General features: G+C 40.9%; 3 protein-coding genes across 4 annotated transcripts in view; 1 reads left to right on the top strand and 2 right to left on the bottom strand.

The window, feature by feature from the left end:
- The window catches only part of cyld (cylindromatosis (turban tumor syndrome)), a 69,165-nt gene extending 33,190 nt beyond the window's left edge, over positions 1-35,975 (bottom strand). Inside the window, exons 1-9 of one of the 2 annotated variants that reach the window (XM_072547341.1) lie at positions 35,762-35,975; positions 32,063-32,729; positions 23,918-24,217; positions 19,563-19,665; positions 16,791-16,886; positions 12,651-12,773; positions 9,904-10,277; positions 8,551-8,716; positions 1,441-1,582 (exon numbers count right to left, since the gene is read on the bottom strand). In XM_072547341.1, coding sequence (XP_072403442.1) covers positions 1,441-1,582; positions 8,551-8,716; positions 9,904-10,277; positions 12,651-12,773; positions 16,791-16,886; positions 19,563-19,665; positions 23,918-24,217; positions 32,063-32,566 — 1,808 coding nt within the window. In that variant the 5' untranslated portion in view covers positions 32,567-32,729; positions 35,762-35,975. The remainder of the gene's footprint in view (positions 1-1,440; positions 1,583-8,550; positions 8,717-9,903; positions 10,278-12,650; positions 12,774-16,790; positions 16,887-19,562; positions 19,666-23,917; positions 24,218-32,062; positions 32,730-35,761) is intronic. The other variant, XM_072547340.1, reaches the window with a different exon arrangement.
- Positions 35,976-51,930: 15,955 nt separating this feature from the next.
- Positions 51,931-107,520, bottom strand: nod2 (nucleotide-binding oligomerization domain containing 2). The gene is given in 14 exon segments (XM_072547814.1): positions 51,931-52,033; positions 54,399-54,482; positions 56,790-56,873; positions 66,915-66,998; positions 67,110-67,193; positions 69,097-69,220; positions 69,323-69,372; positions 70,416-70,499; positions 78,090-78,820; positions 78,822-79,030; positions 79,033-79,914; positions 89,730-89,832; positions 91,418-91,952; positions 107,198-107,520. Coding segments are annotated over 13 exon segments (3,108 nt in total). The 5' UTR covers positions 91,904-91,952; positions 107,198-107,520.
- A 3,326-nt stretch (positions 107,521-110,846) lies between these two features.
- snx20 (sorting nexin 20) lies at positions 110,847-143,888 on the top strand. The gene is made up of 4 exons (XM_072547339.1): positions 110,847-111,023; positions 117,892-118,042; positions 119,232-119,383; positions 141,235-143,888. The coding sequence occupies exons 2-4, from the start codon at positions 117,904-117,906 to the stop codon at positions 141,904-141,906; spliced, it is 963 nt and encodes a 320-aa protein (XP_072403440.1). The 5' UTR covers positions 110,847-111,023; positions 117,892-117,903; the 3' UTR covers positions 141,907-143,888.
- The last annotated feature ends 291 nt before the right edge of the window (positions 143,889-144,179 follow it).

Genomic DNA, 144,179 nt, shown 5'->3' with positions numbered 1-144,179 from the left:
AAGTGTGAGATGACAGATTTTGATAAAAGAACATGGAAACAGTAGAAGATAAAAGGTACAATTCAAAGAGTTGGATGGATATGATGATGATGATGATAATGATGATGATGATTGATGATAAGTAATTAAAGGTGGCAGGAGAGTTGGAGAATGCAGTTAATAAAGCATGTAGTAACATAGCATTTAACACATTGCATAGAGTTCAACAGCAGGGGAGTTTAAGTAGAACTTATACAAGACACTAGCTAGACTTTAGCTGGAATTCCGTATGCAGTTCTGAGTGCCACACTTTACGAAGGATAAGAATACATTAGAGTGAAAGGAGGAGGAGGAAGAGAAGAGAACATAGGGAAAAAAGACTGGGTGACTGCTTTATGAAACACTTTGTTCTATCCAGAGGAGTGATCCTGATCTCCCAGTTGATTGCCATTCAAATAAGCCACCTTGTTCTCATGCTAACATTTCACTCCTGGGCCTGCCTCAAATGTTCCAAAGTACAACGTAAACTCAAGGTCTCAACAATAAATTCCATAACTTCTGAAACTGACCATATTAAGTATGCTCTTTATTTTTCTTATATTCTTTCTGACCCCTTCCACAACAACCCTGCTGTGTTTGTGTCTTACTGCCTTTGCAGTTATCAGCATGGACCAATTCTCTCCCTTTTAAATCTTAATTTACATTTTACATCTTTTTTTGCTTCCTACATTAACAAGCCCTTGGTCTTTTACACTGGACGCCTACATCATTTGCCCTCTTACTTTTCACAAGGGCAGAGGAGGAGTATAATAAAGAAGCAATTGTCCAACAAGTTTCAGTTCTGCAGAAGCTATATCTGTTTCCCTCTCCACAGATGCGGCCAGGCCTGTTGCATTTTCTAGCTTTCTCAGAGTTGGTTTCAGACTTCCAGCATCCACAAGATTTTGTTTTTATTGGATAGGGAGAAACTGTTTCAGCTCGTAATCAGATCAATAACGATAGGGCACAGATTTCAAAGTAGTCCATGTAACGCAAGAACAATCTTTTTCATACAGCGAGTAGTTCAGTTCTGGAATGCTACTGTCTGGAAGTATGGCAGAGGCAGGTTCAATCAAAAAATTCAAAATGCAATGAGGATCATTTAAATTGAAATAACTTGCAGGGTTATAGGGAAAGGGTGGGAACAAGGCAGTAAGTTATAATATTAAAACCTTTTTTCTAAACACACATTGAAATTAAGGAACTAACAATGTGGTTGACTTTTAAATGTCCTCTGAAATGACCTAGCAAGATACTCAGTTATTTTCTATGAGGCAGTTTACCATCATCACCCCAAAGTTAACTTGGCATCAAAAACAAGTGATGGCCTTGGAAGTGACACTCACATTGTGTGAATAAATAACAAAAAAGGTCAAGCTCCCAACAGCCTTTCAACAGGAAGATTGGCATACGCACACCTACCAGAACAAAGTGGAATCTAAATAACAGGAATTGTAATGCCCTTGAATACCCTTTTTCTTTCCAACCATTATAGCTAGGCCTTCTTTTTCCATCTTTGGAGGTGTATTTTCTTTAACCACTTCACTTCGATATCCTCCAAATGCTGAAACAAAAACCAAACTGTCAGCAATTCTTTTCTGCTCTATTCATTAACTGAAAAATACAAAGCATAGACTGGCTGGTGTTGATAAAACACACCTCAATACGTGTTTAGTCATAACAGCCCAAATTCTGGGAGTTGTAGTGATCAGAAACTGTCATTGCTTACTATCATTACTAGATCCACAAAACTGACAGCAACACGTGCCATCTGCACACACATAATCAAATACAGAAATTCACAATGTACTGCTGATAATTATCCAGTGCTTCACAGGATCCCCTCAGATCGAAAGTTTTCAGAAGTCACTGAAATGGCATGGAGTTTAATTGTTATCCTCTATTCTTAAACTTTTTTTTTGCAATAAGAGTTGTAGATTTCAAGCTTTCTTGACTGAAGCACTACTTCAGATTTCTTTTCAAACATATAAATAGTGCAGGAGGTCAGAATTACTATAAGCAACCTCACTGGCCGATAATAGTTACATTTATTTGTAGAATGTCAATCTTCTACAAATGCAATAGACTTTTGCAATTTATTTTAACATTTGTGACATTTCAGCTTCCACCTGTAATTCCATGTGTAGACCCCAATTTGTATTTCAGTAACTTGTAATAATTTTATTACAGGAGATGATAAAACCTGTCTGTTACTTCCTGGTGAGCTGTATATGAGAATTGTATGCTTAGCCTGCTGATGTCATTGTTTCTTGCCATGGAATATATTAAAGTTGCAGATGTGAAAATCCACACCACAATATATTGGTAAATCTTTATCAGCAAGTTATTTAAAGTCAATAGAAAAAGTGTCACACTTTACTACTAATGGCAAAATTCAGAACATTACATGGCATAAATCATACTATAAAGAATGCGCTACTCAATCACAATAAATAATATGCATTCAAAAAGTCAAGGAATGAGAACAATTTGGCCGAAATCTATAAAGTAAGTGAAATTTTTTCTCATCAGGATTAAAAATCACATTAATGCATTAGAAGATTTTTTTGTAAATCTTTTTTAAAAATATGTGCCAAATATAAAAGTGAAGAGACTTTGGCATATCAAGACTAAACCTCAATAACAATAATTCTTTTGAATTAAAATATCTGGCAACATGGTGGCATCTTTACAAAAAGACAAAAAGAAAGAGGCAAAATCAAATGTATTTCAAAGTCCTGCAGACTGAAAAGTAGTAGTCATAAAGAGGTACGAACTCTCACAATTTTCAGACCTTGACAAGGGATCACACAGGACAGTGAATTTGTTGTAGTCAGCTGGACTATGAAGCACACAGAACAACATCACCATATTTATGGGTCTTTAAAGTTACTATATAAACCACACAGATTAAGCTTTTTATGTACTTAGTTTGAAACAAATTAAGAACTCCTGCTCAAAAACATATTTGACCCATCCAGGTTCAGACAGTTTAGTTGGTCAGCAAAACTCAAAAGATTATGGATCATCCAACCATGTTCAGATACACTGTTAGAAGCTTAAATCTAACAAAACGGAGTTTGCCACCATAGTACATTTCTTAATTGTCTAGCTAGTAATAACTTATCCTTCAGATATTCACTTTAAGGGTTATCTGTCTTTTTGTGACTGGGATGAGAAGGGTTAAAAAGAAATATAGTTTTTCCTCAGATACTTTGATGACCAAGCAACTTCTCACTGCAGCAAATCAGTGACAAAAATCAATGAGGGAATACTCTCTTATTCTGTCCTGATCCAACTTTTTGTCCAAGATCCAGAATTTCATCCTGAATCATAGGCATGGGCCAAATGGAGATTTCTCCTGTTGCTGAAGAATTTTGAATAATGAGGTACAATTGTCTGAAAAATGTTATTCATAAATGAACTTTATTGGCACTTTTCAGTCACCAAACTGAATGAAGAAAAACTACATTTACTTTCAACCCCTCTCATCCCAGTCACAAAATAAAACAGATGCACCAGCCGATATCAACCAAGATCTTCAGGTTCTAATATGAGTCAAAACTGAAATTTGAAAGTTTCAAGAAATACATTTGAGATTCCATCTTTAGTTCTTCCATGGTACCATTTTCAGGGATGTCCATTACCATAACCTTTTGGCTTAGGTGATGACTAAAACAGACTAGAGCAATATTACCTACTGCTAAAAGAATTACCTTAATTCTGGACAGATGGACAAATGAATGGACAGACAAACAATCAATCAATCTTAGGACATCCCTGTCAATGTCACACATGAATGAACTATAGAAACTGACACGGCAAACAGTAATTTAGTTAATATATTGTACAAAGAAAGTGAAAAGTGGGATGACCAGTAGTTTCCAGCAGATCGTTTAACAAAGTATGTTTGTCTATTTTGTCTGTTGTGCTTTCATCACTTTAAATGTATGCAAGTAAACTTTGACTCAAACTGAAGTATTTCAAGCTTATGCCAAGATGTGATCCATTTCAAATAAAAAAAAGTCAATAAAAAAACAACAAAGATGAAACACTAGGTGAGAAATTCATCTTGATCATGACCAGGCATTTGGACAGTGCTTGCAAAATGAGATCCACCACACACACACACACACACACAAATAGTTGAGATGTAAATTACTAATTTAGCAGCCAGAAAAGTTGAAAATCAGTCCTATTTTTAAAAATATCTTGTGTCACAGAACAGTTGTTGTTAATTTCTTGAGGCTTCAAGTTTTTGGTGCTTTCTTTTATTATTTTGAATTGTCAAAGTCTACTGGGAGTGGTGTGGCTTGTGCTGAAGGTTTTAAAAGGTTCTACACAAACCAGTTTACTCCCAGACAAAGGTCAACTCGTAGGCATTTTGCTTGGATAAAGCTCGATTCAGAGAGAGAATGAATAGGGCTAGCAGAGCAGAACTAGCAGCTGTTAGGAGGGAAGTACTGAAGGAAAGGAAAAGACAACAACAACCTAGGAAGACACCATATGGCTGTGAAGAACCTATCAGAATGCAAAACTAGTAACAATGACTCCTATTCCCCATTCAACAACTACTTCACGCATCTTTATGGCTCCAATACAAAAATTAAAGCTACCACAAAACAATATCGCTAATGAAGCTGATAAATGAAATCATGTCAAATCATTTTTTAAAAAAGCGAACTAATCATCCTCATGCATTTCCTTACTGTCAATCTTCAGTGTGCCTTTTCCAGCCTTGGCATAGTCTTACGCCTGTGGCTACAATATGGTTTGTGGAAGGCTGTTGAGTTTGAGCAGAGGATACTGCAAATGCCCTTGGAGGACTATCGCGAGCAGCCATGAGCCTGAAAGAACTGACTCTATTTGGCCCCAATCTCAGTCTGGATTAGGGTACGAAAACCAAAGGCAAAGCATAATGGCAGGTTGTTGGCCAGAAGGTGAGGGTGAATAAATGAGGTCCCCCTGAAAGATGATGACAAGATATTCCCAAATGGAGCCAACTGTCACACCCATGGGCTAGCAGCTTGAACAATCCAAACAATTGGTGAATGAGAGAATGCTGAATTGCTGTGAGACAGCTTGTAAGCCTCTCTGCATACGATAGTACACCATCATCTTAGAAGCAGTTAAAGCTTGCGAGATAGAATTCTGAGCTTTCATTGCTGCAGAAATATTCCATGGCTTCTGATCATACTATGATGAAAACTATTAGCACAATTGGAACCATAAACAGACTTTAGTTAGCCACTGCTTCCATTCTAGAAAGGATGGCTCCAAGTTCTGCCCAAATTTGCTGCTGGGGCTTCTCTGCGCTGCATGACAGTAACTGCAAGATTTCTGGCAGGTATCCCCAAGCATTTTGCTATGCATACCCACCAGCAATTATCTGTGAACTGTCCCGACAATGTCCTCATTGAAGCTCTCTCTTACAGGAATGATATATGAGCATGTACTCCTGTAGCAAGCTAGCACCACCACTATCCTTGTTCTTTGCTCTGGCTGCAGTCCATTTGTGTTATCTGTTCCACTAAGTGTCTCTTGTCGATCTTATACAAATTTCTTATCAATCATGGTTCCAAGCAGCTACTCACGTCAAAACGCACTTTCACTTTAAGTACAATAGTTGAGTTTTAAGTGATACTTGCAAATCAAAACTTGGTCCCATACTGATGTATCAAGCCAATAAAGAACATATGAACATACAAATTAGAAACCGAGCAAATATCTGGGATTCTGAAGTCTGCTCTGCCATTCAATAAGGTTCCACAACCACTTCCATCTAGAAGGACAAGGGAAGCAGATACATGGGAACACCACCACCAGTAAGTTCTCTTTCAAGTCACTCGCTATCATGATTTGGAAATATATTACCTTTCCTTCAATGTGGCTGGGTCAAGATCCTTGAACTCCCACCCTAAGGGTATTGTCGGTAAACCTACAGCATATGGACTGAAGTGGTTCAAGGTGCAGCTCACCTTCACCTTCAAGTGCAACTAGGGATGGGCAAAAAATGCTGGCCAACGAGTGACGCCCACATCCCACGAGTAAATTTTTAAAAAATTATGTCTGATCTAATTATTCCAAACCCTGCCTACAATCAGTACCTTTTCAAGAATCTTGCAAGCAAGGTTAGAGCTCGCTGGACACTAATTATTAAAATAAGCCAGCAGCATCAAGTTGACATGCTGTTGCATTGTAATCATCAGACTCGGTTACTTGTGCTGTATGAACCCTGCACTTGTTCTCAGCGGTTTTCCAACCTACCTTCTTAATTTGGGAAAAAAACAAAATCAAGAGAAACATTTTTACCTTCAAATAAAATATTTTTGTTAAATAGAGGGAAGTGTTAATTTTAGAAACGTAATGTTTCTATTTAAAATTATGCTCAAGTATTCATCTATAAGCTATGCACAGATCTGTTGTTAATAATCCACATGATAGTGTTCATTCACCTGCTAACATCTTATAGGATCTCCAAAACTGAAACCAAGAGGTACAAGATTTATATTTGAAAGATGCCCACTGCTTTTATTAATAATTAGTTTCTTAAAAATGTTGTCAAAGAGAAAGTAGCCTCACATAATTTAAGAATGCTGTTAATAACTGGCTCCAAGGACACATGCATACAATAACTCCGTTCTTATGCTGCACTATTGTCTATTTCTAAGCGAGAGGCCTGGCTCCTCTTCCAGCTTGGTGTAATATCATCTCTGAAGAAGCTAAATTAGGAAACAATGTCTCGGCTCTTGTTGCACAGTGGTGGTATCCCTAGCTGTAAGGCACGATAGTCGCAACTGCTCCAGAAGTTGCAACAATATCTGAACAGATTAAACAAAGAATATGTGCAGACCATGATTTAATTAGAATTATCTATAATCAATACAGTAAGAGCTTTGTCATAGAGGTGTAATGTCCCTGCTACTAGTCAGGGGCCCAAGTCCACTTATCTAGAGTTGTGTAATAATACATCTGAAGAGGTTGTTTCATAATATCTACAATTAACTCAGTTTTTTTCATACTGTAAACAGAGACACATACACGCCAAATGCATTAAGTTGTAATGGCAGAGAAAAGAAACCTCCTTTTTGAAGATAGTATCTGATCCTGAGATGCATTTCCAAAGGATTAGCAACTCTCAGGTAAATATTGAGGGAAATCTTTCTTTGTTTTGGGAAATGTTTGCCAATGTTTGGTTTATGTTTGTTATATTTGTTCTAAAACACTGTAGAGGGAAAATAGCCCTAATTGTGCAACTGTTTTCATAAAATGTTTTGTTGACCGCTATGGTCATAAGTTTCTGATTCAATTCAACTTGATCTATAATTTTCACAGTGGAAACATTTATATACATTTTTAAAAATTCTTTGCAATGCTTAGACTAAGCTTAGAAAGCATTGCTGTTCATCATCAATCTCAAATCCCTAATAGCTGCTATTTTTATCCTTTACAACTATTTTATTTCTCTACAATTAACACTTCCACTTTAATTGCTTGTTTAGTTTCATTTTGTTCAATGGGTTATTTATCTGTAATTCATTTAATCAAATTTCCCAGTGAACTATAATGAGTGAAGTGGAGAAGAAGAAGTTTATTTTCAGTACCAATGAAGAATCATTGGACTTGAAACATTAACTCTGTTACTCTCCCCAAAGAGGATGGCAAATTGACTGAGTTCTCCAGCATTTTCTGTTTATAGTTCAAAATCTCGAGCATCCACACTATTTTTTCTTTCATTTATTTTCTATATACCTTAACTTAGCGAGTTGTGAGAAGATTTGTAGCTCAGGTTGAGGTTTTTGGTGTAGGTTTGCTCGCTGAACTCATGCACGTAATTTACAAAATACCGTGCAAGGACAATAACAAACAATACATTGGACAAACAGGCAGAAAACTAGCCACCAGGATACATGAACACCAACTAGCCACAAAAAGACATGACCCTCTCTCACTAGTATCCTCATGTCCGGATGAGAAAGGACACCACTTCGACTGGGAAAATACATACATCCTAGGACAAGCCAAACAAAGACATGCACGAGAATTCCTAGAAGTATGGCATTCCAACCAGAACTCTATCAACAAACACATCGATCTAGATCCCGTTTACCACCCCCTGAGAAAAGGAACAGGAAGTTACTTCACCATAGGAAATTACATCACCAACCCAAATATATAATTAGAAAGCAGGAAGTTTCAGCATTGCTTCGTATGTAGTCCATTGAAGATGTTACCTAGTAAGGTAATGAAACGTCTGGAAATGAACCTTTCAGCTCAGCGAGCAAACCTACATCCAATACCTTAACTAAAAAATTGCACCTGCTTAACAACTGATCTACATGGTAAGCAGCACTGCCAAAACTATAAGTAATCCAGAAGGTTGATCCGAAACTTCAAAGGAACTTTGAAACTTTGAAGGAAAGAACTAAACATTTGATAAAGCATTTGTAAAAAAATTGCTAATATGCCATAGATTGTACTTCAACAACAAACAAGCAGTGTTCAAAAGGGTGAACTGTATTAAAAACCTACCAATTGAATTGCATCTTTCAATTTGATTGGAGTGATGAGACAATGATACAAATCGCGAATCAGGCCTGCAGCTTTTAAGTTTGACAAATAAAGCCTTCTTCGAAGCACACATAAAGTAACGTACTCCCTTGAAAGTACCATCTGTACAGCCTACGTTTTCTTCTTCCTAAATAAAAGCAAAAATCTTAAACCATTTGAAACTAAGTACCAAGCTCTATATTCTTACATTCATGAGACCATACATATTAATTGATAAATATAACCAACTCATCTCTCATTAATGAGGTTCATTAAGTTAAGGAACTTTTTGTCATAGTTCAGTAAGGCTCTCATCTCTCAAGAGGACGTAGAGTCGAGTCCTGGTCCAGTTTTTACAGCACAAAATCTGGTTGACTCCCTAGCACAGAACTGTACTATCAGAGGTATCATTTTTCAGTAATGATGCTGAATTGAAAATCAATCAGCAAATCTCAGAACCATCTTAAAGACCCCACAGCACTAGTGGCCTGCTTTTCCTCAATCATCTAGTCATTATTGTGTTAGTATTTGTGGGATTTTACTGTGTGCAAATAGACTGCCATCTCTTGTCTGCGAAAGAGCCAATGGCTCAAATTTATTTGTTTAATGTGGCTCTTTATCCAGTTCTCTGCCCAAAGGCAGTTCTGGTCCATAACTCTGATGAACTGTGCTTCCAAATAAACTTGTGGACTATAACCTGGTGTTGTGTGATTTTTAGCTGTGAAGTCCAGTATCCAGCTCAGCCCAAACGGTATTGAACTCCTTGCTGTTGACACCAAACAGATCCACACTAGCTATTCTGCCAAGGAATTGGAATTGCTTGGGCACAAGCACTTTTACATACATTTTGTAGCCCAAAGGTACGAACAGTGTTCATAGAGGTTCCAATTTTGTTTCCATTACACGGCTGACCAGGAATCTCTCCTGCACTTACTACCTGGTGCTAGCTCATGTTGGAAGGACCAACAGGTTTATATTCAGCTAGTATGGGTACATTATCAATACACATCCTTTTGTGATCAAGTCCTGGATTGGAACTTGAACCCAGACGTTCATGCTGAGCTAAAGGGATAGTACACACTGGGCCTAGATGCAAGTTGGTTGTTTAGGTCTCAGTCCGCTATTAAGCTTGGAAGTTGGTTGGGGGTGAAATTGGAGTCTGATTTCAGAAATTCAAAATTCTTTCCAACCCACCCATTTTGTACATTTAAATTCACACCCAGGTTTCTCCAAGCTAAAATATGCATGTTTTTATTATAAGACAAACAATGTGAAGTTTAGAATGTGCTCCCTAAGAAAGAAAATTCCATTTAGCTTTATTTCCATTATACTTACAAGTTCAAGTCCAGCTATTTGTTCATTAACTCCTAAAGGTTGCCCAATCCAACGAATTACTCCATAGAGAGGATGATTTTCCTTCACTTGCACCAACGATCCTATTTCCAAACTGGGCTGCTCTATCATTGATACTCCTCCTGGTTCAGCATCTTGGTTTGCACCAGTATTCACATCCATCATTACTGATTGGACAGACAAGGAAAGGGTATGACCTATGCTTCCATTTACATTGGGTTTCTTGGTAAGGCTGAAAGGCAACGAATGGAATTTGTTTTCATTTGAAAGGGAAGCTTGAAGAGATGATGTTGTGGGTGGTGACTGACTCAACTTGGAGTGTGCGTCTACTAGTGATGTTACTGTATCTTCACTTCCTGTAAGTAAATAACATTGAGCTAAAATAAATATTTCCAGTCAAGAATACCAATGCAAAAAGCAACAGCAATATTGTAAGATGGTGATCATCTTTTTAATGTGACTCAATAAAATGGTCATCAGTTATAGAATTAAAGAACTGTCACAGTCAGGAGGCTGCCATTCAGTCCATCATGTTTATGTACAGATGGTTTACCTCCCTTGATTAAAATTTTAATTTAGAATAGCACTGGCCTTGACACGGGAAATGAAAATTACCGTGGGAGGACATTGTTGGTTTCTATTTAATACCTGGATCAATTATATATTTGTCCAAATTCTCCTGTCAGAGGTAACTTTGTAGCTCACAAATGATAATCAAATGGAATGATTTATGACCTATATTTATTCAGTAGTTTGTTTTTATATTTAAAAACTTTATCACAATATTAGCTAACTAATATTCAGCAACTTGAGCAGCACCAAACAGTAAGACTCAAATGAAGAAAGTTCCACTTCCATTGAATCAGTGCAACTTTATAAGCTTTAATCATTTAAGTACTTGCAGTCAGCTTATTAAAATGGCAATGGAAAGTAGCTGTTACAAGATGGCACAATATGAAGAAAAGTAACAAGTAAGACTAAAATGAAAAAAAAGTGTTGAACATGAAGCAGAATTGCAGACTTAGGTGTCACATCATCCTACTCAAAGCAATTCAAAATGTAGTTAGTTATTTTGATATGGAGTACAAGTCCATATTAGCAGAGATAAAAAGATTTAGCTTAATCATAAGAAACATCAAATGACAATATTATGTAAATTAGGTTTTGAGAATTGCATATAATACTGTTAGTTGTGGCCAAACTAATCTTTAAAACAGTTCCAGCATAACTTCCCTGCTCTTAAATTCTATACCTCTGTTAATAAAGCCAAGCATCCCAAATGACTTCATGATCACTTTATTTATCTGTCCTGCTACCTTAAGGAACTGATGGGCATGCACTTCAATGCCCCTCTGATCCTCAGTGCTTCCCAGTGTCCTACCATTACTTGGTTTGTCCTGCCCAGGTGCATCACTATGAATTCCATTTGCCACTGTTCAGTCCATCTATATAATCCTGAAATGCAAGGTTATTCTCCTCACTATTTACCACTGACCAATTTTCATATCCACAAACTTCCTGATCAACCCTCATACATCAAAGCCTAATATCATGTACATACATATATGTCAGTCCTGATAGAACGTGAGAGTTCTTTTCTTGTACAATCTCACAATTCTAAAGAAAATAGCCGCACCATTTAAACTAATGGAGCCAGAATAGCATTAAAGCCAATACAGGTAAGAAAACTTTGTGTTTTACAAATAACAGTCTAAATTCTTCAATAGCATTAAAGCCAATTCACATTGAAGAAATGCACATTATAGTTGAACCAAATTTGCTACAAATAGCAAGGACAAACAATAACACCACCACTGATCTATTTTTCCAGTCACAAAAAAACACCTCTGGATCATTGTTCTGTTTACTGCCACTCAGCCAATTCTGGATCCAATTAGCCAAATTCCTTTGGATCCTATGGGGTCTTATTCTCACTATCAGTTCATTATGATCAAGTTGGTCACACATGACTCCTCTTAAAAACAAAACATGCTTACTATTCTTGATTAATCATTGTCTCTTCAAGTGCTTGCGATAGTTTGCCCACAACTGAGGTTAGACTGACTAGCCTATAGAATCCTAGATTATCCCTTTCTCCCTTCTTGAATAATGGTACCACGAGGTATTCATTTCGAAGCCTACCTATACAGTTCAGCACCCCACACAAATTACCACTATGGTCCTTAGTGGGTCCTCCTCTTTCCATAGTTATCATTTTAGCCTTAAGATAACTGAGGAATTTTCTTTATTTTACCTGCTATTATCCTTTCTTACCTATTTTTTGCTTTAACATTTGATACAAATCTTTTGCAAAGCTAAAATTAATTTTAAAGTGTAAATAAAAGCAGAATACTGCAGATACTAGCAATCCTAAATTAAAAACAAAGTGCAAAATGCAAGAAAAACACAGCAGGTCTAGCCACATCTATTCTGAAGATGATAGTCATACTGGACTTAGAGGAGCTGTTTCTCTCTCCATAGATGCTGCCAGCCCTGCTGAGTTTCTCCAGCACCTTGTTTTTATTTAAAATGTCAAACTCTGAAGTAAAGATGGATAGGAGCATAGCAACTTGATGAATTACTGCTGTAACAAAGTTGACTTTTATGAAAATAACACCAATATCATGCAAAATTGTAACCAAATTGTTACAAATATAACAGTAGCAATGAGTGAATTGCATTATTTCAGAAAACAGATGATGATGATTGCTGATTTCCAAGTTCATTACCTTCATCAATATACCATGTACTTTTTGATTTTTGTGGATCAGTAGATGCACCATTTAACGTGCAACGTAATTCAGATCGGTTCCTATTATGCCCTGGAGATTTTCCCGATTGTGAAACAAGTCCTGTTGACAACAAAATTCAACAAAAGTTCAAAGGACAATTCATTCAGTCAAAGCACGACATGGAAGGGCAAGTACAGTTCTTATTAATTTTAATTACAAGACCTAATTTTGGAAACAATCAGCTCTGTAACTGATAAAAGCAAATTGAAGAGGCAAATAATAAACATAATGAAGCAAATCACTGTCTCGTTAACACAGAACAAAAGACAATTATTTATAGTATTTCTAGCTTTGCAAAAGTGCACCGGATTTTATTCATAGGAGGTGACCATCACTAGTTTTGGCCACTATTTATTGCACCTCTCTAGTTGGCCTTCAGAAAAGTGGAACTGAACTGCCTTCTTCAGGTGGTGCAGTCCATTTTGTGTAGGTGGAGTTATTATGCGGTTTTGAGAGGGGATTTCAGCATTTTTACTCACTGACACTGAAGGTATAGCAACAGATCTCCAAGCCAGGATGCTGAGCGGCTTCGAGGAGAACTTTCAGGTTGTGGTGTTCCCATGTATCAACTGCTGTTGTCCTTCTAGATGATTATGCATCATGAGTGTGGAAGGTGTAGTCCAAGGAGTCTGGTAAAGTGTTGCAATTCATCTTGTAGATGGTACACACGATGGCTACAGATTGTCAGTGGTGAAGGGAATGAATACTTCTGGGTGCAATGCCAAACAGGTAGGTTGTATTGTCCTGAATGTGGTCAAGCTTTGTCTCTGTTTGGATCTGCACTCTAAGCAAATGGAGAGTACTCCATCACACACCTGCTGTGGGCCTTGTAGATGGTGACCAGGCTTTGTGGAGTCAGGAAGTGAATTATTTGCTGCAGGTAGCCTCGGACTTGCTCACAGCCACAATACTTGTATAGCTAGTCCAGTTCAGTTTCAGGTCAATTGTAACCCTCAGTGTGGAAAATGGAGTATTCTGTAATGGGATTGCTAATAGATGTCAAGGAGTGATGGTTAGATTCTCTCTTGTTAGAGACAGTAACTGCCCTACACTTGTGTGGGATATATTGATATCAAAGCATAACCTTACATAACTGCAATCAGATACTGACAAAAAAAAACTAGATCAGGAACAAATGTTACCCTTTTTGGGTTGCTAATTCAGTATGGTTTTGGATTATAGGAAGTCAAATATTTCTAGATTTTAAAAAAAAACACAAATTCAGGTGCCTCTTTAAACAAAATCATGTGTAAAATGTATGAAATTTAACAGAAGCTTTAAAAACAAAAGTCTTTGCATGCTCATCAGTTTTATACAAATTTTAGACAGAATCACAAAATAATTATGACAAAGAATGCCGTTCATCCAACATTAATTGACCCAATATGAATTAATCCATATATAAAAGACCATAAGGGTACACATTGCAGCATCCGTTTCATGAATCAAATATGATAATACGATTACAACATAAATTTCAATTGGATTCCAATTCAATTCAGATTAGATTGCCAAGACAGCACACACTGAAGACTCTTTTGATTTTGATCCACAGGTTGCACAGAGCTACTTACAATCAAAACTGGGATATAGCAATTGGTCCTTGTGCCAGTGGCCTAAAGAAAGGAGACAAAAAGAAACTAAAGTGCCTGTTCCTGCAGGAAGGAGAAAGTGAGGACAGCAGATGCTGGTGATCAGAGTCGAGAGTGTTGCTGGGAAAGCCCGGCAGGTCAGGCAGCATCCGAGGAGCAAGAGAATCAACATTTCGGGCATAAGCCCTTCATCAGGAATGAGGCTTGTGGACTGGGGTTGAAATATAAATGGGAGGACGTTTGGGGTGGTTAGCTGAGAAAGCGAAAGGTGGATGAAGGGGAGGCAGGTAGTGATATGTCAGATGGGGGAGTGATGGACAGGTTCAGAGGGCAGTGCCGAGTTGGAGGCTTGGGTGGGATAATGCGGTGGGGGGGTTGAAACGAAGCAGCTGTTGAAATCCACATTTATCCTGTGTAGTTGCAGGGTCTCAAGGCAGAATATGAGACATTCCTCCTCCAGACATTGGGTGGTATCAATTTGGTGGTGGAGGAGGCCCAGGACCTGCATGTTCTTGATGGAGTGGGAGGGGGAGTTGAAGTGTTCAGCCACGGGGCGCTGGGGTTGATGGGTGCGGGTGTCCCAGAGATGTTCTCTGAAACGATCCACAAGAAGGCATCCTGCTTCCCTAATGTAGACAGGAGACCACACAGAGTGCAACGGATGCAGTAAATAACATTGGTAGAGGTACAGATAAATTTCTAACAGATGAGGGAGGATCCCTTGGGGCCTTGGACAGAAATGAGGGGAGTGGTGTGTACGCAGGCTTTGCAGGAGTGGGGTGTGGGCTGGTGGGAGGCGTGGACCTGACTAGGGAGTCAAGGGAATGGTCTCTCCAGAACGCTGATTGGGGTAAGGAGGGAAATATATCTTTGGTGGTGGGATCTGTTTGGAGGTGGAAGAGTGGTGGAGGATGATGCAATGTATGCAGAGGTTGATGGGGTGGAAGATGAGGATCGAGGGGTTCTGTCCTTGTTGCAGTGGGAAGGGGTGGGGTTCAAGGGCAGTGGTGCGTGAAGTAGAGGAAATGCATTGGAGGGCATCGTCAACCAAGTGGAAAGGGAAGCTGCAATAGTGGAAGGAGGAAGCCATCTGCAACTTTGAGGTAGAATCTTGGGGTCATCCTGGGATCATGGGCGGCGGAGCCTGAGGAATTGGGGATAAGGAATGGAGTTTTTACAGGAAGTAGGGCAGGAGGAGGTGTAGTCTAGGTAGCTGTGGGAGTTAGTGGGCTTGTAGTGGATGTCTGTTCTTAAGTCAGTCATCGGAGACGGAGAGGTCCAGGAAGGGGAGAGAGGTGTCAGAGATGGTCCAGGTGAATTTGAGTACTGGATTAGTGGTGCTGGAAGAGCACAGCAGTTCAGGCAGCATCCAACGAGCAGCGATTTCGCTGCTCGTTGGATGCTGCCTGAACTGCTGTGCTCTTCCAGCACCACTAATCCAGTATTTGCTTTCCAGCATCTGCAGTCATTGTTTTTACCAGGTGAATTTAAGGTCAGGGTGGAAGGTGTTGGTAAAGTTGATGAGCTGTTCAACCTTGTGGTAACACGAGGCAGCTCCAATGCAATTATTGATGTAACGGAGAAACAGTGGGAGGGTGATGCCGGTGTAACTGAAGATGATGGACTGTTCCACGTATCCAACAAACGGGCAGGCATAGCAGGGTCCCATACGGGTGAGATGGCTATCCCTTTGTTTTGGAGGATGTGGCAGGATTGAAAGGAGATGTTGTTGAGAGGGAGGACCAGTTCAGCCAGGTGGGTGAGGGTATAGGTGGAAGGGTACTGGTTGGGACAGTGTGAGGGGAAGAAACCTTCATTGTGGTGGATCAATGTGTCTCCAAGCCCTCCGTTTCTTCCTTTCTTTCTGGCTGGCTGTACTGGCCCTCACCCTCAACAACTTCTCCTTTCAAATCTGCACATTGGAGAGACAGGACACCTTCTTACGGATCGTTTCAGAAAACATCTGGGATACCTATGCCCACCAACCCCACTGCCCCTCTCAGTCAAGGATATTCAGGCCCTGGGCCTCCTAAACCGCCAAACCGTTACCACCAGACACCTGGAGGAAGAACACCTCATATTCCGCCTTACAACCCTGTAACCACACAGGATAAATGTGGATTTTAACACAGTTTCCTCATTTCCCCTCCCCCCACATAATCCCAATCCCAAGCCTCCAACTCGGCATCAGCCTCCGGACCTGTCCATCACTCCCCCCTCCCCCAAAGAAAATCCAAGTAGCTCCTTGGATGTTACTTGATCTGCTGTGCTCCTGAAGGAAGTCTCTTTTGTATTTGGTTGTTTCCACTTCAGATACACAAGATTCCATTCTAGAAGATAATATTGTATCAGCATTTCCAGTATCCTATACAGAGGTGATGGTTTAAATAAATGATTTAGAATACATAAATGTTGGCTTCACAGGGAACTGTTTGATGAAGAATGTATGTTCATATTGTGGAACAGAAATAAAACACTGCGTTACCTTTATTCTTTGATCTGCTGCTGACATTTGAAGAGATCTTTTCATTAATACCTCTCGATGCAAAGTTTTGTTTCAGTGGCCGTGTTTCTGAGGTGTCTGCAATATTTGCACAGGATGCAATTAGCATAACAAGTTTCTTCAACACAGGCTTGCTTTTTATCAGCAAATATAAATCAGCTTTCAGACCTACAAAGCTGCCCACTCCAGAACAAAATAATATATTTCTGTCAGCAATGTGCCCAAGTAATGTCAAAATCTAAGCTTGCTCCTCTCACAGAGTAGCACACTCAGATGTACAGTTTCTATTCGATCATAAAAATCTCATTCCAACAAATTCCATTAAGCCCAAATTTTTGTCTGACATTTCAAACTACATAAAAACACTAGGAGGAGGAAAAAATGTCCTTGGATAGGCATTTGCACCCCATGGGTAGCAGGGGTATTTGAATGACCACCTACCAGAGTATAGTCAACCCTACCTGTCCTTTTGTAAGGCCCAAGTCCAGATGGCCCAGCTGGAATAGCTAGTCAGCACGATGGCCAAAAATTGACTCATTCAATACTGCAGCAGTGAAGATGGTCTGACTGGAGGTACAATCATAGGAACAGTAGTACTTCTAATTGAATAACAGAACAGATTTGTTCACAGCCAACCTCTACCTTCATTCCATTTAACCTTCTTGGCTCCTTATCCTTTAACATTCTTGCCTCTTAGAATTCTATCAATCTCAGGTATTACAAAACATATTCAAATAACCCTACTGCAACAGCTTTTTGAAACTGTCTTCCACAACCCCAAATGAAGTACTTGCTAATATCATCGCTGAATGGCCTAGTTCAGAATGGTTCTTTGTTCTGGACTCTAAGCAGAAGAAATGGTTTTTACCTGACCATATTCTTTAATAGTCCTAAACAATTTACTTATGTCACACCTTAATCTCAATTTCCCAGTGGTAGAATTATTTACAAGACTACCAAGATTAACATGCTAATTAGACTTTGTTTTAATTTAAGACATCTGTCTTATTTCATCTTTCTCTTTGAGAAATGTTTTAGCAAAAACATTACAGTACATACATGACAGTCCCACTGCCTTGAAGATATCAGTATCTTCTATTAAACAGATTGGCTGCAAGTCGTAATTACTGGACTAAAAAGGATGAAGCTCTGTGACATCACAAAGAATAAAGCGACATGCACCAATACACCAGCAACAGTAATTTTAAGTAATGAAATCTGTAAGCAACCATAACTCTCACTGTCAGACAAATGAATGCAACGGCATACTGCGCAGAATTTAAAGTCTGATGCTCTGCCTTCCTCACCAGAAGCAAGTTCTGAGATGGGAGGGCAAGAGTAAAAAAAAAGTACTGCTTTCTCTTCCCTAATCAGACTCAGGGCAAAAAAGGAAGAAGGTGAACTCCCTGCATGAAGGTCAATTGATGACCCAAACTACAGTAGATACTTAGGGGCCTCACTCCAGGTATGCAACCAACAGCAACCAAGGAACCCATCATACAGGGGAGTTTGCCCAGGAAAACCTGCAGCCTCATGTGGAAAGGGTCCATTGTTTAAAGATACTGTGCGCCCAATCGAGGATGCTGGCATCGGGCATGAGATAGACCAACGAAAGCCATTCCCTTGTCCTTGCTTTCAACTTCCTGTCATCCTGTTATAATGGCAGCAGGCCTCAGAAGCAACATAAGCTTCCCACAAGTTTCCAGCCAGTGTCAAAGCTCTAAATGTAATTTAGTTTTGAGTTTTGATTGTTGAATTTGAACAAGTACTGTATGAGTCTCATTTGGGTCTAAAGGAGTTAATAATTAAGTCACAAATATCCCTGAAGCCACAGTGATGTCTCCTAAAAATAAGTCTGAGAGGAATGCTGTTGGAGGTTAATAGGAATTTGTTTACACTGGAGAGTTTACAAATGAATAAAACAAAGTTTTGCATATTAAGCTTTCAGATAAAACATTTGGGAATTTTTTTGGAGGGTGCTTATAGGAAATTCACAACCTGGCAAAACCAAAAGGGACCCTTTTAGTTTCAGCCTGGGCAGTTCGGTAGTGTTCTTAGCAGTGGTTGTAGTTGAACATGTAAAATGGTTGCTCCTGAGAAAGAGAGACGATGGTTTAGAATTGTTTAAAAATTGGTTACCTCAGTGTAAGTTTAGTTCAAAAGTTTCAGACCAGAAACATTTGTTTCAAACGCAAGGTGTCATTTGAAGCTGGGACAGTTTATGCTCAGTTATATGACAAATCAAGAATAAATTCACCAGATTCTCATGACTAGGAGTTGAAGCCAAATCTATTTCAAACCATTTGTGGGATACAGAAGGATTTTCTCTCAGGTGTACTGTACTGTAATGGCATGCTGTTGGGAATAATAGGATTGTATTTCTACTGTGTGTTTCAAAATCTTTAAAAGGGTGTTATTTGGAAATAGCAAAATCAGAGTTAGTGCTTTGGATCGAGTGATCCTACCTCAGAGGCATTCTGAGAAAGTGTCACTGGACCAGAAACATTAACTCTGATTTCTCTCCACAGATGCTGCCAGACCTGCTGAGCTTTTTCAACAATTTCTATTTGTGTCTCTGATTTACAGCATCCACAATTCTTTCAGTTTTTATTTTGTCCAGCTATAACATCAGTTTGGATCATAACATAACTGAAATTCACAGGACGTTAATCTTCTTTACTTATTTTTAACGTTAACTAAATGCAAGAACATATCATTGGAGAATTAATTTTCATAAAAGAGAAACGTATCTACCTAGCTGTACATCTTCTATCCACAGAAGGGAGATCTTTCCGTGTGAAGTATTGTACAGCACTTTTCCTTCCCATGTGCCATCCCAATCACCTAAGACGTTATCCTGAAAACAGAAATATTAACATTTCAATAAAAGCAAAAGACTGTGGATGTTGGAGAAGCCATAGAAACGCAGGAAGTTTGGCAGCATCTGTGGAGAAAGAAATGGCATTAACATTCCGAGTCCAATAGGACTCTCCTTCAGAACTCGAAACATTAATTCTATCTCTCTCCCCGTTACAGTTAATATCTTAACAGTAAATTTTTATATTAAACAGCACTCTTGCATTGCTCAAGGGTTAAAAGCAACGCACAAGTATATATATTTTGAATTATTAATAAAATGTTATATACACATGCAGTTATGTTTTGGCCATGGCTTTAAAAGATGACCCTTTTTACCCCTCTTCCACCTGTACTCTTGGAGGATCAGTCTTCTCTCTAATTCTATTCCATTATTATTTTGCTATTCGTTCACTGGATGTGGGCATTGTTGGATAGGCCAACATTTGTTGTCCATTTCAAACTGTGACCATGAAAGAATGGCAATATAATTCCAAGTCAGGATGGTGCACGGCTTAGAGGTGAACTTGCAGATAGTGATGTTCCCATGCATCTGGTGCACCTGTCCTTCTAGGCGGAAGTGGTTTTGGGTTTGAAGGTGTTGATGAAGGTTCTTTGGCAACTTTCTGCAACCTGTTGTTGATGGCACACATTGCTAATATTGAATATTTATGGTGGAGGGAATAAATGTCTAAGATGATGGATGGGTGCCAAACAAGCAAGCTGATCTTTCCTGGATGGTGTTGTGCTTCTTGAATGTTGTTGGAACTGCAGAATCTTAGAAACCCTACAGTGCGGAAGAAGGCCAATCGGCCCATCGAATCCATACCAACCCTCCGCAAAGCGTCCTATGCCCATATTCTATCACTAACTCTTCATTTCTTGTGGCTAATACACCTAGCCTGCACATCCCTGCACACTATGGGCAGTTCAGCATGGACAATCCATCTAACCATCTTTAGACTATGGGAGGAAACCCGAGCACCAAGAGGAAACCCATGCTAGGAGAATATCTGTGTGGGGTTTGCACAGAAGCCCAAAGCTGGAATCAAATAGTGGTGCTGTGAGTCGGCAGTGCTAACCACTGAGTTATCATGTTGCCCTAAACTGTTCTCGGTTTCTCCCTTAAATCTCTCAACTTTCAGTGCATTCCCCTCCTCAATCACTCCCTCACTAACATTCAAAGACTGGGCTTAGTGAAGTGGGAGTGGAGGTATTATACAGAAGGAAAAAAAGTGCTGATTGGAATGACTCGTGGCTCAGTAATGGATTCAGCATTGCTTCAATTGAATGGAATCAAATCAAATTCAGCAACTCAATGCAAAGTAGTGAAAAATGCTGATAATATCAAACTGTAAAGGACATGGAATTGAAAGAGGTGGCTCAAAAATTGGCAAAAAAGTTGGACAAGCTATTTAAATAGGCAGACTAATGGCAAATAAAGTTCAATACATGCAAGTATAAAATGAACATGATGGAAAATTGAGTGACATGGATTGTGAATGATGCTGATATAATAAGGACAAACTTAGGAATCCTGGGTGATTTGTCAATAAACAAGTCTACCAATCCATAGTAGCACACAAATCAGATATGAACTGCAATGTTAAAAACAATATAATACATATCACAGGAGGTAATAATCAAGCTTTACAGTACTGTACACTAGTCAGACTGCAACATGAATTTGCACCTAACTATGGCCGCCAAGGAACTACTGAAGTCTGAAGGCACTACAGAGTCATGAGGTTTATCCTGATAGAGTTATCGGGAAGTGCTGGACTTTTCAGTTTAGAAAGGAAGCATCTGAGAATGCATAATTGTGAAAGTAAATCAATGGATTCTTTTAGAAAATAATGAGATGTCAGAATGTGAAATGGGCAGTCTTTACCATCCTTCTGGATAGACGATCTAGTAATTAAAACTTTTATTTGCCTACAAATAGACAATTTATAAAATCTAATACTCACATTTACGATCTCTCACAAGTTATCAAAATTATTTGTTAGAAGACCAGCAAACCAAGCTTTGCAGTTAAAGAGTTACACCAAACATCTTAATGCTTAACATCTCAAAAATATCTTATTTTAGATTTAATTTAAGCTGCATCAAGAGGAACAAGAAAGTGGATGGTAACAATTTGTTTTCTTTCCACAAGATTAAAAGGGCTCGATTTACACCCAGGACTCCTTACACTATCTCCAAATATGCCTATCCCATGGCAAAGATACAATAAATTTGGGCAGCACGGTGGCTCAGTGGTTAGCACTGCTGCCTCACAGCGCCAGGGACCTGGGTTCAATTCCCACCTCAGGCAACTGTCTGTGCAGAGTTTTCACATTCTCCCAGTGTCTGCGTGGGTTTCCTCCAGGTGCTCCGGTTTCCTCCCACAGTCCAAAGATGTGCAGGTTAGGTGAATTGGCCGTTCTAAATTGCCCGTAGGTGTTAGTCAGGGGAACGGGTCTGGGCGGGTTGCTCCTTGGAGGGTCGGTGCGGACTGGTTGGGCAGAAGGGCCTGTTTTCACACTGTAGGGAATCTAGTCCAATCTAAATCATTGTTGTCATAGATGGAATGCAAAGCTTTCTATATGCCGTGCATCACTGATATACTTGAGGGCAAACGAAGACAAGTTAAAAGCTTATTGGATGTTGACATCCATTTGTTGAAAGCATCAAAGCGAGAAGAAATATTTATTAATGAAGAACTTCTAACATAAATGCTTACCTCATTAGAGGTTCCTCAAAAAAAAAAGGAATATAGTATGTTTTCTCTGCAGAAGCTTGAACAGAGTTGTGAAACAGCGAGACTGCTCTTCACTTCCAACCGTTTATTCCGATACAATTCATTTCTACTAACAACCCTTGAGCCCTCAATCAAGTGAGTTTATGAATGGGCTCATTTGATAACATGGTTAAGTTCTTCTAGCTGAACAGTGGAGTGCTTCACAACGATGCTGTTGGTGGCTGATCTCTATGTATCCAATGCTTCTAACATGAGATCACTCATCAGCAATCAGGAGCAAGGGAACCCAACTATTCTTCCTTTTTCATTGTGCAGGGCATGCTGAAGTAATTTGTTCTGATCTGTAACAACATTTGCTAATACCTGCTGAACACTGGAGAAAGGGACAGAACTATGACAGACTGACTAACAGTACATTTGCATGCTAGTAAGATAGTCAGCATGATCAAGCACTAAATTCAAATATACACCATTATATTTTCCGCCCTGAAACAAATAGCTGCAAAATTTTTAACAAAGAAGGAAAAGAGGAAGCATTCACACCACCTTTTGCATACAAAACAACGTTGTGTCTAGTTGGATTCTCCCTTTTTCTTCACAGTTCCCATTTTCTTTGGGACATTCCTTCAAATTTATCTTCCCATCCAAACTGGTATTTTAAAATACTTCAAGAGACTTCAGTGAATATAGATGGCAAAAGTTGCTACCACAAGACCATGAGCAGCTTTCAAAGAGCAGGGAAGGAAAAAGGTTTTTAAAAATAATTTGTTGCATTGGTCAACATAGAATGCTTACAGTTGGCACCAGGCCATTTGGCCCATTGGATCCATACCGATCCTCTGAAGACCCACTCTCCTTCCCTATCCCTGCATTCTCCATGACTAATCTACCTAGTCTGCATATCTCTGGACTGAGAAAACCCACACAGACAATGAGGCCTGAAGGGTTACTGGACCCAAAACTTTAACTCTGATTTCTCTTCACAGATGCTGCCAGACCTGCTGAGTTTTACCAACAACAATTTCCTTTTTTGTCTTGACTTCCAGCATCTACAGTTCTTTCAGTTTTTTTTAAATTGAGAGAAATACAGAGTTCAAAAGGATCCTACAACCCTAATCACAAAGAAGGAAATACTGTTGAATCCTTGAAGACTTAGCCTTGCATGAACAGCATTTAAAAATGGAATGGAAATCTGCCGTCCTTACCTGGTTTAACCTACACATGACTCCACAGCAACTCTCAACTGCCTTCTAAATGGGCTAGCAAGTTACTCAGTTCAAAAATAATTTGGGATGGACAATAAATGCTGACTTTGCCAATGACACCCAGTTCTCATGAACAAATTTAAAAAAAAACATTAAATTGATGCATCATTCAGCTCACCGGTTCCTAAAATACAAAAACATTAGTTTATGTTCACCCTCAGAAACAGGCTACAACTAATTGTAAATATAGCAAAGTATGTTCCACAGCAGAGACATAAAATGATAATCACTTATAAAACACTCACCATATCAACACCTAGAAAATAGCCATAGTCTTCTTTTCCTGACAGCAGGCCACAGAATACGACTGTTCCATACACAACTTCATCGTCGATCATGGTAGACACCCTAGAGTTAATTTCTATGGCAGACTTGTCACTATACAAAAACATTTCAGCATTGCCAGATTTGAGATCAGTGTCATCTTCCTCTTCAACAAGTTCTAGTTTGTCAAAAGGAACAAAAACTCCACAATCATCATCGCAGCGAAAGAGTTGCTTTCCTTTGTACGAGCCATCTGTATAGCCTTGACCCCTGCCTTCTTCCTGTTAAATAAGAGACATTAACGAGGTAGGCTCCAATAGCAAATAAATGGAGAAACAAAGCTGTTATATTAAAGAAACTGCTATCCATAAACAAATTACAATGATCCTGCTATAATAGGATGTACAGTGGCCTATAATTAAAACATTGAGTGAAAACAGTTGCTTGATTCAGTGTCACAATGTGAGAAAATAATTCTGCATTCCAAACGAGAGACTGCCCACCGCGATAAAAAAATAATCAACACGTTCCAGGCATTGATGATGACTTTTAAAGCCAAATGAGCTCACTTGGGAATGTCAGTTTTTACAACTTTTGACGCAACAAAATCAACTGTCTCTTCCCGGGGCAGCTCTCATTCATTTGAGATTAGCAGTTCAAACTTCCTTTATACCCAAGGTATTCATTTTTTTGACAAGTTTACTGCTGAATTCTCCAAAATGGAAAGAAAGAAAGAAAATGTACCAAGTGTTTCTCAGTTCATGCGTGAGAAACGTACATGAGAAAGACAATACCCAATTGAGATACCACACGCATCTTAACATTACATACCTATATTTACTGGAGAGTATAGTAGATTTCTGAACACAAGACATTCAGATCATTTTAAAAATATATGTAAAGACCTGAAAGTTGTAATATATGTTTCCTATTCATTCATGCATTTAGTGAAGATCCCCCAATTACTATGTTTTGCATTAAACCCACAGAATATTTTAAGCAGTCCTAATATTTTGCCCTGGTTACACCTTTCAAAATGAATCTTTGAAGAGTGATCCTACATATGCAAAAAGTTCAAATATATGTAAACTACTTAAACAAGGATTTCAAAATGTACGGTAAACATAAAGTAAAAATAGGTTCTAAATTTCAAACAATTTCACTTTTAAGGAAATGTGATTCAGAGATTACAAATTAATTTGCGTGTAAAACGATGATATTGGGAGTCAGTAATCAGCGTAATAAGCACATGCACTCTGCTCATCAGGAAATAGATCTGTGTGTTGTGCTTTAAAAAAAAATAGCTGTCAGAACCATTAGCTAGCTTCAGTAAAAACAAACAAGATGTGTTGCAGTAACAGAGGATCAGAATACAAATCAAGGTGAAAACAGGTTTAAGTACTGATTAGCCCACACATGGTGTGCTATATCACAATAATACAGCAAGAATAACATTGAGAAAAGAATAAAGTAACACTGACAGGATATGTCAATATTTTGAGGGAAAGTCCAAAGAAGCTCCTTTTAAACACTGCACAAAAACACTTCCTCGATTCTAGGGGATTTTCAAGGTCATTTGATTTATTAATCGTATTACTTCCTAGGGCAGTATACATTGGAAATCAAGGTCTGTTCTGTCTAACCATGTTATCTTGATGCTTCAAAGAATGAGATGACAGACCACCCTAAAACAGTAAGACACAGAAACAGTAACTAAAAAATTTTACAATTAAAATATACGGAATTATTTTGAGAACTTAATTCATGGAATAATTTTCTTCCGATACCATATAAATATATGTCATTGTTGTTGAGTCACCATAGTCATACCAGACCAAAGGGGCTGCTCTCTGAGAGAAGCGACTGGTGGTGGTTTAACCTGAAAGCTATCAGACCTCAGGCGAGGGAAGAGGCTGAAAAGGAGAGTACTTCGTGGTAACGTCAAACTGGTGATGGGAATTGAACCCATGCTGCTGGCATCACACACTGCTCTGCAAACCAACAATCGAACTGATTAGCAGGAAAACTGAACTCACTATAACAAAATGCATGATGATTGAGAAAAAAAATTAATAAGTCATGTGAACAATGCCACAAAGCAAAGTAGCTAATGGTAACTTAAGAGAGCAATCTGCACAAAATCAAAATGTCGTCAGGACAACAGCAAAAATCAGCAAATGAAAATGGGTTACAGACAGAAAGCAATGGGAGAAATGGGTCTGCCTCTGGCAAACAATATTTAATATTAGTAGATAAAAGTCTTTTTTAGGTAGTACCAATCTCAAGCATTTATACAAAACAAGATTTGTAGAAATATAAAAATAAAGAAAACAGCAGCAGAAGTAGGCTGTTCAACACTTTGAGCCTGCTCAGCCAACTCAGTACTATTCCCGCTTTCTCCCCCAACACCCTCTGATCCCTTTCGCAATAAAAACTATACCTAATTCTTTCTTAACAATATTCAAAGTTTTGGCCTCAATTGCTTTCTGTGGAACTCTGAAGAAATTTCTACTTATCTCAGTCACAAATAGCCTACTCCATCTCCTTAAGACTGTGACACTTGGCTCTCAAGCAAGAGAAAGACTTAGGATGTTTTAGTATGTAAAACTTTGACAGGGTTAGGTATTACAAAACTTAGGATAATTAAATACATAACCAAAAGAATTATGCCTCATTTGCATAAGAGTTTGGTTAGGTCTTGTGGAAAATGTGAGATCATTCAAAAAACTAACATGCCTAAGTATTTAGCCCACCCAGTTTGCTGCATCATTTAAAACATTTATGGCTTATCTATTTGAGGCTTAGTCCCATTTTCATGCTACAAATCCCACTCCTATAATGGTCAAGAACTTTGCAGATCAAAAACACTGTATTTAGCCCTCCCAGCTCAGGAGGAGGGAATTTCCAAAGACTAACAATGCTTTGAGAGAAGTGGTTCCTCTGCATTATTTGTAAACTGCATCCCCTAGATCCAGATTCCTTGGGGAGAGAAGAGGTTGTCATCATCTTCCCAGCATCTATACAATCAAATTCCTCAGAATAGAATGTGTTTTAATAACATTACTTCATCCATATTCCAATGAGTACACCCAACTTGCTCAATGTTTCCACATAACCAAACCTTGTTATCTCAGGAATTCAGCTCATGAACTTTCTCTGAACTCCTTTCAATGCACGTTTGTCCCTTGTCAAGTATATACACTCATACACGGTACTCTAGATGCAATCTCACCAATGCCATCTACAGTAAGACGGTTTCCCTACCTTTATACTTTATCCCTCTTGCAATAAAAAGAGGAACATTGCCTGCTGTATCTTTCTTCTTGACCTTTTTACATACATGTATAGGGACACTCCAATAGCTCTGCAGAGCAGTATTCCACAGTCTTTCTCTGTTTAAGTATTATTCTGCTCTCCCTACAAAAGTGGACAACCTATCTCCTGTATTATACTCCATATGCCAAATTTTAGCCTATTTAATCTGGTAAATCCCCACTGCACTCTCTCTACAGCAAAAGCATCCTCCTTCAGCTAAGAAGACCAAATTCGCACACAACATTCCAGGTTTGGCCTCACCAATGACACGTATAATTGCAGCAAGATATTCTTGTTCCTGTACTCGAATTCTCTTACTATGAAGGCCAGCAAACAGTTTGCCTTCTCTACGGTCTGCTGCATCACACACTGACTTTCAGCGACTGGGGCACAAGGATACCCAAGACTTGTTGAACATCCCTTTCTTTTGATTTACAGCCAAATATTAATCTGCCTTCCTACGTTTGGAACCAAAGCGGATAACCTCATATTCATCTAAATTATGCTACACTTACCATGTAATTGCTTCACACTATCCAAATCACACAGCAACATCTATGTATCCTCCTCTCAGTGCATCCTTCCACTCAGCTTTGTCTCATCTGCAAATTGAGATATTACATTTAATTCCCACATCTAAATCATTAACGTTACTGTGAATAGCTGGGATCCTCTTACTGTATACTCCACAGTCACTGCCTGCCATGCAAAAAGACCACTTATTCCTACTTTTGTTAAGGGCTTTTGTCCGAAACGTCGATTTCGCTGCTCGTTGGATGCTGCCTGAACTGCTGTGCTCTTCCAGCACCACTAATCCAGTATCTATCTCAATATCCTACTCTCAACCACGTGCTTTAATTTTATGCATTATTCTCATGTGGGACTTTGTCAATAACCTCCTGAAACTCCAAATAAGCCATTCTAGTAGTTACATTCATAAGGAATTCCAATAGATTTGTTAAGCATAACTTCCTTTTTTAATAAACCATAACAACCGCGTCAGATTCTACCACTGTTTTTTAAGTGTTTTGCTATATAATCCTTGATAAACTGAAGTATCTTCCCCACTTCGGGCATCGGACTCACTGATCTATAATTCCCTATTTTCTTTTCATCACCTTTAAGTAGTGGGGTTACATTAGCTATCCTCCAATCTGCAGGAACTGTTTCAAACTCTAAAGAATCTTGGAAGGTGACCACCAACATACCCAGTATTTCTAGGGCCACTTCGCTAATTGCTCTGGGATATAGCTTATCAGACCCTGGCAATTTCAGCCTTCAATCCCACCAATTTCCCCAACACTATTTCTCTACTAATATAGATCTAAATGGTCTTTGTACTTTAAAAAGATTCATTAACAGAATGTGGGCATCACTGACCAAGCCAGCATTTATTGCCCATCCCTAATCACTCAGAGGGCAGTCAAGTGTCAACCACATTGCTGTGGGTTTGGAGTTACATTTAGGCCAGACCAAATAAGGATGGCTGTTACCTTCCCTAAAAGATATTAGTGAACCAGATAGATTTTTCTCACAATTGACAGTGGTCATTAGACTGAGATCCAGACTTTTATTGAATTCAAACAGGAGTCCACAGAATATGACCCAGATCTCTGGATTAACAGTGTACTGATAATACCACAAGGACATCAATCTCCCAAAATTAAGTCCATACCATGGCCAGGATGGATTCCAAAGTTTTCACAAAGTCAGAAGTTAGGCTAACGAGCTTATCATTTCCTGTCTCTCTGCTTTCTTGAAGTGTTACATTTGCAATTTTTTTCAATCCTTTCCAGAATAGAGGGCATTTTGAAAGATTATAATCAATGTGTCCATAATTTCTACAGCCACTTCCTTTACGACACTATGGCCAGTTTTGACCCACGTATTGCAAATAATGTAGAAATCTTTGAAGAGGTACAGAGAAAGAATACCAAACTGACACCCAGTTTAAAGATCCATAATTCCCAAAACAGAAATTAAAATGTGATTTTTATTTTACTCTTTAAATAATATCAGGAAAAAATTCTGACAATCAATATTTCATGTGAATCAGACAACAGACACTGACCAACCTGCTTTCTATTTCCAGCATTTTCTGTTTTTAGTTTATACTAGATATTGGCACCGGATTTTGACACCATCTGGCCTCCACCCTCCATTTTTCAAGTTTATTTATTCCCCATTTTCTTTCAACTTTGCCCCTCAAATTTGTAAAACCACTAAAGGCTGCAGCAACATTTTATAAAATGGTGACTGGTTTCTGGCTGTGTTACCAACATCTGAAAATACTCCTACATAATTGTCAGCTGACTAAATAGGCAGACACACTATGCTAAAATACAGCAAAATATGAACATAGGAAGTGAAGACATTTGCGGTCAACAATCCTCAATCTGAAATGCTGCTATTGATACAAGATCTATTGTTTTGTGCTGTTCTATGCTCCCAAGTCAGAACATATGAGAGGTATACAGCAGAAAAATACAATCTATATTGCTGTATTGTGAAAACTGTAAGGTGTGCTGGAATTAAGAATCAAGCAAATTAAAAATGCCTGAACTTGTGATGATACACCTTCTAAAACTATAGTATTTTGCCCTGTTCGAACAGGTGTAGAACTATCTATTTGGTTCCAATAAAGTAAACAGCTTACGAGGCCTTGAGGTTTCATTTAAAAGTTGGAACAATAAAAGCAGCCTGCATGTGTGGAGTCAAACTCTCCCAAAGCCAGGATTTTTAACTTTTGTTTTTCCGTAGCTGTTGCTGAGATCTTGAAGCTGGATTTGGAGGTTGCAGTACATCTTTCTCTGCTTCTGTCTGTCTCTCTCTCTCTCTCTCTCTGTCTGTCTACTCTTTAGTCCTCAGACTGGAGAATTGCCTGTGAAACAATTTTACTGAATTTATCTTTGCCAAAGGGATTTTTATAGGATGTTGCTATATTGGAACAATTACTGTTGAGTTAACTACTAATCTATTATTCTGTTAAATTTTCCAATAGAGTCAATTACTCCAACTTCTCCTTTCTTTTGTTGTATTTTAACTATAACGTATGAATAAAGGGTTTTTTTGATTCAAATCTGGTAGTTTGACCAATCGATTTTCATCCAGATCGCAATGCCTGATTCTTGCCTTTAAAAGAAGAAAATGTTACGGTCTAGGATATCATCTTAATATATTTTGAGGGTTTGGTCTTGTCCATAACATACTCAATGTTCTTATTGTTATTTTTAATTCACAAATGAGATGAATGTATTTGACATGAAAATTATGTAGGTCAAGTACTTCATTTTAAAAAAAAATCAAAAAACCTTCAATTATCAATTGTGGATCTTAGCAAGATTTATACACTTAGTGGTAAGGTCCTTGGGAGTATTGCTGAACAAAGAGACCTTGGAGCGTAGGTTCATTGCTCCTTGAAAGTGGAGTGACAGATAGGATAATGAAGAAGCCGTTTGGTATGCTTTCCTTTATTGGTCAGAGTATTGAGTACAGGAGGGGGGAGGGCAATTTGCAGCTGTACAGGACGTTGGTTAGGCCACTTTTGGAATATTGCATGCAATTCGGGTCTCCTTCCTATCAGAAGCATGTTGTGAAACTTGAAAGCGTTCAGAAATGATTGACAGGGATATTTCCAGGATTGGAGAATTTGAGCTATCGGGAGTGGTTGAATAGGCTAGGGCTGTTTTCTCTGGAGTGGAGGCTGAGGGGTGACCTTACAGAGGTTTATAAAATCATGAGGAGCATGAATAGGATAAACATACAAAGTCTCTTCCCTAGGGTTGGGTTGGGTGGGGGGGGGGTGGAGTCCAGAACTAGAGGGCATAGGTTTAGAGCGAGAGGGGAAAAATACAAAAGAGACCTAATGGCAATGTTTTCACGCAAAGGGTGGTGTATATATGGAATATGCCGCCAGAGGAAGTGGTGGAGGCTAGTACAATAGCAACAGGAAAAAAAAAGACGACATCTGGATGGACATACGAATAGGAAGGGTTTGGAGGGATATGGGCCGGGTCCTGGCAGGTGGGACTAAATTGGGTGGGATATCTGGTTGGCAAGGACAAGTTGGACTAAAGGGTCTGTTTCTGTGCTGTACATCTCTATGACTCTATACTTGGCCCTCATAGCAACATCAACCTTCTGTCATGTCAGTATGCTCACCAAATTATGATTATAGTCATCATGACACATCATCTTACATAATAATATTACCATTATTTCTTCCAAAACTGAAGAAAGACAGAGGGCCACAAAAAGACAGTGAGTGGGGGGGTGGAGCTGAGTGCAGATAGAGAACACCAGACAAGGTAAATAAAAGAGAGAAGGCGAGCACGCGCACAAGAGAGAGAGTAGGTATGCACACGCGAGAGTGTAAGTACAAATACAAACAAGAGATCTTCAAAACAGCCATGAGTTAAAAATGACAAGACGCCCACCAAGTAGAACTTGCAACAAATGACAGCTATCTCAAAAGAAAATACTAGCTTCAACTTATTTGAAGAAAAGATTGGAGTAGTTCACTACATTCTTAATTTCCTCCATTCAGGATTATTTCTGATGGGCGCTGAACACCAACCATTAGCATACTCCATTGGACTACACAGAACAAAAACAAACCGTTAGCTTTTTTCAGAGCAGGTATGCAGGATAGTTTTTTTAACCACAGAAGAGTCAGTTTAAGTATTGTGGATTCAAAATTACTGAATACTTAAATTAGAGGGGAAGATAAAGCTCCTACCCCCCTCCATTTTATATTCTACAATCATTTATCTTACTAAACAGAAGAAACGGAAAACAATTCAAGTACTTACCAGTAATTCCACTCCAAAACACAATTCACATAGCAACTTGTTCTGTAACAACGATCCCTTGAATCGTATAATACCAGGCAGTTTTTCTCCTCCAGCCCTCAGCTGAACTTTAACGTTCGAATCGTAATCAATTTGGAGTGCTTCCTGCAGTTTTGGCTTGTTTTTGGACAGAGCATGCCTCTCCTCAGAGGTTGAAACAGCAAAAAGTAGTTCAGCCACTCTTCCCTCAATTTCTTGCAAATCTTTTTCTTCAACATGTATGATGTTATATGGCTGTTCTAAGCATTGCACAGTAACAACCCCTCTTTTATTTTTGTTACTATGAATGTTGGATAGTTGAGGACCACGATCCTGAAGCATTAATATGCTGCCTCTTACTAATCTTAATGGCATTTGAGTATGTTTATTAATTGCATTACACTCTTGAACAACCAAATAATACTTAGGTTCATCCCGAAGCATCACGCTGGATTTCTCTTTGTTCCATGTAGCAGAATTCATCATGATGTAGGTTTTATCTCAAAACGTGATTATTGTATCTCAAAAGTTAACTTATTGTTATCACTGTATAGGCCATGAAAGACATCTACTTTTCATTCTGCTGAACATAATTAATAAATTTTGCAGGTAAAGAGCAGTTGTCACTGGATCATTGTACACTGGATAGCTGGAAAGGGAAATAAGAGTATTTTAATAATATTCCAACTATTTTATGACATTTTTGTTTTGACAAAACACAAAGAAAGGATGAATCATTTATACAACTTTTTAAGCAAAAATTTGATTACATTTGTTTTAAGTGTAATCTACAGGCGAATATTCCCTTCAGTTATCGTATGAGTAATCGAGAGGTCTGGAATAATGATTCCAAAACAATTTAAATACGATCGTGCCAGCTGAAGGAATATACATTTAGTTAAGGCAGAGCCTCAGCCCTGACACCGCATGAAAAATTGAGGGCGCTCAGGGGTGCAGTTGGCTTCCAGACAGAGAGACCGCTCTGTCCAGAACCTGACATTGACACCCTTGTCACACCCCACAATCTCAGCTGTCTCAAAACTCCTCCATGTCTTTCAGAAGGGCATGGTGGCATTCACAAATGGGCTGCTGCTGCATACTCTCCACTTCCTCACATTTGTCCACCAGTCAGATACACCTTGGTGTAATGTCTTAGCCTCTGGCAGCTGAGATTCCCAGTGGAAAGACTCCATAAAGGGCTCTTCTGTTTTCCATAAGTGTGGCACTGGAAAAGCACAGCAAGTTAGGAGCAACCGAGGAGCAGGAGAGTCGATTTTTCGGGCGTAGGCCCTTCATCAGGAATGTGAAACGGGAAGGGGGCTGAGATATAACTAGGATGGTGGGGATGGAGCTGGGGTTGGGGGGAGGGGGGTGTGGGAGGAATTAGTTGGGAATGCAGTAGGTGGGCATAGGTGGGGGGGGTACTAGTGATAGATTGGTGGGGAGACTGGAGTGGATAGGTGGGAAGGAAGACAGACAGGTAGGACTGGTCATGAGGGCAGTGCCAAGTTGTAGGGTTGGATCTGGAATGAAGTGAGGGGGAGGGGCGGGGGAGGGGAGATTTGAAAGTTTCCCAAACCCACAACCAACTACCATTCAGAAGAACAAGGACAATTTATACATCAGAACAAAACAACATGCAAGTTTCCCTCTAAGGCACCCACCATACAGTCTTGGAAATATTCCAGCATTGTTTGATCATGATTCTGGAACATCCTCCCTAACAACATTATGGGAGCATTTATACCAAATGAAGGCAACTCACCACTTACTTATCCACTGCAATCAGGAATGGCATTAAATGCTGCCCCAGCCAGCAGAGCCCATATTCCATGAATTTATAACAAAACTGTTGAATAGAACTGATATTTGTGCCTAGTTAAATAAGTGCATTTACAAAAATGCTTTGAAGCAGAACTCCAACATTATAGTTGAAGTCAATTAAATAGTCAAATGTAGATCATGCTGAAGATCTGTCTATAAGATATTGAAAACACTGTACATTTGAACAGTAAGAACACTCATTCTGCTGCAGCTATATCAGCAGCTTCAGACAGAAATTCAAGCACAATACTCAATCAAATTCCTGAATGCCAACTTAGAAAAAGGGAGAATGTTTTTGTTAAATCTATTGAAAATGTCCTCTGGTGTTAATTAACTCGCAATCCAGTTTTTTTAGGTGGAGTAGAGGTGCTGTGTAAAATACTGATGGAAAATTCTGCAGATGTTGATTGCAATGAGCAAGTGGTGAAGAGACAGTTTCGCAGAAGGAATGGATAAGGGAGGGGAGAGGAAGATGTGGAGGTATCCTTCAGGAGGTGATGTAAATGGCAGAGAATGATCCTTTAAATGCAAAGGCCAGTGGGATGGAAAGTGAAGATGGGGGAACCCCTATGTTTGCGCTGACAGAAAGAGGGGAAAATCTGAGGGCAAAAGTGTCAAGCACCGCAGGGGGAATTTATGGTTGATGGAAAAGGAAGAGATGTCAGAAGCTCCCTCCCATAACAGATGCAACAGAGCAACTGGAAGAATAGCTGGTGTTCTTAAATGAAGCAGGGTGCGAGGAAGTATAGTCCAGGCAACAATAGCAGTCAGTGGGTTGGTAAAGACATTAGTTTTGCCATTCTGTTCAAAAGGAGCATCATATTGGAACTAAATATTAACCTGATTTCTTTTGCTGTTTTGGGTCCAGGCAGTCAAAAGCAGAAGGGCAGTGTGAACTGGCTGCTCCCCTACTCTCATTAGCACTCCCACTACCTAAGGTTTCAACAGTATCATAACTTCCCAACTCCCAGCTATAGCTTATCTTTACACCTCGCAATACTCCATCTGGTCATCCTGGAAAGAATGACAATATAATTCCAAGCAAGATGGTGGGTGGCTTAAAGGAAAATTACAGGTGATGGTGTTCCTTTGCACATGCTTCCTTGTCCAGGTGGTACAAAGCTGTTGAGGGAGGTTTGGTGAGTTGCTGCAATTGTAAGTTCTGTATATTAAACACTGCTGGTGGTGGAGGGAATGAATGCGTGAGGTGGTTAGTGCAACATGGAAATCTGCCAGGGTTGTCCTCTGCAAGACTAACCCCTCAGGATGAAAAGATCACCTCTTGGAGAAGTATTTTTTTAAAAGGCAACGTTTCCTCGAGTGACTCAGTACGTAAATGCACCATGTGCTATAGTGCTTCCTGCTTCAAAGCAAAGTTTCCAATCTACAGCGAAAACTAGCTCAACCAGGGCCAGGAGTGCACAGAATGGTTTCAGTACATCCAAGCTGAAGACTGGAAAATAATAGGGAGATGTTCCTCCGCCCACCCTTCGGGTTCGTGTTACTATCGGATTCTGACGGCGTCAACCTCAGCCCTGAAGCCCCAACAGCCAGGGATGGTCTCCGCGTTCCCGCAGGGAGGCAACCTGCATCTTCAACTGCGGTCATGGAAAATAATACATTTACATATAACCATCAGGAAGACCGGGCGTCGGGTGTCCAGCGGCACAAATCACGACTTGGGTCGAGGTGATCGTCAGCAGCCGCCGCCGCCGCCGCCCCGGGGCCAGCTCCTCTGACACTGCAGCTGCCAGGAGAGACCCTTGTCACTGAGGGGACGGGAGGCCGGACACGGCCTGGTCGGGACGGGGACCCCCTTCCCCCACTCGCCGGCCCATCTCAGTCACACACACACACCGTCTTTCACTTACAGAGCCGGCGGTCCTCTGCTCTGCCTTTCAGGACTTGGCGACAGGACAACGAACCGAAGCGGATCCCAGATTTTAACGGTAACGGAAACGGAAACAACAGCAACCCGGAGCCGATGTAAATAAAAGAACATTCCCGAGCGCACCTCACCGCGCGACAACATAGCCAGCGCCAAGTCCCGCCCCCTTCCCCATGATCAAGCGGCGCGGGCCTCCAGCTGCTATTGGCCCAACCGCCACCCCACGACTGCCCAATCGGGAACAGGCCCTGTCGACACTCCCCATCCATGGTTGGTTAGTAGAAGTGGCAATCATTGACGTCTACACGCATTTGCTGGCGGGGGGGGTGGGGGGGAGGGGGCAGGGACAGGGCATTCGCACAGTGCGGTCCGGCTGCCCGGGAGGGGGCGCGGCCTGAGTGACAGCGCGTTCCCAGGCATTTTGGAACAATCGCTTCCGCCTCGTGCCAGCAGCAAATGGCAAATTGGTGCAGAGTTATTGACAGGATGGTGTGCAAGAGAAAATCAGATCTCCAACTGAATGGCTATTGTTATGAAACCCATGTTAAAGATTCACCCTGTATTTGAACCATGAGCCAAACCACTATTACTCTATCGCTTTCCTGTTAATATTTCCACACGATTATTATTTCCATGCAAAATGTTCGAGACCAGGCAATGAAATGTTGGCTCAGGCAGCGAAGCCCATATCCCACAAATGAGCAACAATAAATAAAATGACCCAACACTTAAACCCAATTCCACCAGGACAAGTGTGACGTTCTTCTGGTTTATGGCTATTTCTGGACTTTTGTTTTTACATCTTCTGTAGTGAAGATTTAGAGGGAAAATGTTTGTCAATGTCATATTTAATTGCTGTGGGCCTGGAGTCACATGTCGGGCAGATCAGGTGAGGGTACAAATTTCTTATCTAAAAGACATGAACCGATCTACTCAGTTATGCTTCTGGATGATCCTTTCAAAGTCACTACTACTTGGACTAACTCTTTATTTCCTGACTTTTATGAAATTATAGTCATGTTTTGTCAGATGACCTGCTAAGATTTAAATCTCTGTTTAAAGGGGTTGAACTGGCTCCTTAGGAATTCTACATCATTTCTCTATTCATAGGATATGTGGAACAGTCCATCTTCCGCAGCTACACTGGCATCACCCCCCCACCTTTTCCTCCGCTACATTGATGACTGTATCGGCGCTGCCTCATGCTCCCACGAGGAGGTTGAACAGTTCATCCACTTTACCAACACTTTCCACCCCGACCTCAAATTCCTCTGGACCGTCTCAGACTCCTCCCTCCCCTTCCTAGACCTTTCCATTTCTATCTCGGGTGACCGAATCGACAAGGACATTTACTATAAACCGACCGGCTCCCACAGCTACCTAGACTACACCTCCTCCCACCCTGCCCCCTGTAAAAACACCATCCCATATTCCCAATTCCTTAGTCTCCGCCGCATCTGCTCCCAGGAGGACCAGTTCCAAAACCGTACCACCCAGATGGCCTCCTTCTTCAAGGACCGCAATTTCCCCCCAGACGTAGTCGACAATGCCCTCCACCGCATCTCTTCCACTTCCCGCTCCTCCGCTCTTGAGCCCCGCCCCTCCAACTGCCACCAGGACAGAACCCCACTTGTCCTCACCTACCACCCCACCAACCTCCATGTCCAGCGTATCATCCGCCATCATTTCTGCCACCTCCAAACGGACCCCACCACCAGGGATATATTTCCCTCCCCTCCCCTATCAGCGTTCCGAAAAGACCACTCCCTCTGTGACTCCCTCGTCAGGTCCACACCCCTCACCAACCCAACCTCCACTCCCGGCACCTTCCCCTGCAACCGCAAGAAATGCAAAACTTGCGCCCACACCTCCCCCCTTACTTCCCTCCAAGGCCCCAAGGGACACTTCCATATCCGCCACAAATTCACCTGCACCTCCACACACATCATCTATTGCATCCACTGCACCCGATGTGGCCTCCTCTATATTGGGGAGACAGGCCGCCTAGTTGCGGAACGTTTCAGAGAACACCTCTGGGACACCCGGACCATCCAACCCAACCACCCCATAGTCCAACACTTCAACTCCCCCTCCCACTCCACCAAGGACATGCAGGTCCTTGGACTCCTCCATCGACAGATCATGGCAACACGACGGTTGGAAGAAGAGTGCCTCATCTTCCGCCTGGGAACCCTCCAACCACAAGGCATGAACTCAGATTTCTCCAGTTTCCTCATTTCCCCTCCCCCCACCTTGTCTCAGTCAAATCCCTCGAATTCAGCACTGCCTCCCTAACCTGCAATCTTTTTCCTGACCTCTCCGCCCCCACCCCACTCCAGCCTATCACCCTCACCTTGACCTCCCTCCACCTATCGCATTCCCAACGCCCCTCCCCCAAGTCCCTCCTCTCTACCTTTTATCTTAGCCTGCTAGACACACTTTCCTAATTCCTGAAGAAGGGCTTGTGCCCAAAACGTCGATTCTCCTGTTCCTTGGATGCTGCCTGACCTGCTGCGCTTTTCCAGCAACACATTTTCAGCTCTCCATAGATGCTGCCAGACAGAAGTTTGTTTCTAATTAAGATCTCCGCCATTGCTGTATTTTGTCTTTGTACATCTGTAGAATATAGGACAATACAGCACAGAACAGGCCCTTCGGCCCACGATGTTGTGCCGAACATTTGTCCTAGCTTAAGCACCTATCCATGTACCTATCCAATTGCCGCGTAAAGGTCACCAATGATTCTGACTCTGCCACTCCCACAGGCAGCGCATTCCATGCCCCCACCACTCTCTGGGTAAAGAATCTAGCCCTGACATCCCCCCATACATTCCACCCTTCACCTTAAATTTATGTCCCCTTGTAACACTCTGTTGTACCCAGGAAAAAAGTCTCTGTCTACTCTATCTATTCCCCTGATCATCTTATAAACCTCTATCAAGTCACCCCTCATCCTTCGCCATTCCAATGAGAAAAGGCCTAGCACTCTCATCCTATCCTCGTACGACCTATTCTCCATTCCAGGCAACATCCTGGTAAATCTCCTCTGCACCCTCTCCAAAGCTTCCACATCTTTCCTAAAGTGAGGCGACCAGAACTGCACACAGTACTCCAAATGTGGCCTCACCAAGGTCCTGTACAGCTGCAACATCATCACACGACTCTTGAATTCAATCCCTCTGCTAATGGACGCTAATACACCATAGGCCTTCTTACAAGCTCTATCCACCTGAGTGGCAACTTTCAAAGAGCTATGAACATAGACCCCAAAATCCCTCTGCTCCTCCACCTTACTAAGAACCCTACCATTAACCCTGTATTCCGCATTCTTATTTGTCCTTCCAAAATGGACAACCTCACACTTGACAGGGTTGAACTCCATCTGCCACTCCTCAGCCCAGCTGTTCATCATATCTAAGTCCCTTTGCAGCCAATAACAGCTCTCCTCACTATCCACAACTCCACCAATCTACCAATCTTCGTATCGTCCGCAAATTTACTGACCCGCCCTTCGACACCCTCTTCCAAGTCATTAATAAAAATTACAAACAGCAGAGGACCCAGAACTGATCCCTGCGGAATCTATGTTTATACATTTTTTTTAAAAATCCTAATTCTCACAAAATCCTTTGTTCCCCATAATTTTCAAAATGGTTTTGAGTTTCTGTTGGAGGAGATTCTGAGATATAGGATTGTCATGCATTTGGAGAGATAAGGACTGATTAGGGATAGTCAGCAAGGCTTTGTGTGTAGTATCTCATAAACTTGATTGAGTTTTTTGAGGACATAACCAAAAGGATTGATGAGGGCAGAGCAGTAGACATTGTCTACATGGACTTCAGTAAAGCCTTCGATAAGGTTCTGCACAGTAGACTGTTTAGTAAAGTTAAATTGGAGAGGAGTCAGAAAAGATTTACCAGGATGCTGTCGGAACTGGAGGATTTGAGTTATAAGGATAGGTTGTGACTTTTTTCACTGGAGCTTAGGAGGATGACAGGTGAATTTATTGAGGTTTATAAAATCATGAGGGGCATAGATAAGGTGAATAGCAAGGGTCATTTTTCCCTAGGGTGGGGGAAGATCAAAAGTAAGGGGCATATTTTTAAGGTGAGAGGAGAAAGATTTAAAAGGGACCTGAGGGGCAACTTTTTCACATAGAAGCTGGTTCATATGTGGAATGAATTGTCAAGAGGGAGTAGTAGATGCAGGTACAGTTACAACACTTAAAAGACATTTGTATAGTTACGTGAATAGGAAAAGTTTGGAGAGATATGGAACAAATGCAGGTAAATGGGACTAGTTTAGTTTGGAAAATTTGGTCGGCATGGAAGAGTTAAACTGAAGTGTCTACTTCCACGCTGTATGACTCTATACCATAAACTGCATAGTTGCCAAACATCCTTGAGACCAAAGTGACACGACAATTTGAAAATTATATTGGAGATGTGGATTCAAGTTAATGAACATTCAACCAACACAATGTCGGATATTTTGCAGCAGCAATTTGCTATTGGGTTCCTAACATTTTTTGAAGGAAGTTTAAAGGTGTTAATTGATGTGGACCAAGTTGTAAATCTGAAAATAGTGTTGTTAATTCCAAGATGGCGACGGAATAGGATTGCAACATGTGGTCTCTTCAGCCCAGGAGCCCGGAGCTTGTCTACTCCGTCCGCTTATTTCTCTCTCTCTCTCTCTCTCTCTACTTTTCTTTTAAATGTTTCTATTTATATTGGTACCTTATCTTCTTTTAATGACTTCAGTGCAAGGTGTCTTCACCCAATCCAGCAGTCTGGAATGGCGGTATAGGCCTGGCATGCTGGTCTTGTCCAATCTCTGCTTGGCATGGCAGTCTTGTCCGGGCATGGACGCTTCATCCTGGCATAGAGGTCTTCTTAGGGAGCTTTCATGTATTCCAACAGCCCAGAATGAAGATCTAGTCCTGGTGCAGGGGTCTCATCTTGGCAGGGAGGTTTGTCCTTGCTTCAAAAGTGGTTTCTGGGTCTTCCAGTGGCCTGGCAGAGAGAGCTTGGCCCAGTTTTCCTGCGTACCTCAAATCCAGGAGCTGTTCGTTGAACTATGATAAAAATTTTTTTGTTCTTATTTATGACTCCTGTCATTAATTTAGGTGCATTGTTATGGCAACTTATGAAACCTTTCTCTGTACTTTTTGTAAAAATACATGTGACAATAAATTGCTATTCTATTCTAATTAGTTGTCAGTGTCATATGAAATGTGAGGTCTATTGTGCTTACTTTTGGACTTACTATTAACTATTTCAGGGAAGATTAACTATTTAACATTAAATACTTGATCCTACCATTGAAAGAAGTAATCACTTTTTATATTTTTAATCAAAAACACAAATAAAAGTAAAGTTAAGATTATACAAATGGATATTGTGTATTTCTCTAGGGAGAATATCAAAAATGATGGTAATTATCAACATATCATTAAAAGTCTTGAGTATAGTATTTATGTTCACAAATCTTACTTCATTGTGTCATGAATTAATTAACAGTTTATGATAGCATTTCCACCATAGTTTAGAAATTGCAGTGGAAGTATAATTTATTTGCTGTTATGTTCCTATTGTGATTTGTCTCAAATTCCAGATAATGGATATATTTTAAAAATAGTGGTGTGAAATGTAAGAAAAGAAGCACAACCTCATTTCAGCATTCTCTTGAGAAAAGGTAAGAGGTTAATAGAGGTCAACAATTCTCTCTGCTACAGAGATTGACTGGCATTTGCGTTTTTGAATTTATAGGGCTTACAGTAATCCAGGACAGATCATAAGTCTGTTCTCTCTACAAATATCAAATCAGGTGAGTACAAAATAGATGAACAGAAAAAAGCTGATATATAATGAGGCTTGAACATTATGACTGCACAAACTAGCTTCCCCCGCTTGCTCAAGGAACAACTTGTCAGGATGGAAAATGCTGGGAGTGGTGGGGAGGAGGGTGGGGCGGGGGGGGGAAGTGGGGGAAAGGTGATAAGATATGCTTTTGATGTTGAACCACAAGTTGTGGTGCATTTGAGCATTTTGTAAGGCGTTTTTTAAATCATTTTCCTGTAGGGAAATTGACCATTTTCAAGTATTTATATTTCTTTTATTGACTACTGTTTGTGTGATATGTTGTCAATAGCTTACATATATGACTACATAAAATGAGTTTATTTGTCCTTACAAATAATAACAATAAACTTTTTTTAGATTACTTAAAGTGTGGAAACAGACCCTTCAGCCCAAAAGTCCACACCGACCCTCCGAAGAGCAACCCACCCAGACCCATTCCCCTGCATTTTACCCCTTCACTTAACACTAAGGACAATTTAGCATGGCCAATTCAACTAACCTGTACATATTTGGAATGTGGGAGGAAACCAGAGCATCCGGAGGAAACCCACACAGACACGGGGAGAATGTGCAAACTCCACACAGACAATTGCCTGAGGCAGGAATTGAATCCAGGTCCCTGGAATTGTGAGGCAGCAGTGCTAACCACTGTGCCACCATGCCGCCCAACAGCAAAGAAAGTTAGTTTGTGTAAAAATTCCAGTGGTCATGTTTAAAAGAGGATGTGCTAGAGGAAATAAGAAATACATATCTATAAATATACCTATGGATTGGTTTACAGCAGTCTGGAAAGTTTCAGTTCCATAATAAATCCATGTGCATTATCCTCTATATCTTAGAGACTGAGGGAGTAAAAAGGTGACCTGGATATGTACAGAAGTATGTACATGTTGTGGTGGCCGTTCACAATGTTTTTAGTGATGCTGAATTTGAAGAGTTTGAATTACACTTCCCTGCCAATGGAAACATTGTTTGTTTATCATCAAAAATTTGCCTTCCCTCAAAACAAAAGACTTACACTTGCGTATTTCTTTTCACAGTCACTGCACACCTCAAAATGCATTGCAAGCAACTGAATACTTTTTGAACTATAGTTAGTAGTGCAATGTAAGAAGTGCACAGCAAGCTCCGACAAACAATATAATAATTCTGTTCTTGAGATTTTGATAGGAGATAAAAAGGACACCAGGAATCTCTCCCTTGCTCTTCAAAGTAATGCCAGAAGATCCTTTAACGTTCACCCAAGAGGGCCTCAGTTAATGTCAAATTGGAAAAATGCAATCTTCAAAAATGCAGCGCTCCCTCAATACTGCACTTGACTATCAGCCCTGATTTTTGTGCTCACGTTTTGTAAGAAATCATGAACTCACACTTGGGAAGAAAGAGTGCTTCAACTGAGCCATGCCTAGGAAAATAACAAAAACCATTGACAACAAAGGGTTGTAAAGGTGAAAGCACCGTATTAAGAATGTAATTTTCAATGTAATCCACTCTGTCTTCTGCAGCCCAATCCTCAGTTTAAATATTTAAGTGGACGAACAATAAAATATTTCTGTGGAAAATACTGCTATTTGACCAGATCTTTTTTCAGTTGAAATTTGACTGTGGACAACAGCATAAACTGGTTTGAATCAAATGGCTTGATTCTGGCTTTTTAATTACTATATTTCTAGAGACATGGTAATGACATTATGCTGTTGTTGAAAAGATGCTCATGGAAGTAAGTGTAGAAAAGCAATTTCACATTATTGTATCCTTTCCTGGGATTTGGGTGCCTCTGGTTCGACAAACATTTAAAGAAGTTGCCTTTGAGAAGGTGAGATCAGCAGTCTCCTTGAACTGATGCAATCCCACAGTACTGTTGTGAGGGGACTTCCAGGATTTGTTAAAGAACAGCAATATATTTCCAAGTCACATCAGAGTGCCTGAGAAGGGAATTTTCAATTTGTGGTTTTCCTATGTGCCTTCTGCCCTAGTATTTCTAAGTGGTATGTTTGGGTCGTATAACATCTTGCACATGATACACACAGCAGCCATGAGGAAAGTAGTGGATGTTGAGGGCGGAGGTGCCAGTCAGTTTGGATGCTTTGACCTGGATAGTGTCAAGCTTCCTCAGGAATTGGAGATACCAGTGTTGGATGGGGTGTACAAAGTTAAAAATCACACAATACCAGGTTATAGTCCAACAGGTTTAATTGAAAGCACTAGCTTTTGGAACACTGCTCCTTCATCAGGTGCTTGTGATGAACCACCTGACGAAGGAGCACCGCTCCAAAAGCTAGTGCTTCCAATTAAACCTGGTAAAAACAAAATGACTGCAGATGCTGGAAACCAGATTCTGGATTAGTGGTGCTGGAAGAGCACAGCAGTTCAGGCAGCATCCAAGGAGCTTCGAAATCGACATTTCAGGCAAAAGCCCTTCATCAGGAATAAAGGCAGTGAGCCTGAAGCATGGAGAGATAAGCTAGAGGAGGGTGGGGGTGGGGAGGGAGTAGCATAGAGTACAATAGGTGAGTGGGGGAGGGGATGAAGGTGATAGGTCAGGGAGGAGAGGGTGGAGTGGATAGGTGGAAAAGGAGATAGGCAGGTAGGACAAGTCCAGACAAGTCATGGGGACAGTGCTGAGCTGGAAGTTTAGAACTAGGGTGAGGTGGGGGAAGGGGAAATGAGGAAGCTGTTGAAGTCCACATTGATGCCCTGGGGTTGAAGTGTTCCGAGGCGGAAGATGAGGCGTTCTTCCTCCAGGCGTCTGGTGGTGAGGGAGCGGCGGTGAAGGAGGCCCAGGACCTCCATGTCCTCGGCAGAGTGGGAGGGGGAGTTGAAATGTTAGGCCACAGGGCGGTGTCGTTGATTGGTGCAGGTGTCCCGGAGGTGTTCCTTAAAGCACTCTGCTAGGAGGCGCCCAGTCTCCCCAATGTAGAGAAGACCGCATCGGAAGCAACGGATACAATAAATGATATTAGCGGATGTGCAAGTAAAACTTTGATGGATGTGGAAGGCTCCTTTAGGGCCTTGGATAGAGGTGAGGGAGGAGGTGTGGGCGCAGGTTTTACAGTTCCTGCAGTGGCAGGGGAAAGTGCCTGGATGGGAGGGTGGGTTGTAGGGGCGCGTGGACCTGACCAGGTAGTCACGGAGGGAACGGTCTTTGCGGAAGGCGGAAAGGGGTGGGGAGGGAAATATATCCCTGGTGGTGGGGTCCGTTTGGAGGTGGCGGAAATGTCGGCGGATGATTTGGTTTATGTGAAGGTTGGTAGGGAGGAAGGTGAGCACCAGGGGCGTTCTGTCTTTGTTACGGTTGGAGAGGTGGGTTCTGAGGGCGGAGGTGCAGGATGTGGACAAAATACGTTGGAGGGCATCTTTAACCACGTGGGAAGGGAAATTGCAGTCTCTAAAGAAGGAGGCCATCAGGTGTGTTCTGTGGTGGAACTGGTCCTCCTGGGAGCAGATCCGGTGGAGGCGAAGGAATTGGGAATACGGGATGGCATTTTTGCAGGAGATAGGGTGGGAAGAGGTGTAATCCAGGGAGTCGGTGGGTTTGTAAAAAATGTCAGTGTCAAGTCGGTCGTCATTAATGGAGATGGAGAGGTCCAGGAAGGGGAGGGAGGTGTCAGAGATGGTCCAGGTAAATTTAAGGTCAGGGTGGAATGTGTTGGTGAAGTTGATGAATTGCTCAACCTCCTCGCGGGAGCACGAGATGGCGCCAATGCAGTCATCAATGTAGCGGAGGAAGAGGTGGGGAGTGGTGCCGGTGTAATTACGGAAGATCAACTGCTCTACGTAGCCAACAAAGAGGCAGGCATAGCTGGGGCCCATACGTCTGCCCATGGCTACCCCTTTGGTCTGGAGGAAGTGGGAGGATTCGAAGGAGAAATTGTTAAGGGTGAGGACCAGTTCGGCCAAACGAATGAGAGTGTCGGTGGAAGGGTACTGTTGGGGACGTCTGGAGAGGGAAAAAACAAGGGCTTGGAGGCCCTGGTCATGGTGGATGGAGGTGTAGAGGGATTGGATATCCATGGTGAAGATGAGGAATTGGGGGCCGGGGAAACGGAAGTCTTGGAGGTGGAGGGCGTGGGTGGTGTCTCGAACGTATGTGGGGAGTTCCTGGACTGGGGGGAATAGGACAATGTCGAGGTAGGTAGAGATGAGTTCAGTGGGGCAGGAGCATGCTGAGACAATGGGTCGGCCAGGGTGGTCAGGCTTGTGGACCTTGGGAAGGAGGCAGAACCGGGCAGTGCGGGGTTCCCGGACTATGAGGTTGGAAGCTGTGAGTGGGAGATCTCCTGAGGTAATGAGGTTCTGTATGGTCTGGGAGATGATGGTTTGGTGATGGGGGGTAGGGTCATGGTCGAGGGGGCAGTAGGAAGAGTTGTCCTCGAGTTGACGTTTGGCTTCAGCAGTGTAGAGGTCAGTACGCCAGACTATCACTGCGCCCCCTTTATCTGCTGGCTTGATGGTGAGGTTGGGATTGGAGCAGAGGGATTGGAGGGCTGCGCGTTGTGAGGGTGAGAGGTTGTAGTGGGGGAGGGAAGTAGACAGGTTGAGGCGGTTAATGTCCCGGCGGCAGTTGGAAATGAAGAGGTCGAGGGCAGGTAATAGGCCAGCGTGGGGTGTCCAGGTGGATGCAGTGTGTTGGAGGTGGGCAAAGGGGTCCTTGGAAGGTAGGCGGGAGTCCTGATTGTGAAAGTAAGCTCGGAGGCGGAGGCGACGGAAGAATTGTTCGACGTCACGGTGTGTATTAAATTCATTGATGCGTGGACGGAGGGGGATGAAGGCGAGTCCTTTGCTGAGGACTGATCGTTCGTCCTCAGTGAGGGGGAGGTCTGGGGGGATGGTGAAAACTCGGCAGGGCTGGGAGCTGGGATCTGGTGTGAGTGTTGAGCTGGGAGTGGGGGCGGAACCTGTAACTGGAGTGGGTGTGATGGTGGGGGGAATGGGGGTGGAGTCATGAGTAGGGGTAGTGTTCCCCTCGGGGTTAGGGGGGGTGAGGATAGTGACAGTGGGTTCTGTGGGGGGCATGTCAGCAGAATGCAGGTGAGTGGCGCTGGTGGGGGCGCAAGTGGTGGTGACCACGGCAGTAGGGGTGGCGGAAGTCACTGAGCATGTGGCATCAGCGATGATGTGAAGGGCGGAAGTGATGTCACGTGTGATGCATGAGGAATTGTGAGGGGTGGAAGTGGCCATGATGGGGGCGGAAGTGACATCATCAATCAGCGTGGGGGTGGCAGCTGCATCAGCCGCATGGCTAATGGCGGAATAGATTACGAGGCCAGGGGAATCTTCTGGAATGTTTGAGGAGCGCTGGTTACGGAGGTGGGTAGATAAAAGTTTGTTGTACTTACAGTTTTTGATGTTTGAGATGGAATTGAAATACTGTTTGTTGAGATACTATAACCTGGTGTTGTGTGATTTTTTTAAGCTCCTCAGTGTTGTTTTAGCTGCATCAGTCCAGGTAAGTGGAGGGCAATCTATCGCACACCCAATCTGCCTCTTGTAGATCATAAACAGACACTGGGGAGACAGGAAATCAGTTACTCTTAGCCACTGACTTTCTGTTGAAGCCACAATATTTAGTTGGCTGACTTGGTTTAGTGCCTGATCATTAGTAAACCCCAGGATGTTGATCGATTCAATGATGGCAAATACATTGAATGTCAAAGGATGATGGAGATGATCATTGTCAAGCATTTGTGTGGTGTGAACCTTACTTGGTGTCAGCTCAAGTCTGCCTGTTGTCCAGGGTCTTCCCACAAATGGACATTTTCTACGTTAATATCTGAGCATTTGCAAATGGTGTTGAACATTATGCAACCATCAGAATATGCTACTAGACTGACAGTAACTGAAACTAAATATATCTCCAGAAATAGTGCTCCCAAAAACAGCATAATTACATTTGTTCCAAATGTTAGAGACAGAAATAGTTCCTTCCATCAAAGCCTTTATATATCTTTTTGTTCTTCAGAATGAAACGTCATGAAGGAGTAAAAATAAATCCTGTATCAGGCCTAGTATACTGACTTTACTTTTCAATTTAATGAAACATAACTATCATTACAGAACATCATTGATTTCAGTGTTCACATAGATTGACCTTTTTTTCAACCTAGATTGATCACAGTCTAGTTGTTGATTTGGAAGGTTACAGGGTCAAGCCTATTTGCTGATAACCCCTCAACTTTGGTTTATTTTTAATCCTTTTCAATGGATCTATATCTAGTGGAACCATACACAAATCCAAGTAGATCCTAATCAAGGTTCAATATAAGCTTACCACCACTTCTCTAGTTTTCCATTTTCTCCTTCCTACAAATCCAATTGTTAGTTTTCCTGTTTCAGAATTTTATTAAGACAATTTATTAAGACAACTTCTAATGATTTGTTTACTTCTATTCTCAGAATCCTTTGTTTATGGAACCTATAGGATGCTACATATTAATGAAGCAAAATGTGCAGTTAATAAGTAGTTTAGCAACTAATAATTGGTAACTCACTGCTGCATTAAGCAAGAAACTCATCTCAATGCCTGGCAGATGCCATTGAGAAAGGTCTCATCAGATTTCCCACCCAATTCTGCCAGAACTCTCAGCAGAGCTCACATCGGTCAAGCCCCTTTAAGATTTTGCCCATACAGTTTAAAGAGGTGAGGATGCCTAATGCCAAAAGGAAGATCAGGAATATGCAACTTTTAAAAATCCTTAGTTCTTTAGGTGTTAGGTTTAACCTAAGGCCATGGTTGATCATCTGATGACTTGTAGTAATGAGATTTGGATGTAGCTTGGAGTTTTCAATGAATGGATTTTTCTCTGATTTGTTTTTATGAATATTCTCATCTAAGAAGATGAAAGAAAAAGGGAAAGAGGGAAAGCTTTCAAGTTCCATGGTTACAAATTTATTACTTTTCCCTTTCTGCCCAAAAGTGATTGTTTGAAATATAGTTCATTTGTGTCTTCCCATGTCTTTCTTCATTGTTTCTTTCAAGTTGGACAATCTTTGGTGACTTATACTCCAATATGTGAAGCTTTCAGAGGTATAAATCAAATAGAAGATACTAGATCTGAGTATTTGGTTTCAGTAATTCTGATGACGTGTTAATATCAGTTTAGACATGATCTTGTTAATTGATGCTTTCATGAGCTAGCTCAATTTGTGCTCAGGTGTACACTCTGGCCACCTTAAAGTATTTTCCCTTTTTAAAACTATTTTAATCCACAAAAGGTCCCTGTTATTTAAAAGGAATAAGCAATAAATACTGGCCTATTAATATGCGCACATTTCACACCCTTTTGATTATACTCATCTATTCTATTCTTATTATCCAATCATAGCCTATAAATAGCCACCACTGTCCATTCTGTTGCCCCCTAGGAAATCAGCTACATCCTGCCTCACTTCCTATTTCTATTACAATCTAATGCTGCTACTACACAGCGTACAAACATTACAACTTCCACATGTATATGAATGATGCCCAACACTACCTTGTTACCAACTCTCCTCTCCCTTTTAAATTGTCAGAATTCTTGTCGAACCTCTAACAGATGAGCAGGAATTTCTTCCAACTAAATGTTGCGAAGACCGAAGTCACTATCTTTGTTCCCTAGTTACTAACTTCATCTCTGTCCTTGGCAATGCTTTGAGTCTGAATCAGACCTTTTGCAATGTTGGTGTCATATTGACCTTGAGATGGGTTTCACCTTCATATCCAATCCATTCATAAGTCCACTTATTTATATCGTATCACTTAAACATCTCTCAACTTTGACCAACCTCAACTGTTAAAACTATCTATTGTACCTTTCAATTTGATATTTAATACAGCGGAAGAGCTAGGAAACTTGTTACATCTGGAAGCATGCAACAGTCAATCTATCAGTCAAATAGTACAGGACATTGGTTAGGCCACTGTTGGAATATTGCGTGCAATTCTGGTCTCCTTCCTATTGGAAAGATGTTGTGAAAGGGTTCAGAAAAGATTTACAAGGATGTTGCCAGGGTTGGAGGATTTGAGCTATTGGGAGAGGCTGAACAGGCTGGGGCTGTTTTCCCTGGAGCGTCGGAGGCGGAGGGGTGACCTTATAGAGGTTTACAAAATTACGAGGGGCATGGATAGGATAAATAGGCAAAGTCTTTTCCCTGGGGTCGGGGAGTCCAGAACTAGAAGGCATAGGTTTAGGGTGAGAGGGGAAAGATATAAAAGAGACCTACGGGGCAACTTTTTCACGCAGAGAGTGGTACGTGTATGGAATGAGCTGCCAGAGAATGTGGTGGAGGCTGGTACAATTGCAAAATTTAAGAGGCATTTGGATGGGTATATGAATAGGAAGGGTTTGCAGGGATATAGGCCGGGTGCTGGCAGGTGGGACTAGATTGGGTTGGGATATCTGGTCGGCATGGTCAGGTTGGACCAAAGGGTCTGTTTCCATGCTGTACGTCTCTATGACTCTATGACTCTATATCACTCTACAGCAGTGATTTTCAATGAGTATGCCAAAACAAGTTGAGAAGTGTGCCACGAGATTGGAATCACAGAAGCAGTGCTGCTTTGCCTGAGCATTGAGGTTGCTTCCATGATTCTGATCTCTTCCAGAGTCTCAATGTCTATTATCAAAGGCAATATCTGCTGACACCACGACCAGTCAATCACTGTGCACGTGCGAGCCTCTAGAGTTGCAGATATGTAAACTTCCACAGCCACGCATGTGATACGAAGAAAGTGGGTGTGCTGTAAAATTGTTTGTCTCATTCAGGTGTGCCTTGATATTGAAAAGGTCAGGACCCATTGCTCTATGGCACCATGCTACATCAAAGTCAGAGCTGAAATGTGCACCAGCAGCTTAAGCAATAACACACCGCATGTGCTTCAAAGAAATGGAGATGTGATTGAAATGTATGAGAGCTCCACCAGCTCTGTTCCCTTTAAATATGTGCCACCTTAGAATGTCAGAGCAGATATGTGATCTTAATGTTAGTCCATCAACAATACATTTACCCATTCTACAACAAATTCCATGCCACTAAGTTAACATATACCTGGAAACTAGACTGTTATATCACGATTTCATTCATCCACCACCGTTATCTGACTGCATTTTATCTCATGCTGAGGTCTGTTGTGAATGCTACATATTTGATGGGTGGTTTCTCCTTTGATAGCACCGCATAGAATGCGACTTTATGAATTGATTAATCATTCAGTACAAATTAATTTGGAAATAATGAGAGGTACTTTTATAGCAATGGTTATTTTGATCAGACACTTGATATTCCATATTGTAATTCAAAATATTTCAGCAGTTTCTTCATTCTAGCAATCGTCTTCCTGTGCCTATGAATAAGTTTTGATACTCATGTAGTCAGCTCTTTGTGTGTGTAATGAATCACATAATTTCATCCTGCTAGAAGTATAAGAAATTTTGGGAACTAACAGCGAAGAGAAAGTTCTTCCCAAAACTTGAAGCATTGTTAACACCTAAACAGTGGCAATTTCTAGGTGTACATCTGTATGAAGTAGCAGGAATATGTTAAATTTGCAGGAATTAGTCTATCATATCAAACAATAGAAACAACGGATGTTAAAATAAAATAGGCTAAATGCTTTCAGTGCTTCATTCTTGATCCTGAATCAGTAGACCATTCATTTAAGAGGTTTGAGCACACAATTCAGGCAGAAATCTTAAGTGCAATACTGAGGAAGTGCTACACTGCCTTTCAGATAAGGCATTAACCTGAATCCTTGTCTGGCTGATTAAAGAGGATACAAAATGTCCAACTGTATTATTTACTAAACAGCTGGCATTTTCTCAGTGTTCGAGCCAACACTTATCCCACATGACTAAAATATGATCTCATTGCTATGTTTAAATTAATTGTAGTGTTTACCTAAATTATAATAGCAATTACAATTTAAAAATACTTTGTTCACATTGAACACTGACATATCCAAGATACCAGAATAAATGTAAAATCCTTACTTAGTTGTTGAAACATACTGGACTCAGATACTGAAGATGGTCAGGATTATAATGGGAGACAGGAAAAATAAAAGGAGGGCAATGCTGTAATTAGAATACAGAGTGCTGTTCATATAAACATCAGAACCATTCCAGTTGAGAACAGAAATAAAAAAAAGACATGGAGCAAATGATAGATTACATTAAAAATATTTTTAAAAAAGAAACACTTGAAAATACAATTCTAGCCAATACAGATTCCTTTCCACTTTAAATATGTTGCACAAGGCAGAGCAGGGTAGGATTTGTTTTTGTGTGAGGCAAGTATCAAAAGGTCACAAGTTTCCCTTTTCAGTTTTTGATCAAAATATTAATCTTCTTTCCACTCTGGTCATTTCTTCGATTTCCTCTGCAGTGACCAGATTTCCCCCTAACCTGAATAAAACAAAATTTCTTAAGTGATTCAATTTTGTCTCAGAATTAATTTGTTGTAAGAGACTCCTGTCGCCTGTAAATAGGACATAATACATTACAGAGTTTGATATGACTTCTTAAATATCCTGCTCTCTTAGCCCCAATTTTTAAAAAATAATTTATTCATGGAATGTAGATGTTGCTGGCTGTTGCCCTTCACTATTGCTCTTGAGAAGATCATGGTGAACTGCCTTCTCGAACCACTGAAGTCCATTTGGTGAATGCCATTAGAGTTTGAATTCCAGAACTTTGACCCATTGACATTAAAGAAACAATATATTTCTAAGTCAGGATGGTAAGTGGCCTGGGGAATTTGCAGGTGGCAGTGTTCCTATGTATCTGTTGTTTAATAGATGTTGGTGGTCCTGGGTTTGTAAGGTGCTTTCTAAGAACACTTGATGAATTGATGCAGTGCATCCTGTAGGTGGTGCATACTGCTGCTACTGAGTAGTGGTGGTGGAGGGAGTGAATGTTTGTGGATGTGATCAAGTGAGGTACTGTCCCAGATGATGTCAAGTTTCTTCAGTGTTGTTGGAGCTGCACTCACCCAAGTAAGTGGGGAGAGTTCAATCAAAGTGACTTGTCGATGATGGACATGTTTTGAAGAGTCATGGTGGCTCAGTGGTTTGCACTGTTATTGGGACTTGGCTTCAATTCCAGGTTTGGGTGATTGTGTGGAGTTTGCATGTTCTCCCTGTGTCTGTGTGGGTTTCCTCTAGGTGCTCCAGTTTCTTCCCTCAGTCCAAAGATGTGCACGATAGGTGGTTTGACCATGGTAAATTGTCCCATAATGTCTAGCATTGCACAGCCTAGGTGAATTCGCCATGATAAATTTAAGGTTACAGGGATAGGGTGGGGCACTGGGTCTGGGTGGAATGTTGTTTGGAGGAGCAGTGCAGACTCAATGGGTCTAATGGCCTCCTGCCACACTCTAGGGACTCTATGACTTGCTATTGTAGCTAGTGTATTTATACAATCGATCCAGTTTAATTTCTGGCCAATGATAAATCCCCAGGAAGTTGATAATAGTGTATGCAGCAGATAATACCATTCAACATCAAGGGAGTGATGGTTAGGTTTTCTCCTGTTGGAGATGGTCATTCTGTGACACAGATGTTACTTGCTATATTACAGCCCAAACCTAGATATTGTCCAGCTCTTTCTACATTTGGGCATGCACTGCTTCAATATCTAAGGAGTCTTGTTACATGTGTAATCATCAGTGAATATTTCAGTTTTTGGAAAAAAAACTGTGGATGCTGGAAATCTGAATCAAAAACAGGAATTGCTGGAGAAACTCAGCAGATCTGGTAGCATCTTTTGGGAAGAAAGCAGAGTTAACATTTTGGGTACAGAACTGTTCTGAAGAAGGGTCACTGGACCCAAAATGTTAATTCTGCTTTCTCTTCACAGATGCTGCCAGATCTTCAGAATTTCTCCAGCAATTTCTTTTTGCTTTGTTTTAGATTCCTATTTCTGGCTTGATAATGGAAAGATGGTCTCTCTTTTGAAAGACATGCTTAGATATCCTTCCAAATACATCTGCAAACTTGTCATGCTCTGTAAAATAGCATTATTTTTTATCAGCATCTGGAAAACCTATGTCAGCTTTAGAAAAATAGAAATGAGGCCAATTCTGTCTGTGAACAGGAAAACACAACACTGTTGATCAAACTTTTCAAACGGTAACGAATTAAATTTTAAACCTTTACAACTGACTGATAAGGAAGTCCTAAATGGTCAAATGCATGAAACATGACCACTATCACTTTTTAAAAATGTTTTTCATGGCTTCTATGCTGTGGTGAACTAGGATACTTTATTAAGATATTTAAAACCAAGTTCCCAAAGTATAATCAACCCTGCAATTTAAAATGAGCTGCTATTATGGAGGTTTTCTAGGAGTTGGGAAAGCTGACAGTGAAAGGGAGGTGGAACAGCTAGCTTCATTTGATAAGTATTTTTCCTGACACTTCCTGGATATGCTCCCTCCCTCCCTTCAAAACCTCAGCCTACCTCATCTCCTCAAAATTACCTTCAATCTCATGGCTTACTATTGACACTGCTGACTAGTTATGGTCTGTATTCTGTAAAGTCTGAAGAAGCTTCTTATTGCACCATTTGGCAAAAGAGACATGATGTACTGAATGACCGCCTTCTGTGCTGTCCAATTCCACACGATTCTATAAAGATAGAACAGACTCAAGGGGTGATCTATAGTCCACTTCTGTCCCTATAGTATGAGTGAAGTGGTTTCTCAATGAATGAAGTTGCAAAGCCCTTAACGTATTTGACTTGACCATTTTTAACTCATTACTTACCATATAGACTCAATAGTAACATTGTGTTTGAGAGTATTGACAAAAAACTCCATTCCTTTTCTGCTGATCCTATTATTAGACAATCTGCAGGCAGTGAGAAACAGAAAATCATGGTATGGATATTCTATTTGTGTAGAAGTGAAGATACTCAAGTAAAAGCAAAATACTGTGGATGCTGGCTATCTGAATTAAAAACAAAGTGCTGGGGAAACTCAGCAGGTCACACAACATCTGTAGAGAGAGAAGCAGTGTGAATGTTTCAAGTCTGACAGGATTCTTCTTCAGAGTTCTGAGGAATCAGGATGGAGGGTTGAAAGGCTAAGGGGTGCAGTTGCAAGCGAGGAAAGGTCAGTGCCTTGGGGAGGTGGAGTGTTGGGGGTAAGAAGGATGTTGGGTGTTAGGATCTGGAGAGGGTAAGTGTAAATGTATATTTTCAGAGGGTTCCAGGTAGTGGGGAATTGCTCAGTGCAATTTTCAATTTCCTGAGCAATTCCTTCGGAACCTGCTGCAGAAGGGATTGTACAGGGTCTCCATGTGTAACTTCCATATTTGCTTACGAAGTGATCATCAATGCATGCAAAAATCTGGATGCATATAATTAGAGTCATAGAGATGTACAGCACGGAAACAGAAACTTCGGTCCATGCCGGCCAGACATCCCAACCCAATCTAGTCCCACTTGCCAGCACCTGGCCCATATACCTTCAAACCCTTCCTATTCATATACCCTATCCAGATGCCTTTTAAATGTCGCAATTGTACTAGCCTCCACCACTTCCTCTGGCAGCTCATTCCATAAACGTACCACCCTCTGAGTGAAAAAGTTGCCCCTTAGGTCTCTTTTATATCTTTCCCCTCTCACCCTAAACCTATGCCCTCTAGTTCTGGACTCCCCCACCCTAAGGAAAAGACTGTCTATATATTCTATCGATGCCCCTCATGATTTTATAAATCTCTATGAGGTCACCCCACAGCCTCCGATGCTCCAGGGGAAACAGCCCTAGCCTATTCAACCTCTCCCTATAGCTCAAATCCTCCAATCCTGGCAACATCCTTGTAGATCCTTTCTGAACCCTTTGAAGTTTCACAACATTTTTCCAATAGGAAGGAGACCAGAATTGCACACAATATTCCAACAGTGGCCTAATCAATGTCCTGTACAGCCACAATATGACCTCCCAACTCCTGGACTCAATACTCTGACCAATAAAGGAAAGCATACCAAGTGCCTTCGTCATTATCCTATCTACCTGCGACTCCACTTTCAAGGAGCTATGAATCTGCACTCCAAGGTCTCTTTGTTCAGCAACACTCCTTCGGACCTTATCATTAAGCGTATAAGTCCTGCAAAGATTTGCTTTCCCAAAATGCAATAACCCTGCAACTGAACAGATCTCTTTCACCATGGTTCATTCCTTTCATAGACCTATTCAGCCTATGTTCACTACTTCTGCAAGTAGCTTACTTCATCTTCCAATCATTTTTTTTGTCATCAAATCAAGTACAATTCTCTGAACTCTCAAGGTGGTGAATCTATATGTTGGAAGACTGTGGGGGCCAAGTCTTTGAGTGTCTTTAAGACAGAGATAGATAGGTTCTTGATTAATAAGGGATCAAATGTTACGGGGAGAAGGCAGGAGAACAGGGTTGAGAAACATATCAGCCGTGACCAAATGGCACAGCAAACCACAACATTCAACTCCCCCTCCCACTCTGCAGAGGACATGCAGGTCCTGGGCCTTCTCCACCGCCGCTCCCTCACCACCCGACGCCTGGAGGAAGAACGCCTCATCTTCCGTCTCAGAACACTTCAACCCAGGGCATCAATATGGATTTCACCAGTTTCCTCATTTCCCCTCCCCCCACCTTACCCCAGTTCCAACCTTCCAGCTCAGCACCATCCTCATGACCTGTCCTACCCCCTGCCAATCTCCCTTCCCACCTATCCGCTCCACCCTCCTCCCTGACCTATCACCTCCATCCCCAGCCCCATCAACCTATTGTACTCTTTGCTACCTTCTCCCAAGCATCACACCCATGTTGATTGAGAATAGTCCTTTTAAAACAATTAAATTAAAATGAATAATCAAATAGTTCCCTGAATGGGGAAGAAAATGCATCATTTGATTTTCTTAATATTACCTAGGTCAGGAAAAATAATTTTGCTCATGATTTTGAACAGGCTTAAAATTCCTGACAAATTACAGCACAAATAAAATGTTGCAGGGCTGTGTCAGAGATCAGGAAGGTAGAATTTAATCAAATAGTTCTTTCAAAGATCTGGAAGTTTCTCTCAAACTAATGATTTTCTGAATGGCCTGCTTCTGTGCAGTAAGAATATTTGTACACAATTCGAGTTAGGGCAACATTTATTGACATATCACCACATACTTAAGAACCTTCAAGCTTGTGTTGTTTTGGAGTCCTTCTGCAAAGTGAAGCATATCCTCATCAACTAAACAGTTCTCCTGAAGACTGCAAAAAAAGTTAAAAAGTGGAAGTTAGACTGGACTTCTACTTTCAAATGAAAGTTCATTTTAAATATACTAGCCTGCATTAAGGACTCAAAGTGTGGCGCTGGAAAAGCACAGCAGGTCAGGCAGCATCCGAGGAGCAGGACTATTTGATGTGAGATCATTTTGGCGGAAAAATCACTTGTCAGCTTTAAAATCAGAACAGGCTAACCAACTGATCTACTCACCAGGGTCTGGTTTAAAATATTTTACGTAATGCTCATTTGGCCAAATAGATTCTGAGAGTTTTTTGATCAACATGTCACAGAAATCTATAAATCATGCTTTTTTGCTATTGTGCTTATTGTTCAGTTCTAATGACTCTGTAGATTATGGTGATGCTCACTTTACATTGCCTTGACAATCTTGTACCATGGCCCAACCAATTCCAGCTGGTTCTTTGCATATTCTGTTCCCAAAGCCACCTCTTTGCAACCTTCACCATGCTTGGCCCACTCACCTCATTTCTAGTGCTTGCTAGCACCTCTCTCTCTCTGTCTCTCTCTCCACTCACTTCCACCTTCAGATCTCCCTGCTTCCTCAAGCTGTACTGTCCCCACTGAGACTTCAGGAAGAGGGCTGGAGTCAGTGATGAGAGAATGATAAGTATTCTCTGATTTGTATAGCACTCAGTTTCTCAGTTTGATTGGGCACTAGGTACTTTTTGATCCCTGTCATCAAGTTGTGTTAAAATTAGATCAGGTACTAATCATACCACAGCTGGAATACTGTAAGCAAAGGGTTTTAGTCCCCTTATCTAAGCAAAGATATACTAATGTTGGAGGCAATTCAGAGATGGTTCACTAAGTTGTTTCCAGCTATGGAAGGATTATCCAATGAGGAAACGTCGAGTAGTTTGGCTTGAGCTCTTTGGAGTTTAGAAGAATCAGGATAATTGGGATAAAACAGGAAAATCAAACTGAGAATTATCAGATTCACCATAATCCCATTAAATGGTACAGCAGTTTGGATGGGCCAAATTGCAACTTTTGCACCCACGTCTTCTGGAGAAAGTAAAATCAGCCATGCAGCCTAATCTCGGTTGTCAAGAAATTGCTAGAATCCATAAGTAAAAAAAGCATGACTGGATGTCTTGGAAATTTTCTGCTGCTCAGGGAAAGCCAACAGGGATTTATAAAGGATTCACAATCAGCTGATTGGGCCATGTTCAAACAGTCTGCAGGTACCTTGGACGGGTCTGCCACCACCATCACAGACTTTATCAGCAAGTGTGTGGAGGGCTACATACCGAGGAAGTCAATTCAGGTGTTCCCCAAATGGAAGCTCTGAATGAATCAGGACATACAGAACCTGCTAAAAACCAGGCATCAGGCCTTCAGATCAGGAGACCCACTCAAATATAAGGAATCCAAGTATGACATTCGCAGAGCCATTAAGACAGCCAAGGACCAATACCGATCCAAACTAGTGAACCAGACAGACACCCGGCGACTATGGCAAGAACTGAATGACATCACAGGTTCTAAAAGGAGACAGTGCAAGATAACAGATGACACGTCCCTGCCAGATCATCTCAATGCCTTCTATGCTCGCTTTGAGCAGATTTTGGCAGAGAGGTAACATCTATTCCAACAAGTCCTGATCAATGTATCCCAACAGTCACTGCATCAGAGTTCAGGTCAGTTTTCCTTCATGTGAATCCAAGGAAAGTGATGGGACCAGACGGAATACCAGGCCATGCACTCAGAGCATGCATAGATCAACTGGCAGAGGTCTTCTCGGACATCTTTAACCTCTCCCTTCAGTAGGCCACTGTCCCTGCCTATTTCAAGTGGGCCAGCATCATCCCTGTGACTCAGAAGGCTCATGCAGCATGTCTCAATGACTACAGCCCAGTGGCCCTAACTTCAGTAGTCATGAAGTGCTTTGAAAGGCTGGTCATGACATTAATCAACTCCAGCTTCCCCATTACTCATGACCCACTCCAATTTGCCTATCAGACCAACAGATCCACGTCAGATGCTATATCACTTGCCCTTCACTCCTCCCTAAAACATCTTGTCACCAAGAACAGCTACATAAGAATCCTACTCATTGACTACAGTTCAGCCTTCAACACTATTATCCCCTCGAGACTGATTACTAAACTTAGTGATCTCGGACTAAGCCCCACTCTCTGCAACTGGATCCTCAGTTTCCTGATCCACAGGCCACAATCAGTGAAGACTGGAGACGACATTTCATCCTCACTAACACTCAACACGGGAGCCCCCTACTGTACTCGCTGTATACTCATGACTATGTTGCCAAATACTAGACTAATGGCATTTACAAGTTCGCTGATGACACCACCATAGTCGGTCGAATCTCAAATGGTGACGAAATAGACTACAGATGGGAGGTGGAAGACCTGGAAAAATGGTGCACTAAGAACAACCTAGTTTTCAATGCCAGCAAAACCAAGGAACTCATTATTGACTTTTGGCGGGATGTTACTCATGCCCCCCTATGCATTAACAGCACAGAGGTGGAATGAGTGGAGAGTGTCAATCTTCTGGGAGTGGTCATTCACAACAAGCTTTCTTGGACTCTTCATGTGGATGCACTCGTCACAAAGGCCCAACAATGTCTCTTCTGCCTCAGGCAGCTGGGGAAATTTGGCATGACGGCGAGTACCCTTGCCAACTTTTACAGGTGCGCCATTGAGAGCATTCTGTCTGGATGTATCACTACCTGGTTTGGCAACTGCACCATTCAAAATCCGAAACGTTTACACAGAGTGGTGAACTTGGCCCAGACAATCACAAAGGCCAACCTCCCATCTATAGAATCCATCTACCAGGCCCGCTGTCAAGGAAAGGCCGCCGGCATTCTCAAAGATCCATCCCACCCTGGCAATGTTTTTCTACAACCTCTACTATTGGGGAGAAGGTACAGAAGCCTAAACACAAGTACCAGCCAGTATTGAAACAGTTTCTATCCTACTGTTGTTGAAATACTGAATGGACTCACAAACTCTTAACATTCGCCTGTACCTGTGTTTTTGATTTTGCCACTGTTTACCTGTTATTTACTTATCTATGCTACTTAACTCTGTCATCTGCCTATATTGCTCGCAAGACAAAACTTTTCACTGTGCCTTGGTACACGTGACAATAAAATGACTTTAAATTCAAATTCAAGGGTAGGTCATACCTGACAACTCCTATAATGTTTTGAAAAGGCGACTGTACTTATGGATGTTTTTGGTTTGGACTTCCAGAAAATATTTGAAAACTTCACAAAACATGTTAATCTATATCCATGGAATCATGGGAAATTATTGACTTGGTTAGGAAATTAGTTAAGGGATAGGAGTCCGAGACGAGGGAAATGGACAGGTACTCCAATCGCCAAGATTGATAGTGATTTGTCGTGACCCTCAAGGATTTTTGTTGGAGTCTCAAATGCTATAATTAATGACTTAGGATTCAAAGCAAAGTTTCCAATTTTGACAATGACAGAAAGATGGCAGAACTGTAATGGAAACAAAAAGATACAAAAATATATGAACAGCTTTTCTTCCCTTAGTATTCTCTGACGAATGTAATAAAATTTAGTTAATGTGGGATCAACCAAAATGGACCTAAAAAGAATAGAACAGAGTATTTTCTGAAAGATGTAAAGTAAAAACACTGGCAGTCCAAAATCATTTGTGATAAATATAAAAACAGCAAAATATTGAGATCAGTGCAGAAAATGAATGCAAAGGCTAGTAGAATGCTGGCATTTACACCTGGGGGATTCAAATACAAGAATTTGGAAGCTTTGCTTCAATCAATACAAAGTCTGAGTGAGAGCACACAGAGTACTTCCAGCAGTTCTAGGCTCCACACATCAGAAATGAGCAATTGGCCTTGGAGAGAATACAACATTGATTGATCAGAATGTTACCGGGGTTGCAAAAGTTAAATTATGAGGTAGAATTACAGAAACTAGGCGTGTATCCCCTGGAACTTAGAAATTAAGGGCTAATTTTACCAAATGTGTTTTTGATATTAAGAACAACAAATTGGGCAAATGAAGTTAAACGATAGATAGAGATAAACTATGTTCATTAGTTGGGAGCCTGGGATTGTGGAGCATATGTTACAAATTGGATTCAGAACTTTCAAGAGTAATATTGGGGACTAACTCTGAACACAAATGAAAGTTGATATGAGATCAATCATTAAATTCAGATCTGAGGTTGACAGATTTTTGTTACCTTAAATATTCAGTGATATTGACGAAATACATATATGGAATTAATTCACAGATTAGCAACAATTGCACCGATTGCATAAGAGGGTCAAGGAGCTGACTAGCCTATTCCTGTTTCTATGTGTGTTACACCTGACCTCAAATGACAAATAAGTTGACCAAAGCCAGCAGGAGTTGGAACAAACAAGGGTAGGGCTTATACAATTAATAGTAGGGCTTGGGTAGTGTTGTAGATCAGAGGGACCCTAGGGGTGCAAATGCATAACTCTTTGAAGTTTGTGTCACATACAGTGGCAGTGGTTAAAAAGGCTTTTGGCATGCTTGCCTGTATTGTTCAGTACATTGAATATAGAAATTGGGAAGTCATGTTGAGGTTGTACAGGACATTGGTGAGGCCCCTTTTGGAATACTGTGTCCAGTTCTGGTCACTCAATTATAGGAAGGATATTATTAAGCCGGAGAGGATTCAGAAGAGATGTTGCCGGGTATGGAAAGTTTGAGTTAGAAAGAAAGGTTGGATAGGCTAGAACCTTTTCACTGGAGCATAGGAGGTTGAGAAGCAATCTGAAAAGTTTATAAAATAATGACAGGTATAGATAGAGTTAATATTAGTTGTCTTTTCCCTAGGATGGGGGATTTCAAGATTAGGATGCACATTTTTAAGACAAGTGGAGAGAGATTTTTAAAAAGACATGAGTGGCAAGTGTTTTTACACAGAAGGTGGTTAGCATGTGGAATGAACTTCCTGAGGAAGTGGTAGATGTAGGTATAATTACAATGTTTAAAAGACATTTGGATAACTTATGAAGAGGACAGGTTTGGAGGGATATGGGCCAGGAGCAGGCAGGTGGGACTAGTTTATGTTAGGATTATGTTCAGCATGGACTGGTTGGACTGACAGGTCTGTTTCCATGCTCTATGACACTGACTCTTTGAGTCTCCTGCTCACAGACTGATTACTTTTCTCCTGAAGAGCTATCAGCAGCTGGTGTGCAATCACTAAAAGATTTTTATGCAGATATGTGCAATATTCCAAGGGAGGTTGGATTCCATGATATTTTCATTCTGAACTATCTTAATTTATTTGCACATTAAAGCAGACACACTGGTTTTCAAAGACAATAGATACCCATTTAAAACATGACTGGTAGTACCCATAAGGGACCCAAGCAATCACACCCAGGAGTGACATAATGAAAGCCAAATGATGAGATGTTTCATTGAGCAAGCATGTTAAAGACCTGCTTCAGGAGCCTAGACAGATAGAAAGGTATCTTTTGATGCACACCATCCAAGGTCTCCAGCATGTTGGGGTGCTATACTTTACACAACATCACCAAGCATTGTGATTTGGATTAGCTGAACAAAGAAACTCACAGAGTCTCTTCAGACAATTCTGAGGGAAAAGTACAGTCAGTGTGTCAACAGCAGCACTTGTTGATGTGTAGCATACCTCATAATTATCAGGCTCATTTAGAGTCAACAAGGACAATTGCATGTGTAATCTATTTCTACCACCTTCCCATGCTGTTAACACAAAACAGACATCCAAACAACCAAAATTTCCTTTCACAATCCTCCACTGATCAATGTTAATTCAGGTCTTCCAATTCATCATCATACAACTCAAAGGCTGCTAGCTAACTCAGCATCCAACTTGACTCCCAACCAACAGCAATGTGTGAGAGACACATTGAAATGACCGAGCAAGCCATTCAGTTTTACCAAGCCACTAGGATGTTTAAATAAAGGAAGTAAATGGATGGACCACCTGGTATTGATCTAGGCAGAGGAAACAACTACAAACCAAGCCCTGTTGACCTGGCAAAGTCCTCCTTACTAACCTCCGGGGACTTGGGCCAAAATCAGGAGAGCTATCTCATAGCTGAGTCAAACAACATGACATAGACATACTCACAAGATTATACCTTACAATAGCTCAGACACCACTGTCACCGGTCCTAGATGTGTCCTGTCCCACAGATCTACCAAACGTAGTACAGTCATAAAAAGGGTCTCCGGGAGTTGTCAATATTGACTCTAAAACCCATAAAGATTCATGGCATCAAGTCAAATTTTGGCAAAGGAATCTCTCACTGATTACCACCTCCTGCCTCCCTGCCTTGAAAGAAGAATCAGTGCTCCTCAACACTGAGCACTACTTAGAGGAAATGCCGAGAGCAGCAAGTCACAGAATAGACTCTGGGTGGGAAACATCAACATCCATTACCAAGAATGGCGAGTGACCAATCTATGGGCATAGCTGATAGACTGAACCTGTGTCAGGTGGTGGTAGGATTTTCTGGAACTCATCCTCATCTACTTCCTCTACCTTTATAGATGCATCCATACATGACAATATCGGTAGGAGTGGTCACTGCACTGTCATTGTGAAAGTGACATTGGCACAAAGCAGAGGGCAGATTGGTAAGCAGTGAGCAAGAGCTGTTTATTCTCCACTTCAAATCTGAATTAACAAAAGGGAAGCATTCAAACTCTTTTAAAGTAAAGAAACTTACTTCACTTTCTACATGGATTAAGTTTAGGGTTAAAGTATTTTTAGGAAAAGTATGGCAGGAAAGCTCAGTCTCATGTGTAGCTCAGTCCCAAGCTCAGACTGCAGAAAGTGGGATGTCTTGGATGCTCCCGGCAGCCTGGGTGACCACATTGTGGGCGGCACGGTGGCACAGTGGTTAGCACTGCTGCCTCACAGCGCCAGGCATCCGGGTTCAATTCCCACCTCAGGCGACTGACTGTGTGGAGTTTGCACATTCTCCCCATGTCTGCGTGGGTTTCCTCCGGGTGCTCCGGTTTCCTCCCACAGTCCAAAAATGTGCAGGTTAGGTGAATTGGCCACGCTAAATTGCCTGTAGTCTTAGGTGTAGGGGAATGAGTCTGGGTGGGTGCGCTTCGGCGGGTCGGTGTGGACTTGTTGGGCTGAAGGGCCTGTTTCCACACTGCAAGTAATCTAATCTAATCTAATCTGCAGGAAGTATTGTACTGTTGTAGAGTCATACAGCATGGAAACAGACCCTTCAGTACAACTCTTCCATGCCAACCAAGTTTCCCAAACTAAACTCGTCCCACTTTACCTGCATTTGGCCCATATCCCTCTAAACCTTTCCTATTCATGTACCTGTCCAACTGTCTTTTAAATGTTCCAACAGTGCCTTCATTTACCACTTCTTCTGGCACATTCAGTTGACCAGCTTGAGCGTCAATGTTTGGAGGTTGAGCATTGGCTGGAGGCGCAATACATCATGAAGTTTAGAGTTATGCGAATAGTGCAGTTTTAGATGTGGTCACCCCACATCTTATGGAAATGCAGTTAGAGAAGGAATGGGCAGCTGCCCAGTCAGAAGAAAGTAGAGAGACAGGTAGTCAGGGAAGCCCCTCAGTGCATCTCACACAGCAACAGGTATTCCATCTGGAAAAGTATGAGTGTGCAGCGAGATCTCATTGGCACAAGAGGGAGAAGAGAAAAAGAGGAAGGGCAACAGTTGTAGGAAACCCAATGGTGAGGGACATAGATTTTTCTGTGGCCACAGACATGAGTCCAGGATGGAATGTTTCCTCCCTGGGGCCAGGGTCAGGGATGTCAAAATATGGCCACAAGAATTCTGAAGGAGAATGGCAAACATTCAGACATCATGGCTCACATAGATATTAATGTCTAGACAAAAAGGGGATGATGTCCTGCAATGAGAATTTTGGAATCTGGGTAGCAGATTGAAAAGCAGGACTCAAAAGTTTGTAATTTCTGGATTATTCCCAGTGCCACATGCTAGTGAATATGCAGTGGATAGAACAGATGAATGCGTGGCTGAGAATTTGGAGCAGGAGGGAAGACTTTAGAATCATGGATCACTGGAGAAGCTGGGATTTGTACAAATCTAACAGGCTGTGCCTGAACCATAACATTCTTAATGGGGTAGGGGGATGCTTGCTCATACAGTTGGCAGGGGTTTAAAGTAATTTTGCAAGGAGTTGGGAAGTACACTAAGGGGTGATACATTGATAAGTAGAGGTAAAAGCTGAAGTCCCCATTGTTCTAGCAGGCCATTGGCTACTCTCTCATTAGACACAGATAGTTATTGGTGAGCTTAAACTGATTTGAATCCTACAATGGCAGATGGTGGAATTTAAATTCAATAAACATCTGGAATTAAGAATCAAAAGATAACCATGAATCCGTTATTGACTAACGGGAAAAATCATCTGGTTTGCTAATGCCCTTTATGGAAGGAAACTGCCATCCTTGTCTGGTCTACTTGTGGCTCCAGACCCACAGCAATTGGGTGACTCTTAACTGCCTTCTAGGCATTTAGGGATGGGTAATAAATACTGGCCTGGCCAGTGATGTCCTCATCCCATGAGTGAATTTTTAAAAATCCTCAAATAATGAGGGCAAGATAGAAGAACAGATATGTAGTGAAATCTCAGAGAAGTGTAAAAGTAATTGGCTAATAATAGTCAGGGACCTCAACTTCTCCAATATTGACTCTCAAAGACAAGAGTATGAAAGGCTCAGATTGGGTGAATTTTTAAAAATGTATCCTGGAGACCTCTCTTAGCCAGCAAGTGGAAGGAACTTGAAGAAAGGGGGCAGTGGATCTAATTTTAGAGAATGAAGCCAGGTAAGTAGTCGAAGTGTCAGTGGGGGAATATTTTGGTTATAGTGACCATAATGCAGTAAGATTTAAAGCAGTTATAGAAAAGGACAACGATGGACCTGAAGTAAAGATCCTGAATTGACAGAAGGATAATTTTAATATGATAAAACAGGGTCTGGCCAAAATGGACTGGGAGCAGCTATTTATAGGAGAGTCTCACGGCAGTGAGACTAAGTCAAAAAAGAAATTGTGAGCATTCAGGGTCAACATGTTCATATAAAGGAGAAAGGTCGAGCCAATAGGTCCAGAGAACCTTGAATTGGATCCAGACAAAAAAGGAGAACTTTTGACAGATACTGAGGGCTGAAACAGGACAAGTCTTAGAAAAGTACAAAAGAAAATTACTCACAGAAGAAATTAGGAGAGTAAAGAGGGGACATGAAATAATACTGGGGAGTAAAGTAAAGGAAAATTCCAAAGGCATTTTGGAAGTATATTAAGGGTAAGAGGATAATGAGGGAAAGAGTATGGACCATTAGGAGCCAAAGTAGAAATTTGTATGTGGAGCAGGAAGACATAGCTAAGGATTTACATCAGTACATTGCATCTGTATTCACGATAGAGAAGGAAAATGTAGGTGTAGAAATCAGAGAGGAGGACTGTGATATAATTGAACAAATTAGCATTGTGGGAGAGGCGATATTAGCAGTTTATGGGGCTTAAAATGAATAAATCCCCAAGGCCAGATAAGCTGTATCCAAGGCTGCTGTGGGAGGCAAGGGAAGAGATTGCAGGTCCCTGAGCATTAACAATAAAAATTAGTCTGAATAAAAAAAAGTGTTGCAGAATTTCCCAGTCTATGTTTGGAGAATTTTACTGTGCACCGTAGCATTGATTCTAGTAACACCTGAAATGGGAAAACCTCTTTTTCATAACATTCTTTCAGCCACGTGTTCACATTCCTGCTCTGCTTATCTGCAAGGGAATTTGTACTTTGATTAGCGAATAAACCAATCAAAAAGGACAATGTATCTTTGTAAGAATTGTAGAATCCCAAGTATCAATAACCAAGATAAAGAATAGCAAGTTCATATGACAATCAGATTCATGATTAATCCCACCCCAGAACGAACTGACTCCAAATACATTTAGTCAGTTTCCCATGAAAACATCATAAAGACACTTACCAGAGCTCCTCTAAGACAGTGTTCTTCTTCAGCATTAAAGCCAAAGCCTTGACACCATGGCTATCAACGTTGTTACCTACAAGACTAACAGTGAGAAAGAGTCCTTTGAAATATTTATCTGAACACAACAGGGCTTTAATAATGACATTGGCATCAAGCAATTTTGCCAGGGGCATTACAACCCAGTATCCTTACCTTAGCCATATCAAGCTTGTGTTATTCTCAAGAGCTGCTGCCAAAGCACAAGTACCAGCACCTCCAACTTTATTTCCCCAAAGTCTGGATAACCATTAAAGTAAACATTTTATGAATCTCAAAATAAAAGACAAATGACTCTGTAGTCACAATGCAAAACATTATGGTGGTATATTCTAGTGAAACGGAGGTCATTGTAATCTAATGTACTTGGTGGGAAGTGATTTGTATCATCGATAGTCACAGGTGAGTTGCCGGAAGACTGGAGGTTGGCTAACGTGGTGCCACTGTTTAAGAAGGGTGGTAAGGACAAGCCAGGGAACTATAGGCAAGTGAGCCTAATGTCAGTGATGGACAAGTTGTTGGAGGGAATCCTGAGGGACAGGACGTACATGTATTTAGAAAGGCAAGGACTGATTAGGGATAGTCAACATGGCTTTATGCGTGGGAAATCATGTCTCACAAACTTGATTGAGTTTTTTGAAGAAGTAACAAAGAGGATTAATGAGGGCAGAGCGGTAGATGTGATCTATATGGACTTCAGTAAGCCGTTCGACAAGGTTTCCCATGCGAGACTGGTTAGCAAGGTTAGATCTCATGGAATACAGGGAGAACTAGCCATTTGGATACAGAATTGGTTCAAAGATAGGAAACAGAGGGTGGTGGAGGGTTGTTTTTCAGACTGGAGGCCTGTGACCAGTGGAGTGCCGCAAGGATCGGTTCTGGGCCCTCTACTTTTTATCATTTACAGAAATGATTTGGATGCGAGCGTATGAGGTACAGTTAATAAGTTTGCAGATGACACCAAAATTGGAGGTGTAGTGGACATTGAAGAAGGTTACTTCAGATTACAACAGGATCTGGACCAGATGGCCCAATAGGCTGAGAAGTGGCAGATGGAGTTTAATTCACATAAATGTGAGGTGCTGCAGTTTGGGAAAGCAAATCTTAGCAGGTCTTATACACTTAATGGTAAGGTCCTAGGGAATGTTGCTGAACTAAGAGACCTTAAGTGCAGGTTCATAGCTCCGTGAAAGTGGAGTCGCAGATAGATAGGACAGTGAAAAAAGCATTTGGTATGCTTTCTTTTATTGGTCAGATGTTTGAGTATAGGAGTTGGGAGGTCATGTTGTGGCTGTACAGGACATTGGTTAGGCCACTGTTGGAATATTGCGTGCAATTCTGGTCTCCTTCCAATCGGAAAGATGTTGTGAAACTTGAAAGGGTTCAGAAAAGATTTACAAGGATGTTGCCAGGGTTGGAGGATTTGAGCTATAAGGAGAGACTGAACAGGCTGGGGCTGTTTTCCCTGGAGTGTCGGAGGTTGAGGGTTGACCTTATAGAGGTTTACAAAATCATGAGGGGCATGGACAAGATAAATAGGCAAAGTCTTTTCCCTGGGGTCGGGGAGTCCAGAACTAGAGGACATAGGTTTAGGGTGAGAAGGGAAAGATATAAAAGAGACCTAGGGGACAACTTTTTCACACAGAGGGTGGTACATGTATGGAATGAACTGCCAGAGGAAGTGGTGGAGGCTGGTACAATTGCAACAGTTAAAAGGCATCTGGATGGGTATATGAATAGGAAGGGATATGGGCCGGGTGCTGGCAGGTGGGACTACATTGGGTTGGGATATGTGGTCAGCATGGACGGGTTGGACCGAAGGATCTGTTTCTATGCTGTACATCTCTGTGACTCTATGACTGGCTGGAATATCTATTTCACACCTGTCAAATTTTACTTTCCATTGATGTTAAAAGTTACCTCCATAATATAGTATGTGATGAATTTCTGATATTAGAATCAATTTCCAGATTATGACAGCACCTTTTGGAGTAGAATGATCACAATGTGCCAAACCCGTCAGACAAGCAATTGTTCTCAATTAAGAATTTTAATGGGCCTTTCCACCCTACGTGCCTGAAATGTGTACAATATTCAACGTCAACATATGATATGCAGAACAATGAAAATAACAGCTACATACCCTAAATATTGGATGGAGTTGTTCTGTTTTAAACCTTCTGCCAGCACCTCTGCCCCAACAGCAGTTAAGTGGTTGTTGCCAAGCCTGGGAATATTCAACGATGATTACTGCCGTAAAAGCACCTCTCAGAATGCTTATTATCATCAGAAACTGTAAAGAAATTGCCCATAGTTGCTCCACTTTGAAAAGCACCCAGACCTTTCCTAATTCTAAAATTTGATTTTACCACCTAAAGCTCCTAAGGCAGCCAAAAAGCAATAACCAAACCCATCATCCCTTGAGACAAAAATCAGGAGATGTGGCATAAAAACATAGATCATCTTTTCAAAATAGAACTTAAATTAACTCTTGGTTTATAAATTAGTTAATCCTGAACAAATCTGAATTCTTCACAAAAGTTGAAGCTGGTGCGTGGGCCACAGTACTGGTTACAGGACCAGATAGGGTGAACTGGTTGCTGTTTTGGGGAATTACATGGTGAAGGAAGTGCTGGCTCCCTTCCTCTTTTGGCTTACATGGATTCCCACAGCATCTCTGCCTTGAGTTGCCTTACAATGCACTGCCACTTCATTTAGAACGTAATGGCTCACAGTAGCTCTGACTGGTCTTGCCGTTTAGTGCACACAAAAAGCTAGTTGGCTCATCCTGATAATTTAAAGAGCCAGTTTGATACAAGTTATATTCCAGTTCATCAAATTTCAGGCTTGCCCCAGGTCTACACCCTCTGCTCTTTATTGATGGCTGCACCTCTGGGAATGAGGCTAGCAGTATCAATATTAACAAAACTACATGTGCATTATCATCTTCCATTCTGTTTTATTACATTTACTTCTTTATTTAGATTAGATTCCTACAGTGCGGAAACAGGTCCTTCAGCCCAACCAGTCCACACCAACCCTCTGAAGAGTAACCCACCCAGACCAATTTCCCTCTGACTAATGCACCTAGCACTATGGGTAATATAGCATGGCCAATAACCTAACCTGCACATATGTGGACTGTGGGAGGAAACCAGAGCACCCGGAGGAAACCCACACAGACACGGGGAGAATGTGCAAAGTCCACACTGACAGTCGCCTGAGGCTGGAATTGAACCCAGGACCCTGGTGCTGTGAGGCAGCAGTGCTAACCACTGAGCTTCTTTTCATATTATTTAAAAATTAATAACAACTTTTGAGACTTTTAATTGTTGCAAATATTAGGACCATTTTTTAATTTAAAAAACACTTTCACAGGATGTGGTTGTCACTGCCTAGGTCAGCATTTATTGCACATCCTTAATTGTACTTGTTAAGAGAAACAGGTAGCATTGTTCTTACGCAATCTTTTGCAAATTACAGCTGTCAAGAGCTTGCTCAACCAGTTTGGAGACACCTTGATCAGAAATGTCATTTCCCCGGAGGCTGAAAGATGCAAACATCAAATTATTTACATTTAATAAATCAACATTAAAAAAAGCTGCTCAGTTTTAATACATTTATTCTATAAAGCACATTTTAAAATCAAAAATGTCTAATTACACTAACAATGTTCAATCCACTTGTAAAATAACCTAAATATATTTGCTTTCTAAAATAGTCATTCCAGACAGCTCTCCTCGAGGTAAAACTGATTAAAGTTCATCCTGCTAAATTTTTAGGAAGCTGCACATCTCTTGGTAGCAGCTCAAATTCCTTGCAACCATGATATTCATGCCATTGTTTTGCTGTCCAAATGGAACAAATACAATTCCCCAAAATACTAATATTTGAAATTTTTTTGTATCTGTTCAAATATAGAGACTGCTTGTGAATTATAGCCTAAATAAGAGCTCAAGTGTGGGTTTATACCAGTATAATGTTCTTTGTTTCGATTTAGGTTAACATTTTAAAAATATTAAAAATCACACAACACCAGAACATAGTCCAACAGGTTTATTTGGAAGCACTACCTTTCAGAGTGCTTCCCCTTCATCAGGTGATTGTGGAGTATCAGATCGCAAGAGACAGAATTTATAGCAAAAGTTTCCAACGTGATGTAACTGAAATTATATATTGAAAAAGACCTGGATTGTTTGTTAAGTCTCTCATCTTTTAAAAGTGAAACCAACATGGTTATTCTAAATGATGAGAGACTTAACAAACAATCCAGGTCTTTTTCAATATTTAGTTCCAGTTACATCACACTGTAAACTTTTGCTAAAAATTCTGCATCTTATGATTTTTAACTTCACAACCAACTGATGAAGGAGCAGTGCTCCAAAAGCTAGTGCTTCCAAATAAACCTGTTGGACTATAACCTGGTGTTGTGTAATTTTTAACTTTGTACACCCCAGTCCAACATCAGCACCTCTAAATCATTTTAAAAATAATTATTTCAAACTCTTTTTGTTTCCAACAATTCATCAAAGTTTTAAAAAATGTTCTCAGTCATGGTTTGGCTTGCCTACAAATTCTGTCACAATGGATGTGATCATTATCCACTGACGTAGCTGGTAAAAGTAAGCATTTTTCTCCACTTAACATACAATGTGAGCACAATACTCTGTCTAGCTGTACGTTTCAAGACTAAAATTAAGTCATTGAATTTAAAATTTTACAGCATAGAATCATTTAATTTTTAAAAAAACAAGATATTTAAGCATAAGAATGAAACGAAGAAATTGTGTTCTGACATTAAAAGCAGGCTTTGCACCAATTGTATAGGTGAGAGCCTTAGCTTGTTTTTGGTTCATCTGAATAAATTGCAAGCAGATTTTAACTGAAGCGGATTTTATAGGTCTTTGAGCAATCAGTGAAAGTTTGGCATGTATGACCATTCATACATAACAAATGAATTGTTAAATTTTCACACACTGTTTTCATCAATGTAAGTTTGCATGGTATTTAAAATTATGGCAAATATTAATCTGAAAACAAACTTTGATAATTAACTTTAGGACTGATCAAATCAATCTAGAAATCACCACTAACTTAGCTAGTTGGTTGAAAATACCATAAAATAGTTTTTATTCAGTCAACAAATAGAAACATGGAAGGTTTTGGAGGACTGTAATGTCACACAAAAAAACAACTTCCAGCTTTTCCACTGTATATATCCAGTCACCAGAAATTGCTATCTGATTTCCATGTTTTAGCATCACCGTAGTTGAATCCAGCCCATAATGTAGGTTCGGTCGAAACAGAGGCCAAAACAAAAACCAATGATGGCACTTTTGAACTGTCTGAATGAATGTGGGCAATGGTGAGAAAGTCTGGAAAACATAGCAAGAATGAGAAAATAACAGAAAGTCCCATTTTCCACTGAAGTTATACTGACAAAATGAGAATCTTGCCAGGGAGCAACAAGAAACCTATTTGCATGCGTTACCATCTCATTGTTACTAAACCTTGCCTCATTTATATGAAGGCAGCTATTTTGTTAGATACTGGTGAGAAACTAAACAGTAGGAATCCTGACTTGAAAGTCAAAGTGTTTACTAGCATGTTCCACAGGCCTCCATCTTGGTCAGCATTCCCCAACAACTCCACAGGCTGTGATCACCTCCACTCTCCTTTCATGGCAACGGCACTGGCAAAGCACCAGTCTCAACATGGCATCATGTCACATCTCAGGCTCACTTACAATACAGTTCACCACTTCAATGCTGCACTTTTGGTGCTCACTGAGATGTCCCATCGTAATGCTGCTGCACACAGGGACAGGCCACCATCGCATTTATCAGAGCAAGGTAAATGCTTGCTCCCTTAGCACTCATTCCTTGTCGGCGTATTTTGATGTTGACAGCATCTCTGCCCTGACTTGTCTTTTAGCGTATTGCTGCTTCATTCAGAACTTACAGGCCCACTGTAGTGTTGTCCAAAAAAATGTGCACACAAAAAACCAGCCAGCTCATCATGACAATTTTTTAAAGTGCCAATATGTTTACAAATGTGATATTCCATTTGCAAGAAAGAGTCAGCTGTGCCACCTATGTACCCTGTAAAAGGTTTTCTTTTTCCTCACCCTCCCACTTCTTCCAAGTACAGTCCTGGGTTTCACGGGTGGAGTAGGGAGAGTCTGCCCTTTATTGTTGGACTTGGAGATTTGGGAGGACAACTCCAGTTCATTTGTAGCTGGAGGGCCCAAACATGCTGAGAGTGTCCGATGTGGATGCAGGTTCACCTTTCTCAGCCTGTTCTCCCACAGGGTTCACAGTCATCACCAGGCTGGAGGCAAAGGGGTCTTGCACTCTGGAGGGTCTAGAGAGCTAGCCTCAGGCTGGCCGCTCTGTAGTCCCACCTTGGCCTGAATTCCTGCTGTTACCAATTTGTCTCCCTGAGAGGCTGGGGCACCTGGAGTGAGGTTGGGATTCCTTTTCCCCTTGTCACCCTGCTTTTGCTGCTCAGCACCAACAACTAAAGCAATGGAGTGCAGCTCCACATGTGATTCCAGCAGCAACTGAGTGTTCTGCTGGACCTAACTTTCCACATCAGCTACCAACCTGTCCATGGAGACAGCCAGGTACATGGGTGCTGGAGCCAGCATGGTACTGATGATGTTGGTGGACCCCTTCATTTCACTGAGTATCTCTGACAAAACTGCCCACTGCTCCGATGACTGTCTGGTCAGCTGCCTGAAACATTACCATGGGATCCTCTCCTGCCCTTGACTGGGCAGATGACTGGTTTACAGGAGGTCCTTCGTCCTGAACCAGCTGGGAAGATGGGTCAATGATGTGCTCACCAGAAGGTACTCCTGACTCTAATCTGGTTCAAATCCGTACCCAAAGCCAAAGTATTTTGCCTGTTGGTGCTTCCTCTGAGGGGCATGTAGCTTCATCGTCCAAAGGTAGAAGAGGAGCTACTGGCTGGATGGATTATCTCTTACAGGAGAATGCCACTAGTGCCTGCAGAAGATGAAAGGAAATACTTTGCACAATGCGAGTAGAGGCTTGAGGACATTACAAATACATTCCAAGTGGTGGTAATGAGATCTCAGCACAGCACAAGAAAATGAATCTAACGTGTTTGCTGAGACATGGAGGTCACGCTATCCCCACATGAGCTGCCTTACTCTTCTCCCACGAGCTCAAGGATCCTCTCCTCATTTGGATTAGGATGTAAATAACTCCTTTTTGTCCTCTAGGCCCTATTATAGGCCATATTTTCTAGCCATGAGATAAAGGGAGGGATTGAGTGAGAAGAAACTAGCTGGGAGACCTAATAATGCAGGTGCAAATGGAGGAAAGGTGATGAAGTGTCCTGGATGTATGAATAGCAAGTGCCAAGGGAAGGAAGGATCGGTAGTTTGCTGAGATAGGTTTGGTGAGAACTATTGAGTATATAAATGCTGTGTGCAGGATGGTAGACCATGAGCCTTGGTGTGGAGTTATGTGCAGTGGCAGAGTTAGAGTGAGGCTGAAGTAGCAGAGAGAAGATGTTCTCACTTACCCGAACAAAGCGAGAACAAAGAATAGTACAGCACAGGAACAGGCCCTTCGGCCCAAACAGCCTCTGCCAATATAATACCCTTCTAAACTAAAAACCTTTTTGCTCTACATGGTCCATATCTCTCTAAACCCTGCCTATTCATGTATATGTCAAGATGCCTCTTAAAAATGCTATTGTATCTGTTTCTAACACCTCCTCTGGCAGTACATTCCAGGCACTTAACACCCTTTGTGTAAAAATTTGCCTCTCACATCACCTTTAAACTTGTCTCCTTTTACCTGAAATCTACATCCCCATGTAATTGGCATTTCTACCCTAGGAAAAAGACTTCAACTTTCCATTTATACATGCCCCTTATAATTTTGTCAGGCGATGTCGTCTTCTCTAGCAGTCCTCTCCACAATGTTGTCCACCAAAGCCTCCAGACAAAGAGGGGCACTAACATCATTCTCTCAGCCATCTCCTTTGGAAGTGTTCAGTGATACGCACCGTGAAGGGCAGATCCTGGCTCTGGTGTTTGAAATGGTGCACAGCCAGTGTTTAAATATGGCACCAACAGCATGAAAATTACAAGATACTAGCACTGCAGAGCACTTCTGCTACTGCTGATCACAAGATACATAGAACAGTACAGCACAGTACAGGACCTTCAGCCATCACTGTTGTGCTGACCTTTTAGCCTACTCTAAGATCAAATTAACCTAGATTGTACTAACTTCCATGTGCCTATCCAAGAGTTGCTTAAATGTCCCTCATGTATCTGACTCTACCACCACTGCTGGCAGTGCATTCCACACACCCACCACTCTCTGTGATAAGAACCTACCACTGACATCTCCCCTAATCCATCCTCCAATCACCTTAAAATTATGCCCCCTCGTATGGTCTAACCAGGGTTCCATCGAGCTGCAGCATAACCTCGTGGCTCTTAAACTCAATCCCCCTGCTAATGAAAGCCAATATACTATATGCCTTCTTTACAACTCTATCAACTTGGTGGCAACTTTGAGGGATCTAGGGACATGGATCTCAAGATTCCTCTGTTCCTCCACACTGCCAAGAATCTTGCATTACCCCTGTATTCTGCATTCAAATTTGACTTTCCACAATAAATCACTTCACACTTTTCCAGGCCCAACTCCATCCGCCACTTATCAGCCCAGTTCTGCATCCTGTCAATGCCCCGTTGCAACCTACAACAGCCCTCCACACTATCCACCACTCCACTAAACTTTGTGTCATCGGCAAACTTACTAACCCACCCTTCCACTTCCTCGTCCAAGTCATTTATAAAAATCATAAAGAGCAGAGATCCCAGAAACGATCCCTGCGGAATACCACTGGTCACCAAGCTCCTGATGGAATACTTTCCATCTACTACCACCCTCTGTCTTCTATGGGCCAGCCAATTCTGAATCCAGACAGCCAGATTTCCCTGTAACCCATGCCTCCTTACTTTCTGACTGAGCCTACTCATATGATTGTATGAGAGAGGCACAGTGGAGTGAGGGGCACACTTAATGAGGTGAGCAGCAGAGAACTGTGCAAAAAGAATTGCCAGGGCTCACAAAAGAAACGTTCCATGAAACACTCCAAAGTTCACAGTTAACCAAAGTGTGGAAAAAATTCAGCCCCAATATTGAAGAGTCATCAGAAAATCTGAAGTATTGTAAACTATTATGAAACATAGTTGAGTGTGTTGCTGAAAAAGCACAGCAGGTCAGGTAGCATCCGAGGAGTAGGAAAATAGATGTTTCGGGCCGGAGCCTTTCATTGGGAATAAATGAAGAGCATTCCTGACGAAGGGCTCTGACCCGAAACGTTGGTTTTCCGGCTCCTCAGATGCTGCCTGACTTGCTGTGCTTTTCCAGCAACACACTCTCAACTCTGATCTCCAGCATCTGTAGACCTCACCGTCTCCTATTATGAAACATATCAAGGAAACTGGAAATCAGGTAGTTTGAAAAATGTTTATTGCAGCTCCGAGGTAGTTTACTCAGGCTGAATATTGAGAATGAGGGGTTTGCTTTCATAGGAAAGATTGAGCAGGTTGGGCCCAAGCTCATTGCAGTTTAGAAGAATGAGGTGATTTTTTTGAAAGATATAACAGTCTGATGGAATTGACTGGGTACATATGATGAGATTTACAGGTTAGATGCTGAGATTGGGTTATCTCAAACTAGGAATTCAATTTAAAACTATTAGATTTCCCATTTAAGATGGGTAGAGAAATTCCTTCTTTCAGAGTAACATTAACTTTGGAATTTTCATCTTCAGAGAAGTAGCAAAGACTGGATCATTGATGTTTGATCTACAAGGTAGTCAAGGGTGATGTGGGAGCACGTAAATGAAGTTAAGGTTACAATCAGATCAGCCACGAACTTCATGAATGGCAGTGCAATTTAATAGGCCAAGTGGCCTGCTCTGGCTCCGAATTTCCTTTGATCTCATGAAGCTAATCTCTGATAAACATTTTTCCAGTCACAATTCATTGAATGGGTAAGTATAATTTTGTAAAAAGACTTTCTAACATTTCACATATTTGAAGGAAAATAGTATCTCTGAATTATGGTGACATGTGGTTCTACTTCTGTTATTTTATTGCAGTTAACATTAGCAATGTAGCAATTATATAAACACACAGATTTTCAGTATAGAAAGCGCATTCAAAAATGATTAGCATTCACAATTTCATGAGGTCCAAAAGCACTCCATATGATGTTTTTCATGACAGCCACTATGATAACGTAAGGAACTTCAGCAGCTACAACTCTGTTCACTTAAGATTCCAAGAGCAGCATGGAGGTAAATGACCAGATAAGCTGTTATGGTGGTGTTAGATGATGGACAAAGTTTGGTCAGGATACCAGAAAGAATATCTGCTACTTCTCATGTACTGCCATTGGATCTGTTATGTCGCAGTTACTATCTATTTCAGACAATGAAATCACTTAAAATGCAGCATTTTCTCAGCAAGAACTGTCATTCGAGGGTGATGTTCAAGAGTCAGAAATGGGGCCTATATCCATGATTTTCTAACTTAGAGGGAAAGGGGGAGCACTGAGACCAGGCAAAAAACTTTGAGCGAAAGATAAGGACTTGAGGAAAACATTTGTCAACACCTTCGATGAAGCTAAAAATTTGAAAACTACTATTAACATTTCACAATATTAAGTGCTTATTGTACTTCGGTCTATTTAATAAAACCTATTAATCTCCACAAGAGTCAGCTTAAATTTATTTGTATTATTTTCCCTGTTAATCATACTGCTGTATTCCTAAACCACTGCCTGAAATGACTTATTTTCGATAGTAGTGGTAAGTACATACCAAGGCGTACAATATTCTTGTCTTATATTTTGATAACAAATCTATAACAACAAACAAGGAACGTTTGTTCAGATATCTTGTTTGTTCTTATGAACGGATGAGACTAACTTGCAGCAAAAGACAGGAAATTGGATTTGAACTTTTGGTTATCTTCTTTCCCAAAATAGCAAACAAAAGAATTGTGGCACAAACTTATTAAGCATTCATCTACTAGTATCAGCAAATATAGTTTGGGACTAAACATAAACTTACTAAATTGAGTGGCAAATGTCCAAGCAGGGAAGGAGTTGTTCAATTCCTAAATCACCAACTGAGTTGTAATCTAACTGTAATCCCACGGGACTTTTCAAGAGTTTGAGGGCATAAGCAAGAGCTGTACATTCAACAGGTCCTACTCCACAATAGGTCAACTTCAAGTGATCGACTTGCAATTTACTAACAGCTTCTTTAGCCAAATCACTGTCTTGCATTTCATAAATGCAGTTAATCCACCAAACAAATTCTGGCAAAGCATGCATGCTCTTCTTCTCTCCTCCAACAGCTGGTGGTATGGATAGGAAATGTTTCTGTATACATTTTGCTAAGTATTTTTTAACAAGTCTGCACTTTTTGGATTGCTTCTGAAAGAGGGTGGTCTTCCCCATCAGGTACCTGTGCCTACTAGACAAAAGCCCCGAAACAAAGCTTGCTGTTATTTGAAGATTTGATGTCTCCGCTTCCTGTAACAGAGTTTCATTTTTCCTTTTATCTTCTTCATGAGATAGGTGACAATTAAATGGCCAACCTTTATAGTAGCCTGCTGACATTATGCACAGGGATGGGTTTTCCTGTCTGTGTTTGAACAATGAGTAAAGAGTAAGTTGTGCCACGTCATCATTTAAAGTGATGTACAGTGCAGCAACGAAACACTGGACAGTGATGTGAAAAAACTCATAATTCCTATAACTAACCGCATTGTGTGCATGTGAGAAACTATGACTACAAGACAAGGAAATCTAAAGAAATGTCTTCTTCTGATACCTCAACATCTTGTAGCTGTACAGCTGAGAATAAGTAACAGCAAGTGTTTAAACCATCCAGTGCTAATTTGCCAAGATGGAGGATTGTAGCAACATGGCTCAGCAAAACTTCATTTGTTCCTCAGCTGTTTTGAGTAAGATGCAATAAAGAGTGTTCTAGAATAAACAGATAAAATCAGTCATGGTGCGAGTGAAATCACTCCCATTCTGCATTAACTGTTCATGGCACTTTGAAACTATCCAACAGAAGAAGGGCACATGACAGAGTCCATGAAGAGCTGAGTTTGCTTCAACAAAACACAAAATACGTTCTGCACTTGATGAGTTTCTATGGCATTTCCTTATGAACTTTCCAATTCCCTCTGGTGAGAAACCTTTTAGTGTGATCTCTTTCTGCGAATATTTTCTTAAATTGGCAGTTACTGCATTTGGTCTGCTGGTCATAACATTTTTAGTGTTTTTCATCAAATTCCCTTGGAGAAGATTAAAGATCAAATTTAGTGGAGGGGTAGGCTTTGAGGGAGAACAGTGTCTTTCTTCATCTGTAAACTGGAATTTAAATTCATCAAACCCATCAAACAGGAACATGACCTCTTCAGGATGGTCAAGGAGGTACTGGAACACTTCACTCTGGTGATCATCAGGCCAGCAGCAATGTTCAAACAGTAACATTTGAAGTGAAATGGGTTTATCAATGAAGTTGAACCTTCTGCAGCTGAAAGCAAATACAAATGTGAAGTCCTGAAAAGCTTGTTTTGTTGCCCATAATTGTTGCATTTGCTGCAGTGAAGTGCTTTTCCCACTTCCCGCTTCCCCAGTGATCAGCACAGTATCTACATCCTTATTTAATATTCCATCTGGTCCAAAGATGTCTTCCAGTCTAACAAGGAATGACAAGCAGCCATTTTGAGCAGCGGCAGTATTGGATACTTCCAAGAGACAGTCCACATAAATATCCTCCAGGCACATATTTTCAGTTCCAGCATAGTTTGTTAGAAATCGGGACTGAGCAGCCAATGTAGAGCTCAACTTTTCCTGATACTTCAAGCAAGCATTACCTAAACAACAGTGAACAATATTAAAAATCCAAAATCCATAGCAATCTTTGTACTATTGCAACACACTATCTTACCAACTGGTAATCAGTTATAACCATAGATAATTAAGTGTATGATACTTCATCACTTTGAGAAGTAATTCTTATCAGATTCTGATATCAGCTTGGGACTCATACATAAAAGAAATTACTGGAGGTTTATACTAAATTTGTACATTTTTCTTTTATCTTTAAGGAGTATTTGTAACTTATGAACAGAACATGTAATATAATTCAAAGGAAGGTGCTTCACAGAATCATAAAAGTCTTTTGATGCAGAAGGAGGCCATTCAGCCCATCTTCTATGCACAGGCATCATTTACCTAGAAGGGCTCATGCCCGAAACGTCGATTCTCCTGCTTCTTGGATGCTGCCTGACCTGCTGCGCTTTTCCAGCAACACATTTTCAGCTCTGATCTCCAGCATCTGCAGTCCTCACTTTCATTTACCTATTGCCAATCGACTGTTTTTTTCTCCATATACCTGCATGTTATTCCTACCCAAATAATCATTCAACACACTCAATTAGGCCTACCCCCACAACTTCACCAACACATTCCACCCCGACCTTAAATTCACCTGGACCATCTCTGACACCTCCCTCCCCTTCCTGGACCTATCCATCTCCATTAATGACAACCGACTTGACACTGACATTTTTTACAAACCCACCGACTCCCACATCTACCTGGATTACACCTCTTCCCACCCTATCTCTTGCAAAAATGCCATCCCGTATTTCCAATTCCTCCGCCTCCACCGCATCTGCTCCCAGCAGGACCAGTTCCACCACAGAACACACCAGATGGCCTCCTTCTTTAGAGACCGCAATTTCGCTCCCCATGTGGTTAAAGATGCCCTCCAACACATCTTATCCACATCCCGCCCCTCCGCCCTCAAACCCCACCCCTCCAACCGTAACAAGGACAGAACCCCCCGGTGCTCACCTTCCACCCTACCAACCTTTGGATAAACCACATCATCCGACGACATTTCTGTCACCTCCAAACGGACCCCACTACCAGGGATATATTTCCCTCCCCACCCATTTCCGCTTTCCGCAAAGACCATTCCCTCCGTGACTACCTGGTCAGGTCCACGCCCCCCAACAACCCACCCTCTCTTCCTGGTACCCTCCCCTGTCACCGCGGGAATTACAAAACCTGCGCCCACACCTCCATCCAAGGCCCCAAAGGAGCCTTCCACATCCATCAAAGCTTCACCTGCACATCCACTAATATCATTTATTGTATCCGTTGCTCCTGATGCAGTCTCCTTTACACTGGGGAGACTGGACGCCTCGTAGCAGAGCACTTTAGGGAACATCTCCGGGACACCCGCACCAATCAACCACACTGCCCCGTGGCCCAACATTTCAACTCCCCCTCCCACTCTGCCAATGACATGCAGGTCCTGGGCCTCCTCCACTGCCGTTCTCTCACCACCCGATGCCTGGAGGAAGAACACTTCAACCCCATGGCATCAATGTGGATTTCACCAGTTTCCTCACTTCCCCTTCCCCCACCTCACCCAGTTCCAGCCTTCCAGCTCGGCACCGCCCTCATGACCTGTACTATCTTCCTTTCCACCTATCCGCTCCACCCTCCTCTCTGACCTATCACCCTCATCCCCACCCTTATTCACCTATTGTACTCTTTGCTACTTTCCCCCACCCTCTCTCTGACCTATCAACTCCATTCCCACTCCCATTCACCTATTGTACTCTATGCTACTTTCTCCCCACCCCCCACCCCCCTCTCATTTATATCTCCACTCTGCAGGCAGTCTGCCTCTATCCCTGATGAAGAGCTTTTGCCCAAAACGTCAATTTTCCTGCTCCTCGGATGCTGCCTGACCTGCTGTGCTTTTCCAGCACCACTCTAATCTAGACTCTGGTTTCCAGCATCTGCAGACCTTGTTTTTACCTGCCCCCACAACACTTTGAAGCAAGTCTCTTTTTTTCCTCAAATGACCCTTCTTTTGCAAATCACTTAAAATCCATGCCCTCTTGTTCCTGTTCCTGTTCCTTTTACAAATGGTACCAGTTTCTCCCTCTCTACTCTACCCTGCCCACTCCTGATTTTGAAAAACACTATCAAATCTCCTCTTAGCTGTTTCTCTCCAAGGACAACAGTCCCAACTTCTCAAATTATCCTCATTACTGAAGTTTTTCATCCCTGAAAACATTCTTCTAAATCACTCTCACACTCTTTCACCTTTCCTATGAGGTGGCACCCAGAAATGTACATAACACTCCAGGTGAAGTCTCACAAGTGTCTTATAACTTAACCAGAAACAGGGGGTAGGATTGATGCACGCTTATGAGGAATTAAGAACAATGTAATACACCTTGGAGGTATCTAATAGACATCTGAGAGACATCAGCTATGAGGGAGATGTGTGGCAGAATCAGGTACCAAGTGTGGCAAGACCTATCTTGGTGTTGTTGCGATTATGCCATCTTTTATGCTTATCACAAGTGGTCTGGTAAGATTCTTGCTAGACAGTGACAAGTTGCCAATGGACGGTCATTATTACTAGTTAACAGCCCGACTCACCTCATCAATATTCAATGTCTCATATTCGCAAGCTCACCTTGAGCTGGAAGTCCAGAAAGCTCAACCAGGAAACCAGAGAGGGCATCATGCAGATTAAGCTCACCGCTTGCTCCAAATTACTTAAATGTTGGAAACCAGGCACAAACATCTGAGGATATGCTCCCTGGATACCAGCCACACACACACCCCACATCCACAGATACTGGCATCAACATGTACTGGCCTCTAAGAGTCCTCATGCACATCCCTGATCCAGTTAGAGGGTGTTTCTGCATTTCAATACTGTATGCTGGGCTCCACTGGCACTCTGATTGTAATGCTGCAGCAAGGGTATGGTGTGCTCAGAGACACACACCCAGCTGAGGGACTGGACTAGGCTGCATCTTTAGGATTTTCACATACTTTCTTAACACTACCTCACTCCTGAGTCTATCTGGATGCTCACAATATTCCTGGGTATGTACAGAGGTAGCCCAATCCTTCATCTTCACCTGGCCTGCCATCCTCCAGTCACAAAGTTGAAGTTGATGATACTCATGCACTCATCCAGACACCCTGTCTTGACACAAGTGTCACATTGGGGTCACCCTGCCAAACCTTCAGAACTAACAGCATCTGCGTCAGTGCAGACTCCCTCCTCCAAACTACAGGACAGGATGTGCACATAGGTGTAGAGAGCGGGAGAGAAATAAGAAAACATTGTGTGGCACTTTGTTGGCATAGAGTCATACAGCGCAGGAACAGACCCTTCAGTCCAATTATTCAATTGTTGTAAACCAACATTGTTGACATTAACTTTCATACATCTGCTTTTGAGGCTCTTTCTCTAGGTGCTCAACACAAACACTGGATTAGTGGTGCTGGAAGAGCACAGCAGTTCAGGCAGCATCCAACGAGCAGCGAAATCAACGTTTCGGGCAAAAGCCCCAATTGTCAGACCATCAGCCACAGTTCATGACCAAACAAGAGACTTCATGGAGAGGTTTGTGGTGAGAGCTGACCACATAAGCTATAAGCAGGGAACAATACACAGATGTGGATTTGAGTGCTTCTGGAACTTTTAGTTATCCTGGAAGACGATACCTAATGTTTCGACCCTCTGTGCATAAATGTGTAGCTGCCAAACAGTTGTTCTGCAATAGCTCTGCAAGGGGGTGCATCTACTGGGAGGGCCAATACTATAGAATGAGCAGGGAGTATGCAGCGTACAGGCACTTGTGCTAGACCCTTCAGTAGCTGGTGACCTCTGTTGTTCCCCATTAAAAGTCTTAAGAACATTATGTGCTGCAGCACCTTGCCTCATATGTTGAGTCACTCACCCTGCCCACTCTGAGTGTGGTTTTAGTCATTTTTTTTTTGTACATAAGAAAATGTATTATTTCCAGCATAATGGAAGGTGACCGCATGTGCTCTTCTGCCTTTGCCTGCACATACAGCATTAGAGATCATCATGCAAAATTAAAGCACACGGCATTGCGGGCAATGTGCTGACATGAAAAGAAAACTGGTTGGCAGACAGGAACCAAAGTGTAGGAGTCAGCAGATCTTGTTTTGAGTGGTAGTCAATGACTAAAGGGGTAATGCAGGGATCAGAGTTTGGACCCCAGCTATTCACAATATGTGTTCATTATTTACATGAAGGATCTAAATATAATATCCCCAAGTTCGCAGACAACACAAAGCTAGGTGGGAGGTGAACTGTCAGGAGGATACAGAGATGCTGCAGTGTAATTTCAACAAGCTGAGCGGATGGGCAAGTGTGTGGAAGACGAACTATAATGAGGATAAGTGTGAAGTCATCCATTTTGGTAATGAAAGCAGGAATGCAGATTATTGTAAGTGGTTTTGGATTGAGAAAGAGGGAAGGGAAACATGATCTGGGTGTCATTGTAAACCAGTTGCCGAAAATAAGCATGCAAGTGATGAAGAAGTTAAAATGGTATGTTGGCCTTCATAGTGACAGCGTTCAAGTACAGCTGGAGGGATATCTCACTGCGATTGTACAAGGCCTTGGTGAGACCACTCCTGGGGTACTGTGTGCAGTTTTGTTTGAAGGAGGATATTCTGGCCATGGAGGGAATGCACCAAAGTTTACCAGACTCATTATTGGGATGGCAGGACTGACGTATAAAGAGAGACTGGATCAGTTGGGAGTACATTCACGAGAGTTTAGAAGAATGAAAAGGGATCTCACAGATTTCTAAAATTCTATAAATTATTTCATGACTGTATAGGGTGAATGCAGGAAGGATGTTCCAGATTGCCTGGGAAGTTCAGCCCAGGTTCAAAGTCTAAAGATATAGGTTAGGCAATTTAGGACATGAGATGAGAAGAAACTTCTTCATAGAAACATAGAAATTAGGAAAATGAGTAAGCCATTCTACCCCTCAAACCTGTTCTACCATTCAATATGATCAAGCTCAATACCCTAATCCCTCCCTCCACCCACATCCCTTGATCCCTTTAGCCACAAGAGCTATATCTACTCCCTCTTAAAAACAAAATGTTTTCACCTCAAAATGTTTAGCTTCCCCTCGTAATGAATTCCATAGGCTCGCCACTCTCTGGGTGAAGAAATTTCTCCTTATCTCACTCCTAAAGGATTTACTCCTTAAATCTTAAACTCTGACCACTGCTTCTGGGCTACCCTACCATCAGGACATCCTTCCTGCATCTAATCCATTTAGTCCTGTTAGAATTGGATAGGTTTCTATGAGAGCACCACTCATTCTTCTAAACTCCTAACTGACTCAGTCTCTCTTCATATGTCAGTCCTACCATTCTAGGAATCAATTTGGTAAATGTTCATTTCACCTCCTCTGTAGCAAGAAAACCTTCCTCAGATATGGAGATCAAAACTGTATTCTAGGTGTAATCTCAACAATGCCCTGTATAAATGTAGCTAGACATTCTTGTTCCTGGGCTCAATTCCACTTGTTATGAAGGCCAGCAAGCAGTTTGCCTTCTTTACTGCCTGCTGCACCTACACATTTACTTTCAGCGACTGCTGCACAAAGACACCCAGGTTTTGTTGAATATTCCTCTCTCACAATTTACATCCGTTCAAGTAATAATCTGTTTTCCTATTTGTGCTACCCAGATGGATAACCTCACATTTATTCACATTAGGCTGCATCTGCTATGCACTTGCCCACTCACTCAGACGATCCAATTCACACTGCAACATTGCTGCATCCTCGCTCACCTGTCCACCCTGATTTCTGCAAACTTTGAGATATTACATTTAGTTCCCTCATCTAAACAATGAACATATATTGTGAATAGCTGGGTACTAGCATTGATCCCTGAGGTACCCCATTATTCAATGCCTGCCATTCAGAAAAAAGACCCATTTATTCCTACAATTTATTTTCTGTCTGCTATCCATCTCAACATATTATGCCAGATCCCAGGAATTTAAATTAACCTCTGGAATTGTCTACTACAGAAAGTAGTTGAGGCCAAAGCACTGAATATTTTCAACAGGGGGTTAAATATAGTTCTTAGGGCTAAAGGAAACAAAGGATGTGGGGAGGAAGTATGATCAAGATATTAAGTTGTATGGTCAGCCATGAACATGCTGAATGATGAGCACTTTCAAAGGGCCAAACATCCTACTCTTGCTCCTACTTTCTATGTTTTTACGTGAGCCCACAAACATCCACATCCCCTTCCCAGTAGCTCATCCTGTCAATCCCATAGGTTTCATACTTCCACAAGTCGCCACCCAACTTGACTACATTCACCTACACCTATCCACCCTTTCCACTCTGCCATCTGGAGGTGACCATGCCTAGTGTGGTGACTAACATCCCCCACAATTTGAAGTCAGGCTTCTACTGACTGTTGGACGAAAGTGAGAACTGCAGATGCTGGAGATTAGAGTCAAGAATGTGGTGCTGGAAAAGTGCATCAGGTGAGGCAGCATCCGAGGAGCAGGAAAATTGATGTTTCGGGCAAAAGCCCTTCATCAGGAAAGCTCTCCATTCCTGATGAAGAGTTTTTGCCCGAAAAGTCGATTTTCCTTCGACTGACTGTTCTTGACCCCTCCTTCCTCTTTGCACCCTTCACAGCCATGCTTTACAGCATCACCCCTTTAAAATCCTTTAGCAGCCAACTTGATGGCTGTTGGACAAGATGGTAAAGCAGGGCTCAAGTCTCAGATGTGAGCTCACACGCACACACCTTCTTATCATATTTAGCTCTGACAGAATGGGATGATACTGATATGTGTAGAAATTAGGACAGGCTCATAGCTAAGCACAGTAACAATGTGGCATCTCTCAAACTACTGGTCATAGAGTCTTAGATACATACAGCACAGAAACAGGCCCGTCAGCCCAACTCATCCATGTGGACCACACTTCCTAAACTGAACTAGTCCCATTTGCCTGCATTTGGCACATATCCCTCTAAACCTTTCCTACCCACGTACCTGCCCAAATTTCTTTTAACTGTTATAATTGTTATATCTGCCTGTACCACTTCCTCTGGCTACTCACTGTGTGAAAAAGTTGCCCCTCAAGTCCCTTTTAAATCTTTCCCCTCTCACTTTAAACCCACGCCCTTTTTGTTTGGATTTCCCTATCCTGGGGAAAAGATCCTGAAATTCATCTTATCTATGCCCCTCATGATTTTATATGGGTGGAATGGTGTATCAGGGTTAGTATTGCTACTTATAGTGCCAGGGATCCAGGTGCGATTCCAGCCTCGGATGACTATCAGTTTAGAATGTGCATGTTCTCCCCGCGTCTGCATGGGTTTCCGTTGGGTGCTCTGGTTTCCTCCCAAAGTCGAAAGATGTGCAGGTAAGGTCTCTTGGCCATACTAAATTATCCATAGTAATTAGGATGTGCAGGCCAGGCGGATTAGCCATAGTAAGATGCGGTATTACAGGGATAGGGCAAGGAGCTTGGTCTAGGTGAGATGTTCTTTGAAGTGCAAACATGATGAACTAAATGCCTTCTTACCACACTGTGGTATTCTGTGATTCTATAAGGTCATCCCTCAGTCTCCTATGATCCAGGGAAAAAAGTCCCAGCCTATCCAACTCTGCTTATAACCCAAACCTTCCAGTCATGGCAACATCCTTGTAAATATTTTCTGCACGCTTTCCAGTTTAATAACATCCTTCCAATAGCAGTGCAACCAGAATTGTAAATTATACTCCAAATATGGCTTCACCAATATCTTGTACAGCTGCAACATGACATCCAAACGGCTCTACTCAATTCTCTGACCAATGAAGGCAAGCGTATCAAAGTACCTGTGTCACCACTTTTAAAGAACAGGTGCCTGAACCCCTAGGTCTCTCTGTTCCACAACACTCCCCAGGGCCCTACAACTAACTATGTAAGTCCTTCCCTGGTTTGTCTTACTAAAATGCAACACCTCACATTCATCTGAATTAAACTGGCCCAGCAGATCAAAATCCTGTTGTTCTTCAAGATAACATTCTCCATTGTCCATTATGCCACCAATTTTGGTGTCGCCCACAAACTTAGTAACCATGCCTTTCATATTTGAGAGTGTAGTGCCGGAAAAGCACAGCAAGTCAGGCAGCATCGGAGGAGCAGGAGAATTGACATTTCGGGCATAAGCCCTTCATCATTCCTGAATAAACCATTCCTGATGAAGGGCTTATGCCCGAAATGTCGATTCTCCTGCTCCTCGGATGCTGCCTGACCTGCTGTGCTTTTCCAGCACTACACTCTCAACTCTGATCTCCAGCACCTGCAGTCCTCACTTTCTCCTCTGCCTTTCATATTCTCATCCAGATCATTCATGTAAATGTCAATGCTAGTGTTTAACATCACAAAAAAATGCCTAAAAAATGTTTTATTTACAGTAATTAAATTGGAGAGCTTGATGTTAATTCCAAGTGTTTCATAAATACATGTTGAAACAAATTATGATACTGAGCCATACAAGAAAATATAGGACTGGATTTCCATCCTTGAGGTGGTAGCAGAAATTAGAAAACTTCCTGGATTGTTGCACCTACCTCAGGAGAAAATACTTGCAAAGGTACCATTTCTGTTTGGAGTGGGGGGAATTGGTGCCAACAGGCGTATGATCCACTGTTCCCAGAATGAGATCTTGAAGGAGCCAAGGTAGCTGCTAAGTGTGGAGTTTGATCTAGATATTGTAAAAGCAATCTCCAAAGATTGTACTCCATCCCTCAATTCTCATATCCATGTGACTACATGCCCTTCTACAAACAGCCTGTATACCCTCCATGACCAATGCCCTTCCATCCAGCCCTATATCCTCCCATGTCCTCCATCTTAACCTGTCATACATGCATGCCTATTCATCCATTACATATTCTATGCAGAACCCTACAGTATGAACATCACGTGGGAAAATCCTTTAAAAATGCTTTGAAAATCACCGAAGTCCTATAAAAGTATCAATCAACCTGAACTGTAAAGAGCCAGTGGTCGAAACTATAAGCACTGTGCATCTCCTTATCATGTTTAAATAAACACTGAGCAATTGAAAAACAGATGCTGTGAATCAAGCGATGTTTTCCCTTGGGTGTAGCTAATCCAAAAGACTAATGGATGTCTGGGCTCTTAGGTAAGCATATTTGGCTGAGAGTTCAAATATTGGGTGTTGAATATTGAATGTGCTGGGAAACCTGAACTTGGGCCCTGGGTGGTATTGTTAAAGGCCCATGGAGTTGTGGAAATTCCATGGAAATCAAACTTTTGGTTCAATAGATAGATTCTAAGGAATGTTGAAAAGTAATAGTGTCATGTGGGGACGCTAACAAGTGTTAGAAGAACATTTCATAAGCAAACAGAGATTACTAGAGAAACTCACCAGAGATGTCAACATCTCTGAAGAGAAAAATAGAGTTAACATTTCAAGTCTGATATGACTCTTCTCTCGAAGTTCTGGTGGTAAGAGCAGTCCACCTTGTCGCACACCAGTGGAAAAGCACAATGTAAGAAATGGCTGCTGAGAAGTCAAGAAGGATGAGGGGGGAGAGTTTGCCTTTGACACAGTCATATATTAAAAGGCCATTAGCAGTGATACACCAATTAGCAGAGCTATGCATGCAATTGAAGTACACGTTCTCACAATTTTACATTTTTCTTATTTGAAGGCAGTGAGGTTTAATGCTATTAAGCAGAAATCTTTCCTAGACAGTGTTGAGAAAGCAGCAGTGATGGAAAACTATCAATTTTAAGAAGCTGGAGATATTCCTTACTGAGGATGGGTTTGATAGGTCCAGGTTCGGATTCAATGTAGTCTAACAGGACCTGAGCTGTATCTTCCCCTTTAGCTTTAGTGAGATCCAGCAGCTTTCGAGCCTAACATTGAAAATTTAAACATAGTAAAAAGAGTAATGTGTGAGCTAATGGGAAGTAAAAGGATTAATGTGTGAGCTAATGGGAACTGTGCAGTACGTAGACTTTGGATGTCCATTGCCAAATCAATGGCAGAATAAGATTTTTAATGTAAATAAATGATCATTTACATTCAGATAGAACATGATACAGAAGAATAACTAAATGTTTCATAAGAAGCTGCTTTTCAATCATGTTCACCAGTTAAAATTGTACTAAAAAATGTGAAAAATGTAATATTTGTAAAAAGAAGCAACAGACTCTGCATGTTTTTTAAAAATTCACTCATGGGACAAGGGCATTGCTGGCTGAGCCAGTATTTATAGTATTTATAGAGTGTAATATGATAGATGCATGCTTAGAATAACCTAGAGATCAGTACATGGCTATAGGCCAAGGGTAGAGGTTGCGAAGAAAACAAAAGGAATTTGTGGCAAACATGTGGGCAAAAAGTAAGCTTACGAGGAAGCATTTGAACATTGTGAGAAACATAACAATTGTAGTTGCTCAACAGGAAATTGTCAATTGTAGTTACCAATATCAGAACAGAGTAAGGGATGAGGAAATGGATGAGGCATTTGAGAAGTGGAGATGCATACGGATAAATATAATTGGATGAGGTTTCTGAGGCAATACTGGGTGATCTATGGGAGAGATTTGAGAGCAAGGAGATCAGTTCCATGGGCTAACTGAGAGGTGGGCAGGTTAGAGGTGCAAAGAGTATGTGGGAGACAACTTTGCCATTCCTTCACTTCGCGGCATAAATGGCCTCTTCAATATTTGTGCAATCACTCTTTGTCTAATTGTCTTTTTACTTAAGTGCTTGTAAAGGTAGCTTCAATTTCATCTTAAGTTGACCACTTGCCTTTTTAGTAATAAATTAATGAATGATAGTTATAGCACAAAAGGAACCTTTTCAGCTTGTTGTGCCCAACATATTCCACATTGGGAAAGTTAATGATTTTGCATTTTTTAAAAATATATTTCCTGAGATATGTGGAGACAATGGATATAAGAGATGCCAGAAATTGTGAAGCACTATAAATAAACATTTCAGACATTTGGGACATGTAGATAACATTGACAGGCATAGGTCTAAATAGAAAAAGTTGAATGATTAGCAGTTACTGAATGAAACAGTTGAGTGCGTGGACTGATCTAAGAATTAGCAGGCTTTTTAGTTTTGGATTTTTGGGGTGTATGGTGAAGAGAACAGAAATAAAGGGAAAGAAACCCTATGATGGAGGTCATCGATCTTGAGGATAGGGTCAAAAGTTTGAGAAGGTGTAAGCTCAACAGGTGGCAGAAAAGGGAACAGCAAACATATAATATCTATATAGAACTACCTGATGCCTATTTTGTAAACACTGCACTATCATTAAGTTAATCAGCTCACATATAGCATACAACAAGTACACATTAAGCAGATACTTTGTATGAATTTTATGCCAGTTGAGGGATAAATGAATTACAAGTGGGCAAGATGTAAAATCACTTTTCATAACTTCACTTAAATTTTCCTCTATGATTCATTATTTCACACACACACACACACACACCTACATATTGGCAATTGAACCTCATCACATTCATATTTTGAAAAATGTCCATAGCTGTGCAGAATTTCTAACACAGCTGCAATGTGTCCATGCAGTTTCCGCACAATGTTGGGTCTGTGCTGTTGAAGACTTTGAGAAGGTAATGTTGCCAGTGATGCTGAAGGTTCAGGAGACTTTTCTGGAGGCTTATAGCTGCCCAAAATTAAATCAGCCAGCTGCGAGCTGTGAATGATATCTTCCAATGCCAGAAGAAAAAGTTCACAGGCTCTAGTCCCTTTCAATGTAACAATATCAAGGAGATTACAACTGGAATGAGACAGAACCTCTGGTGATTTCACATGTTCATATTCTTCCCAACTCAGAAGATCCCATGCTAGTAAATGATCAAGAATGCTCTCAAAGATTTCCACTGAATCTCTTCCAAGAATCATGATGAGTTTATGTCTTTGTGCCTTAAGCAGTTGATCAGCATTCATTCCACTGGATGCCCTTTCAACAGGGTTATTTTAATGCAGATAGATAGACCTAGTAAAATAAAGAAATAGGTGGATAATAGATTATTACTTACTGCTTCTAAGTGAAATATTCAAAATAAATACTGCTATAGTATCAAAGGTTGAACAATCAAGATATAGAGTCAGTTTGGATGGAGATAAGAAATAGCAATAGATTGAAATCAATGGTTCAAGGAACTTACATACTGTCACAAAGCTACTCTTTTTTTCTCTAAAAGCTGTTCCTTGGCTCAAGGAGACTCAGTCCTTGATACTTTTCAGAGGGGTCATAAACCAGGCCGGGCTCCGATCAAGGGTTCCTGATGAAGGGCTTTTTGCCTGAAATGTCAATTTTTCTGCTCCTCAGATGCTGCCCGACCTGCTGTGCTTTCCCAGCATCACTCTAATCTAGACTCTGATCTCCAGCATCTGCAGTCCTCACTTTTGCCCAGGCTCCGATCAGTCTGGTTTGGTACAGAGATGACAAGGATTTTAAGAGGCCGTTTCTTTATATGTGAACAGACAAGACTTCAGACCAAAGTGGTCATGTTTTAAAGGTAACCTGTAGAAAGGGGGGGTAGTTAGCTCTCTAGCTGAGCTGAGCAGTTTCGTTCAGTCTTGAATTGGTTGGAAGTTAAACAGGGAGCTGTGTGGAAACTCTCTCTCTCTTTCTGCCCTTGAACTTCAACCTGTAAGCATGTGTTCCATTTATACTGGCTTTTAAAGGGAGTTCGCTTATTGGGACTGTTGTGTATATTCGAAACAGCATAATTAAATCTAGTTGGATAGGTTGAGTTCTGTTGGGGTTCTTTATTCTGTTCTTTGTGCTTGTGTAATTTTGTGAATAAAGTTTTGTCTGTTTTAAAATCTAGCAGTCAACCAACTAACTTAATCTGGGTAATTTTCGCTGTACACTTACCAAAACAAATTGCAATGTTACGATCTGAGTTGCCTGCTTAAGAACATCTTGAGTGATCTGGCTTAGTCCATAACAGACTTGGGGCTCTTTGCAGGATTTTAAACAGTGATTGGTAGGTGCTAGTGTCTTTACTTTGAGTGTTGGTTTGGTTGGGTAGACAACACCTGGGATAGGAATGGCCCTTTCAGTCGCCAAAAGTTTTCTGGATGTGGATGCAGTGACTTTGGAAGTTTTGCAAAAAGTGAATAAGATCAAGTTGTAAGAATTAGCAGAGAAGCTGGAATTGGAACTGTCTGCTTCTGTGAGGAAAGGAGAGATATTACAGCAGTAGCTCAGCATTTCAACTTGCTGGAGAAACCATCAGAATCTATAGAAATGACACGAATTCAATTGCAAATGAAGCAGCTTGAGTTAGAGGTGAGAGACAAGGAAAGGGGAGCAGAAATGAAACAGTTTGAGTTATAATTAAAAGCAGAAGAGACAGAAAAAGAGAGCAGCAGAACAGAGAGAAAAGGAGAGAGCAGAAGAGAGGGAAAAAGAGAGCACTTTTGAACTTCAAAAACTTACATTTAAAAAGCCAAGTCAGCTTAAAAGCCTTGAGACAAAGGCTGAGGGTCAGCTTAGTGAGAAAGAGAGTGATGAGGAGCAAGCTCCTAGTAGTCAGAGGCCTAGTGAGGAACTGTTTAAGTATGTTCAAGCATTGCCTAAATTTGATGAGAAGGATGTGGAAACCTCATTTGAAAAGGTCACTCAACAATGCAGTGGCCAGAGTGTCAATGTGGGTTTTGTTAATCCAAATGAAACTTGTAGGTAGAGCTAGTGAGGTATTTGCATCCCTATCACAGGATGTATTTGGGGAGTATGTGAGGAAGTTAGAAAGCCACAAGGGATCAGTTCCATGTTTTACTTCTCCTTCAAGGCATATTGGGGACTCAAGGGTTAAACATTCCACTGCCAAAAAGACTCACTGCAGTATCAATTGGAAGCCTGTCCTCTTACAATATAGACAAAACATCTCAATAGGGGAGAGGCTGACTGTATCCCAGAAAAGGAGCCTAGTGGAGCCACACATGCGGATTCCCCTGTAGCCTCAGACAGAGGTATTTATCCTTCTCAAACAAGTCTTATAGCCTTGGCCACAATCCTGTTAAAACTGCCTCCTGCTCCCATTGTCTTACTTCCCCTCCATATTAGCATAGGTATGTGAATCCCCATTTACAACAGGCAAAACTCTTCTATCTTAATCTCTTCCCAGCAACACATAATCATGAAGAATACAATAATCAGTTCTTGTAATCCATTCACACGCTATCACATCAATGTTCATCAGGCTTTGTAAATTCATAATTACCTACTTTAAACTACGTAATGACAGTTGGCCATGTGAGTGATAAACCTTTTGTTTAATCCCCATAAAAAATACTGTCTTTGTGAGTAGGGCAGAGATTCCTGGAGAAGTCTCACCCCAAGTAGACACACGACTATTTTTGGGAGAATCTCTAGCTGGCAGTCCAATAATAAAGCATCTGCTATTGTACTGAAACTTGTGTCATCCGGATTTGTGCACCAAAGCAGACATCAACATACGAGGAGGTGAGAAAAGCCATTTTAAGTGCATATGTGCTTGTACCAGATCCGATAGACAATGTTTCAGGAATCTAAGGAGGGACACTGGTCAAACCTACATTGAGTTTGAAAGGATCAAACAGAGTAATTTCGATAGATGGATAAGAGCTTTAAAAATCGAGCAAACCTATGATGCCCTTAGAGAGGTAATTATTTTAGAGGAATTCAAAAATTCACTGCCTGAAGTAGTACGCACTCATGTGGAAGAACAGAGAGTTAAAACAGCAAGGTTAATAGCTGAAGTGGCTGATGATTATGAGCTGGTCAATAAAACACGGTTTTGCTTCCAGAATCAATTTCAGTCCATGAAGGAGAGAAAGTGGGGCAAAGAGAAATCCTCATCTGGAAAAGCAAAGGTAGATCTCAGTGAAGATCATAAGGATAAGTTACTACAGGGTAAAAAAAAACCCTTGAGGGGGACAAAGAAATTAAAAAGCTCATTGTAATAAAGTTGGCCACACGAAATCAGTGTTAGTGAGCTAGAAGAAAACCAGACAAGCCTGGAAATTTTGTTGGACTAGTAACAAAAAGCACAAGGGAAGTTAGCCAACTGCCTCAGAGTGTACAAGATAATCAGAGGTTGATTAAGGAGGAAGTGCCAGATCTGCTTAAAAATATATATGCAAGGGAAAAGTTTATTGACATAGGCCACGAGCAGTACATAAGGAGGCTACGATATTAAGGGACATGGGATCCTGTCAGTCTGTAATGCTGAAGGATGAGGAGTTATGTACTCCTGAGGGACTATTGCCAGAAAAGGTACCGGTAATAGGAATTCATGGTGAGACAAAAAGTGCTCAAATTATGTAAAGTGAGGCTATGGAGTCCAGAGAAGATGAAGAATTTGTGGTAGGAATACTGGACAAACTCTCAGCTCCAGAAATACAATTTGTCCTTGTAAATGATATAGTTGATTCACCGGTAGGCGTGCTGCCTACTCTAGATGAAAAGCCAGTGGAGGTGCAGGCAACTGAAGAAATGAAGCACCTTTATCCAGCAATTGTCCTTGATTGTATGATTACAACATCACAGAGGCACAAGTTGAAGCAGGAGGGGTCAAAAGGCACAGATAAGGAAGCTGACATAGTGTTATCCGAAACTTTCTTTGAAAGTGGAACAGAGAAGGAGCAAATAGGTAAACATGCAAGTATCTTTAGCTCTGCTAAGCTGATTGAATTACAGCAGAAAGATGGAGTTAAAACGGTTATATTAAAAGGCATTGACAGTGTCATTAATGAACAAATGATGTCTTAATGAGAAAATGGAGACCATCACACATTCAAGCAGATGAGAAATGGGCAGAGATTCATCAAATTGATCTGCCAGTAAGGTATAGGAAGGTGATACTGTGAGTGCCGCATGAGCTACAACTTGGAGGTCATTTAGGGGTGAGGAAAACACAGGTTAAAATACAAAGACATTTTTACTGGCCTGAACTACACAAAGATGTAGTTGAATTTTGCCAGGCGTGTCATACATGTCAGCTAATCAGAAAACCACAGGCAGTAATAAAACCTGCACCTTTAATACCTATTCCAGCATTTGAGGAACCTTTCACAAAAGTCTTGATTGATTGCATAGGTCCCCTACCTCAAACAAAAAGTGGGAATAAGTATTTAATAACAATAGTGGATGTGTAAGGGCTTATGGTCAGGACTATCCAGATGATTAGGATAACGGAGTTCCATTGGTACTTTTTGCAATTAGAGATGCACCGAATGAATCGACCAAATTCAGTCCATTTGAATTAATTTTTGGGCATGAAGTAAGATCAGCATTAAAATTGATTAAAGAGAAATGAATAAGTCAGAATTCAGAGACCACCTATTTGGACAATGTGTCAAATTTTAGAGAATGATTAAGTAGAGCTGGAGAGTTGGCTAGACAGCATTTAAAAGTATCACAGGCATACACTGAAACAGGAGGTGGATAAGAAATCATGAATTTGCAGTTTTGTAATTGGGGATAAGATATTGGTGTTACCTCCAGTAACAGGTGAGCCTTTAAAAGCAAGGTTTAGTGGACCTTATCAAATCGAGAAGAAATTGAGTGAGGTGGACTACTTGATAAGGACTCCAGACCAGAAGAAATCTCACAGAGTGTGTCATGTGAATGTGCTCAAAAGGTATTTTGATAGGGAAGGAAAGCAAGAGGAGAAGGTGTTAATGATGACAGCACAGAAGGAAGAACCAAGTTCAGAGGATTCTGAATTGGACATTCCTCAAATCAAATTGGAGAATGAGGAAGTTGTAAGAAATTAGGATAAATTACTGAGTTACCTTCCACAAGCAAATCGAAATGACCTGAAGGAGTTATTACTATCACATGGGGTGACATGCGGAAACAAACTGGGAACTACAAACCTAATTGTGCATGTTGTAGATATAGGAGATGCTATTTCGATTAAACAATATCCTTACAGGCATAACGCTCTAAAGTTGGCACAGATTCAGAAGGAGATAGAGCGCATGCTCCAAGATGGCATAATCAAAGTGAGTTATAGTGACTGGAGCTCACCTAGAATCACCTAGCTCACCTGGTGCCGAAACCAGATGGTACCCAACGGTTATGTGTGGACTATCGCAAAGTCAATGTTCTTATAAAGACTGATGCATATCCAATTCCATGATTGGAGGACTGTATCAAAAAAGTGGGACAAGTGACTTCCATTTCTAAGTTGGATTTGCTCAGAGGCTACTGGCAAGTACCTCTGTCAGAGACAGCAAAGACAATTTCAGCTTTTTGTAATGCCAAATGAATGATATCAGTTCAAAGTCATGCCATTTGGTATGAAAAACACTCCAGCCACATTTCAGAGACTGACTAATAAGGTCATTGCCGGGTTACCCAACTATGTGGTGTATATTGATGACCTGGTGATTTTTAGTCACTCGTAGAAGGAACATTGACAGCATTTATCGGACTTGTTTGATCAACTTCGAAAGGCACGCTTGGTGGTAAACCTAACTAAAAGTGAATTTGCCAAAGCCCAAGTCACCTTCCTGGGCCATGTTATTGGACATGAACAAATGGCCCCATGGGATCAAAAGCAAATGAAATCGGGGAATTTCTCACAACGTGGACGAAGAAAAGCCGTACTACTGTTCCTGGGATTGAGTGGATTTTACCGAAAGTTTGTGGCGAACTTTAGCAGTGTGGCTGCTTCACTCACTGAATTGTTAAAAAGGACAAGAAGTTTCAGTGGACAGCGGCCTGTCAAAAGCCATTTTGACAACCTAAAAACTGTGTTAACCACTGCCCCAGTATTAGCCACACTGGATTACATGAAGCCTTTCAAGGTGGCTACCGATGCCAGTGATGTGGGTGTTAGTACAGTGCTCCTCCAGGAGGACAAAAGTGATAGAAAGACCCATCAGGTATTTTTCCAGGAAGTTGAACGTTCAGCAACAGAAATATTCAATAGTGGAAAAAGAGACTTTAAGCTTGGTGTTGGCATTACAACATTTCAGTGTTTATATTACCAGCAATGCATCTCAGACAATCATACACACTGATCACAACCCATTGACATTTGTGGAGAAATTTAAGGACAAAAATGCCAGACTATTTAGATGGAGCTTGTTGTTGCAGCCATTCAATTTGACAATTGTGCATGTGGCAGGTCACAAAAACATGCTTGCCGATGTATTATCGAGACTCAAATAAGATAAGGCGGCGGTGGGTGCACCATGGCCTGAATGTGCATGTAGTTGTGCATATTTGCATGTTTATCGTTAGTGTAGTGTATATGTGTGTTTAGAATGGTTTTGAAGGATTAAAAATGACACCATATTTTGATATTGATAGTTCTTTTTTTATGGGGGGGGGTGGGGAGAGGGGGGAAGAGGTGACACAAAGTTAGTCCTTTTTTTGTAAAAGCTGTTCCTTGGCTCAATGATACTCCATTCTTGGTCATTTTCAGAGGGTTAATAAAACAGGCTGGGCTCTGATCAGTCTAGTTTGGTGCAGAGGTGAAAAGGATTTTGAGAAGCCTTTTCTTAAAATATATAAAAGATTGAGACTTCAGGCCAAAGTGGTCATGTTTTAAAAGTGACCTGTACAAAGAAAGGGAAGTGGTCAGCTCTCTAGCTGAGCTGAGCAGTTTTAGATTAGATTAGATTAGATTCCCTACAGTTTAGTTCAGTCTTGAATTGCTTGGAAGTTCAACAGGGAGTTGAGTGGAAAATTTCTCTCTCTTTAAACCCTGTAACCATGTGTTCCATTTATACTGGTTTTTAAAGGGAGTGTGATTATTGGGACTGTTATGTATATTCGGAACAGCATAATTAAGTCTAGTTGGATAGATTGAGATCTGTAGGAGTTCTTTATTCTGTCCTTTGTGTTTCATTGTGTAATTTGGTGAATAAATTTTTGTCTGTTTTAAAATCTAGTAGTCAACCTAGCTAACTTAATCCAGGTAACCTTCACTGCACATTTACCAAAACAAATTGCAAATTATGGTCTGAGCTGCCTGCTTAAGAATGTTGTGAGTGATCTGGCTTAGTCCATAACAATACCCACTAACAGCAGCTATACTGTAGAACAGAATACACAAGAAATAAAGGAAGCTTGGAGGAAGAGTACTGTAATCACTGTGAATATTTTTTACTCTGCACTTAGCTTGGACAAATCATATTGACAAAGAAAACCTTGAAGTTGAATTCACAGAGTTCACTTAGATATTTGGGGCTATTCCTTGGAAGAATAAATTCTGCAACCAACCAAGGAAAAGTCTATTTTAGAGCTGGTGATGAGGAATTCAACCGGATTCAGTAACTACTTCATTGTAAAATACTTTCCAAGCAAGAATGATCAGAACATGATAAAATTTCAGACTTGGTTTGTGGATGAAAAGCTTTGGTCTGAAACTAGCAGCCTCAACTTAAATAAGATTATAACAAAAGCTTCCATAGACTGGGAAAATAGTTAAATAGTCAAATTGCGGATAAGCAGTAGTGGACATTTAAGGATAGATGTCATATATCTCAAAAATGATGTATTTCATTCAGAAAGACTAAACAAGAAAGATGTGCCATTTTGGCTAAGGAAGTTAAGGCGGATATAAAATTGAAAAATGTGTACAATACCACAAAGACTAGCAGAGATTAGAAGAATTTTAGAAATCAGCAATGGACAATAATGAATAAAATACGAAATTCAAATACATTAGATTCTCTACAGTATGGAAACAGGCCCTTCGGCCCAACAAGTCCTTACCGACCCTCCGAAGAGTAACCCACCCAGACCCATTCCCTGTATTCACCCCAGAATAGGAGAGTAAAATGGCAAGAATATAAAATTAAACAGTAAAACTTCAACACGTATATAGAAAGGAAGAGAATAGTTGTGAGTATTAGTCTCGGAGACTTGGAAAATAATGCTGTTAAACAAGGAAATGGTAAAGTTGATGAATAATTATTTTGTAAGTGTTTCCACAGCAGAAGGCACAGTGAGCACACAAAAGAGAGGGAGGAAGTTAAACAATCACAATCACAACAGTAAAAGCACTGGAAAATGAATAGAACTAAAGACTGGCAGGTTCCCTGGACCTGGTGACCTGGACCAGAGGACTTTTAAGAATGTAGCTGCAGAGATAATGGATGCATTGCTTGTAACATTACACGATTCCACAGATTCTGGAATGGTCCTCCAGAACTGGAAATCTGTAAACGTCACATTTCTATTTAAGAAAGGAAGGACACAGAAGCAAGAAACTACAAACCAGTTAATCTAATATTTGTTTCAGAATCCATTATAAGTTATGTTGTAGTAGGACATGTAGAATATTAAAATCAAGCTGAGTCAATATGATTTTCTAAAAGAGAAATACTGCTTGACAAATTTATTATCGTTCTTTGAGAATGTAATAAAGAGGGTGGATAAAAGAGAAAGAGAAGATGTAATAGTGTATTTAAATTCCAAAAGACATTCAATAAGGAACCAGATAAAAGATTACTGCACAAAATAAGAGTTAGGGGTGATAGGTTAGCACAACAAAAGTTTGGTAACTAACATGAAAGAGAGAGTGGAATATATGGGTCATTTTCAGGTTGCTAAACTGTTAAGAGTGGAGTTCCACATCAATAAGGGCTTAACCATTTATGATCTATATTAATGATGTGCATGAAGGTGCTGATGAATTATAACTACATTAGATTATAAGCAACCCACCCAGACCCATTCCCCTACATTTATCCCTGCACCTAACACTACTTACAATTTAGCATGACCAATTCACCTGACCTGCACATTTTTGGACTGTGGGAGGAAACCAGAGCACCCGGAGGAAACCCACGCAGACACGGGGAGAATGTGCAAATTCCACACAGTCAGTCGCCTGAGGCAGGAATTGAACCCAGGTCTCTGGCGCTGTGAGGCCCACATTTTCCAATGATACAAAGATAGGACAAAGAAAGCAAGGTGTGAGGAGAAGACACTTAAGTTGAATGAATTTGGTTAAGTAAATTGGCCAAAGTTTGGCAGATGGGATATTTTGTTGGAACACAAAGTGGAACAATGTGATGTTGTTCAATTGGGAACAAAGAAAAGCATTATATTATTTAAATGGAGAGTGACTGCAATGTGCTGCACAACAGAGAAATATGTGCATCCTCAAACATGAATTAAGGAAACCTGGCCTGTCAGTACAGGTCATTCTGCTATAACATGAAAGTTGTTTCCTCTGCAACCTCACACTATCGAAAATCACGCTATGGGAAGCCGCGAGAGAAAATCATGGTGTATAGGATCACTAATCGAAAATTGCTATACCCATTCAGTAGAAAGTTTGCATTATCCAAACAACATCCACAATTTGTCAATCGCATTATAGCCAATTCGTGCTGACGAAATACGCATTATAGCATAATGACCTTTACAGCAAGTCATGAGGGAAGCTAACGGAAGTTTGCTTTTTATCGGAGGTGAGATTGGGTTTAAAAGTAAGGCAGGTTATTGGATAAAATATAGAAGTTTCCAAGTCAAATGAATCAATATTCCTATTCCCACTAAATTACAGTGTGTGTAAACCCATGGCAGCTTGGAAAGTATTGTGTCGCCTTCTCCCATAGTAAATACCAAGCTTGCACAGCTCTGGACATTTATGAATCCAGGCAGCCATGCGATAAGTTTAAAAGATACTGCACAATTAAGAAACTCGCCATAGCTTGCCATGTGCAACAACAAAATTTAAGTGGAAGCATTGTTGACAGAATATAGCAAAATAATTTGAGGCAACATCAATATGGTAATGATTCCTAATTGTAATTCAGGCAGATTTTAAAAAGGCATCTCTCATATCTACTCTCTGTTGCTTATTTCAGAAGCAAGATTACATATTGCGCATTCAGTGTGCACCTTGTAGCATTCTTCCTCTTCCATCAAAATAAATTTATAGTTAAAGTAACTGCCTTTTGCTTTCAAATTGATCTGGCATTTTCTTTTGGGACTAGTATAAAGGCCAATTCGTATTTCCATTGACATTTTTGCAGAGTACCTGGTAACACCTGCTGGGAATGTCAATAAGAGGGCATGACTTACCTGCACCTTAATGATCTCTAAGTGCAACATATTGTTTGACTTACCCCCAACAGTCAGTTTGTCAATACATTCGATAAGTCAGCACTTTAACTACAACATTGCTATAGTCAAAAGGTCTTAAATCCCAAATAGAATGACTGAATGTGGAAGCAGGTCATTTCATCCATCAAGTCCACACTGACTCTCCAAAGAGCATCCCATCCAGTCGCACATCCCCCCCAACCCCACCTTATCCCCATAATTTTGCATTTCCCATGGTTAATCACATAGCCTGCACATCCCTGGACCTTATGGGCAATATAGCATGACCAATTCACCTAATCTGCACATCTTTGGACTGTGGGAGGAAACAGGAGCACCCAGAGGAAACCCATACAGACACGGGGGAATGTGGACGGTGATGCGGAGATAGGGTGGTGGGATGCTCTTCAGAGGGTTGATGCAGACTCAATGGGCCAAATGATCTTTTGCTGCACTGTTGGGATTCTATGATTCTTTACCTACAACTATCTGCAGGATTTCACACTATCACTACACAAACAGGCATGTGCACACCCTGATGTTACTTCCATATCTCAATTCTTGTTAGAATAAAGATTGTAAAGTTTCCTGCCTCTAACAGCCAGTTTCAGAATCATTTCTTCTCAGTCAACAGTATAGGATTAAGGAGCAAGAGAAGGCAATATAGCCAATCAATATCCCCTGCAATACTAGATTTTGGACTTCAACTGCACCTCTCCTGTCTACTCACTACTCCCTAAAAAAACCAAAATTGTGTCCATCTTCGTCTTAATTATGTTCAATGTTGATGTGTTAACATCCTCTGCAGTAGACAATTCCAAAGAATCACAATCTTTTCAGGAAAGAAATTCCTCTTCAGTTCAACCTTAAATGATAAATCTCTTTGCCTGAAACTGAACCGTTGTCCTATGTAACCTGGGGGTAACAACTTCTCTGTACATGCTGTCAGATAGTTTTCCATAGTCCATGGGAGGTCGTAAGCATCTTAGTTTGTTGAGCATCCCTGACACCTCCTGATTAACCTCACTTCAGGATCCATGGCTGTCTTCCTCATCACAGTCAAAAAGTGTGGTGCTGGAAAAGCACAGCATGTCAGGCTGCATCTGAGGAGCAGGAGAATCAACAGTTTAGGCATAAGCCCTTCATCAGGAATGTGGAGGGGGAAGGGGGCTGAGAGACAAATAAAGTGGGGTGGGGGTGATGTAGGTGGGATGGCGACAGGTGGATGCAGACCAGAGGTGATTGTGATAGGTTGGCGGAGAGGGTGAAGAGGGTGGGAAGGAAGATGGATAGGTGGGACAGGTCAAGAGGTCGGTGCTGAGTTGGAGGGTTGAATTTGGGATGAGATGGGGAGACAGGAGATTTGGAAACTAGAGAAGTCAATGTTGATGGTATGTGGTAGTAGGGTCCCGAGGCAGAACATGAGGCATTCTTCTTCCAGTTGGCAGGTGGCTTGGATTTGGCAGTGGAGGAGGGACAGGACTTGCATGTCCTTAAGGGAATAGGAGGGGGAGTTGAAGTGGTCGGCCACAGGGCAGTGGGGTTGTTTGGTGTGCGCAGACCAAGATGTTACCTGAACGGCTCTGTGAGCTGGCGTCCTGTCTCCCTGGGGTAGAGGAGACCACATTGAGAGCAACAGATGCAATAGATGAGGTGGGTGGATGTGCAGGGAAAATCTCCACCAGATTTGATCTGCCTCCAGTCCTGGTGTATCCACTACCAAAGTCTGGTACTGTCTGCCTTCTGTTGAAGGTTTTGTGTGGACACCCTTCCTCTTTGGTATCAGTAATGAGAAGGCTTGGCGGCAGTGAATCTATCCTTTATACTCTTCAAGAGATTCACTTGATCTCAATTATCTGTATGGAATATATGACTCCTTCTTACTTTTAACCAGAGCCTCAATATCTTTATTCATCCATTGTTCCTGATTCTTACCAGCCGTACCCTTCACTCTAAGAGGAACATAATACTTCTAAACTCATGCCAACTCACTATTGAAAGCCTCCCACTTGCCAATCGTCCCTTTACCTGTGAACAGTCTACTCCAATCAAAGTTCCTGTTTCATACCATGAAAATGTGCCTTACTCCAATTAAGAACTTTAACTTTTACACAAGGCCTATCCTTTACCATAACTGTTTTAAAATTAATTGAATTCCAATCACTGATCCCAAAATGCTCCCCCATCAATACTTCAGTCACTTGCCTTGCCTTATTTCTCAAGATAAGGTCAAGTTTTGCTCCTTTTCTAGAAGGTACATCTACATATTGATAAAGAAAACTTATTGACACATTTAACAAATTCCTCACCATCTAAACCCTTAACAATATGTTAAGTCTGCATTCTACAGTCTCAATCTATGTTTGGAAAGTTAAAATCCCCTATTATTACAAGCCTATTATCCTTACATAAATGTGAGCTCTCTCTCCATATTTTTCCTCAATTCCCCTCTGACTATTCAGCACCTATAAAACAATCCCATCAAGGTGACATCCTCTTCTTATTTCTGAGTTCCACCCATATAGCTTCACTGGACAGCCCCTCAGAAATATCTAAGTACTGCACTAATGTTTTCCTTAATCAAAAATGCCACTCCCCTTCCTCTCTTTCCTATAACATGTAAACACTGGAACATTGAACTGCCAGTCCTGGCCCTCCCTCAGCCATACTTCTGTAATAGCTTTGATGTCCTAGTCCCATGTTCCCATACATGCCCTGAGTTCATCTGCCCTTACCTGTAAGGCTCATTGTATTGAACTAAATGCTGTTTAATTTATCAGAATTAAATTAGAATTAATCAGAATTAATTAACTGTTAGATAATCATCATTCTGCACACATCTCCTTTAATGATAATCAAAACTGGGTGAGACAAACAAGCATTGGAGCATAGTTATATGTAAAAGAAAGATTAACCAAAAGCATTTAATTTCAAGGAATGCTGAGAAAATCCAAAACAAGATAGACCTAAACAACTAATGAAATGCCTAATTTTGGTAAGGAATGCTGTTGTCAATTTCTTTTTTAAAAAACTCACATTTAAACAGAATCTTTCACAAATTTAGAACACCCTGCAGCATTTCACTATAGTTTAGTATAGTATTGATTGGTTCTGCTCCATCAATCAATGAGATCATGGCTGATTGGGATGTGGTCTCAGCTTCAGGATCCTGTCTGTACTCCAAATCCCTTGACTTAATTTTGTAATAAAGATGTATCTAACTCAGCTTTGAGCATGGTCACTGTTCTTATCTAGTTATTGTTCAAATATAGAAAATAAGGCACAGTGGCTAGCACTGCTGCCTCACAGCACCAGGGTCCCCGGTTCGATTCCAGCCTCGGGTGACTGTCTGTGTGGAGTTCACGCATTCTGCGTGGATTTCCTCCCGGTGATCCGGTTTCCTCCCACAATCCAAAGATGTGCAGGTCAGGTGAATTGGATATTCTAAATTGCCCCTAGTGTTAGGTGCATTAGTGAGAGGGAAATGGGTCTGAGTGGGTTACTCTTTCGAGGGTTGGTGTGGACTTATTGGGCTGAAGGGCCTGTTTCCACACTGTAGATAATCTAATCATAACGAGACCATTTTGTGCACAGCTCAATCCCAAAAACAACAGTGAGATAAATGCCCAATCATTTCTTTATTTTTATAAAGGTGCTGATTGAGGAATAAATATTGGCCATGACATCAAGGAAAATTCTCCCAATCTCTTCTGAATCATACCACAGTACCTTTTGCATAGATCAGAAAGTATTTAGGGCCTTGGTTTGATGCTTAATGAAAAAGAATACAGCTCCAATTCTCACTTCTGAGCTGATGTCTCAAAGTGGATTATGTGTACAAGTCTATTGCATAGAGACTGAACCTACAACTTTATAGTTAAGACAAGAGTGCTACTGCTGAACCACATTTTTGCTGCTACATTTTTAACGATGTTTGAAAATTCATAAATGGTGGCCTATTCTGTAATTTGTCATTCAGGTGGAATTTTATGGCCAAATTAATGACAATGACATTTATGAAGGATAAAGATCGTCATGTAAGTATGTGGGAAGTACTAAGAGCTGCATGCATACATGTAGCAATGTGCATCATCTACAAGATGCTCTGCAGCAATTCACCAAGGAATAGGCAATCAATGCTGCATTTGGTGCCGATCGCTGAACATCAGAGGGGCTGTGGGCAAAACTTAGTTAGAATGTTGAACACCAGCCACTTGCACGTTGCTCCCAAGCCACACAACATTTTAACTTGGAATTACCACTTCTTCACTGTCACTGGATCCAAACCTTGGAACTTCTTTCCTAACAACGTTGCAGGCTACAAGACTTCAAGAAGGTGTCTCATCACCATCTTCTCAAGGATAGTTAGGGGTGGGTAATAAATGCATCGCACATGTCCTATTCTTTTCCCCAGTTTACAGAATGAACAAGTGCAAACTCAATATAGTTTTGATTAAAGACAGCATCCTTTCACCTCCCAAATTGAATGTGATTAGTCTCAAGTTTACTGTCACCTACAACCTGGTCTTCAAAGTTCTGGGCAGAAATTGCTATATGTAAATTTTGTCTTGTATAAGTAAGAAATGTCTTTGGTTTATTTGTTGAATAAGAGTCAAACCCTAATGTTTCTTCATATGCTACTGTACAGAACTAAACTGCTTCAGTGACGATGTATATACAAAGATATTTTTATGAATAAAGTACATTTTTGAAAGAATAAAATGCTAACTTGAAAAAAAATCTAAATAAGCATAACAAACAATTCTGAGTTTGTTAAATCCTCCTGAGAGCGAACATGGCCGAGTTATTCAGCACAGTCGCTTCGATTTTATTAGTCTAATCCGAACCCAATATTAAAGACATAAAAGAAGGCTTTATTCCCCTCAATATCGTAGCAGCGCTGAGCAATGACAAAATTTTACAAGTAGATAATTCCAGGTGTATCTCAGACTTCATGAATGGTATTGCTAGCATATTTCTGAAAGTTCCGCATCCACATTTATAGCAACGCAAGACGTTTTAATAACGGCATGTCCCAAACAAGTACAGTGGAATTTCTAGGGGTACCTGAGGTAATGTTCTCAGAACATCTAAAATTCCAAAACAGGTGAGGTCCTACTTTTCTGGGTGCATGCTGTTCCCAATCACAGAAAAACACGGCGTCAACTCACATGAACTTTCCTTGTGGTGTAAATGCCCACGGCAGTTTGAGAGCTGCACCTTCTCTGAACTGGCACTGGGGGCTCAATGCTCAGTAGCTACGGGCCGAGTAACACCATTGAACTGATAATAATCTCCGTCTCCACTTCCCACTGGCGCAGAGCGAGACTTCCATCCCTTCCCAAAATACCGTCCTTTCAATAACCAAGACTGCTGGTGTCTCCTGAAGCGTCCCGGTCACAGGGAGGCTGAGACATTTGCTCAAGATCATTCTGAGACCGTCAGAATCCTATCAGAATCCAGAAACTGTTCTCTCTCTCCAGTTTCTCTATTTATTATTTGTGGGAGAGGAAGCTGACATCAGATAACCTGCAGGAAGTCAGTCTGAAGTTGTGCAAAACACACAAGTCAACACTTCCGGCAGGGGAAACAGTTTTCTGGAACAGTTCGACTTGCTCTGAGGAGTTTCGGTTTTTGTTTCAAGCTGCAGGGTTTAGAGTATTTTCGTAATGTGTAAGCTGGCAATAGGTGGTCATGGAAGAAAAACTGAACATGAATGGACTGGACATGGTAGCTTAACTTTCGCTGCGTGAAGAAATACAACCATTCTGGCACTCCTACATATCAGAGAGTTGGTGATCAGTGTCTGAATGGACAAGAATTGTACCACCAGAGATGCTTTTGCTGGATCCTCCAAATCCTGTGACAAGATAGACAGTTCCCCAACAGCAGCATTCTCTCCCAAGCCAACATGCCCAGTATTGAGGCGCTAATCATTCAAAGCCAACTCGACTGGGCAGTGCGTGTCATTCATACACCCAAATTAGAGACAAAAGAAAACTGCACATGCTCAAATCCAAGGTAGACAAGGAGACTAGGAGAGCACAGCAAGCCATGCGGCATCAGGAGGTGAAGTCCAATGTTTCAGGTGTAATCCTGAAGAAGGGTTATATCTGAAACGTTGATTTCTCTACCTCCTGACGCTGCCTGGCGGGCTGTGCTCTTCCAGCCTCCTGCTTGTTGACGGTCATCCACCTAATGCCAGACTCCCAAACAGCTGCTCTACTCAGAAGTCCTTTTGACAGGACGCCCCCAGGAGGGCTGCAAAAATACATGTAGAAGGTCCCAAAGCATGCTGGGAGAGGTCAGACAACCCAGCTGACTCAAGGGGTTCCCTGAGTCATAAAGTCAGACAACATGGAAGCAGAACCTTTGGTCCAACTCGTCCATGCCAACCAGGTTTACCAAACTAAACTAGAACCATTTGCCTGCGTTTGGCCATATCCCTCTAAATCTTTACTATCCATGTACCTGTCCAAATGTCTTTTAAATGTTGTAACTGCACCTGTATTTACCACTTCCTCATTCCACATACAATCCATCCTCTGTGTGAAAAGTTTGCCCCCTCAAGTCCCTTTTCAATCTTTCCCCTCTCACCTTAAACCCATGCCCTCCAGTTTTGAACTCCCCTATCCTAGGGAAAAGACCTTGGCTACTCAGCCATGCCCCTCATGATTTTATAGAGTAGAACTGTGCACAATACTTCAAAGGTGGCCTCACTAATATCCTGTATGGCCTTAGCATGACGGCCCAACTCTGATACTCAATACTCTGGCCAATGAAAGCAAGCATGCCAACTGCCTTCTTCACCACATGGTCTACCTGTTATATCACTTCCACAGAACCATGTACCAGAACCCCTCTGTCTCTTTGTTCAACAAATTCCCCAGGCCCCTACCATTAACTGTATAAGTGTGTGTTTTTTCTCTCTTATATGTTAGATAAAAAGAAGGATTCTTATTTTGTTATTGTGTTCCTAACTTAGATGTTAGTCTAAGGTATTTCTAGATTTAACAGCTCTGACAAAATGTGACTCAGCAAGTCAGCGAAAGTTATTGTCTGGAGTAGAAAACTGATCTGGAAATAAATAGAATAGGAACAGCTCAGTGGTTAGAACTGCTGCCTCACAGCACCAGTAACTTGGATTTGATTCCACCCTTGGGCTGTGTGAAGTTTACACATTCTCCCCACGTCTGCATGGGCTTTCTCTGGTTGCTCCAGTTTCTTCCCACAATCCAATAATATGCAAGATGTTTTAGGTGGACTGGCCATGCCTCATAGTGTCCAGCAGTGTGCAGACTAGGTAAGTTAGCTGTGATAAATGCAGGGTGACAGGGAGGGTGGGGGATTGGATGCTCTTCGGTGGGTCAGTGCAGACTCGATGGGCTGAATGATCTCTATCTGCACAGTGGGAACTTGATGATTCCAGAACAGATTCTATTATTATGTAAAATATTGGCCATTTATTCATTGTAAATGAACCTTAAAGATCGGTGAGTCGACTGTGTTTTTCTCATCTAGAGATTCCAAAGGATGATGATATTGTGCATTTGATTGGAAAACATTGAAATCTCAAAAGAACACTTGACAAACTTTGCTTTTCTTCAGTATCACCTATGGTGATGGGCATTTCATCAAAGTGACTATCATGTCACTTGAACATGCTAATATAATAAACAGCCTCTGGATTTTATCTCTCAGCATACAAGATTATAAGATCATAAAATATTTCCAGCATGGCAGGAGGCCATTCAACCCATTGTATCCCTGTCAGCTCTTTGTGATATTATTTCAAAAGTGCCTCTCCCCAGAAGCCCTGTGTGATAACCCCTTTTGTGGCCCAGGGGAAATCAATAATTAATCTCTCTATGGAACTCAGTGAGTATGACTTCCCTTGGTAACAGTCAATGGCCTGCTCCCAGCTCTAACTTATGCAAAAAAAAAAGCAGACCCAGCCCCTTCCTGCTCTCCTTTTGCACTTTGGTGATTTGCATTGCTTATAATGGGCCTTGCTTTGAAAGAAAATTGATTGTTTATCTGATGAGGGAGAATGGGCCCTCTTTGTAAATATATAATTGGCTACATGGGTGATTTTACTAGTGGTGATTAGCAGTTTCAAAATGTCCAAAAAAAAACCCAGTGATTTAGTGGTGGGAGATTCATTGTGTGTGTGTGATAACACTTCCGGATATATAAAAGAGAAATCAAAAAGAGAAAAAAAACCCAGAAAACTAAATTAAAAGCAGACCCAGGCTACATGGGTGATAACAGGTGGTGCTTGGTAGTTTATAGTAAAAATATATTAAAAATTAGTCACAGTGATTTGGCGGTCGGAAAGTCATTCAGTTGAATATCATAGTACTTCCAGATATAGGAGAAAAAAAACAGACACATGGAAGGGTTTACAGAACTGTTTATTCCCTGTGTATGCCACGAGTAGCAGCTTTATTCTGGTGTTCAACGGTTGGGCTTCCTACATTATTGCATCCTGAAAATTCTCCCTCATCAGATAACCAATCAATTTTCTTTCAAAGATGAAAATTACAGCTGCCTCCATCATACCCTCAGACAGTGCATCCCAGGTCCTAACCATTTGCTGCATAAAAAATGCTTTTCCTTGTGTTACTGATATTTCTTCTGCCAATGATTTAAAATCACTGTGCATGATCCTCAATCCTTCCACCAACAAGAACAGTTTTTTTCTATCTGCCTATCTTTAGATGTTGTATCTCTTTTAAAAAAAAACTGTTAAAGAACATTTTGCTTTGCATAAACCCCTCCCTTAGAGGAAGTAATCAGTATTTCGGCACATAACTTCTTTCTTTTTAACGACGTAAGGCAAAATGTTATAAGGATAACTGCACATATCTACTGAAACAACGTTTCGATTATGTAAAACTGGAAATATTTCTGTTCTTCACATCCATCATTACAACAATTGCAATGTCCACCTTTATTTTGGTGCCTTAGCTCCAGGACAAAACTCAGACGTGAAAGGTTAGTTCATGCTTCAAACTTAGTGCTTCCTATTTTCTAGATTGCAGTAATTTGTACGTACTGTCTAAAAATAGTTCAAGATTTGGATTTTCTTTTCTTTCCAACCAGTATTTAAAATATATAAGCTGGGCTGTGTAATGTAATTAGTCTTATTAGATAAACTTTGAGGAACCGTTATTGGAACTAGAGGATTATAACACTTTTGTTGTGTGTGGGAGGGATCCACTCCTTTGAGCTGTACACAGACCTGATTCAGTTATAGCAGTGATGGAAATCTGGAACTTGTAATCACTGGAGAGATTTTTGATTTATATTATGACGGACACTTGAATTTCATCTTAAGTTGTCATAGACTCATGTAAGTAATAATCTTGCATGTAGTAAAATTGCAAACAACTGAATATTTTCCAAAAATTAAAGAAAAACAATTTAGTGTCAATCATCTTATCTGAAATGTCTCTTATAATGATTGTAAATTCTGAAAGGCATGAACTGTGCTCTTTAGAAAACAGAGAAGAATCCTTTTGGATGGCTTTAAGGAGTTTGTTCTGGTGTCAGAGTCTAAAACCAGCAGTCTTACAGAAGAGATAATCACTCCAAAATCCAATAAGGAATTCAGTAAGGGCAGCACGGTGGCTCAGTGGTCAGCACTGCTGCCTCACAGCGCCAGGGACCCAGCTTCAATACCTGCCTCGGGTGCCTGCCTGTCTGTGTGAAATTTGCACATTCTCCCCGTGTCAGCGTGTGTTTCCTCCCACAGGCCAAAGATATGCAGGCCAGGCAAATTGGCCAAGCTAAATTGCCTATAGTGTTCAGGGACCTGTAGGTCAGGGGAAACTTAGAATAATGGGTCTGGGTGGGATACCCTTCGAAGAAGTGGTGTGGACTTGTTGGGCTGAAGGGCCTGTTTCCACACTGCAGGAATTCTAATTCTAAAATAAAACAAAGCACTGTAATGCTGGAGAGCTGAAACAAATAAAAACAGAAATTACAGGACAAACTCAGCAGATTTGGTAGCATCTGTGGAGAGAATACAGTTAATGCTTCGAGTCCAGCTGACTCTGATTCAGGAAATTCAGTTGTAACTTCTTTATAGTGACAATGTGAAACTTGCTACCATATAGAATGATTGCAACACTTAAGGGAAAGAAAGAAAAATGAATGAGGGAGAAAGGAATGGAATGATATATTCATAGGATTAGATGTTACAATGAGAAAGGAGGCTTATGTGGATCAAAAACACCATCAGAGGGCTATTGGAATGCATGACCTATTTTACTGTTATGGCTATCTGCCATGCTCTAAGGCAGATATATATATATATCCACACTGGCCACTTCAGTTGTATCTCAAAGAAAATCAAGGACCACATGCAAGGTTTAATGACTCTTTCTCTTTATTTTCATCACTCTCAAGTTATGAATACAAAGAGACATTTTTGATCTGTTTTATCCACCACAAAGACTAGCAACAGCTCACTGTAACTTCTAGTCCCCTTACATTTAGGCAGAACAAATTGAAGTAAAATTTTGTGGTCTAGATTATCAGGACTCATTGGTCTGAATTGGTCTAATGACTGTGCACTCAGCATCCCAGTCTTTGAAATATTTTTTGATATATGGTGTTGATGGAAGTTTCACAATATACTTGCTTCTGGAAAGCTCAGGAGAGCACCTTAAAGGCTGAGGAGATACCACGTGTTATCAATATGATTACAGATATTTCAGGGACTTTTGCTTTACATTTATCGAGGTCTCAGGAGATCATTACCATAGTGCTTTATTTAACATTATTTACATAAAAGGCTGAAGAGTGCATTCATGCGAAAATGCAGGAAATGTGATTCGTATAAAATGAAAAGACTTCTTGAACTTGCTAACTTTGCCACAGATGGATCAGGAACTGCTGACAAAAATTCCTGTTTTGAAGCATTTAAAAGTATGATAGATAGATTTATTTGAATTATTGTTGTTTCCATGTTAATTTAAATTGAGGACTTTTTAAAAAATTTAATGTATTTTTCTAATCAACCTTATAGAGTAAGACTGCAAAATTGAACTCGATAGGTTGCTCTTTCATGAGCCAGTATAGACACGATGAGTTGACTGGCCTCATAGATTCTCTACAATGGCCCATTGAGTCCGCACCAACCCTCTGAACAGCATCCCACCCAGACCCAACGCCCCACCCTATTCCTGCAATCTCACCTTCTTTTCCTTCTCTATTGTAAATTCTATGATTCTAAGATTCTACTGTTTCAGAATCCAACCAGCTAATGGATTTTGGGCGCCAGTGTGAAGAAGAAAACAGGTATACAAAATAAAAGTTCAAGTTAATCCTCAGGCTAAAAATCAGTTAAAATAGCATGATAAAGTTTGATTGAGAGAAACCGAATTAAAATCTGAGAAATCAACACAAGGTCTCTGAATATGGTAAACCTAGCAGGCTCAGAAATCTAATGATCAAGCCGACAAGGGAAGATCAATTCCTAGCACATGGAATGTGATCCTCAGACCAAACAGGGTCCAAAGGGATCAAAGTAACTACAACTCTTACTCACATCCGATCTGCCACCATAGATGGAGGTATAGTCGCCATTTGTAATTAGACAATTGACAGAGGCACTGGAAAATATGGTGTTATGAATCATCACTCCCCCAACTCATTCAAGAATGTGCAAGATGTGCAGTGCATATACGAATATACATGTTAGCCATCAGTTAAAATTGTTGAAATTCAGTAGTAGCTGTTTAACTCTTCACAACCAAATTATAGTGGCCATAGAACGTTGGGTATATTCACGCATGATCAGACATGCAGCTGCCATTAAACGACATCCGGCACCTGCATCTCAAATTTGGAAACATCTATCAGGCAGAAAGCTGTCGTAAACCTGGTGGAAGATCTTGCACAGGACAATTTATAATGTGTCAGTCCACTTAACGTTTTAGATCTCTATTCTGATGCTCCATAATAAGGCTTGCGCATCACTTCTTGCTTCATCAAATTCTTTACATGAAAGGTAAGAGATGCACCTTCAAGTTTTGGAGAAGATCCAGATTAGTAAAAAAAAAATCAACTGAGACAAAACTGGGGCTGCGATAAAAGAATTAACAAGTAAAGGATTAATGTAGAGAATCTGTAGCTAAAATATTTCACAACTCATTAAATTGTAAATTTATAATTATAATGTAACTAATATTCATATATTTTGGATTAAAGCTTATAGAAACATATTCGCAGAATAGATAACTGCATGCTTGTCAGGAAAAATCACTGCAGTCAATCAAAAAAGCAATAAATCAGGAGAATGCAATAAGACTAGCTGAGCGTTGAGGATGCAAGTGACTGGAGAAAGTAAGAATTGCAGATGCTGGAGATCAGAGTTGAAGAGTGTGGTGCTAGAAAGGCACAGCCGGTCAGACAGCATCCGAGGATCAGGAGCCCTTCATCAGAAATGAGGCTTGTGGCCCAAAGGAGCTGAGAGATAAATAGTTGGGGGTGGGGCGGGGGTGGGGAAGGTAGGTGGTGGAGCTGGGGGGGGGGGGGGGGGGGGGAAGGTAGCTGGGGTGCAATAGGTAGGACAGTTCGAAAGGCATTGTCGAGTTTGCAGTTTGGATTTGGAATAAGGCGGGGGTAGGGAAAGTTAGGAAACTGGTGAAATCCACATTGATCCCATGTGGTTAGAAGGTTCCAAGGTGAGAGATGAGGTGTTCTTCCTCCAGGCATCAGGTGGTTCAGGTTAGGCAGTGGAGGAGGTTCAGGACTTGCATTTCCTTGGTTGTGTGGGTGGGGGAGTTGAAGTGTTCAGTCACAGGGTGGTGGGGTTGTTTAGTGCGTGTGTCCCAGAGATGTTCCCTGAAATGTTCTGCAAGTTGGCATCCTGTCTCCTCAATGTAGAGGAGACCACATTGGGAGCAATGATCAGAGTAGATTAAGCATGTGGAAGTACAGGTAAATCTCTGTTGGATGTGGAAGGATCCTGTGGACAGAGATAAGTGGGTGAGATGCGGGCAAAGGTTTTGCATTTTTTGTGGTGGCAGGGGAAGGTGCCGTGAGTAGAGTGTGTTGGTGGGGGGCATGGACCTAACAATTCATATTCCCTCCCAGACTTGCTGGCACCAGTCCTCAGGTACCAACCTTGTTAGTGGCCAAACTATATTGCTTTCTTCAGAGTTAAAGAGACTATAGAAACCTGTGATCAAGAACCAACCTTGCAATTAACCTCCAGACCTGGCTTGTCAAACAACACAATATATAACACAAGCTGCTACCCACAATGCAAATGTCATCTTCAGCTCAGAGTTTACCAAAATTGACAAAATTATTTAAAAAATGAAAAATGCAGCAAGACTCTGACATAAGATCTTGCGGAAGGCATATCTGTTATCTTAATTGTCCTCATAATCCTAAGGAAATTGTTAAAGTTACAAGTACTTAATTGCTATAATGCAATAAACTACATCTTGTTTAAGGCAAGAGCCTTTTTTTCATTAAGCCTTACTGTTGGCTTTCCTTTACAACTGTAAACAGAGTAAGCCCTTAGAAACAGTTAAGGACAGGGGATTGTGACAGAGACCTCTCCAAACACAAGCTGGTGGTGTTTGACATTCCAGCCATACAACATTCATATATTTCTGATTTGGAGATTAGATTACTTACAGTGTGGAAACAGGTCCTTCGGCCCAACAAGTCCACACCGCCCCTCCGAAGAACAACCCACCCAGACCCATTCCCCTACATTTACCCCTTCACCTAACACTACAGACAATTTAGCATGGCCAATTCACCTAACTTGCACATTTTTAGACTGTGGGAGGAAACCGGAGCACCCAGAGAAAACCCACACAGGCACAGGGAGAATGTGCAAACTCCGTACAGACAGTTGGCTGAGGCGGGAATTGAACCCGGGCCTTTGGCGTTGTGAGGCAGCAGTGCTAACCACTGTGCCACCGTGCCGCCCAGTGCTGTGTTGGACTGGGGTGTACAAAGTTTCAAATCACACAACACCTGGTTATAGTCCAATATTTTTAATTGGAAGCACTAGCTTTCGGAGCGTCGCTCCTTCATCAGGTGCTTGATGAAGGAACCACCTGATGAAGGAGCGACGTTCTGAAAGCTAGTGCTTCTAATTAAACTTGTTGGACTATAACCTGGTGTTGTGTGATTTGCAACATCATATATTTTGGCTTTCAGGGAACATTTGGGTGACATGGTGGCACAGTGGTTAGCACTGCTGCCTCACAGTACCAGCAACCCGGGTTCAATTCCTGCCTCAGGTGACTGACTGTGTGGAGTTTGCACGTTCTCCCCGTGTCTGCGTGGGTTTCCTCTGGGTGCTCTGGTTTCCTCCCACGGTCCAAAGATGTGCGGGTCAGGTGAATTGGCCATGCTAAATTGCCCGTAGTGTTAGGTAAGGGGTAAATGTATGGGTATGGGTGTGTTGCACTTTGATGGGTCGGTGTGGACTTGTTGGGCCGAAGGGCCTGTTTCCGCACTGTAAGTAATCTAATTACATACAAGATTCCATGTGACATGTCTCTAAAATGGAATAAACAAGATGTTGTAGTTACTCCAGTGTGCAAACACATGATTTCTGCTCATCACATTATACATAAATCTTTATTGTACCAGAGAGAAGGTTGCAGATGCAACTAAGTTAGACTCTAGGGACCATTGCACTGTTCACAATGATGGCAGCATTGATAGTAGGATTAATCTGTAGATTTTCAAAGTATAAAAGATTAACTCAGTAATGCGTATGACATCCAATTTGGAATTTCCAGAATTTGAATTGTTTTTATACAGTCTTCAGCAATACCAAGACACAGAGAAAGCTATTTGTGGTGACTATATTGAAATAAGACCAGAATGAGGCAAAAGAAATGAATAGAATATGCACATAGAGAGAGACGGAAGAAATATGAGCAAGTAACGACTACCAATCCAAATCTACCATTACCTTTGGAAATATTTGTCATTAGAAGGTGAAGCACCATGAAACACCACACCAAGAAATCAAGTAATGTGCAAAGTACATAAAGACTATAAAATGATTAAATGGCAAAAGTTCTGCAGTGGAAGAAGACAACTCATCACTACTTTCTCAATAACAGCTGGGTATGGGCAATAAATGCTAGCCCAGCCAGTAATGCCCGTATCCCGTGATTGAATGCAAAATAACTTAATATTAGACAAACAAACAATCAAGAACTGCAGATGTGGGAAATCTAAGTCAAAAACAGAAATTGCTGGAGAAACTGAGCAGGTCTAGCAGAATGAATGGAAAGAAAGCAGAGTTAATGTTTCAGATCTAAAGACCCTTCTTCAGGACTGATAAACATTCTCCAGCAATTTCTGTTTTTGTAACTTACAGTAGGATTGCAATTAGAAAGACAACAGGAGGCATTGATGAAAGAAACTAAAGGGCATTCCTTATGGGTGCCAATGTCCATGGACCAGAACAGCATTCAATTTATCCTTGGGTGCCACCATCACAGTTTTGGTAAGTTCTGGAGATCCAAGTTCCAGCTGGTTTATAGCATTTATAAAATAACTCCCACATTTGTCTCAATTCATTCTCAGGCTTTTTTTTAACTTTTAGGTATTTTGAGAAATTTCCAAGAATATAAGCACACATCTGTCTTCTTTGCATTCTTTTAGATAACTGCAAAGAACAAATCCTCCACATTAGGACTTCAAATTTGGATATACATACTACGGCAAAAATGCTTCATTTAATAACACAAGCAATCTTCAATTCATTAACCTTTACAGTTAATTAATGCTAACCAATCATTCATCCATAGATCCTCTTCAAACAGGCAAATGTAACAATATAACCTTGTGATTTTTTTTTACCATACAGGTTGTTAAAACAATGGAAGATTACAAACAAAACGATTCATCACTGAACAATGAGCGTTCAGCAGCATTTTGCTATAAAAACCCCATTAAGGAACAAAGTGTTACTGGGGCTGCACAAGGATGCAGTAGTGATGTTTCACAACAAAACAAAGGTAAATAAAGTGGTGTAACTAAACACAACAAAAGAGAGGTTTACATCACATTTAATGCTTAATTGTGTTATTAACATGCAATTTGAATACTTTCCAACCCATTCAGGGTTTATGTCCAAATTTTGTTGGCATCTTTAATGCTCAGTTTTATCTTGAGTAAAACAGCACAAAACGTTGAGCATCTGTGAATTATTCTTCCTAAACCTTGGAAGAGATAGGGCAACATGTTGGCACAGCATGTTAAAACAGCAGAGTAGCAGGTTTTTCTGTTTCTGGGCTCGACAGTCTTTGGTTTTTCACTTATTTAATTTAATGAACAGAACATTGTGAACCTTGAAGCACAGGTAATAGAAAATCCCTTCTGCTGAGGCAAGAACAATCCAGGGATATGATTAATAAGATCTTTAAGTGGAAGGTAGAAAAGCCATTTAAATGAAGTAAAGAAGATTATGAATTTAGCACAAAGCACCATTGAATATTGCTTTGGCCACAGGTGTGCTGTTATGTGCAGATTTGGGTACACCATTAAAGTAAGCATATTAACATCATAGACGATTCACTGGAATCATATCAGAAATGAAGGGAAGAAGGCTCAGAAACTTCTTTTTTCTCAGTGGGACAGAAAAAGCTAGCGAGAAATAATAGAAATGTTCAAGATGAAGAAAGGCAATAAAAGGGCAGATTATGTCAAAATTGTAACAAGTGTAACAGGCAACAAGCAACATGTACTTGAAGATGTTATGAGAAGAATAGGGTCAAGATATTAAGGTTTTTTTGAAGCATTTTGTCATTAGAAATGTTAGCTGCAAGTAGCTATTCAAGCGGAATTCATAACATGAAGTTTTAGAGAACTGAAGAACATTCAAAAAGGAATGAAAGAGGATACCAGTAATTAGGAAGAGAATAAATAGCTTCAGTTTACAAACTAGCATAGTGGCAGGTACAACAAGTCAATCAAATGGCTTCCATCTATACTGTAATTTCCTGATATCTGAACAGTTAGGGTGTGGGCATACAAGCATTTGATCTCTATAGCAAATATTCCATAAAAAATACATCATAACAAAAGTTTGAAACATTATATTGATGAATTGATTTCAAGCCTTAAAAAGAAGTTCAATTGGAATGATTTACTAACATTCCAATGCGTTAAAATAAAGTCAATTTATAGGCTGTCTTCCTTTCTTAGCCCCTTCCAGCGCAACGGTCCCAGAAGCTACGCTAACCACAAAACAGCTGTTGCAGTATTGGAATAATATGAATAAAAAGGTGAAGCCAATTCGATTGCTCTTTGATATACCAGAAACTAGAACTGTAGAAGAACAGGGGTCCAAATATGTGGTAAGTTTGAGTCACTAATTTGAATCATATGTAATTATACAGCAGATAATGGCCAAATAATGATTACAAGGGCCAAAAATGTTATTGGACCAACATTTCAAGGAGTTTATAACTAGTTTAAGACTAGATCATAGTCTTTGGATATATTTTCCATTTTGAGTGCAATTGACAATCTGGCTGCAAATTGGGCTTGGAATATCATTTTATTTCCAAAGCAAAATTTTAGTCAACCATCAGTTTAAACATATTTGCACAATCGTAAATTTAAAGTCTTCCATGAGCCAGCACAGCATAATAAAATGCAATTCTTTATAATCTTTTATATTAAAAGTACATTCAGTGCCATTTTGAAGAGCAGTAACTTGATGCAATTGTATTGATACCTCGGAAAATGGGTTTAGTGTTCTGGTCCAACAGATGTGAGGACGATGATTTTAAATAATTCAAGGAGGATTCATGGTCATTTAGAGAGACAACAATTGATAAGGGATAGTCAGCATGGTTTTGGGCCAGAAAAATCATGTCTCACAAACTTGATTGAGTTTTTTGAGGAAGTTACCAAAACAATTAATGATGGCAGGGCAGTAGATGTTGTTTATTTGAATTTTAGTAAAGCCTTCGACAAGGTTCTGCATAGTAGTCAATTAGTAAAACTAGGTCACATGGGATTCAGAGTGCGTTTTCCAATTGGATGCACAATTGTATCCACGCCTGAACCTGAAGAAAAATGATCGCAATGATTCATGATCGTATCTTTTATGATGTTAAATGATTTCTGTTATCAGTTATCACTTGTATCCAGCATCAATGGTGATGTTGAAAAACTTAAGCAGCCAATCATATCGAAGAACCTTTACAGATGGTAAACTGAATAGTACAAAGTATTGAATATCCTTTATTTCAAATAAAGAATGTGAGATACATATGGGATTAAAGCAGAAGGTGAAATGTCTCAATTTTTTAATATTACAATCTAGGGATATTTTATAATAATGGAAAAAACTAACATTCCACAAAAATAAAATCAGGTTATCATGGGCACCGAAGGTGTTCAGGGCTATTGGTCCAGCAGATTGTAGTTCCTTTGTGCTGACTGTTCCAAAGAAATGTACATAATTTGAGTAATTGCACTATGACCATTGATTATGGAGCAGATCCTAAAGATGTACCACAATGCACTTAGAAGCCTAGGATGTCTTTCTGGAGAATATTATCTTGAATCAGATGAGTGTGTGAGACCAACTGAGCATCTGCTGAGGAAATTTCCAGTTGCCCTCAAGTTTAGCCTGAGATATGAGATAGAAAATGAAGACTCCTACAGCATGGCAGCAGGTATACAATCTGGAAAGCCAAGAGCTTGCATTGACCTAAACAAAACTGTGATGAGCTGTCAGTAGCCAATGTCAACCATTAAAGGAATTTTGCCAGAAAATGGAAAGGCAAAAGCCTATCCTAGATACTCATGATGGTTGCTGGTAAGTGAAGCTGAATAAAAGCAGCAGCTTTGTAACTGTGTTTAGGATGCCCTTTGGGATGTTTGTGCATGCTGTTTGGCATTTCCATGGCTCCAGAGAAGTATCTATACAAACAACATAAAACTGTGAGTAGTCTGCGATAGTGGATGATCTGTTAGTTTATGGATGCTCAGACAAAATAGAAGAAGCCATGTCAAAACATCATAATTTACAGTTAGACAGAACTCCCCAGATTTATCTGTTGTTTGCAAGCAGCAGAAGATTTTTTGCACAGTTCCAGAAAGGTGAGATCTGTAGCAATGATGCACTACCCAACAGATGTAAAAGCAGTACAAAGATTTGTTGTGTTTGTCAACGATTTAAGATACTTATGACCCAATTTTTCATTAAAGGGTGAACCACTGCACCAACTCACTGCAAAGGATGTATGACTGGGGCACAGAGCAATAAATAATGTTCACTGATGTAAAAAATGAGTGACAGCAATGGTAGTGCTGAAATACTATTGTATAAATGATAAAGTCACTATGTGCTGCGACATCAGCCAGACAGAACTTAATGCAGCAAGAAATACTTGTGTATTTGCATCCTGGGCATCAGCACAAGTGGAATGATGATGTGTTCAGATCGAGAAAGAGTGCGTGATCATTATCTTTGCTTGTATACTTTTTCATCAATACTGACCTACAAAAGACAGTGCCAGTTGATATCAAGGGCAGTCACTCTCACTTCACCTCGGGAGTTCTAATCTTGTGTCCATGTTTGAACAAGGCTGTGATGGGGTCAGGAGCTGAGTAGCCCCAGTAGAATCCAACTGAGCCTCAGTGATCTAGTTATTGCAAAGCACGTGTTGCTTCAGAGCATGTTGATTGACCCTTCTTTCATTTTGCTGATCATGGAGTACTAATTGGCTGGATTGGATTTTTCCTGCTTTTGTTTGTGGACAGGATATTTCTGGGCAACTTTCCATATTGTCAGGTTGATGCCAGTTTTGTAGCTGTATTGAACAGGCTAGGGCGTAACTAATTCTGGAGCACAAGATATCAGTATAAGTTTTCAGGGCCAAATGTCCCCTCAACTCTGAGGGTTCACACACACCAATTGACAAGCCAATGCCATTCCCAGATTGACCTTCAGTATCAGAAGTCACTGCTGTGTATAAACCTTGAAGGTCCATGGGGAAGAAAAAGAAATTGTGGGAACATAGATCAGGACTCCTAAACTTTGCAATATTCATTCCCTTCAGCTACTTTTTGACATCACATGGAGTGAATCTTATTCAACAAATATATTGCTGTTCACCCTAATGTAAATAATACAGGTAAACCTCAGTACTATGTTTTAATTTATTATTCCCACTCAAAATTGATCTCTTTCCCAAAGCATAATATTTTTAATCCAATTACCATTTGGCTGGTATTTGCATGAGAATTCAGAATATGGGAATAACTCTTCGGATAATAGCTCAAGCATTTAGTACTGAGATTAGGAGAATCCATGATTGTATTGAGTGGAGGCCAGTGGAGCTGTTTGGTCTCAGCCTACTACTATTTCATATGTTCTTGTGAAAAATAATTGAATGGAGATGTTTTGCCTGTACTAAAATCAATTCTACCAAGTTCTTTAAATGCTAGAGGGCGGCACGGTGGCGCAGCAGTTAGCACTACTGCCTCACAGCGCCAGAGACCCGGGTTCAATTCCTGCCTCAGGTGACTGACTGTGTGGAGTTTGCACGTTCTCCCCGTGTCTGCGTGGGTTTTCTCCGGGTGCTCCGCTTTCCTCCCACAGTCCAAAGATGTGCAGGTCAGGTGAATTGGCCATGCTAAATTGCCCGTAGTGTTAGGTAAGGGGTAAATGTAGGGGTATGGGTGGGTTGCGCTTCGGCGGGTCGGTGTGGACTTGTTGGGCCGAAGGGCCTGTTTCCACACTGTAAGTAATCTAAGTTCCTGTTCTGTTCCTAAGAATGTTATACTATTAAAATACACTTGGTACCATTTGTGTTTTCAACTGTTACTGTCATCAGATCCACTTCAAACTAATTTGACAGAAGATAATTGTTAGATAGTACAGAATCATTCTGCAGCTACTTCCTCTTTAATAAGAGAAATGAACCACATGTGAGATATTTTACAATTATTTTATGCAACAAAAAGAGGAACAGTGAGCTTCCAGGGAAACTTACTACTCACTGAAATGGTGAAAGTTTCAGTCATTTAATGTTGAACACAAAAGCTAGTTTTTTGTTTTAAAGATATAAGATATAATGTCAAGCAACTGTGCAAAATATTGATCATTTACATTACTTAAACTTAAGAAAATTGTTTCATTTTTACACTGCATAAGTTTCCAGTTAATTATTTTCAGGGAATGCCGCAGAGTACTGTATTTCCACTTTAGTAGTATTGTTGTCCATTTGTAAGAGCAAGTATTGGACAAAGAAAGCAAACACTGCAGAACTGGTCGCTGTCGACTCATGAGATTAACTGGGAGTGTGCATATCGTTGATATCAATGTCACATGAATAAGTGGAGAAAACTAGAGGAGAACCTAAACTCCACCAGGGCATTGAGAGAATTTATGTGTATATCAAGCTACAAGTTCATGCAGAAAGTTCCTTGGACCTGCTGGGACCAGTGTCCTGGTGAATCAAATACCTAGGGCTGTAGAGAGGGCATTTAATTAGGGGTTTGGGGGAGAAAATTATTGGCTTACAATTGTAGAAAGAATGCAGCAGCATTACAGGGCAGTTATTTAGATATTGAAACCCAAAGTGGGACAGAAAGAGACAAAATATAGAAAAATGGCAGTAAACAGGGCGAAGGGGGGAGGGGAAAAAGTGGTAAAAAAATAAAATAAATGGCTCTTAACATGAATGCACATAGTTCTTGAAACAAAATAAATGAACTAATGGCGCAAATAAAGGTTAATGACTGTGTGATCTAATAGCTATTACGGAGACTAAAGGAATTGAGGGTTTGGTTAAGAAACAGAAGGAAGCATATGTCAGGTATTGACAAGATAGATCGAATGAATCCTTAGAAGAGTATAAAGGCAGTAGGGGTGTATACTTAAGAGGGAAATCAGGAGGGCAAAAAGGGGACATGAGGTGGTTTTGGCAACTAGAGTTAAGGAGAATGCAAAGGATTTTTACAAATACGTTAAGGACAAAAGGGTAACGAGGGAGAGAATAGGGCCCCTCAAAGATCAGTAAGGTGGCCTTTGTGTGGAGCCACTGGAGATGGGGGAGATACTAAACAAGTATTTTGCATCAGTGTTTACTGTGGAAGAGGACATGGAAGATACAGAATGTATGGAAATAGATAGTGACATCTTGAAAAATGGCCATATTACAGAGGAGGAAGTGTTGGATGTCTTGAAACACATCAAAGTGGATAAATCACCAGGACCTGATCAGGTGTACTCTAGAACTCTGTGGGAAGCTTCGGAAGTGATTGCTGGGCCCCTTGCTGATATATTTGTATCATCGATAGTCACATGTGAGGTGCTGGAAGACTGGAGGTTGGCTAACATGGTGCCACTGTTTAAGATGAATGGTAAGGACAAGCCAGGGAACTATAGACCAGTGAGCCTGACATCAATGGTGGGCAAGCTGTTGGAGGGAATCCTGAGAGATAGGATGTACATGTATTTTGAAAGTCTAGAACAGATTAAGGATAGTCAACATGGCCTTGTGCATGGGAAATCATGTCTCACAAACTTGATTGAGCTTTTTGAACAAGTAACAAAGAGGATTGATGAAGGCAGAGTGGTGGATGCAATCTATATGGACTTCAGGAAGGCATTTGACAAGATCCCCATGGGAGACTGGTTAGCAAGGTTAGATCTCATGGAATACAGGGAGAACTAGCCATTTGGATATAGAACTGGTTTGAAGGTAGAAGACAGAGGATGGTGGTAGAGGGTTGTTTTTCAGACTGGAGGCCTGTAATCAGTGGAGTGCCACAAGGATTGGTGCTGGGTCCACTACGTTTCATCATTTATATGAATGATTTGGGTGTGAGCATCAGAGTTATAGTTAGTAGGTTTGCACATGTCACCAAAATTGGAGGTGTAGTGGACAGCGAAGAAGCTTACCGCAGATTACAATGGAATCTTGATCAGATGTGCCAATGGACTAAGCAGTGGCAGATGGAGTTTAATTTAGATAAATGCGAGGTGCTGCATTTTGGGAAAGCAAATCAGAGCAGGACTAATACACTAAATGGTAAGGTACTGGAGAGTGTTGCTGAACAAAGAGACCTTGGAGTGCAAGTTCATAGCTCCTTGAAAGTGAAGTCGCAGGTAGATAGGATAGTGAAGGCATTTGGTATGCTTCCCTTTATTGGTCAGAGTATTGAGTACAGGAATTGGGAGGTCATGTTGCGGCTGTGCAGGACATTGGTTAGGCCACATTTGGAATATTGCATGCAATTCTGGTGTACATCCTATCACAAGGGTGTTGTAAAATGGGAAAGGGTTCAGAATAGATTTACAAGGATATTGCCGGTATTGGAGGATTTGAGCTATAGGAAGAGGCTGAATAGGCTGGGGCTGTTTTCCCTGGAGCATCAGAGGCTGAGAGGTGACCTTATAGAGGTTTATAAAATCATGACGGGCATGGATCAGGTAAATGGACAAAGTCCAATCTCTGGGAAGGGGGAATCCAGAACTAGAGGGCATAGATTTAGGGTGAGAGGGGAAAGATATAAAAGAGACCTAAGGGGCAACATTTTCACACAGAGGGTGGTGTGTGTATGGAATGAGCTGCTAGGGGAAGTAGAGTCTAGTACAATTGCAACATTAAAAGGCATTTGTATGGGTATATGAATAGGAAGGGTTTAGAGGGATATGGGCTGGGTGCTGGCAGGTGGGACTAGATCGGGGTGGGATATCTGGTCAACATGGACGAGTTGGAATGAAGGGTCTGTTTCTGTGCTGTACATCTCTATGACTCTATGACTGTATGGTTACAAGGAAATCAAAGCTGAGAACTAAATATTCAGGAGTATGTGACTTTCTGAAAGGAAGGAAAGGGAAGTATTGTCACTTTGTTGGTCGGGGTGGATTAAGTGTAACAGCAAGAAATGATCTTGGACAGCACGGTGGTTAGTGGTTAGCACTGCTGCCTCACAGCGCCAGAGACCTGTGTTCAATTCCTGCCTCAGGCGACTGACTGTGTGGAGTTTGCACATTGTCTGCGTGGGTTTCCTCCGGGTGCTCCGGTTTCCTCCCACAGTCCAAAGATGTGCAGGTCAGGTGAATTGGCCATGCTAAATTGCCCATAGTGTTAGGTAAGGGGTAAAGGTAGGGGTATGGGTGGGTTGCGCTTCGGCGGGGCGGTGTGGACTTGTTGGGCCGAAGGGCCTGTTTCCACACTGTAAGTAATCTAATCTAATCTAATCTAATCTAAAAAAAAGACAACCACTAAAAAAAAAGAAAAACTTGGAAGATAAACTTATCAAGATAGACTGCAAGTGGTTCTTTAAATACATAAAAAGAAAGCAAGAAGTCAAAAAGTGAACATAGGCCCCTTTTAGAATGAGGTTTAGAAAATTATAATGGGGAATGAGGAAATAGCAGAGGAGTTGATTAAATACATTGCTTCAGTCTTCATAGTAGAAGACACTAATATAATTTCAGAATTGCTGAATAATAAAGGGGCAAAAGGAGGAGAGGAAACAAAAACAACAACTATAACTAGAGAACAAGTGGCAGGGAAACTACTGGGGATAAAGGCCGAAAAGTCTCCTTGACCCATTGTTAAAGGAAGTAGCTACAGAGTCAGTGAAGCATTGGTAATAATCTTTCAAGCATCTATGGATTCTGGAAAAAGTCCCAGAAGATTGGAAACTCCCAATGAACACCCTTATTTAAAAAGGGAAGGAGACTAAAAGAGGTAACTATAGACCAATTAACTTAACATCTCTTATTGGGAAAATGTTTGAATCTATTGTGAAGAATACAATGCAGAGCATTTAGAAATATAACATAAGCAAAAAGAGTCAGCAGGACGTCATGAAGGGGAAATCAGGTTTGACAAAATTGCTAGAAGTCCCTGAAGGGGTAACAAGTAAGATAAGCAGAGGAGAAGCAGTGGATTTTCCCAAGCTATTGGTAAGGTTAGCACATTAGCAACTTGATATGGAGATAATATATTAACGTCGATAGAGGATTGTTTAACTAATACAAGAAAGAGAGTTGTGATAAGGGAACGTTTTCAGGATTGGCAACCTGTAACTTATTGAATTGTCACAGGGACCATTGCTGGGGCCAATTGTTTACAATACGTAAGAATGACTTCAATGAGGAGAATGAATGTACAGCAGCCAAGTTTGTGAATGGTACAAACATAGGTGGATAGGCACTTGGTTAGGATGAAAGAGTCGGCGGAGGGATATAGACAGGTTAAGTGAGTAGATAAAAGCATAACAAATGGAATATATTCTGGGAAAATGTGAGCTTATGAACTTTGGAAGGAAGAATAGAGAAGCTGAATATTATCTAAGTGGAGAAAGACTGTACAAACCTACATAAGAAAGGGATATGGGAATCCTCATGCATGAATCACAAAAACGTAGCATCCAAATTGAGCAAGTAACAGGAAAAGTAAATGGAATTTTAATCTTTATTTCAAAGGGCATGGTGTATCAAAGTAAGGAGGCTTTGCTAAACTATATAAGGCGCTAGACAGACCATGGCTGGAATATTCTGAGCTGTTCTAAGCCCTTTATCTAAAGAAAGATGTAATGGCATTGGAGGCAATCCAGAGAAAATTCACTGGACTGATACCAGGTATGGACAGATTTTCTTAGGAGGACAAAGTTCAAAATCGCACAACACCAGGTTATAGTCCAACAGGTTTAATTGGAAGCACACTAGCTTTCGGAGCGACGCTCCTTCATCAGGTGATTGTGCGATTTTTAACTTTGTACACCCCAGCCCAACACCGGCATCACCAAATCATTCTTAGGAGGAGGGATTGTATAAGTTAGGCATGTACTAATTGCAATTGCATAAGAATGAGAGCTGACCTAAATAAAATATACAAGATTCTTAAGGAACTTGGGCTAGATGCAAAGCCATTATTTCTCCTTGTGGGAGAGTCGAGACACAGAGGAGAAAATATCAGAATAAAGGAATGCACATTTAAAGCAAGCAATAAGGAGGAATTTCTTCTCTCAGTTGGCAGTGAACCTATAGAATTCTTTACTGCAGAGGGCTGTTGATGCTAAGTTGTTTAGGGATTCTGGGTAATCCAAGATGGAGAATGGGAAAAAATTCTGGCTGTAAGAGCTGCTCCTTTTTTTTGAAATATTTTAGGTGTTGGAAGTGATTTCCTTGAATTCCAGGAGAAGCAATTACTGTTTTAGATGCTGTTGCATTGTTTTGGAACTTTGAAAAAATAGTCAAAACAACAGCAGTTTTAAAAGGGAGAAGAGTAGACAAAGGAAGCACATGGTGAGGACAGTGTAGGGGACAGAGAGAGAGAGAGAGAGAGAGAGAGAGAGAGAGAGAGAGAGAATCTGCACAGTTACCGCCTTTGCTGTTTGAATTAGTGTATCGCTGGACATCGGAGTGCATCTGGGAAAACTAACAAACAGTGAAATTCACAACTAATCTTGGAGGAACTGTTGGGCGAAATTCACAGCACAGAATCAGATAAGTTAATTGTTGTTTTAAGTCTGTCGAAGAGAAAGGCTGTATTAGTGAGTACAGTGGGTTCTTTCTTGATTATATGTTTTTTGGAGATAAGTCTCTTGATTAAACTTAAAATATAAGCCATAGCTATTAAGTTAACCTGGGGCAGTGTTTGTAGAGGAATAAGACGGTGTTATTTTCTGGGTCTGTAGATTGTGAAGGAGCAAAAATGGCCTTTGCAGTGATATGCACTTCTTGTCAGATGTGGGAGTTTAAAGAGAGTTTAAGGGTTACTGCGGATTATATCTGCCATAAATGCTGTTGGATGCGAATCTTATTAGATCGAGTGGATTGGTTGGAGAGACAGATAGAAGCGATGAGGAATTTGCTACAGCAACAATATGTGATGGATGGCAGCTATAGGAAGGGGGAAAAGTCTCAGATACAGTCACATAGATGGGTTAATTCCAGGAAGGATAAGAGAGGTAGGCAGCTAGTGCAGGAGTCTTTTGTGGATATACCCATTTCAAACAGATATGCTGTTTTGGAAAATGTCGGGGGTGATGGATTCTCAGGGGAATGTAGCACGAACAGCCAAGTTTCTGGTATTGAGACTGGCTCTAATGCAACAAGGGGTATATCGGCTTCCAAGAGATCAATTGTGTTAGGGGATTCTGTAGTCTGAGATACAGACAGATGCTTCTGTGGCCAGCAGAGAAAAAGCAGAATGGTGTGTTATTTCCCTGGTGCCAGGATCAAGGATGTCTCAGAGAGGGTGCAGAATGTTCTCACGGGGGAGAGGGGCCAGCAGGAGGTCATTGTCCACATTGGAACCAACGGCACAGGAAGGGAAAAGGTTGCGATTCTGAACGGAGATTACAGAAAGTTAGGCAGAAATTTAAAAAGGAGGTCCTCAAGGGTAGTAATAGCTGGATTACTCCCAGTGCTACGAGCTAGTGAGGGCAGGAATAGGAGAATAGAGCAGATGAATGCATGGCTGTGGAGTTGGTGTATGGGAGAAGGATTCACATTTTTGGGTCATTGGAATATCTTTTGGGGTAGAAGTGACCTGTACAAGAAGGACGGATTGCACCTAAATTGGAAGGGGACTAATATACTGGCAGGGAAATTTGCTAGAACTGCTTGGGAGGATTTAAACTAGGAAGGTGGGGGGCGGGGGGGGGGGGGGGGGGGGCGGTAGGATGCAGTGAGATAGTGAGGAAAGAGATCAATCTGAGATGGGTACAGCTGAGAACAGAAATGAGTCAAACAGTCAGGGCAGGCAGGGACAAGGTAGGACTAATAAATTAAACTGCATTTATTTCAATGCAAGGGGCCTAACAGAGAAGGCAGATGAACTGAGGGCATGGTTAGGAACATGGGACTGGGATATCATAGCAATTACAGAAACATGGCTCAGGGATGGACAGGACTGGCAGCTTAATGTTCCAGGATACAAATGCTACAGGAAGGATAGAAAGGGAGGCAAGAGAGGAGGGGGAGTGGGTTTTTTGATAAGGGATAGCATTACAGCTGTGCTGAGGGAGGATATTCCCGGAAATACATCCAGGGAAGTTATTTGGGTGGAACTGAGAAATAAGAAAGGGATGATCACCTTATTGGGATTGTATTATAGACCCCCCAATAGTCAGAGGGAAATTGAGAAACAAACTTGTAGGGAGATCTCAGCTATCTCTAAGAATAATAAGGTAGTTATGGTAGGGATTTTAACTTTCCAAACATCGACTGGGACTGCCATAGTGTTAAAGTTTAGATGGAGAGGAATTTCTTAAGTGTGTACAAGACAATTTTCTGATTCAGTATGTGGATGTACCTACTAGAGAAGGTGCAAAACTTGACGTACTCTTGGGAAATAAGGCAGGACAGGTGACTGAGGTGTCAGTGGGGGAGCACTTTGGGGCCAGCAACCATAATTCTATTCGTTTTAAAATAGTGATGGAAAAGGATAGACCAGGTCTAAAAGTTGAAGTTCTAAATTGGAGAAAGGCCAATTTTGATGGTATTAGGCAAGAACTTTCGAAAGCTGATTGGGGGCAGATGTTCGCAGGTAAAGGGACGGCTGGAAAATGGAAAGCGTTCAGAAATGAGATAACAAGAATCCAGAGAAAGTATATTCTAGTCAGGGTGAAAGGGAAGGCTGGTAGGTATAGGGAATGCTGGATGACTAAAGAAATTGAGGGTTTGGTTAAGAAAAAGAAGGAAGCATATGTCAGGTACAGTCAGGATAGATTGAGTGAATCCTTAGAAGAGTATAAAGGAAGTAGGAGTTTACTTAAGAGGAAATCAGGAGGGCAAAAAGGGGACATGAGATAGCTTTGGCAAATAGAATTAAAGAGAATCCAAAGGATTTTTACAAATATATTAAAGACAAACGGGTAACTAGGGAGAGAATAGGGCCCCACAAAGATCAGCAAGGTGGCCGTTGTGTGGAGCCACAGAAACTGGGGGAGATACTAAATAAATGTTTTGAATCAGTATTTACTGTGGAAAAGAATATGGAAGATATAGACTGTAGGGAAATAGATGGTGACATCTTGCAAAATGTCCAGATTACAGAGGAGGAAGTGCTGGATGTCTTGAAACGCATAAAGGTGGATAAATCCCCAGGACCTGATCAGGTGTACCTGAGAACTCTGTGGGAAGCTAGAGAAGGTGATTGCTGGGCCTCTTGCTGAGATATTTGTATCATCGATAGTCACAGGTGAAGTGCCAGAAGACTGGAGGTTGGCAAACATGGTGCCACTGTTTAAGAAGGATGATAAAGACAAGCCAGGGAACTCTAGACCAGTGAGCCTGATGTCAGTGGTGGGCAAGTTGTTGGAGAGAATCCGGAGGGACAGGATGTACATTTTAATTTGAAAGGCAAGGACTGATTAGGGATAGTCAACATAGCTTTGTGCGTGGGAAATCATGTCTCACAAACTTGATTGAGTTTTTTGAAGAAGTAACAAAGAAGATTGAGGAGGGCAGAGTAGTAAATGTGATCTATATGGACTTCACTAAGGCATTCGACAAGGCTCCCCATGGGAGACTGATTAGAAAGGTTAGATCTCATGGAATACAGGGAGAACTAGCCATTTGGATACAGAACTGGCTCAAAGGTAGAAGACAGAGAGTGGTGGTGGAGGATTGTTTTTCAGACTGGAGGCCTCTGACCAGTGGAGTGCCACAAGGATCGGTGCTGGATCCTCTACTTTTTGTCATTTACATAAATGATTTGGATATGAGCATAAGAGGTACAGTTAGTAAGTTTGCAGATGACGCCAAAATTGGAGGTGTAATGGACAGCGAAGAGGGGTACCTCAGATTACAACAGGATCTGGACCAGATTGGCCAATGGGCTGAGAAGTGGCAGATGGAATTTAATTCAGATAAATGCGAGGTGCTGCATTTTGGGAAAGCAAATCTTAGCAGGACTTATACACTTAATGGTAAGGTCCTAGGGAGTGTTGCTGAACAAAGAGACCTTGGAATGCAGGTTCATAGCTCCTTGAAAGTGGAGTCGCAGGTAGATAGGATAGTGAAGAAGTCGTTTGATATGCTTTCCTTTATTGGTCAGAGTATTGAGTACAGGAGTTGGGAGGTCATGTTGCGGCTGTACAGGACATTGGTTAGGCCACTGTTGGAATATTGCGTGCAATTCTGGTCTCCTTCCTATCGGAAAAATGTTGTGAAACTTGAAAGAGTTCAGAAAAGATCTACAAGGATGTTGCCAGGGTTGGAGGATTTGAGCTACAGGGAGAGGCTGAACAAGCTGGGGCTGTTTTCCCTGGAGCGTCGGAGGCTGAGGGGTGACCTTATAAAGGTTTACAAAATTATGAGGGGCATGGATAGAATAAACAGACAAAGTCTTTTCCCTGGGGTTGGGGAGTCCAGAACTAGAAGGCATAGGTTTAGGGTGAGAGGGAAAAGATATAAAAGAGATCTAAGGGGCATCTTTTTCACGCAGAGGGTGGTACATGTATGGAATGAGCTGCCAGAGGATGTGGTGGAGGCTGGTACAATTGCAACATTTAAGAGGCATTTGGATGGCTATATGAATAGGAAAGGTTTGGAGGAATATGGGCTGGGCGCTGGCAGGTGGGACTAGATTGGGTTGGGATATCTGGTCGGCATGGACGGGTTGGACCAAAGGGTCTGTTTCTGTGCTGTACATCTCTATGACTCTATGTTATATTCAAGGTCAAGATAGCCAAGGGAATCAAGAGTTATCAGGATAAGGCAGGAAAATGGAGTTGTTATGATTCGTTGTGATCTTGTTGAATGGTGGAGCAGACTCAATGGGCTTCCTTCCGCTCTGATGTCATATGGTCAAATGGATTTCAGTTATAAAACCTTTGGAGATTACATAGAATTAGACCTCTTGACATAAAATAAAATGCTAGCTGTGCAGTTGGCAGTGTAGAAAAGCAATACAGTTGGAACGGTGTAAAGCAGTTTTACTTCAGCAACAGAAAAACCTTGTGGTGAAGACCAAAATAGAACATACTTCTAGATTCAACAAGACATTAAAGGGACATCGCAGCTGCAGGTCAGAGCTCTAGACCAGATAGCAGTGAGCACAGACCCAAAGCAGAGGGAGGAGGACAAACACAGTCACAGATAATGCAGCAGCTCCAGAGTTTATGCAAAGCATGGAGGCTATTCTCCCATTCTTAGAAAATTCCATCCAATCAAGAACTGGCTCCAGGCACAAAACCGGAGATTTGGAAGCTCTACAAAGTGCAAATGGTCATAGGTTTAGATCAAAATGGTCCTAAAGGATCCGGTCTATATTACTGCACTGATGGAGACCGTCATAAATGATATATTAGCATCAAACTAGGAAGAAGTACTATTGATGTTCAATGTTTATTTCAATGGATACAGGAATTTAAAACTGCAGTTTTTAAAGCAGGAGTCAAGAGAAGCAATAGATTCATTCCTAAACAATCTTCACTGACTGGCAGGGAATTCCGCTTAGAAGAGGCCGAGGGCAGAATTAATTCCTGACCAGATCATGTACAAAGAGTCAGATGAGGCCATATCAGACCTTTTCTGAGGTATAGAGTAATTATTGAAGGAGAAAACAGTGTAGATTACTATAGGCAAACACAGTTTTGGAAGCAGAACTAGGTGCTTATGCGGAAAATGTGGCATCATGGGGAAACCTCAAGTCAGGTAGTTGAGAACACAGGCCACAGGTAAAACCAGCCCAAAAAGCACAGCCCACTAAAATGGCAAAAAGCACGTCGACCACAATACTGAAATGTCTGAAGTAGAGAGGGTAGGTAAAAACAATGACTGCAGATGCTGGAAACCAGATTCTGGATTAGGGGTGCTGGAAGAGCACAGCAGTTCAGGCAGCATCCGAGGAGCAGTAAAATCGACGTTTCGGGCAAAAGCCCTTCGTCAGGAATAAAGGCAGAGAGCCTGAAGCGTGGAGAGATAAGCTAGAGGAGGGTGGGGGTGGGGAGAAAGTAGCATGGAGTACAATAGGTGAGTGGGGGAGGGGATGGAGTGGATAGGTGGAAAAGAAGATAGGCAGGTAGGACAAGTCATGGGGACAGTGCTGAGCTGGAAGTTTGGGTTACGGATGCAGGCACTGAGGAAGCAAATGTGGCTGTGGTAGCGAATTTGTTTTAGGACATGGTTAAAGAGCTTCAGGGCAGAGGAAATGACCTGGGTATTGCAGTGGGAGAGGGACTCCCTGAGATTCTTGTAGAGAGAGGAGGAAAACTTCTTCAAGGCAGGCATCCTTGCAAGAGGATTCGCAGCAGGGTTAAAATCAACTAGATAAAAACAATGACTTCAGATGCTGGAAACCAGATTCTGGATTAGTGGTGCTGGAAGAGCACAGCAGTTCAGGCAGCATCCGAGGAGCAGCAAAATTGACGTTTCGGGCAAAAACCCTTCATCAGGAATAAAGGCAGAGAGCCTGAAGCGTGGAGAGATCCCCCATTCACCTATTGTACTCTATGCTACTTTCTCCCCACCCCCATCCTCCTCTAGCTTATCTCTCCACGCTTCAGGCTCTCTGCCTTTATTCCTGATGAAGGGCTTTTGCCGGAAACATCGATTTTGCTGCTCCTCGGATGCTGCCTGAACTGCTGTGCTCTTCCGGCACCACCAATCCAAAAAATGAAGTAGAGAGGGAACAAGTGTCACAAATGGAAAGACTGTCCTGTAGGGGGAGTGTTGTGACACAATTGTGGAAACGTGGGTCATTTTGGGAAGATATGCAGGTTTTAAATGCAGAGCAGAGTTAATCAAAAGGGAAGTCATTACTGCCCAAGCAGAGTTAAGAGGTGGAAATGCCACAAGGCCAGAAATAGAAAAAAAAACTGCAATAATAATGACAATTAATACTAGTGAGTTAAATTGGATGAACACACCATGGAGTTTAAACTTGACACTAGACTCAGTGTCTCACTGTAACCAAATCAACATAAATGGCTTCTAAAGATGAAATCTCAATGAATTACAGTGATCTGGTGAAACAGCAGTGAAATGAAAAGGCCAAATCACAGCAAAGCTATGTAGGTATAATGGAAGAGAAACCATGCAATCACTCTCTGTCATTCAGAGTCAGGAATGGTGCCTATTATGCAGTAAGGGATCTTAAAGCTGAAACTAATTTACAAGGTTGGTGAATTTACAGATGCAGACCGGGAAAGTGAATCTCAAAGTGAGATCCCAAATTGTTCACAGGCTTCGGAGAAATTGAAGACAGAGTACCACATTCTCTACGGGATAACACAAAATAAATCTGTTTGTAAACATCAGGAAAAATGCCAATAACCATTCTTAGATACAGTTAAAGAAATAATGGTTTGTATGTTAAAGCAAAGGGTACTTTTCCTAGTTGTATTGCCAACAAGATTGTGTTCAGGTTATTATCACAGTACCAAAACCAAATTATTTAATACAAATCTATGTGGTTCCAACTGAATTAGACAATGTGGTAGATTCACTCAATGGCTTCAGTGAAATTTAGCAAAACTAACTAAGACTATGCCAGTCACCAAACTGAATGTGAACTGGGGAATTTGCTCTGTTAAGATGGAGATGAGGTAGAATTTCTTCTCTGAGATTCGCCAGTTTGGAGTTTTCTTTCTGATTGAGATGGATGATTGAATATATTCACAACTCAGTTATACTTTTGATTGACAAGGGGCATGGAGTGGCAGGTTGGGAAGTGGAGATTTGGCCATAATCAAATCATCTATGATCATATTGAATGGTAGAGCAGACTCAAAGGCCTGCACCAGTTCCTATTTCAAGAATTTACACAGGGAATGTCAGAACCTACAGCCGATGCAACAATGCAGAAAGTTAATAGCATAGAAAGGATAGAGTGGCAAGAATGCAGACTACTTCATTGGAGTTACAGAATAATTATTTAGTGAATTTTACATGTCTTAATAGAGGCTGAAGCTTACGGTTGTCAAACTGAAAATGAACAGACTTTAAACACAAGATTTCCCGATAATAATCTGCAGCATTCTATCCTTTATAACTAAATTGTGCAAGCCTGAAAAAAATCTAAGAGGAAAGGTGACTAAAAGCATTGCAAAAGCATTAGGAAAGCCTCAAATGTCAGATGGAACAGTAAAAAAACTGTCTGATGAAACAGCTCTTAGTGGATGATGGAGAAAGTAGAAAAATGTTTAGGAATTACACTTACCACCAATGTGAAGGTCACAAGTTCTCTACCATCTAATGTATCATCATTCAATCTTGGTCTTATATACAGTAGCCCACTTTAGAGTTGAATTTCTGTCAAAGGCCCAGGAGCAGCAGGATATAAAGATTTACTGCAGGCTTTCAGTGTAACTTATTTGAATGTTGAAGCGCAGACTGTTGTTGGAGCTGTACACATCCAGACAAGTGGGGGGTATTCCATCACTCTCCTGACTTGTGCCTTATAGATTGTGGACAGACTTTGGGGAGTCGAGAGATGAGTGATTACTAGCTTCTGACCCATTTATATGTGTTTTATGGCAAGTCCAGTTGAATTCTTGTCAATGGTAAGCACCTATCCTGAGGAAATCCTGTAGAGATACCGTGGAGCTCAGATGATTGACCTCCAGCAACCACAACCATCTGCCAATGTGCCAAGTATGACTCCAACCAGCAGAGTTTTCCCCCGATACCCGGTGATTCCAGATTTGCCAGGGCTCCTTGATGTCACACTTGATCAAATGCAGCCTTGATGTTAAGGGTTGTCACTCTCACCTCACCCCTGGAATTCAGCTCTTTTGACCATGCTTGAACCGAAGCTGTAAGTGAGATCAGGAGCTGAGTGGGTGTCACCGAGCAGGTTATTGCTGAGCAGTTGTAGCTTGATAGCACTGTTGATAACACCTTCCATCACTTTACTAATGATCGAGCGTAGATCGGGGCTTGAATTGGACTTGTCCTGCTTTTTCTGTACAAGGCACACTTCCACAAAGTGTTAGATACTGCAGGGTTGCTTTGATGTCTGGGGATTCATTTCCCACTGACTCTTGAAGAAGTTGGCTGTGATGCCACCCCCCCACCCCCCCACCCCGCCGTCTGTAAAGTCCCACACATCGTAATCTTCCAGGATATAGATATTTGCTTTTTTGATTGCACTTTTGCCTTTTACCCTGCTGCTGATAACTCATTTACCATCTTGTTTCTTGCCTCTGCACATCCTTTCCCAGTGATTGGATTTTCCAAAGTGCTACCTTTCGATCCATGTACCGGACATTTCCTCCTGTCTGTGAACTCAAGAGATCATCCACAGTTCCCGCACATCTTTCCCTCTATCTGTGCATTTCTTTAAACGTTTCACTTCATCGACCTTGCTGATTTGCTTCTCACTTAACTGAAGATTAGCCAGTTGGGCAGTTAGTGTTTTCACCTGTTTACTTATGATTCCATGTGCTCTGGAGCTGAAGTCAGCCTGCGATATTGTGAGCTTGGTCTTTCCAATCAAATCTTTTTGAGCTGATTTAGCATCTGTTTCCTTAAATTTACATTTTCTTTCTGCCTTTTTTCATGCTGTCAGGAAATTCTCAACAGGCAGACTGCAATTCCTGCCTCAGGCTTTGCAAGTTATATCAATGGATCTAAAGATTTGACTTTAGATGAAAGCTCAAGTTGACTTTATCAAGATTTATGTCTGCGCAATTGCTGTTTTCTTCACTTTATTCTCAGCAATTGAACAAACTTTACCCTTTTTCTGCTGCTCACAAAAGGATGTAGTTGATCCTTTCCTGTTCACTACTGCCTTTTTGAAAACTACTGAATGTCAGTTCGCTCTTATGTTTAAAGTTTTCAAATGCCGTTTTGACATCATTAGCATTGCAATTCATCAAGAGTGGAGCTGTATGCCCGTTGCTGCAGCAGCCGCCGCCATGTTATTTTCACATCATTCATTCAGTTTGTCTCTTTTTCGACATTACATTTGGTTGTCTTTTCCCCAAACTAACTCAATATTAAATCCTGTTCAATATTTAAGTCATACTCACTGCCATATACCAAAACTATGTAACGTCTTAGCGAGTTTAGAGAAGATTTGTAGCTCAGGTTGAGGTTTTGGATGTAGGTTTGCTCACTGCGCTGCAAGGTTCATTTCCAGGTTTCGTTACCTTACAAGGTAACAGCTTCAGTGAAAGTTCCAGCATTTCTTTGCCTGAGGTCCACTGAAGATGTTACCTAGCAGGGTAATGAAATGTCTGGAAATGAACTTTGCAGCTCAGCGAGCAAACCTACATCCACTATGTAACGTCTTCTGGCCCATAAATTTGAAACGGTCACATGCCAAGATTCCAAATGTTGCCGTTTCAGTGTTTTTCTGAGAGCTCCCCCCACTGGCTGGAGGACTGATACATGTGCTTGACACATGGCTTTGTGCAACAACATATGAAGCATCTCCTATTTATATTTGCATTAAAAATTATTTCCTCCCTTTTTATGAACAATTTAACAATAGAATAGTGGGAAATCTGGCAAGGGGATGTGAAAATTTCATCTTAGTAGCATAGTGGGGCCTGACTAGACAGACTCTTCAATGGGTACCTGGTTCCACAGAGTAAGTGTGAATTCACTTAATCTTTTGAACTGACACAGATTTGGTCTTGAATAGGCGCCCCCCTCCACCAACAGCTCAGGAAACCCCAGACAGCTATAAATATAGAAGTCCAGAGACTGAGTAACAATGAGGAATGAAGCCTCACTAACACATTTACAGCTGTAACACATCTCCTCAAATTGGATTGGCCACCATTCACCTTCTGGCATTTCAATCTCCAAATGAATTTTATTATGTTCTGGGATCAATATTTGGTATCAGACTGACATTCTATCAATAGAAATAAATACAAAGTAATAGGCATGGACTGCATTGATCTGCTGAATTGCTGATGGCACCTCAGAGAATGTAATATTCAACACACCATAATCATCTTTTGTGCTTTTGGTTATTTTACAATGGAAACTGACCTGCCAGGTTGTTTAGCAAGGCTAATTGTCTACACCTGTACACTACCAGCCATGTGTAGAGGCATTGTTGGTGATGACTGGTGATGACTGCAAGGCCTGAGAGAGATGGAAGTAGAGTCATGCCATAGGCTGACAAACTTCATGCAGCATCGAAATGACACAAATCCTACTCTGTTCCTCCTTGCATGTTGCTTTGCTGACCAATAGGGATCCTGCCATGGAGTGTTGAAGAAAATAACCCTCTTTATAAACATCTCCCGCACCAACAGCCCCACTACGGTTTTCCACCACACATGGAGGGAGTTACAGGATGCTCTGTCACTTAACAGTAAATCATGCCTGTCAACTTGGTTTCTTCTGTCTACTATTTCCTGTCTCCTTTTTCTTTAGTGTTGACAAAAGTTGAGAAAACTTTTGAACCTTCCTAAGTTATTCAGAAATTTTTGTCTTTTGATTCAACCACTAACCTTCATTTTAATCCCATGATAATCCCATGATAACTTTCATTTGTTGAACTCTGGAGCAAGGTTAGTGTGCCTACTGCAAAAAGCTTAGATACAAACAGCAAGTGCCAAAAATATTTAGCTGAGACCCTGCCATGGAAATGGTTTGATCACAACAACCATTGGGCAGGTGTAGTGAAGCATTTGTCTGCCAAATGTGCACACCATTTGAACATAACCACCCTGGACCCAAATCTAAATTGTGGAGATTTGGCAAGCAGACAATTTAGTTTATCTGTCCACAACACACAATGTTGTGGACAGGACCGTCTGGTTTGTATTATGAGAAACTGTTTGAATCTCAGGAGGCACTTGGAGGGCTACTTATGTGCAATTAATTTTTTTCCAGAACATTAGCAAAGGCAGATGCATAAAATCTCTTGCATTTGATGTTTGTTGCTGGAAGACTCAGAGGGAAATATCTACAGTGACCTCAGTACATGCTAGTATGACTCATAGTCCATATTTTGCCATAGAATACTGGCTGTTGACAGTTGTTATTAGATAGGGTCACCCTATGACGAAATGTAAATTTATGTTCCCGTTTGATGTTGGTCCATTCTGTAGTCCAAATCAAAATTATACACCTTCCCACTGTCAGCATCTTATAACTCCATGCTCAATTTTCAACTTGGCACAGATATTGTTTGGTATTGTCATTTATCAGAGAGCATTTAACCCTTGATCTTCCAACCATTGACTACACACAAGTGGGTAATGTAATTCTTTCAATGATAAAGTTATTTGTTGAAACACCAAAGGCTCTCATGACTATAAAATTCATAATTTTACTTTTACTTAATTCACATGTATAATCATAGTAAAAAGAAATGCTTGGAAAATAAATATTGTTTCATTTCACACTGAATTATGAAATTCTCATCAAAGAATCCACAAATATTGCATTTCCCTCCTTGCACATTTCTAATATCAGGATGACTTGTCTTACAATGTTGTGTGTATATTCTTAACAGCAAAGTAGACATTCTTCATAGTTTACACATTGCTGTGTGATCTTCATAACTTACTGTATAACACATTGATGGACCTTCATTAAAATGCTAATAAATTCCTATTAGTTCACTGTGTTGCTTCTAAGAGTCTTGTTCCAATTCAGTCTGAAAATTCCAATGTGCCATTTTAGTGGAATTTCAGTTGCCACCACACTTGAATTCTATAAATTTCTAACTCATGGTATTTTATAGTATTCCAGCTATTCTTCCAATCCTCCCCACGTGAAAAATAGTTTGTAAAAAGTCTACGACTGTGCAAAGAAGTGTGAGGAACTCTTCTATTTTAGTTAAAAAGAGTCCATTTCTTAGTTTGTTCTTTGCTCAGATTGCAGCTTGGAATAGTGCCCGTGGGGAAATATTTTCCTTCACTTGCTAATTCTGTTCCCTGCTTTATATTCACATTCATTTTTGTGCTAAAATTAGTGAGGGAGGAAGGCATAGTCCTTAATTAATAACACAAATCCTGCAAACCTCAGTGGAGTTGAGCTTCTGAATTGTATTTATGTAAAAAAGAATCTGAAATTCTCAAAAGGTGTTACGATGTCGATTCCCAATTTTGCAGCCTGCTGCACCAAATGGGCCAGTGCTAAAGCTAGAAAAGAAAATTAAATTGTATTGTCTAAGCTGAAATGATTGAGTAACCTTTGCACCATTTTAATTCATGGCATCTGTTTATTTTCTACTCAAACATGTGCCACCAGTTGAAGTAACACACAGGTGTTCTGATCTTTATCTTTCTGCCTTCTCAGATGTACAAAGTGGTGGTAATAAAATCCGGCACCTATGATGGTAGTCAAGCCTATGCTGAACGGCGGTACTCAGACTTTGAAAAGCTCCATAAAAATATCTTGAGAAATTTTAAAGAAGAGATAGAAGGAATTACATTCCCAAAGAAAATCGTGGCTGGGAACTTCATGCAAGAAAAAATCATTGAACGTAAATTGGCACTCATGGACTACTTGGGACAGTTATATGCAATCAAAGACATCCGTGAATCAGATGAATTTATTGAATTCTTCTACCTACCGGAGGTGCAGGAAGGATACAACTGCCTCAGAAGTGGCCAGTATACCAGAGCTTTGAACTGCCTTCTGAATGTTCTTAGCTTGCAGGAGAAACTGTGTATGCGTTATTATGATCGGCTTGTTCTTACACTCAGTGCTATTAGTGTGTGCTGCAGAGATCTGGGTAATATAGATGATGCCTATCAATTCTGTGAGAAAGGTGGCCTTATTTTACCCAAACACAGTCGCCACAGGTACCTTATCCCTTTGCTGAAGGTTCAGATAAATCTAGGTAATGAGCTAGGTAAGGATATGAGGCACCTCCAAAAAAAGGTGACTGAATTAGAGGAACAACATGGCTGCCAAAGCAACCTGCCTTCACTGAAAGAGCTTGTGGTGCAGGAATACATTCAATAAAGTCTTCTTGCAAGCAGTCAACTAAAATGCCAAATAGGTTACTGTCACACTTTTACTAAAATATTTTCTGTGCATTAAAAAAGAAATACATTGTACAATTTGTTTTATCAAAAGGAGGTAATTTTCCAATAAAAGTTTTGACATCTTTTCTCTGTCACCAAAGAGAGAGAGAGAAAAAATGTCTGGTGAAATCTGCAGATTCTCCATACATGGCCTGACCTTTCACTGATCTATGGCCCAGTTTCTAGTCTTCATAATTTAAACCACGCACAAAATTGAGCAGATTTTTCAGTGGACAACTAGATATTACCGATCCATCTTTGGATCTGTAATGCAGAATGTTTGACTTGCATCATTTGGTCTCCAAACCTCCAAAGCCTCGCTTTCCCTCTCCCCAGTAGGTTCGGTCAGCAGCTGTCTGAGGTGAGACTTCCATCTGAATGAGAGGCAATAGACCCTTCTCCAGCTAATTAATGATTTTTGGAGCATTACATCTCTTTTGGGGCTGCAGTGTTTGCTGGGGTTGCATCGTGACTTCAGGTGATGGGACAAGAATCTCATCCATTCAACAACTCCTGCTCATGGTTACACAGTGACTAATGTTGGGAAATGAGCATTTCAGGGTTCACAATATTTGAAAAGACAAACAGGATTGAAAGGGAGGCAGCTTAACCCTGATAATAAAGGAAGACTTAAGGACATTCATAGGAACAGATCCTGATCTGGAAATCAATATGGGGTTTAATTAGGCTTCATAAGCATCAGAAAACATTGTTGGGAGTAGTCTATTTGCCCCTTAATGGTAGTTATACTATTGAACAGAGCATTAAACAAGAAGTTATTGGAGATTACCACAAAGGCAATATATTAATTGTGGGGGACTTTAGTCTTCATATAGACTGGGCCAATCGAATTAGTAAAGGTGGCCTGAAAGATGTGTTTATGGAATGCTTTCATACAGTTTTCTGGAGCAATATATTGTGGAACCAACCAAGAGTAAAGGTATTTTAGGTCTAGAATTCAGTGAAGCAGGGTTACTTTGTGATATCAAATGGTCTTCTGCTGGTCCTATTTCTTATGTTCTAATAATCGTATGTTCTTGCAACTCAGAATTAATACTACCAAAGAAGCAGAGAGCATGCTGATCATGTTCTGTTCATGGCAAAAAACATGGTCTTTTGCCTTCAACTAACCACATTAAATGTACAAGACTTTAAGATGTTGACAGTTTTATATTTTAGTCGTGTGTTTACATTTTGTGGCAAAATGTGAAATTTGATTGAATATATGTACTGCATTGACAATGTGCTTTAATAAATGCTGACTGTTGACAGTGATGTCAGTAAACTATATGCTTGAGGTAGTGATATTCATCAATAATGTTAGTTTGTCACAAATTTATTTTATTCGTTCATGGGATGAGAGTGCTGCTGGCTCATTCTAACCGCCCTGAGGAAAGTGGTGGTTAGCTGTCATTCTGAAGCACTGCTATCCTTGGGGTGAGAGGGCACATGTGGTATCATTAGGAAGGTTCCAGGATTTTGTCCCTGTCACAGTGAAGGAATGGCAATGTCATTTCAAGTTACGAAGGTGTGTGACTTGGAAAGGAACTTCTCTGTAAGCTGCTAAAGCTGGATGCAGGACGGATCAGGCCTCTTGTTAAAAATAAAAGCTTTCCAGAGGTTCTTAGGAATCTAGAAAATTCATCCTGACATGGTCAGTTGTGAGGAGGTAAGGATGAGATAAATCAGCAGCTCAGGTTCACTGTGGGCAGAGGATTTGGGAAACTCTGAAAATTGAGAGGAGCGCCTGGAGAGAGTCTTTCGAAATGGAACCTATTGAAAATGAAAGTCAATGGGCACTGCTTGCTGTGATGACTGTCTTACCTCTTTCTGTGTTTTACTAAAAAGGGAACTTTTTTCTACAGTTTAACTTGTAAGTTGTCTATGAAAAAAAGTAATGTAGTCAATAATACCTTGAGTCAGCTTTTGCAATAAATGTTTTAAAATGTAAAATGTTGCCATGTCATCTATTTTAGTTATTAACTGCAAGATCAAATTTCTTTTTAAATGTATAGGTTTCTACTGGGATTGTAACACAGTCAATTGCCAATGTTTTCAGGAACTATGATTGTTGGATGCAGAACCCTTTTTATGGCAAATAAAACAATTTACTGTAATTTCAAAATAATTATAACAGTATATTCAAGGTTGCATTACCAGAATTAAATCCTGAAGGAATGTACTAAACCAAATGTATTGAATTGATAGGTT

This window comes from Chiloscyllium punctatum, chromosome 26 (assembly GCF_047496795.1).
Source record: "Chiloscyllium punctatum isolate Juve2018m chromosome 26, sChiPun1.3, whole genome shotgun sequence".
NCBI lineage: Eukaryota > Metazoa > Chordata > Chondrichthyes > Orectolobiformes > Hemiscylliidae > Chiloscyllium > Chiloscyllium punctatum.
This window is presented reverse-complemented; position numbering and strand designations above follow the sequence as displayed.

What these genes read in the sequence shown, in the direction of transcription:
- snx20 (XM_072547339.1), top strand. Translation starts at nt 117,904, where the DNA reads ATGGAAGATTACAAACAAAACGATTCATCACTGAACAATGAGCGTTCA. An exon ending in TGTTTCACAACAAAACAAAG is followed by an intron (nt 118,043 to 119,231) that starts GTAAATAAAGTG and finishes TTCCTTTCTTAG; the next exon opens with CCCCTTCCAGCGCAACGGTC. An exon ending in AACAGGGGTCCAAATATGTG is followed by an intron (nt 119,384 to 141,234) that starts GTAAGTTTGAGT and finishes CTGCCTTCTCAG; the next exon opens with ATGTACAAAGTGGTGGTAAT.